The sequence below is a fragment of the Pantherophis guttatus genome, chromosome 3 (assembly GCF_059756535.1).
Source record: "Pantherophis guttatus breed Tessera chromosome 3, ASM5975653v1, whole genome shotgun sequence".
Lineage (NCBI taxonomy): Eukaryota > Metazoa > Chordata > Lepidosauria > Squamata > Colubridae > Pantherophis > Pantherophis guttatus.
In genome coordinates, this window is record NC_142065.1 from 83,352,902 (window position 1) to 83,497,080 (window position 144,179).

Here is a 144,179-nt window from a genome sequence, read left to right on the forward strand (position 1 = left end):
TAATTAGTTTAATTAAGTGTTAAACTGCCAATAGGCTGAGATTACATAAAGGTAAAGGTTCCCCTCGCACATATGTGCTAGTCATTCCCGACTCTAGGGGACGGTGCTCATCTCAGTTTCAAAGTCGAACAGCCAGCGCTGTCCGAAGACGTCTCCGTGGTCATGTGGTCGGCATTTTTCTACTTGCATTTTTTATGTGCTTTCGAACTGCTAGGTTGGGAAAAACTGGGACAAGTAACAGGACCTCACCCCATTACACAGCGCTAGGGATTCGAACTGCTGAACTGCCGACCTTTCAATCGACAAGCTCAGCATCTTAGCCACTGAGCTACCACGTTCCTTTGAGATTACATATAGAACTTCAATTCTGTTCACTGTAACCTTGTGCTCCCCTCCTGTTCTTTCTTATATGCTATTTTCTCAGTCTCTACTCCAATTTTATTCAAGACCTTCTACACAAGTTCTTTAGAGACAACAATACCAGAAGTAGAAGCTGCAAAAGTTTTTTAAAAATATGCCAAAATATCTGAAACACCTCTTGTGGCTTCTACTGGTCTCCTAGACCTATCAAAAGAAAGGAGAGGAGAACTTGAAATTCAAACACTTAGGCAACAGGGAGATTTTTTTTTAGTTGGTTGGTATCTATGCTCCTAGGCCAATTTCAGATTTTAATAGGCATCACTTTAGATCTTAGTTAATGGATGATCAGCTTTAAATAGCTTACGAACTGCCACTTTAAATCTCCCTTTAAGAACTGCACACATGTCAATACAGAGGAAGCATAACATTCTTTCCAGCCAAATGCCACTAAAAAGGAAAATAAATAATCTCACATCCTTAATTCAAGTTGATGGCTGTCCTTTGGCAGAAAAATAGAGCTTTATTTTAAATCCCATGGGTATTATAGATATTAAAAGTTCTTAAACTGATAGGTTTTCTAACAGAAGAGAACAGTGATTATTTCATTTTAAAGCCATTATGATTACTAATGCATTGAAATATTTTTCCCCATTTATTTAATTACGAGGTGGCGAGAAAGTCCTGTCTTTTACTGGACAATCACCTATCTAACAGTTTGCATTGTACTGGCTTCCTTTCCATGACAAAAGACTTTGATAGAATATCAATATCTTGTATCATATGAGAGGGAGGGAGGGAGGGAGGGAGGGAGGGAGGGAGAGAGAGAGAGAGAGAGAGAGAGAGAGAGAGAGAGAGAGAGAGAGAGAGAGAGAGAGAGAGAGAGAGCAGTAGAGCTAGAGCTAGAGCCAGATACCTGGTTAAGGTATCAGACTAGAAACCAGGAGACTGAGTTCTAATCTAACTTTAGGCATAAAAGTTGGCAAGATGACTTTGGCCAAATCTTTCTGTCTCAGCTCACTCCATTCCACAGTGGTGGTGTTGCGAGGAAAATAAGAGGAGGAAGGAGTATTAAGTAGATTACCGGTAGCTGCTTTGAGTTATTTATAAAAATAATAAAGGTGGAAAATACATAAGAATTTAAAAGAAAATTCCAAATCCCTTGAAATGAATTATCAATCAATCAATCAATCAATCAATCAATCAATCAATCAATCTAAAGCACCTGGAAAGCAAAACAAACCCCCATAATCTTTACAGGAGAAGAAAACTTTCTGGATAAAGGGGAGCATATTTTACATAGAGAGACATAGAGCCGAGGTGGCACAGTGTAGTACTGCAAGCTACTTCAACTTACTGCTAGCTGCAGTTCAAATCTCACCGGCTGAAGTTTGACTCAGCCTTCCATCCTTCCAAGGTAGGTAAAATGAGGACTCAAATTGTTGGGGGCAATATGCTGCCTCTGTAAACCGCTTAGTGAGGCTGTAAGAGCACTATGAAGCGGTATATAAGTTTAAATGCTATTGCTATTGTTGATTTATCAGCCCAGAGCACAGCATTGTCTTTTTCTGTAGCATCATTCTTAAGTTTTGAGTTTTTCTAGGGAAGGTCTCCAAACCTCTGCCTTGATGGAAGTGCAGCATGAATTAACAGACGAATTGGTTGCATCTCCAGCCTCAACCACCAGCCCCAAATTGCAGTATGTCCCGCTTGATACCAAGCTACATATTTTTATTTTTCGAAGTATTTGTCTGTTATATCTTTTAGCTGCTGTCTCATATTACTGTTATCCTGACAAATTCCCTTGCGTGCTTTCAAGTTTTATGCTGCAAATATTTATCATATTTGCTTCCTCTTGATATAGAATCCACTAGCTGTAAGGCAGGCTTAAAAACATTTTAAATGCAGGAAGTAAAGTGCAAGTTTGATTTTTATGCCACTCGTCTGCTTGGCAAAGGGGGTCTCCAAGAGAGGTTGTTAGGAAGAACAGTTGATTTAAAGGATTCTACTCACCCTGTTCGTTTATGGTTTAGTTTTATACTAAAAAACATATTTTATTTATTGCTGGATATCTGGAGGCTGTCAGGCAGTGAAAGGATGATGTAAAGGAAGCCAAGCAATTTGCAATGCTTCTTCCTCGTGGATTTATAACTGAAGCATGTAAAATAATAAAGCAGCATCGTTTTAAGATCTGAATGTTTATGATAGCATTTTATGTTTAGTTATTTGATTGTACTTTTTTAAAAAAAAAAAGTTTTGCCTGTTTGTGTGATTGCATTTGTAGACTTTCCTCCTTCCTTTAGGATTCTAGTAGTAGTTTATGCCAGGTGACTACAAGGGAGGCAGTGAAAAAAAACAAATTCTTTGTTTCAGACATGCTGGGTGCATCTGGGCCATTCACTATCACTACTAATCCTGAATATGTGGCAACGTGTTCCCAAATCTTCATTTACTTGCTTATTGATAAACTGTTTGGTTTTTTTTTTTTTGTATGGAACCTGTTTGTTATATGAAAATGTGCTTAATAATCATGCAGAGGAACTGGATGCTGACTAATCACACATTTAACCCCATCCCTGGGGTTCCATGGATAGATTTCAGAACTTAGATGAAAATACATTTTCAATAAGCTCTAACTGAAATTTAGCTTTTCTTTTAATAATTTAAGCCTGTTGGAAGAAATATCCTTCTGGGTTCAATTCCAAATGGGGGAAAAGACACTGGATTCATGGAAGTTGCTTGGAAAAGTTTATTGATGAACAGGATCACATGGCTTGAGTTCCTGAGCAGAATCACATGGCTTGGGTTCCTGAACAGAAAAGGGCAGAGATGCTGAGAGTGCCTTGGTTTTATGCCCTCTGTTGGACCCACCCTAGAGCTTCCTATTCCTGTGTAAGAAATGCATCAAAATGCATTCAGTGCACAAGAAGTGCACAAGAAAGGCACTCAGACTCCCAGGGGGCAATGCAAGGGCAACTCTGTAGGCTCTGAGAGTCCCAAGCTTGGTTGAGCCTTGCTAGGTGATGTAATCTTCACAGGTGCCATGTTTATTTATTTTATTTATTGGTTCGATTTATATGCCCCCTTCTCTGGAGACTCAGGGCGGCTTACAATGCGTTAAGCAATAGTCTTCATACTTTTGTATATACCTCCATAGTAGGGCTTTCGCCCCTCCCTAAGCGGTGTTCTTTTTTATACAAAATCAGCTTATTGCCCCCACAATCCGGGTCCTCGTTTTACCTACCTTGGAAGGATGGAAGGCTGAGTCAACCTTGAGCCTGGTGAGATTTGAACTTGCAGTAATTGCAGGCAGCTGGCAGCTAAGTGCTACTTAACAGCACTTTAGTCTGCTGCGCCACCAAGGCTCATGGTGGTGAGTTTCTGTTGCTAGATGGGTCCTATTATGAGCTAGAGGCCATGTTTTTGTGTTGTGGATGAGCTGGCTCAGGCCTTAATGGCCCATTGAAAACAAATCATTTTAAAAGAAATATTAGAATAAGAAATATTTTAGAAATATTGGCTGCACCAGTCTCAATGCATATTTTTTTTTCTTGCCATAAAAACTACTTTGCTTTTTCAACACATGGTAAGCAAAAAACCCAGCATCTGTACGTCAGCGTCAAGTTCCTCTATGTGATTGCTAAGCACTATGGAAGTTGACTTAAATGGCTTGAATATTTTCAGGTTTGCCCTTTCTGTTTTGAAGTACAGATGTGCTGCTGCATATTAAAGTGTGAGAATCTAACAAAACTAGCTGAGATGCTGGGTTTTTTTGGCAGCAGCTGTCGGTGTTCTGCTTCGGAATGCCAGATCCATTTCAAGGAAGAATAACAAGCCACCAGGTTTATTCAAGGCAATTCCCCTTCTCTTCCTTATTTGAAAGAGCCTAGGGGAAATGTAACCTGTCCTTATTTAATACATAAACAGGAACTCGTTATTTGGGTTTTGTTTTCACAATGGATTAATCTCTTGCGAGATTAGATAAGGTTATAGTGCAGCCTTGCTCAATTTGTATTCCCCCAGAAACTACTTAATTTCCAACTGAAAGTGTGCCCAACCATAGGGGTAATCTATCTATCATTTGTATTGCAATTCCACAAGTTTCGTTCCCATATATTATCTTCTAGTGCCAATTAAGCAATTGTGTAATAAAACTTTAACTGGTTTTACTAGGCAGCATTGGGCTTTTTATTTTTTTATTGTTCTATTAAAATTGCTTGTCTAGGTAACACTACATTTGGACAGAATGTTTTCCATCAATCTTCCGTAGGAATCTTCAGTTGATCTCCTATCTGAATAAACTCACTGATTGAAAACAATACAAGGCTGAGTCAGGTTCTGCTCTTGGAGAATACATACGCAGGGTAGATTTTGACCATCATAAGGCCAACAAAAGTGCATATAGTCAAGGCTATGGTTTTCCCAGTTGTAATGTATGGCTGTGAAAGTTGGACCATAAGAAAGGCTGGGCGCCAAAGAATTGAGGCCTTTGAACTATAGTGCTGGAGAAGACTCCTGCAAGTCCCTTGGACTGCAAGGCGATCAAATCGGTCAGTCCTAAACGAGATCAATCCTGACTGCTCTTTAGAAGGCCAGATCCTGAAGATGAAACTCAAATACTTTGGCCACCTAATGGGAAGAGCCTAACGCTGGGAAAGATTGAGGGCAAAAGAAGAAAGGGACAACAGAGATTGAGGTGGCTGGATGGAGTCACTGAAGCAGTTGGCGTGAGCTTAAATGGACTCCAGAGGATGGTAGAAGATAGGAAGGCCTGGAAGAACATTGTCCATGGGGTCGCGATGGGTCGGACATGACTTTGCAACAACAACAACAAAGGCCTTACTATGATTTGCTCCCACCTTCATTAAATTCTTTTAAACTCTTGAATCCAATCCACAGTACTGGAATTTTCAGATAGTGATCCAAATTATCCAAATAGTCATCAGACCTGATTCTGATTATTTTTACGAGGTCAGCCAAAGTTGACTCTGTTGCCAGTTGCTGAAGCCAGTATAAAACCGGTTCCTTTTCTTATAAAACAAAGAATATAAACTTTAGAAAACTGATGTGGTAGTGGTGGTAAGAGAGTAATAAAGTGAATGGAAAAATTCCTGAGTTATAATCTGATTTAATGGCAAATTTGCTAGATGGCCTTAGCTAAATCAGTCTCACAGTATTCCATCTCATTTACAATCAACAGAGAAATGTGTATACAGTAGCTGTTTTGAATATTCTATATTAAGGCATTGCTTAACCAGTGCGAAGGTGAGCCTGTGCAATTCAAAGTTTATGTAAATAGAAGTACAGGTAGTATTTGACTTACAACACATTTCTTAGTAACCGTTCAAAGTTACAACAGCACTGAAAATTGTCACATTTTTTCACAGTTATGACCTTTGCAGCATGCCCATGATCATGTGATCAAAATTCAGATGCTTGGCAACTGGTTCATATTTATGACCGTTGCTATGTCCCAAGGTCACATGATCCCTTTTGCGACTTTCTAACAAGCAAAGTCAATGGGGAAGCCACTTAACAACTTTGTTGCTAATTTATCAACTGCAGTGATTCACTTAACAATTCTGGCAAGAAAGGTTGTAAAATGGGGTAAAACTCACTTAACAAACATCTCATTGAACAACAGAGATTTTGGGGTCAATTGTGGTCATAAGTCGAGGACTATCTGTACTCAATTTGCATCCTCAGGATTAGAAGTGGCAGAGAAATCCCTTCCAAGTATTGTTAAAGCAGAAGAGTAAAAATCTTTCTTCTTAGGGGACTGGAGGCTAAAACATATGATGAATGTTTGCAGGGCATGGCTGGGCATGGCTAGTCTAGTGAAGAGAAGGACCAGGGGAGACATGATAGCAGTGTTCCAATTTTGAGGCACTGTCACAGAGAGGAGGGGTTCAACCAATTGTGGGTTGCCCTCTGTTGGGACCAGTTCGCAAAAACCGATAGTAAAACTGGCAGGAGGCCCCGCCCACCACCCCTGATGTCGTCATCAGTAATCTGTGCATGCGATCCCGTTGTGAACCGGTGGTAAAGGTAAGTAGAAACCACCCTGGGTTCAACCTATTTTCCAAAGCACCTGAAGGCCAGGCAAGGAATAATGGATGGAAACTGAACAAGGAGAGATTCAACCTAGAAATAAGAAATTTTCTGACAGTGAGAACAATCAACCCATGGAACAGCTTGCCTTCAGAAGCTGTGGGAGCTTCATCACTGGAAGCTTTCAAGAAGAGACTGGACTGCCATCTGTCAGAAATGATGTTGGGTCTCCTGCTTGGGTGGGGGGTTGGACTAGATGACCTACAAGGTATTTCCAAATCTGTTATTCCCCAGTGGAAAGACTAGAGGTTCTCTTTCTTATGGGAAACTGGGAAAGAAGGTGGTATCTCACACAGTGGGGGCAGGAGAGGTGATCCATGTGAAATAAGCTAAGTAAACAAATCGCTAATGGAGAGAGGTGGCTAATAACTCTGGCTAATATAGGCTACTCAACGTCTGCATTTCTCACCATTCGAAATCCTATCTGCAATTCCACACTTACAGATCAGTCGATCAGCTACTGTAATGAGTCAGAATTTTTGCACACTTTAAAGCTAATATTTATATTGGAATAAGTGAGATGTTACTCACTTATTACTCACAAACCCTCTCCAAGCTACATAACTCCAATTAAAACAAATATTAAATTTCTCCTGTAGAGGCCTTGAATTGGAAAGATTTTCATACTGATGTTTTGGTCTAGTTTGCAAAGTTTTATATTTTAGTTTTCTCAGAAATTGTCTTCCTTCTACAAAGAGGTTGAAGTGCATCTTGGGCTTATGTGCCAGCACCTCTTCCCTTATTAGCGGTAGATAAGGCAAATCGTTTGAAGAAGGTGCAATTATAGTTGCACTGTCCCGGGCTCATATGATTGCTATTTCTGACCTTCTCAGCTGTTACTAACAAGCTGAGTCAATGGGAGGAAGCTGGATTTTCTTAACAACTGTATGCTTCGCTTAACAACCATGGCAAAAAAAGGGTTGTAAAACAGTGATTCACTTAACAACCACTTAAAAGCAGAAATTCAGGTCCCAATTGTCGTAAGTTGAGGACTATCTGTATGGACAGGGCACCACAATGCGATAGCTAAGTGTAAATTATATAGTGATTGTGCATACACTTTTGTGTTCAACTGATGCACTAAATGCCCCGCTTTGATTGCTTCTGTGGCAGTGTTTTTTTACATTTTGCAAAAAAAACCCAAACTGGTTTTCCTTGGAGCATCTTGAAGGCAGATCTGCCTAGCGGAGTGGTCAAAGGAGTGAAGCAGTGGCTTTTGGGGTTGGGCTGTTCGGTGGGTGAATATAGCCACTTCCTCCTCAGGAAACTACCTTGCTTTTAACCCAGGTCTGGGTTCAAGTAGAAAAGCATGCTTCTCTGCTTCTCAAAGGCTAGTCCCGGACACACTGGGATCCAGCAGCAAGGCCAGAGTTTGCAAGCATGTAGGTGTTGCAGGAGGAGGAGGAGGAAGAGGAGGAGGAGATCACGCATATAGAAGAGCCTTGGTAGTACAGTGGTCTAAAGCACCCTGTTATTAAGACCAGCTGCCTGCAATTACTGCAGGCTCGAATCTCGCCAGGCTCAAGGTTGACTCAGCCTTCCATCCTTTCTAAGGTAGGTAAATTGAGGACCCAGTTGTGGGGGCAATAAACTGACTTTGTATAAATATACAAAAGTATGAAGGCTATTGCTTAATGCATTGTAAGCCGCCCTGAGTCTCCGGAGAAGGGCGGCATATAAATCAAATTAAAAAAAAAAATATTCCAACTGACGCACTGGGGAGTTACTGCTTCTGCTCTCTCTCTCTCTCTCTCTCTCTCTCTCTCTCTGTGTGTGTGTGTGTATTTTTTTAAGACTGAAAGCAAAATCCCTTGCAGGGGGGCGAGAGAGAGAGGGAGAGAGGGAAAGAGAGGGAGGGAGCGAGACAGGCACAAACAGAGAGAAATTTCAAGCACCCACCCACCTCTCTTCCCATCCCTTCAGCTCCCATGCAGCTTCAGAAACGGCGTCGGCGCTGCCTCCGCAGCCGCGTTTCAAAGCAAGGGATCGAGCGCGGAATTGCGGATCGCGGCCGAGGCGAGCCCATAGGCACAGAGGCTTGGCTGCGAGGTGGGAAGAGCTGAATCCGCCCCGGGGGAACCAGGAACTTTGCAGAAGCCGGCGGCGAATCCTCGCCACCTCCTGAGGGGAAAAAAACAAAACAAAACAAAAACCCGGCCCGGTTGCCCTTGAAGAAGAGTTGCTGGGTCTCCAATCTCAGGATCAGCCGGGATTTTTTTTTCTTGTTGCCTTTTTTCCCCCACGATTTCGTGAGAGCGCTCGACTCTCCCCTCCAGGGAGGCGATTTCGCAGCATGGAACCGGTGGTACCCGCTCCGTCCCCGGGGGCGCCGCGCTAAGGCGGCGGCACCCGAGCCAGCCCCCTTGCTTCCCCCACTCAAAAGTCCCATTCAGAAGGAGGATCGCGCGGGAACCCCTGAGCGGGCCGGCGCCTCGCCCGTTGGCTTCCCCCACCTCCCACCCACGCCTTCCCCCGCTCGCTGCGCCGGGATCGCGGCGTCTAAAACCCGGCGGAGTTTCGGAACGCGAGCCGCCTCCTTCCTTCGAGCGGCGCGGGGGTGGGGGGCGCTGCCAGCGACCGGGCACGTGCTCGCTCTCATTCCGAGGGCAGCTGTCCGGGGCCGGGCTCCCGCTCCACGTGCTGCCGGTCCCAGCGAGGGGGACGGCCCTCTCCCCTTCCCGGGGACTTGGTTGTACGCCCGGTGCTCCTCCTTCTCCTCCTCCTCCTCCTTCTTCTGCTTTTCCTCCAGCTGCCGTCGCCGCTGCTGCCGCTGCTGCTTGGGACTAGCCGCCGCCCCCTTCCCCGGTGGATGCCGCCGGGAAGCGGGCGGAGCGCGCAGCCGGGGAGGGGGGCTGCCGCGGCCGCCGGAGTACATGCCAGTGCCCTCTCCTCCTCTTCCTACCAGAATGCTTTACTTCCAGATGGTGATCATGGCAGGGACCGTGATGCTGGCTTATTACTTCGAGTACACCGACACCTTCACGGTCAACCTGCAGGGCTTCTTCTGCTACGAGAGCGCCTACCGCAAGCCTTACCCGGGCCCGGAGGAGAGCAGCGCGGTGCCCCCCGTGCTCCTCTACTCGTTGGCGGCGGGGGTGCCAGTCTTGGTGGTAAGCATCTTCGCGAGCGAGCTGACCGGCCTCCCTCCCTTCTCCGCCCGCTCTCCCCTTTCTCCACCACCGCTCCGAAAGTGCTGCTTTCCGCCTTTCAAGTTGGCTCAACTTGTTGCTAAGTCTCCCCGAGGCGGCGCAGGTATCCCGAGCCGGGTTGGGCAAGATAGAAAGAAAAGAGGCCTCCACACACCCACATACATATGCATATGTATTGTGTCTTTGAGGGTATAATCTGTCCTGGCCCGGTTTTAAACCAGCGGGGTTCATCTATATATACGCCTGGGCTGATTTTTCCTTCCTTGGTTTGGTGGTGGATTATCTCCCATTTGCAAGACCTTCCTCCCGGCCCGTTATCAGCCCCCTTTGCTTTTTCCCTATCTCGGGATTGCCCATCTCAGCCTATTTTGGGGTTCCCGGCTACAATTGCCAGAGTGGTGATGGTGGTGGAAGCCCTTTCTGGGTTTGCCTCAGCTGGAAGAGCCATTTTCTAAAGATCGCTAGTATGCTCAGCCCCCTCCCCTTTTCCTGAAGCTGGCAGCACTGGTTTTGGAAAAAAGACACAGCACTGGAATGTTTTTTTTTTTTTATTATTATTTTTAAAAATGCTATTTTTAATTGCATCTTTATTTTGTTCAGTGCATCGGTTAGTCACAGATGAGCAGGCAGTTTCTGGTGATGTGTAGCAAATATTTCTGCTAGCAAAAATGACAAGCTTGTCTGTTTCTGATGGTCAAAGGAGAAAGGGATAGGCATTTTTCTTACTTCTGCTTCAGCTCTTTCTGTATGGTTAGCGGGTAGCAGAAGGTGAGATATAGGCAAAATCTTGATGTGGGGTTTTGCGGTATCTTTTAAAAGAAGATACATGAATAGGCTGTTGAGTGGCATTCAGCTGGCTTCCCAGGAAAAAGAGTGATCAAGGAGCATCTGTCTTGAAAAAGCTCAGAGTACAAGTTGTAATGTCATTAGACAAAAGCATTTAATAGTCCCTCAGCATATTGAAGCCATGAACAAAAAAGGGAGGGTGTGACCATTCAAAGTGGGATATATTTAGACACAAATGCACACACACACGCTTAGATGTGCAAGACACTGATAAAATGATGCTGCTGGGATTCTCCCTCCGAGCAATAAATTTAAGGCAAGAAAAATGGAAAGGGATAATTTGGGAATGTGCAGTTTTATAAACACACTGTCTTATGAATTTCTGACAGACAAATCATGCCAGCAGGGCTATGCTAGAAATCTCATTGGTTAGCACATTCTGGAGCCCTTCACATTGATTTAAAACCATAAAGCCACTTATGCCCTAACGATAAAGTATTTGAAGCTGAGCTGGTAGTTTTTCTTCCCATTATATATTATGGTTTCTCCTGTTGAACAGAATGTTTAGCCTGTTCTGGGATAAAAATCAGTTCACATTACAATATTTTGTTATAATATACATCCATGTGAGAAACCAGAAAACCAATGCCTCCTTCCCATTGCTTTAAATTATCACACCCATATTTGCACATAGGCATATCATATATTTTTATCAATTACAGTTTGGTGTTATGATGTCTTAAAGATGGGTACATATAATTTCTTGCTTATGCTTGTTAGCATAAGGAGAATACAAAGAGGACCATTTAAAGATGTATTGTTGTGACATCTTAAAGATGTGTCTTGTCTGACACATGTGGGCCTTTAAAGAAGCATATTAGCAAATAGAAACTTAGAAATGTGCTTTGTTTTTCCAAATATGTATCAAATTAATCTTGTTTTCCCTAGACAATTCAATTGCTGATGAACACCCTGCTACAGAATTGATTGAATTGTATAGAGGGTGATGAGTGTTCTTTATGTTCTTTATGTTATTTCTTTATGTTATATATATGTTATGTTAGCTTGGCATTATTTTCCCTATGAAATATATATTTTAAATCTCTTTTTTCTTGGCAGTCACAATTATTTAGACATGTATATTTAGGGAAAAATAGAATCCAGAGAAGGTTTACAGTGGTTATTCTTTACTTCCCCAGTCCAGATTTTGATACATAACCTCCTCCAGTCCCAACATGGTCACTAATTCACACTAGCTTTGTGGGTGTGGTTGCATCACCTTCCAGTGTTAACTGGAAGAAGGAGATGTCAAAAACCTGTTATTTCTGTAGGCATGGCTTTAAGAGAAGGTTAAAGATATGTGTTTTGTGTCTCTAGATTACTATCCCCAACACACAGATTTTCTCAGCAACATTAAGTTCATCTCATCTAGTCACTGTGGCTATAGATTACCTCTGGTATGTCTGTAAGTACTAGTTGCTAGGGAACATGAATGGAAGAATGCTCTTGTATTCTTGTCCTACTTGTGGGTTTCTTGTAGGATTTGCTTGGCCGCTGTGGGAGCAGAAAGCTGAATAGTTTTAATCTGTGTACCCATGATCATTTGCACCAATCTCTTCATGTTTACTCTGGATTCAAAATGGCTGACAAACCTTGCCTTAGCTACAGATAAATGCTTCCCATATAGCTGAACATTCTTCATTATTTCATAGCTGAGTCTGCTTCCCCACTACCCTGCTTTTTATATGGATTGTTCTTTTTTGACCGTAGAGATGATCCTCCTGGAACTGGCCCAGGGAGTGTTCGCAACAGAAGAGAAGAAAGAAACACAGAGAAGAGTTCCTTATTAATCAGTTCTATTCACAAGGTTAAATCATTACATCCCAAACACCATTGCTGGCAGGCTATTTCCAAAGATACAAGATATTAATTTTTATGAAGATTTGTGGCCAAGTGAAATATTAATAACCCACTGCTCTGGCAATATTATTTTAAAATGGCCATTAAAATACTTTTTTATTTATCCCCTGAAATGTTACATTGCAAATAGGTAGCTACATTATTTATGGCTAGTATATATTAAACAGATTGCTCTGTTTTCTCTGAAGAGGATTATGAATACAATGAAATTGCTTTGGAAGAGCTTCCATAATTAATATGATCAGCAGTCCAGAGGAGCTTGAAATGCAATAGATTATATAATTTGAAGTATGTTCTTTCAAAGTATTCCTTTTGGTGCCAACTGACTCATTTATATTTACAAGATGGAGGTCTGCTACAAGTTCTGATAGCGGGAAGGAAGGAAGGAGACATGGAGTTACCCAGTTTTGTTTTTTAGAGTCAGTCACTGTATATACAGAATCTTTCATACTCATTCCTAGAGAAGACAAAGTGGCCAAACTTCTTTCTCACAAGGAGTAATGAACTGTTAGTAGATATCTATTATTTTGCTGACAGCCAGTGAGTTTGCTTGGATGCTCACACCTGGAAGGGTAACTCATGTTCAAAGATCAGAAGTAGACCTTAAGTGTTATTTTCATAGGATTTACTGTATTTTTCAGAGTAAGATGCTCCAGAGTATAAAATGAACATTAGTTTTTGGAAAAAAAATATTCTGCCTCTGCCTACCAGCATCCATCGGTATTCATCTGGCTAGTGTCCTTGCAGCAAACAGCAAACAGCCTGGTCAGCTTCAGCACCTTATCGCAGCCTGATTTAGCACGAATATCTGATTGGCAGTTGGATCGGCCTCCCAGAATACTGCCAATCAGCTGTTCCAGACTGTGGGGCCAGAGCCCATCGCCACCTCTGCGTTGCGTTTTTGGTCTCTGCGCATTGCGTTTTTGGCCTTCACATGCTCCATTTTAAACTTATTCCAAGCTGCAGGGATCGCCACAGCACATCACCATGGATCACCGACTCCGTGCGTTGCATTTTCGGCCTCTGCACATTTTCAGCCTCCCCACCCCCTGTTTTTGGCCTCCATGTGTTGCATTTTTGGCTGGTTCCAGGCCGTGGGGAATCCCCACGGTCTGGAACCAGCTGAAAATGTGACGCATGGAGGCCAAAAACTGGGTGTGCGGAGGCTGAAAACACGGCGCATAGAGGCGGCGATTGGTGGCGATGTGCTATGGCGATCCCCGCAGCCTGGAACGGGTCTAAAACGGTGTGCGGAGGCTGAAAACGGCCAAACGGTGGCCAGCGGGTGGGTGGGGCTTCGTTAACATTTGGTGTATAAGACGCACTGCAATTTTCACCCACTTTTTTTGGGGGGGGGAAGTGCGTCTTATACTCTGGAAAGTATGGTATATCTCTACAAGAATCTGGATAAAGACTTTTGACAGTAAAACCTATAGAAGTAAAATCACCTCTGAAGGAGAAAAATAAAATCAGAGACACCCACTATGTCATTATCTTGTCCCATAGTCTTTTGGAAAAGATAAAAAGACAGTCCTCAGCCCTTCTACCTCCCAAGGTTACCTGTCTTGCTCTGCACTGTGTTTCTTTCAGGGTCTACTGAAACTGTTCATTGCAGAGACGATTGAAATTTAGCTCCAACAAAATACACTTCTCAAGTTGAGCCTTTTGCCCCAAGCTTAGTCTTTTCCCCCAAGAAAATAAAGGACAGAAATGGTGAAGGATTGCATTAAGAACACTGCGAGGGTTACGCTTAAGTCTCTTCCTGGCGCTTCTCTGCCCAAAGTACCAAGCCTACTACTCTCTGCCTAGCAGACTTCCATCTTACATTTATTGGCCAGCAAGACCAATAAATGAAGCACCACCATTAGGTAGCAGGTGCTAGCAGAGGCAGTCCTTTGGCTCTAACTTCTAGCTATTCCCCCTAATTTTTTTTTTTTTTTTGAGTGGGGAAAGACTGACAATTACATGACATCCTGCCAGTCTCGATTCTCTAATCAGCTTCCATACGTAGAATGAGGGAGGGAATGTCAATTTGTCTTTGCCTTAGGCTGGAAGTTTGGTTGGAAGCCCAGATTGATCACAGCAGAAAGCGATTAAATGTTGTGAAGGTTCTTATTTATACTAGTAAAAGCAGCACAGGTAGAATGCCTGTTTGATCCAAAGGCAGAATTCTGTCTGGAGTTTTTACATGCAGTTCAAATAACAAGAGTTGGAAGGAGCGGTTTAGCCTCTGAGTTCAATCTCCTGTTCAGCGCGCGGATCCAAATTAAACTATCATTGACAGATAAGTGTCTAGCCTCTGCCCACAACTTCCCTGAGTAATTGTTTCCACTGTCAAACTCGTCTGAGAATTAAAAGCTCTTTCCAAGATTGAACCAGAATCTGCCTTCCTTAACTTAAATCTATTGTTTTCTGTCCAATACTTTGTCCAGCTTATCTTGACTAGTTATCAAATATATTTCAGTTATTTGGAGAGAGCTACCTTGGTCAGTCTTCTTAATATTCCGGTTTCTTTAGTCTCTCTTTGTAGAACTTATTTTTTGAGGGTGGTACTTGTTGCCCTGCTCTGAAGCTCTCTCAATTTCTCTGAACTCTTCATACAATATGATGCCTGGAACTGGACACGATAATTGATGAGTGTTCAGACCAATTCAGAATGAAATAGAACTAAGTGTTCCTTTGTGTATCAAATCTCTTTCTATGGTTGAGAAACTATAATTCTGTTGATGTTGACTGTTCAGTTTTATCTGGTTACAATTCCAGGTCTTTTACACAAGTACTACTCCCAAGCCAGACATCTTTTATAGCGGTGCCCTTGAGCTATTTCCCAAGTGACGAATTTTTCATTTGTCTTTATTAAACTCCACTCTGTTATATACAATCGATTTCTGTAATCTTACAACGGTGTTCTGAATTTTATTTTCGTCTTCCAGTTTATCTGCTAGTCAACCCAATCTTGTGTCTCTTGCAAATTTGATAAATTATTCCCCCTTTTCTTCATCCACATCATTAATAAAAATGTTAAGTGGTATAAGCCTCTAAGATTGACACCAGTTAATACCTCATTCCAGTTTGGGTTTGATAAATGACCATTGTTTTTATGTCAGTCATTTATCTACTTCATTGTTATGTTAACTAGACACCAATCACCACTTGCTGATATGTAACCACATGTTAATAAATACAGAAGATTATCTGCTGTGCATATAATGCAGTCATATAGCATACATTAATTGACTAGTGGTGCAATTGAAGAAGTAGGAGTTTGAAATATAATATGCTTTCTTATTAGGGTTTGTAGGAGGAACACATATCACTTGTCATAAATATAATACAAATGAGAAAAATGCATGTCCAGGTGAAGAACATATAAGAGCACAGTTCTAAAAAATAAAAATATTGTGTCGTTATTAAAAAAAAAAACTGAATGAAATTCCTTTTGGAGCTCAGAATAAAATAGTTCCACCAAGAAAGTCCCTTTGGAGTTGATTGTATTCCAGAAGAACAAAAATCAAACTGCCTCTAAGATTTCATCAGAAGAAAATCTGGGCAGAGAAATAGAAATACATTTACATTTAATTTAAAATAGATTTACACTCCTTGTTTTGAATTGAAGAACAGTAGAGCATGTGCATAAACATGATCTGCCAAAATTCTCCTTTTCACCTATCTGCTTTTCTATTCACCTGTCTTAAATAAATCTTCCCCATATCAGTGACTGAGCTTTCCCTTAAAATGAAAAACAAAGACAGTAATTTATACGTAAGATACCTGAAGAAAGATCAAGACCACTGATTTCTCTGAAGATTGTGATTTGCTAGTGACCAGAACGTGTCTAGTATGCAGCATGCAGATTTCCTCTGAGCACACCCAGTTTTGCCCAGATAGATCAATGACTGCTGTATTTATCATCATCTATTGTGTGTGAAGGTTAGTAAGCCATGGGAGGGATGATGGATGAATTCCAGTGGAGGACATAATGGTTCTGGAACTAGAAGACCAATGTAAAGTCACATCCAGAGTAAGCATATTTCATGTGTCACCCTGGGAGAAGAAAGAGACAACTTTTAAGTCTCATCCAGTAGGAGCATGGCCTTGGTGCTGATTGAGCACCTGAAGCAGAAATTGGATGAGTTACATAACAAAAGTGAGCATTTAAAAACTTGATTATGTACATAATTTGACAAACTTTTTTTTTCTTACACTTCCGCTGCTTTTTCCTCACTTAAGTTATTTGGTCTCCAGTGTCCTTTATTTGACATTCAGTCCACTGTGTTTAATCTTAATTTATCCATCAGAAATTGGTGGCAGCGGTAAAAAAAATGGGACAATGATAATAATATGACACCCTCCCCTGGTGAGCATGCTGTCAACCCACGAGCCACAGTCATGGTTTAGAAAGCTCATTTGAATACAATGTATATTCATGCACGTGCGTTTTTCAAGATTTATCAAGATTAAGACTGACAATGTGTGCGTTGTATTGTTTAAAGTCTAATCTGGCATTGCCCTATTTGGAAATAAAAACAGAAGGAAAAGCTTGTGTCACAACACTGAGAATCACTGTTGTATCTTGGTAGAAACATCAAGATGGTGGCCCACAGCCTGAGTTAGAGATGCTGACAGGAGATAAGAAAGAAATTAATTTCTTAGGTATGATTGGGAAAAGCTTTCATCTGTTACTGCTTTTTCTGGATGAAAATTTTTCCCTGAATTCTGTGCTATAACCCAGGAGTGGGTAAATAATTTTGCCAAGGGGCCGCATGTTTTGCAGGGCTGAACCAACACACTTCGTTACATTTGATTTCTAATATCTGATTGACCTCACGTGGGCTGGACAGGGACACTCAAAGGGTCGGATGTGGCCCAGGGGTTGTACTATGCCCAGGATTGCTATGGGCAGTGGAGTTCAAGTCAGAGTGTGCAGAAAAAGTAGCAGCACCCTCAGGAAAATGGTGATGCCCAAATGATATATGCATAGTTTCCTTTTTGTGTTCTGGCGTTGAATGTAAGTAAATATGATATGGTATTGAAATGGTAACTTCACACATATGCTTTCCCTGGAGTCAGCCATTCTCACAGCAGTCCTGGTGACCTTGGCTATCAATGAAAGATACAATTGGCCAACAATGAAAGTGGGATTAGTGTAGCAACTCTAGAACTCTATTAATTTGTTTTTTACAATTACTCTATGACCTTAGGTGTACTACCGTGTTTTCCCAAAAATAAGACCCTGTCTTATATTTTTCTGAACCCCGAAATAAGTGCTTGGCCTTATTTTCAGGGAGGTCTTATTATTTTGGGGCGTGTGGAGCAAGATGGGGCTCCTCTTGCTGTCTTACCTGATTTCTAACTCTGCATTTAAATATTTTGGGGGAGGCTTATTTTAACGCCTTATCTCAAAAGCCCAATTGGGCTTATTATCAGGGGATGTCTTATTTTCGGGGAAACAGGGTACTAAGTAACTTAGTTAACATTTGTGGCTTTGTGACTGACTTTAGGCACAAGAAAATATGCCACAATGTATTTTTTTAAAAAACGGTGATCCTAATTTTTGCATTCCAGACTGGTAACCTAAATACAGTAGGTTTTAGGAAAGGAGACCTTGATTGGTGAAGAAGCAGCCTGATTTTACTAACAGACTTATGTAATATTATTGCAGAAGTGATTTACTAACTGCCGGGTTATTTCTTCTTAATTCCAGTGTACAGATAATCCTCAATGTACGACCATAATTGAGCCCAAAATTTCTGTTGCTAAGCAAGACATTTGTTAAGTGAGTTTTGCCCCCTTTTTAGGAACTTTCTTGCCACAGTTGTTAAGTGAATCACTGCACTTGTCAAATTAGTAACACGTTTGTTAAGTGAATCTAGATTCCCCATCGACTTTGCTTCTCAGAAGGGGATCACGTGACCTCGGGACACTGCGACCATCATATATATCAGCCACTTGCCAAGCGTCCAAATTTTGATTACATGACCATGAGGATGCTGCATCAGTCATAAGCGTGAAAAATGGTCAAGTCACTCTTTTCAGTGCTGTTGTAACTTCGAATGTTTACTAAATGAACTGTTTTAAGTCGAAGATTACCTGCAATCTACAGTCCTGGGGCATCTTAGTTTTCTTCCAGACAGGTACCCCCAGGTTTGAAATATTTAGCTGTTTTGAGTTTGGCCATAGTTAGCGCATAGCTACTGACTAAGTTAGGGGTGTCAAACTCAATTTCTTTGAAGGCAGCATCAGGGTTGTATTTGACCTTGGGGGAAACGTGGCCAGGCTGGGCGTGACCAGCTTGACATCACTTGTGTAGGGGAGCGCCTGTGGTGACCCAAGTGCTCTGCCAGTGAAAATGGACTTCCAAGTTCCATTTTTGGCTGCGACGGCCTCCTGAAACCCTCTGCCAGTGAAAATGGGAGTTCGAGAGGGCTGCGCATGGTTCCCCCGAGCTCCGTTATCATTGGCATAGACACCACGGGCCAGTCTCTCGCAGTTTCCAAGATGGCGCTGCGGGCCTTGAGTTTGACACCCCTGGTCTAACTGAACCAAAGCGCGCATGCGCGCGGACCCCCCCCCCCACACATACAGTTAGCACAGTCTTGCTTTTCTACTTCCTTGATTGCATTCCTCCTCTGTCTTAAGAACTCCAGGGTCCAATCCTATCTAAGAAAGAAGTTCGGTTGTGGTGACATTGTGTAAATGTCTTTACAGGGTAAAGAAGATGACTTTGACAGAAATATGCAGGAACTGGTATCTAGGCAAAAGGGACTGAAGCATTATTTTTTAAATCCAAAACGTGATAACATTTGGAAATGGCTTAAGCAGACATCTTCCAGATTTATTGGAGTATAAGGGGAGGAGGTGTAGCACAATTAGACTTGCAAAATTCTACTATTGCAACCAATTTTAATAAAATTAATTTTAGCCTTCTGGTGGAATTGATTTCTTGATCTATTCTACCTATTGTGGCTGATGTCATGTTAGACATCTGAAACAGTGTATTTGCTTGGGTTTTCCTCCATTCCATAATTCATACATACAGTTCTTTTATGACTTCTAGTATATATTGACTTTAGACAACATAATGGGATGCGGTACTGCCTCTTAAGTCCTATTGTGAATGTCTCACGGGCAGCTGAATGGGCACAACATAGATGAATGTGGTGGATTTATCTTTTACTTTTATCTGGCGAGATTTTTATATTTGTATGGTCATTAGATTTCAAAACCGAACCAATTTATGGGCAATTATTTTATCTTAAGTACTGTAAAAGGCAAATTTATTTAGTTAATTTGTACTTAACTGAATTTATATTCCACTAAACTCAAGGCAGCCAAAATATAAGAAATAACTATTAGCCCATCTAATGCCACAAAGCCATTAAAATGGAGTCTTGGTAAAATATTGCAGTTTTTTAAAGTGTGTGATTTGTTACTATGCGGGAATTAGTATACCTGTTGACAGTACAAGGTTAGTAGCTCTTGGTTGACAACCCCTAAACTTAAAACTAGAGTGCAGAGCTTTTTTCCTTAAGATCTTCAATACCTTAGCTAAAATTATCAGGATTTCTATTCCAGTCATGGACGTAGACCAATTCTAAAGCAGAGTTATTCACTATCACGCTTTTGTTCAGTATGTGCAGGGGGTGGGTGGGGGGGAAGCACTTGCATTAAAATCTTTTCCATGCCAAACTTCTGCAAATACTGTATCTTCCAAACAGCGTTGTTGCTGCGAAATATGATATATAATTCAGTTGAGTAGGACCTGTTAGAGAATATGAATTGGAGACAGTTTTAGAGATTTTGATTGAGGGATCTAGATATCTGCATTTGAAGAAACCATACTTAGAATTCTGCATCCAGTTTGAGTCACCGTGTATAAAAAAGAGACTCTGGGAAGAGTGCGGAAAAGAGAAACAAAGATGACCAGGGGGCTGGAGGATAAAAGTTAAAACATATGAAGAATAGTTTCAGGAATTGGGTATGGCTAGTCTAGAGAAAAGAAGGACTAGCCATGGACGCTGCAGACCTCTGGAGAGATGATTGCAGAATAAAAGTCAAGGAGCTTCAAGTGCAGTGACCTCTTTCCACAGCCATCAGAATAAAATCCTTGGCCTTTTTGAAGAAAAGTTAGAAAGCAATTCTTTGAATCAAATTAAAGAATCGTTTTTTTTAAAAAAAAAAAACACACACACACAAATTAAAACGATAGCATCCTAGTCACTTTTGGATAAGCAACCTATCATCTCTGCCAGTTAGGCTAAAATATATGAAAAATGGTTGCAGGAACTGGGTATGTCTAGTTTAATGAAGAGAAGGACTAGGGGAGACATGATAGCAGTGATCCAATATTTGAGGGGCTGCCACAAAAAAGAGGGGGTTAACCTGTTTTCCAAAGCATCAGAAGGCAGGACAAGAAGCAATGGATGAAATCTAATCAAGGAGATAAGCTATCTAGAACTAAGGAGAAATTTCCTGACAAGTGAGAACAATTAATCAGGGGAACGACTTGCCTTCAGAAGTTGAGGGTGCTCCATCTCTAAAGGCTTTTAAGAAGAGACTGAACAGCCACTTGTCTGGAATAGTATAGGGCAGTGATGGCTAACCTTTTTGCTGTCGCGTGCCAAAAGTGAGGATCATGCGGGGGGTCACATTCGGGTGCCCATACCCATAATTCAATGCGCCCCACCCCCCGCACATGCGCTACCCCCACTTTTGGCACATGATGGCACGGTGGGCCTGGTAGGCCCGTTTTCCGCCCTCCCCAGGCTCCAGAAGCTTTCTTGGAGCCTGGGAAGGGTGAAAACGGCATTCTGTCCCCCACCCAGGAGGCCCTCCGGATGCCGGAAACAGCCCATTTCCCAACTTCAAGTGAGCCCGGAAGGCCCGAAAATTAGTTGGCCGGTGCGCATATGCGCGCTGGAGCTGAGTAGGGCAATGCTCGTGTGCCCACAGATATGGCTCCGCGTGCCACCTGTGACACCCGTGCCATAGGTTCGCCATAACGAGTATAGGGTCTCCTGCTTGAGCAGCGGGTTGGACTAGAGGACCTTCCATCTCTTATTCTGTAAAGAAATAAGTCCCTCCCCAAGATGAGATAACTTGCAGCCAATCAAACGTGAATGGTTTTCAAGGATTGTTTGTATTTCTCTCCATGCTGTGCTGCTGCTCCCAACATAAAAAAACCCATATGCTGGTAGTTCTTTTTACCGGAATAAACTGCAATTTGTAAGCCACATTCATCAATTATGGATGAAAAATTAAACTCCTCTATCTCCTCAGTGGCAATCTGTCTTTACCTGCAGCTGTTTTGTAAAAGAAATTAAACTAAGTGAAAGAGATTGAAAGTTTGATCATAAATGTTCCCTCATTCTCTTTAAGTTGAGGAGTAAGTGCTGTTATAAGAACACCTGCAGGTACATCGGGGAGATGTTGAGAAATGGGAGGAAATCACAAGGTTTAAGGAGTAAGAATTTTAAGCACAAAATTTGGGTGAGGTGGGGAGTAGGTTGAAAGAGAGAGAAGCTGAGAAATACAATGACTATCGGAGTATCCCGGGACATGTTGATATTGATGACTTATTAAGGGCTCATATAGGGACATAGTGCAGTTGAGTAGAAAATAAAATAGAAAAGTATGCATTGAAAGATGTAACAACTATCTGGTTGGCCCAAATCCCGAACAAGAGATTCTGTACACGTAGTATATGTATATACTACATATATAAGTATATCCATGTACATAAGTATGTACATTTACCATTCTTTTAACAATTGTTTGAAGTTACAACATCACTGAAAACAGTGACTTAAGTCTGTTCCTTATCCCATGAGGGCTTGGATGAGAATCTGAAGAAGCTTCTCATCCAAGAAGCTTCTTCAGCTTGGATGAGAAGCGAAACGTCTTCAAAGAAAAACCAGAAAGTCCAGTTGCCTCTTGAAAAAGCACCTTTGGGACAACCATGTCCTGGATGACTGAGAATCTCCATAGATTGTTCCTTGTATTTAATGACTGTCACAGTATCCGCATGGTCATGTGATCAAAATTTGGATGCTTGGTAATCAGAATGAATTTATGATGCTTGCAGTGTTGTAGGGTCAAGTGATCACCATTTGCAATCTTATCAGCTGGCTTCAATAGGGGAGATTTGCTTGTCAACTGGCTTCAATAAGTGAGATTTGCTTAATGACTACAATTTGCTTAACAACCATAGCAAAAAAGGTTGTAAACATGTTATCGCCTTCCTTAGCAACAGACGTTGCGTTCCTAATTGTGGTCATAAGTTGAGGACTACTTGTACCACAACATCGAGTATATTTTAAAACTTAGCTTGTTTCTGAAATCCTAGATGGAGCTGTCTAGCATTTGCAAGTAAAATAGCAGCAACTGAATCTGAACACCCGAAGAGGAAATAAATGATTTGTGGTATTTATATTTTATAGACAGTTTCACTTTCCCTAGTGGATTATTCCCCAAGCTGGTATCTTCCAGCTGTTCTCATATTTCCTAAGCAAAATTTTTCTGTTTGGCTCTGTAGGCTGGAAATTATGGGCAATGTTGTCTAGTACAGCGTTCCCCAGCCTTTCCGGCTTTGGGGACCACATGAGTGGCAGGTACTCGCGCCTGCAGCTCGCTCAAACGGAATGCATACACAGGATCATTGCTTGTGTGAGCATTCATCTACCAGTTCTGTGGCCCGGTTCTGAAACACTCAAGGCCTGGTCGTGGGCCCCGGCTGCGAGGTTGTGGACCCCTGGTCTAGCATACTCAGAAGATACATTTTTAAGGAAGGTTGATCTTAATGGAACTTGGGTAACACGTACAGTGTTTAGAGAAGGTTTTCCTTTCAAATGGCAGACAATACCGGTTGTGTTTCTGTATTATTTAGCTGCCAAAACTTACACCCTCAAACTGTATTTCACATTCCATCAACATCGCTTAAAACAGTTGTGATTATGTTTTATTTGAAGCAATCATTGTTTTCTGTTGAGATAATGAACAGTTGATTACAGTCTGCATTAACTGAATATACACAGTTTTCCTTGCCTGGATAGATTCTTGTAAAACTGAGATTTTATAGATCAGTGTTTTAGCTCTATAATGTTTTCAGGTTGTTTAGGACTTCTAAGATCTATGTTGTAGCTTTCAGGGTTTGGATAATTATTTGACTAATACGAACAGGGTGGCTTTCAAATAGATGCTCGTAACATAAAGATAATAAAGCGAGATTGTGTCTTCTCTTTATATATTAGCATCACCTATGTGGTCCTTTCCTTCTGATGCCTTATCAAGTTATTTGGAATCATTTTCAAAATACAGCTTGGAAATAAAAATAAAGTTTTTTACAAGCATTATGCCATCCCTCTGAATGGTGCCTTTCTTTAATAGAGCAATTGTAGAAGGGGTTGGAATATATTTTCTTCCGTTTCACAATTTGTGTTAATGAATTCTTTCATTACGTTATGAATTTTTCTCTTTGATTCACTGATTGTGTTTCTGGTCTTCTAGACCAGTATTCTATAGTTTACTATATTTTCAGAAACATCAACAAAAGAGAGATTATATTGTTTATTGTGCTGTTTCCAGGGAGCTGCCACATCCACTATCCAGACCTTTTTGTCTTCCTTACTGACAGTTGTTAAGTCTGGTGTGTTATGCAGCAGGTGCATGTCTGTTTTAATTCTAATATCCCAGAGCGCTTTAGCTTTTTCATTGTCCATTACTTTGTCTATTTTATGGTTCCTTCAGTTCTTGCCTGCAGACAAATGGTATTTCTTGCAGATATTCCAAAATACCATTGTTGCAACTTGGTCATGCTGTTGTTTATAGTCAGTCTGTCTTGTGGCCCATCAGTGGCCTGTGCAGTTAGTAGCTGATTCCGACAGCGAGGAGGCTGGTGTGGTGCTGCGCCAGCAGCCTGTGCAGCTAGCGCTCAAGTCAGACAATGAGGAGGCTGGAGAAGATGTGGTGCCAGAGGCTGGGATTCAGCCAGGGCCTTCAGAACCTCCAGAAGCTCCCATAAATGAAGAGGAAGAAGAAGAGAAGCCTCTTCTCGATGCACGAGCGCGCAGAGTTGTTAAAAGGCAGGAGTGGCTCCTCAGGAGGAGGTCTCCTCGAGAGTAAGGCTTGGGGCTAATTGGCCACTCCCCTTGCCTATTTAAGAAAGGACGATGACTGATGCAATTTGCAAGAAACAACTTTGTTCATATTCCTTCGCGTATTGATTCCAGAAACGTTTGATTCGGCTCTTGTTTCTCTCGTCAGTTTTCCTGCAAATTGCTTCTGGGCATTCTGCCAACCACAGTAAGATTACAGTTATCTGAAATACTGTGCCTCGGAATTGAGTTATTCTTTGGATTCTTGTCAGCTGTTAATGAAGTTAAATTAACAGCCCTTGTTCAGAAAAGACTGATTTAAACTGTACTTGTGTTCGAACAACTACTAAGAAAGCTCATTAGTAGTCCTTAATTAGTAAACTAAGGTTTGTACGGACTTTGTGTGTGTTGCGTTCTTTGGGGTCCGTAGCTGGGACAGAACAGTTGGTGGGATCTTCTTGCAGCAGCTATCTAGGTGGTCCACTGTTTCCTCAGCTTCTTTACAGAGGCAGCATTGCTGTCTGTTGCTGTCTTCTCAACTGTGTCTTTGCATGCATTTGTTCTTCAGGCTTGGTCTTGTGCAGCCGGAATTAGCCCCTCTTGTCTCTTTCTTCAATTTTCCATGCTATTAGCCATTGGCAGGTCTTCCTATTATCTGCTTTGCCTGCGTTTTCCTGGTGGTTTGGCCGTTCCACATTTCAATTCCATTACTGTTTGTGATTTTATTGCTACTGTAGCACATTTCTCTAGGCCAAAAACTAGGCTAGGAAAAAAAAACCACCCCATTATTACTCAAGGAGAGCATTGTGGTCCTTACAACTGAGAAATCCATCATGGAAGACTTTTTTTTTTCTCCCAGCCAAAAATTTACCTTTCTCACTTCTCTCACCCTGCTACGGCATGCACTTCTTCATGACTGGCACTGCTGATGTTACCTAGTTTGGGTAAATGAAATGTTTGCAAGAAAACAGCCAAGCTCAGAGAGAGCCCTCTTTATTCTTTACATGGAAAGAAAGAAAAGACACAGAAAAAAAAATTAACTCCACGATAATCTGTGTAAGGTTGGTTAAGGAATAATAATTTTCTTGTTAAAGGATAGGCTCAGAATATCTAAGATGGTACAGGTAGTCTTCGATTTACAACAGTTCATGTAGTGACCGTTTGAAGTTATAACGGCACTGAAAAAAGTGACTTAAGACAGGGGTGGGCAAATGTGGCCCTTTTACAACCTGGGGACTTCAACTTCCAGAATTCCCGAGACAGCCAAGCTGGCTCAGGAATTCTGGGAGTTGAAGTCCACAGGTCATAAAGGGGCCATATTTGCCCACCCCTGACTTAAGATCATTGTTCACACATTGTAGCATCCCTATCGTCACATGGTCGAAATTCAGACAGTTGACAACTGACTCATGTTTATGACGATTACAGTGTCCTGGAGTCAAGTGATCACCTTTTGTGACCTTCTGACAAGCAGAGTCAATGGGGAAGCCAGATTCACTTAACCACCGTGTTACTAATTTAACAACTGCAACGACTCACCTAACAACTATGGCAAGAAAGTTCATAAAATTGGGGCAAATTTCACTTAACAGCTATCTCACTTAGCAACATAAATTTTGGGTTTAATTATGGTCGTAAATCGAGGACCACCTGTACTAGAAAATGTTAGCTCATATTTCGAGGGTACAGTTAGATTTTCCAGTTATTGCCTCTTTCAGTAGTATTTATTAAGTAGATAGTGTGTTTGCTTGATAATCTATTGAAACTGGTAGAAGTATAGTTTTGGAAATTACAATCTAGTTTCTAGGTTGTGAATTCCCCCACCTTTCCTTTCCTTGTTTAATTATTTCTTCCCCCTCTTTGCAGTGTTAAGTATAATAAGTTTACTGACACTACCACAATTATGATATTTCTTGGACCCACAGACTGCAAATCCTTTTCAAGCCACATTCTGAAATTGATGCTTGAGTTTACATATAGCTCTAAATCATGTTTTACTTTAATCATGATTTGTTAAACAAGAACCTGATTCATATTTACTACTGAACTGTAAACCCAAATTAATAAATTGTAGAAGCCTGGTTTACCCATCATACTGTGTTAAAAGCAAGCAATGCCATTATATAGTATGTGTAATGAAGGAATTATAGCTAACTTTCACTGTAATTAGTGCTGGAGTACATAAGGCTTGGCTTGTATTTACAAGGGGGAAAAGGAGGAATCTGCTTGCTTGGCAGCCCAGGAATATGAGGAAATTACTTTCCAAGACTGGTTCCATCTTTTGCAAATTGCAATTCTCAAGGTTAACTGTTTTCACAAAAAAGCAGAAGCAATACATTCTCATGTGCAAGTTTCATACTTTATTTACATTGTAAAAAGTCTTGGTATTTGCTTTTTCTTGTACAGCTGATATAAAAATCAAGGCTGCAAGGCTACATAGGAAAGGATAAGTCTATGGGCTACTGAACAAACAAGTGGACTTTAACTTACATGTTAGAAAAGCTGTAAATGCAGTGACAGTTACACTGCAATCTTTATGTATCTTGAAGAGCCCACTGATACCAGAGAGTATCCCAGAAGTCCCATTGATGTTAATAATATTAAATATATATATTTTCTGTTTCACGAAATAAAAAAATGATTTTAGGATTAATTTTTTTTAACCCTTCTCATCTGTCCCACTACCTTCTCTTAATTATCATGGCTAGTCTAATGAAGAAAAGGACCAAGGGAGACATGATAGCAGTGTTCCAATATTTGAGGGGCTGCCACAGAGAGGAAGGCGTCAAGCTATTTTCCAAAGCACCTGAAGGCCATACAAGGAATAATGAATGGAAACTGATCAAGGAGAGATTCAAGAAATAAGGAGATTTCTAGAAATAAGGAGAAATTTTCTGACAGTGAGAACAATCAACTAATGGAACAGCTTGCCTTCAGAAGTTGTGGAGGCTTTCAAAGACAGATTGGACTGCCATTTGTCAGAAATGGTGTAGGGTTTCCTGCTTATGCGGGGGTTGGACTAGATGACCTACAAGGTCCCTTCCAGCTCTTGTTAATCTGTTAAATTAGTAGCATTATTATGATTATTATTACTTTTGTTGCTTTGCATGTACACTGAGAGCTTATGCACCGGAGACAAATTCCTTGTGTGTCTATCACACTTGGCCATTTTTCTATTCTGTTAGGATGATTTTCTTGTGTGAAACAATGATCCAAAACGCTAGACATAGGTGTCTGTGGGAGCAGGCAAAGGGAACAAGTGACAAAACGTGTATTACACCATTGTGATACCAATTCCACCTCTTACGTGCGTGTGTACAATATTGCAACGCAAGTTTGAGGGGTAGAGTTTGCAGTAACGTCATGATGCACACTCATCATTTTGGCATCATTGTGGTTAGGAATGGGTGCCTATGATCAGGCAGAATATTTTATAGTTGCTGAAGCTAGTTCTTATAATAATATCTCAGTGGAGGTGTTCACACTTTCAGATGCTAGATAATGAATGCATTATGGAAGATAAAAGTTTCTGCCAGCGAGCCATTATTTTTAAGCAATGTAATGTGTTGTTTTCAAGCCATGTCAATTTTCATTTGGACAAATATTTTCAGAAATGTTTTTAAAATGTCAATCATTAAGCAGGCCAAATGGACACTATAATTTATACTGACAGCTATTTTGTTGCTTTTTATAGGTCATTTCTCATGCCTTCCTTGTCTGGTATATATTTAAGATGTAACTTTCCAACAGAAGCATTATATTCTATCGGGTTAGAAATCAGTATAAGGATGAGCAAATTGTATAGTCTTCCTCAACTTTGTACATTCCTAAAACTTCCATAATTCTTATCATAATACTTAATAACATTTCTCTCTGAAAATTATGATAATTGTGGTTCTAAATTTCTGAGAGAGGAGTGTCCCACCCTACAGATTTTCAAAGGTTTTCAATCTATAGGGCCTATTAGAAAAAAATTCAGAACCCAAGATCTGCAAAATGACAGATCTAGCATAAATTCATGGAAGAAGAAGCCATGTTTTTTTCCAAGTTGCTGTGGATGCTCTCCTATGTTTGAGTGAACTTTCTTTTTTGCCCTTTGGCTCTTATAAAGCTCCATCAAATCCTTGTAGATCTGAAAATACCATGTTCCAAACACTAGAAATATATAGAAGGATATAGTCAGTATACAAACTATGAGAGAAGATTTCATATCATACATTATTATTATATCCATGATACAATATATTTTAAATTGATCAATCTACATCCATGTAAAGAAGATGGGAGGTTAGCCATATATTAGTAATTGTACTGAGATTCAGTGTGGTCCTTCAGATATATAATTCAGAGAAGCCTTCATTGAATTACTTATATTATTCTCTAGATTTAGTTCAACTCAACTTTATTCTACCGAAGTGAATGAATTTGCTATGAATGATTATTATAACTAAAGACCTTTCTTTTACTTTTTTTTTTTTTTTACATCAACGAAAGGTGTTTTGCATAGCATATCAACCAATGTTAGTTAGCATCCATCTCTTTTGGGTTCAGTTGCTTCAAACACCTTGCAAAGAAAAAAATACTTTTGTCCTCTAATAAGAGATGTGTTTATGTAAGCAACACAAGGGAAGAGGAGAAGGAGACAGAAGATTGTCTGCCAAAGAAATGTGTTTTTCTAAAAGGAAACATTAGGTAACTTCTCGAGTTTCAATTGAACACAAAAATATAATTTTATTCCTAACCTATCATAATGGAGAAATAATTTTGATCGCTAAATACTATCTAGATACTATCTAGAGATTCAATCTAGGAATGAGGAGGAACTTTCTGACAGTGAGAACAGTCAACCAATGGAACAGCTTGCCTTCGGAAGTTGTGGGAGCTTCATCACTTGAGACTTTCAAGAAAAGATTGGACTTCCATTTGTCAGACATGGTACATGGCCCGTTTTTCTTTCTTACCTGGCTCCAGATCCTCTCTATTTATCTGGGAAGGGCGAAAACAGCCTTTCCCACTCCCTTGGAGATAGGGCTGAAAGGGCCCATTTCCCAACTCTCCTAGAGAGTCTCCCTAGAGAAACTCCTAGAGAGGCTCTGGAGGCTGGGGACAGCAAAAAATGTCACTTCCTGTCCCACCGGGAGTTGGGAAATGGGCCGTTTCAGGCCTTTGGAGGACCTCCGAGAGAGTGAGAAAGGCTGTTTTCGCCCTTCCCAGATAAATAGAGAGGATCTGTAACCAGGTAAGAAAGAAAAACGGGGCTACTAGGCCATCATGTGCCAGGAGCGGGGGGGGGGTTGTGCACGCACCCGCGTGGGCATATGCGTGCACGACCCTCGCCCGCCCCTCCTCTCCTGGCATGCGATGGCAAAAAGGTTAGCCATCACTGGTATAGGGTTTCCTGCTTGAGCAAGGGATTGGACTAGATGACCTATAAGGTCACTTCCAACTCTGTTAATCTGTTAAATCTGTTATCCAGGCTTAGATCCTATGACATAATAATGTCTCTTAAACAGGTACACATTAGGAGGCAGAAGAATTTATTAAATTCTTTAAAAAAAATCGGCATGTCTAGGTGCCATTAATATCAGCAATTTCGATTTGAAAAAAAAGTGTGATGGGGATTTTGAAATAATATGTTGCAAATGAGGAAATAAAATAATTAATGGATGCTATAATAGAAGTCAGGAATAAAGGGCGGAGAGTGATATTGCTTATTATGTATTAAGAAGAGATAAGAGGTGGAAGATCAATTAAATTAAAGGGTTTCAATGTAAGATTTGAATAAGATGAAGTTTATTGTTTATAACCAAAAAATGTGATGGGGATTATAAGAAATATATTTTATAAATGGAGAAATAAGATAAATAATTGAAGCAATGCTAAGAAATTAGGATTTGAAGGGCGGATGGTGATACTGTTTATATATTAAGTATTAAGAAGAGATTAAGATAAAATTAAAAAATAGAGAAAAAAGAATATTATGGCAGAAAATGAAATATGGAAATTGTATCTGGAAAAAACAAAAAAGATTGGAATAGATTATAAAAATCAATATATAATTATGTTACAAGTTGCAAAAGATGTGGCCCGGTCAATACTCTGTTCATAAAATATGTATGTAAAAGAAAAATTTAATAAAACTTGCCTAAAAAAACCCAACAACATTTCTTGTTCTTTCTTTATTATTTCTCCCATCCCAAAAGTATTCCCTGAGAAATCCTGGCCTTCCCAGAAGATGATAGGGATTTTTTAAAGTGGACAAATAAGAAACAGGGAACTTCTCTGAAGAACCAAATTTCTCCTGCCATGCGTGAATAGAATAGAAGCTTCTAGATGCTTTTGACCACAACTAGGAATTTCTAATATGTACAGAGTCCACTGAAAATAAAAATGAATTCCTTGGTAGACTTTGTGGCCTGGAGAAGTTCCATCAAGTATTCTACACAAAATGCCTGGTTCACAGATCTCATCCTGTGACACCAAATTGATCATTGCTTATGCATGCTATTGGGAATCCCAGTTTCCCCCAATTATTCCTGCAGTATTATCCCAAGATCAGAGTTTGATGAATCATGATGAATCAGTATAATAAAAAAACCCTTTCTTTGCAACAACTGAATGTTATTCTAATGCTTTTAATAATAACGCAGCATTTCTGGTGAAGTAATTTGTATGCATTCCACATTGCCTTGGAAATATTAGATCAAGTAAAAACAGTCTAACAACAGAAAGAGTTTTTCTTCATATCTCCTACATATAAGTGACGTTAAAAGTCTCAGCCCCAAAGGTGCTTTTTTCAAGAGGCAACTGGACTTTCTGTTTTTTCTTTAAAGACGTTTTGCTTCTCATCCAAGAAGCTTCTTTGAAGACGTTTCGCTTCTCATCTAAGCAGCTTCTTTCAGCTTCTTTTTCTTCAAAAGTCCAGTTGCCTCTTGAAAAAAAGCACCTTTGGGACAACCATGACTTGGATGGCTGAGAAACTCCATAGATAAAAGTCTCAGTGTAAACAATTGAGTGTGTGTAACTGATGCATTTTTTGTTATGTCCTTATATGGGCACCCGCCGGGGATTGGCTAATCTTCCGGCGGGAGATTCAAATAACTGTCAGTGGGCGGCTGAGTCTGCCGGAGCGTATAAAAGGAGCTCCGGCAGCCCAGCCGCTGGTCTTTTTCCTGTGCTTGAATAAAGTACTGAACTGGACCCGAGCTGGTCGCGTCTTGCTTTCCCTGCGCCGATCTAACACTGGCGACGAAGGAACAGAACCAAGCGACGAACCTCGTGGCACAAGCCAACCTCATAGAGCCAAGTCACTGAGAACCGAGTCACTTCGTAGGGATTTCCAGAGGCATGGCATCAGCTGAAGTCACCTTGCCAGCCCTTGCTCCATTCCGCCCAGGGAAGGACAAGTGGAAATCCTACGTGGTAAAATTTCGGCAGTACCTGAGAGGAAACAACATCAGGGATGCCGATGATGATCGGAAAAAGGGCATCTTCTTGGCCAACTGCGGATCCGAAGTCCTAGACATGGCAATCGATCTCGTAGCACCACGAGACATCGAAGAAGTGCCATGGACGGACCTGCTGCAGATCCTGGAAGAACACTATGCCCCAACTGGCACTCCAGTGGCAAACCGTTTCACCTTCCATCAAAGGGATCAAAAGGAAGGTGAGACCATCAAAGAATTTGTGGCCGCCCTGCGCCAAATCGCAGCCAGCTGTGAGTTTGACCATGTGGATAACGCCATCGCGGACCGCGTGGTTTTCGGCATGAGGGACAGAGGCCTGCAAAAGAAATTTCTGAGCAGGAAGAAACTCGTGCTCAAAGATGTGGTGGAGGAAGCCACCGCATCCGAAATCTCGGAGAAAGCGGCTGCCGCAGTAAGCAGAGCAAAGGGAATCCACAAGATTCGCTCCACAACGCAATCTTCAACTGAGGATTCCGCAGCTGGATCAGAGTCGGAGGAGGAATCCACCGTACACAAGGTATCCAGACCCCCAAGGCGGGAAACCGCCCAAAAAAGTTACAAGGGGGAGCGCTGCGCCAGCTGCAGAGGGGACCACCCCAGAGCCAGCTGCAAATGGAGAGATGCAACCTGCCGGCGTTGCAACAGGAGAGGGCACATTGCAGAGGCATGCAGAGCTGAGGAACCAGCCCCAGAACCCTCCAGCCACCGCCCTCGCGAAAACCGGGTGGACAACGCGAGGGCATCCAGACGGTCCTCCTACCAATCCAGACGCGGTGAGAGTGACGGGAACCGGAGGAGAGCAGTACACCAAACCACAATACATCTCCCCGATGACGACGACACCGCCACTAAGTGCCACGCGACCGTGCTGCTTGAGGGGACCCCATGCTCCATGGAAGTAGACTCTGGCTCCGTCTACTCAATCATGGACTGGAAAAACTTAAAACGCATCAAGCCAGACGTCCGCAAGAAGGACCTGAGACCCCTGCGCTCCAGGCTGGTGGATTTCGGAGGAAACCACATCGGAGTCCTGGGAAGAGCCTTGCTCCACGTGTCTTACCAAGAATTCCAAGGCAACCTCCCCATCACCATCGTCGAGCACGACCGCCCAACCCTGCTAGGCATGGAGTGGTTCAAGCCACTAGGGCTCGGGATAGTAGGGGTTAACCAAATTCGTCAGGACGAACTCGACACCCTCCTCGAAGAATTCAAGGAAGTCTTCGACGGTAAGCTGGGGAAATTTGTGGGGAAGCCCATTTCCTTTAATCTTGATAAGACAATTACACCCATTAGGCTTAAGCCCCGCAGAGTTCCGTTTGCCCTGAGGCCCAAAGTAGATGCTCAGCTAGATAAGCTGATAGCCCAGGGCGTGTTGGAACCAATCGATCATGCGGCATGGGAGACGCCCATTGTGACTCCCATGAAGCATGATGGATCTGTGCGCATCTGCGCCGACTACAAATGTTCGATCAATAAGGCCCTTTCGCAGAGCGCATACCCAGTTCCAGTGGTGCAACATCTGCTGCATTCACTTGGGAGTGGGACAATATTTGCAAAACTGGACCTGGCCCAGGCTTACCAGCAATTGCCAGTGGATGAAAAAACTGCGGAGGCACAAACGATTGTCACCCATAGGGGCGCATTTAAGTGCAACCGCCTCCAATTTGGAGTCAGCGCAGCCCCAGGCATTTTTCAATCAATGATGGAACGCCTTCTCCAAGGCATTCCAGGGGTGGTGCCATACTTTGATGATGTGTTGATCTCCGGACACTCTAAAACCCAGCTGCTTGAGCGACTTAAACAAGTCTTGCGGCGCTTCAAGGAGAAGGGTTTGAGAGTGAGGAGGGACAAATGCATCATTGGGGTCCAGGAGGTCGAGTTCCTGGGCTATCTCATAGATGGCACCGGCATCCACCCCACCAAAGCTAAAGTCAGGGCAATCCACGAAGCTCCAGCCCCCAAAAACAAAGCCGAGCTTCAAGCATTTTTGGGATTGCTAAATTTTTATGCGGTGTTCCTTAAACAGAAGGCAACAGCCGCTGAGCCACTCCATCGATTGCTGGGGAAAGCGGTTCCGTGGAGATGGGGGACAGAGGAAGAAAACGCCTTCAAGACCATCAAGGGGCTCCTATCCTCCGACAGCGTGCTGATCCAGTACCACGAGACGCTTCCGCTGCTACTGACCTGCGACGCTTCTCCATATGGGATTGGCGCAGTCCTCAGCCACCAGCTCCCCAACGGATCAGAGGCACCCATCGCCTACTTCTCTAAAACGATGTCCAGCACCGAGAGGAATTACAGCCAGCTGGACAAGGAAGCCTTGGCCATTGTGGCTGGAGTCAAGCGCTTCCATGAGTACCTATATGGCCGGAACTTCACGGTCATCACTGACCATAAGCCACTCTTGGGACTATTAGCGGGTGACAAACCCACACCTGGCTACATGTCGCCCAGGATGACACGCTGGGCCATCTTCCTCGCCGGGTATGCTTACAGACTCATTCACAAGCCCGGCAAAACCATCGGGAACGCAGATGCCCTGAGTAGGTGCCCATCCAAAGAGCCAGTAGAAGACCCCGCACCCACCATAAGCCTCCTCCACATCGACGCCGACAGAGACTGCCCAGTGACGTCAGCAGATGTGGCCACCCATACACAGAGGGACCCCATACTCAAGCAAGTGAGATCCTGGGTCCTGCGAGGCTGGCCAGCAGAAAAACCGGCAGAAAAGTTCAGCCCCTTCGCACGGAAGCAACAGGAGCTGTCCACCATGAAAGGCTGTATCCTATGGGGAGACCGGGTGCTGATTCCCAGCGCCTTACAGAAGAAAACGCTCGAGACGCTCCACAACGGACACCCGGGCATCGTAAGGATGAAAGGACTGGCACGGAGTTACGTCTGGTGGCCATCCCTGGACAAGGACATTGAAGAGTGGGTCGCCAGATGTGACCCGTGCCAAGAGGTACGCCCCGCCCCAGCCCAAACCCCAGTGTCAGAGTGGGAGATGCCCAGCAGCCCATGGGCACGGATCCATATTGACTTCGCGGGTCCAATGCAGGGGCACTACCTCTTAATCGTTGTGGACGCTTTCTCCAAGTGGCTAGAGGTCATCCCCATGGCATCTACCACTTCCGAAGCCACCATCAGGGCACTCAGGCGCCTATTCGCAACACACGGGCTGCCGGATGTCCTAGTCTCTGACAATGGCCCACAGTTAACATCCAAGGCCATGGAAGAGTTCCTGGCGGGACTGGGCATCCGCCACGCCCTCACCGCATTTTACAGGCCAGCCGGAAACGGTCAAGCGGAACGCATGGTGAGACTCACCAAGGAGACGCTCACCAAGATGGGTCCGGGCGACTGGCAAGAGAGGATTGACAACTTCCTCCTTACACAACACATCACCCCACATGCCACCACCAAGAAGAGCCCAGCTGAGCTACTGATGGGCAGACGCCTGAGGTCACCCCTGGACCGGCTGCACCCCCAGTATAACCCCGAAGTGACAGCAACGGCCAGCCGGCCGCTCCGCGCCTTCACCATAGGAGACCCGGTGTTTGCGCTTAACTTCAACGGCTCTCCGAAGTGGCTAAAGGGGAGAATAGAAAGCACAACCGGCCCGAAGTCCTACCGAGTCGAGCTGGAAGATGGACAGGTCTGTAGACGGCACATCGACCAGCTTCGGAAAAGGTGGAGGGGATCGGAAGGAAACCAGCCCGACGGGGTAGGCCTACCACACCCCGACGAGGTAGGCCTACAACACCCCGACGAGGTAGGCCTGCAACACCCCGGCAGAGCAGACCTGCAGCACTCCGGCGAGGTAGGCCTACCACACCCCGACGAGGCAGGCCTACAACACCCAGGCGAGGCAGGCCACCGACCCCCCGACGAGGCCGGCCAAGCACATTCCCATGAAATCTCTCAGCGACGATCCAGAGCGGTAGACCGGGACCTGTCACAAGAGGGATGGCACCCCCAACCCGGCAAGGTGGGCATCCGCCACTCCATGGAGAGGGACCGCCACAACAGTCAAGGGGTAGACCGGGACCCACCCAGGGAGGGGGGATCGCACCCCTCCAGCGACGAGGGCCAACAACGGCCCTACCAGGGAGACCAACGCTCCAGACAAGTAGACCGGGGACAACCACACGGGGGAGGCGCACAACAGGCAACCCAAGCCGGCCAGCGACCGACCGGCAAGGGAGACCCCAACCAGCATCCAGACCGGGTCGACCAACACCAACCCTGCAAGGTCGACCAGCACCACTCCAGCAAGGAAGGCGCACACCACCCAGGCCAGGTCGAACAGCACCACCCCAGCGAGGTCGGCCAGCACCAACCCTGCGAAGCCAGCCAGCTCCAACCCAGCCGCGGGGATGAACACCACCCCGGCGAGGTCGACCACACGGGACAGCGACAGCGACGGGAGCCCAACGAGACACCCACGGACTTACCGGGTTTCGGACGGCACCCACCGGACAGCAGCGTTGTCCCGCCGCGAGGTTCCAGATTCTCCAGGCGAGGGAAGGACCAGCGACTCCAGCGCGAACTTCCAGATGTTGCGGCCGGAGGTGCTGGGACGGATCCCGCACACTCGACGGCCGGAGCCCCGGCCACCCCCACCGGGGAGCCGGGAAGGACAGGAGCTTCGCCCGCACAGGCCGGCGGCGAAGCTCAGACTGAACTGCGCAGGTCATCTCGGGCAAGCAGGCGCCCCGCCTACCTGCGTGACTTCGTAACGTACATTAATTGTGATGGACATTTTTCAGACTAAGGGGGGAGGAGTGTTATGTCCTTATATGGGCACCCGCCGGGGATTGGCTAATCTTCCGGCGGGAGATTCAAATAACTGTCAGTGGGCGGCTGAGTCTGCCGGAGCGTATAAAAGGAGCTCCGGCAGCCCAGCCGCTGGTCTTTTTCCTGTGCTTGAATAAAGTACTGAACTGGACCCGAGCTGGTCGCGTCTTGCTTTCCCTGCGCCGATCTAACACTTTTGCTGTGGAATGTTTAAATTAGATGAGAGGTGTGTGAGCTGATGAGTTATTATCCTTTCGTTATATACGAATTGCTGAAAGATCGTATTGATTAACACATTTTAGAGGCTATGGTCTATCTTACACCATCCAGACAAGAGACATAAATTATGAGTTAGGTATACTTTCTCTGCCATCATTTCTGGTGGAATGATGTGCGTGTCCCTATGGGAAGACAGATTTTTCTATCTGCACAGCATGCAGGTATCCTTATCTTAAATGAAATAAGAAGAGAGAAAGCACAGTTCCCCTTAAATCTTCCTGTCTCATTATTTTGTTGGAGCCTGCAACTCCATTCTCCTGTCAAGGGAACCACTTCTGTATGCCATCAGGTTTCTGCATAAACGGCCATCTGCTTTTCTTAAAATCAGCAAACCAGTGTGAAGAGAAGCGAGTTGCCTGCAAAGAATTTCCTTCTGATGCAGAGATACCTCACCTAGGTAACTGGCTGCGTGACTTCGCATATAGGGGAGTGATCAGTGGTGGGGTTTCAAAATTTTTTACTACTGGTTCTGTGGGTGTGGTTTGGTGGGCGTGGCAGGGGAAGGTTACTGCAAAATTCCCATTTCCTCCCGATCAGCTGGGACTCGGGAGGCAGAGAATAGATGGGGGCGTGGCCAGTCAGAATTTTTACTACCGGTTCTCCGAACTACTCAAAATTTCCGCTACCGGTTCTCCAGAACTGGTCAGAACCTGCTGAAACCCACCTCTGGAGTGGATCTGTGAATGAGATATTTTCTTAATTTCAGCTGAAATCATTGGTGGTAACCTTATTTCTTCCAAGTAACAACTTATGACACTTTATGCCACAATAAGCCAGGCTCTCTGTAAATAAAAGTTTATTATAAATAAAAACAGTGCCCAATTCTAACATTATAGAGACTGTTTTGAATGTCTTCTATTGATAGCATTCTCATGTTTCTTGTTAGCTTCCTGTAAAACAGTCTTTGATACTCAGATGTTTAAGAATTGATTCAGTAGACCGAATCTACACAAAGGTGCAATTTCTAGTAGCATTTGGCTCATCGCCTCAGTTGAAAAATAGAGTTGTATTCAGGCCATGTCCCTTAATCAATGCAAAGCATTTGCTATGGCAGAGACTTTTATTAATATGATGGGCAGAGAGGGAAAGGACAGAACTCTGCCAAAAATTAATTCTAACTTTCATATTGGGACTGTTTTTATAAAGAAGACGTTGTTGCAGAGGGAAGTGTTATAACTCGCCTCTGAACCTCATCACAATTCCTTAAACAGGTGGAATTTCTTTTATTGCTTTGTTTGTTTTGAACCTTACTGAATCTTCTGAGTTCTCTGCAGGTTACAATAACTAAAATTAGCAAAAAAAGTAAAAAAAAATCCTCAAGAACAACAATAACAATACCAAGAGCCTTGGTAGTACAGTGGTCTAAGGCACCCTGTTATTAAGCTGGTTATTAAGACCAAATGCCTGCAATTACTGCAGGTTCGAATCTCGCCAAGGCTCAAGGTTGACTCAGCCTTCCATGCTTTCTAAGGTAGGTAAAATGAGGACCCAGTTTGTGGGGGCAATAAGCTGACTTTGTATAAATATACAAAAGGATGAAGGCTGTTGCTTAACGCATTGTAAGCCGCCCTGAGCCTCCGGAGAAGGGTGGCATATACATCAAATTAAAAAATAATAATAATCGTAATGCTTAATGATAGATGAAGACTCTTCCAAGCAGCTACAGCAGAGAATCAAAGTCCCTCCCTTTGATTTTTAAAATCTCTCAAAGGCTGTTACAGAGGAGGTCAGCCTAATATCTCGATCAGGAGTGTCCAGACTTGTTAACTTTTAAGACTTGTAGTCTTCAACTTCAGCTTTGCTGACTGGGGAATTTTGGGAGTTGAAGTCTACAAGTCTTAAAGTTGCTAAGGTTGGACACCCTTGATCTAGAGCAGGAGTGTCAAACTCGATTTCTTTGAGGGCCACATCTGGGTTGTGGTTGACCTCGGGAAGAGCAGGGTGGCTGTGGCCAGCTCAATGTCACTCTTTTTGGGGGCACCTATGGTGGCCCGAGCGCTCTGCCAGCAAAAACACGCTCCGTTTTCAGCTTTGACAGTTTCCTGCAACCCTCTGCTAATGAAAACAGAGCTCATCCAAGGGCCACGGGCAGCCCTCCCGAGCTCCATTTTCGCTGGCAGAGGCACAGTGGGCCGGTCCTTTGCTGTTTCCATGGTGGCTCCACAGGCCAGATTTACGGCCCTTGAGTTTGATACCCCTGATCTAGAGGGAGGCTATTCTGTGATGTAATAGAAAACAGACCTTAGTTCTGCTCACTCACAGAAGTGGGGTACCCCAAGCACAACCTGCTTGGATAGATTACGCCTGGTTAGAGTAAGTGGTTTGGCAAGTACTTGGGAACCAGGCCATGTAATGCTTTATAAGTCCAAATTAGCACTTTGAATTGCAATTGATTTCTTCCTGCATTGCCTACCCTAGCATGATTCAAAACAGCAGCTGTGTTAATTGAATAGACGTAAGATGACCTCCCCTCCTCAAAAAAAAAAAGAATGGATTGATAAAGTTAATAATGGTAGGAAGCAGCACAGCCTAATTACTGAAATAATTAACTAATAAATCCAGCTCATACTTAGGGTGGGAAATGATTGATCTTTTGTAGAAAACTAAACATTCATTCTCTGTTTGGAAGTCTGAGAAATGAATTCCAACCGCTCATGTTCCTGAATCCACTTACCTTTAAGAAGTTTGGACAGGATCTCTGAATTGAAATTTTAGTACAGTACTTAAGCCTTTGGTGATGTTCATAAAGAAAGTACGCAAGAGAGGAAAAGAGGACATGGAAATTATTCCATTCTTAGCTGATAACACCAGCCACCCCGAGATACATACAGGTAGTCCTCGACTTATGGCCACTACTGAGCCCAAAATTTCTGTTTGCTAAGTGAGATAGCTGTTAAGTGAATTTTACCCCGTTTTACGAACTTGCTTACCACAGTTGTGAATCACTGCAGTTGTTAAGATAGTTACACAGTTAAGTGAATCTGGCTTCCCCATTGACTTTGTTTGTCAGAAGGTTGCAGAAGGTGATTTACATGGCACTGGAGCTGTCATAAATATGAACCAATTGTCAAGCATCCGAATATTGATCAAATAACCAGTCACAAGTATGAAAAACAGTCTTAAGTCACTTTTTTCAATGCCGTGGTAACTTTGAATGGTTATTACATGAACCATTGTAAGTCAAGGGTTACCTGCATTGTTGGTACCTGGCCATGCTTTTTCTGAAAAGAGGCACTAACTCTGGACCCTGTAAATAATAGTCAATATTATTATGGGCAATATTTCTCAACTTTGGCAACTTGAAGATATTTGGACTTTAATTCCCAGAATTCCCCAGCCAGCATTCCTCAGCTCAAATTCTGGGAGTTGAAGTTTAAATTGCCACGGTTGAGAAACGCTGGTCACAGGTATCTGTAGGAGAATTGAGGGATGAGCAAGTGATGAATTATGAATTATTATACTAGCCCTTAATGTACTTTTGTCATGTTGCCATGATGTCTGTCACTGTGGCATCATCAGGTTGAGGAAGTCATCCATAATAGCAGCACCTTTTCCAAATCACGACTTCATTTTGAAATAATCAAGTAACTCCATATTTTTCTTTAGAGGTACTCTGTTTCCCCCAAAATAAGACATCCCCTGATTATAAGCCCAATCGGGCTTTTGAGCGCATGGCAGTAAGGCCGAGCGCTTATTTCAGGGTTCAAAAAAATATAAGACAAGGTCTTATTTTCGGGGAAACACAGTAGTAGAAGTGATAATTAAAATAGAATTTTAAGAATTATTTCAGAACTGTGTGCATAGCCACACAGTCTTGCTTAGATGCCATTGTGAGAAGAAAGTGTAGAGTGATTCTAATCGATGTTTTGCCCATTCCCTTTCCTAACTGTATATTATCATTGTGGTATTGCTGTCTGTTATTGTTTCTTCTTGCTCTCTTGGTTTTTAATCTTTCCTTGTCCACTTTGAGTTGGTAATTGCAGGATGGGTGGCGACATAAATTGAATGTCGATCAATAAATCTTACCAAGAAGTACGTATAGAAAATTGTGTTTTGCAGATTATTGTTATAAACTCCACTAATTATCTTTACGTGACATACTGAACCACAAATAAACAAAGTACATTTTAGCTTAGCGTGTCTTAAGGATCCAGCCTGTATCCATAGTTTAAAATTCAGGATATCAGTAGCTTTCTTGGATTCTACAACTAGAAATCTGGGATCTTTTGTATGCAGAGCATGATTTTATTTTACCCCTGAGTTATGGTTTTTTGATGTGCTTTCATGGCAGGCAATACAATGCATTCTCTGTGGAATTCCAAACTTGTAGGGCATGGCTAACCAAAGAAAATCCATCATTCAGTGCACACAACAGATCTGTTTCATAATTCACTTTATTATAAATTTATTAACATCAGGAATTCTGTTTATAATCTGAAGCAATAATAAAACCTGCTCATTACTGAATGCATGGCCACTTGTGTTGAAGCCAGCATCATGAATTGGCTAATCATTCCTTTCTGGGTTTTCCCCATCACAGAGCAGTTCTGAGAGCTGGTTGGACAGCTTGTCATTTAATAGGACATGACTCATCCAATTCTATTGTCTTTTGGTAATTTAGAATGAAATTTTGTGCTTGTTGCTCTATAAAGGTAAAGGTTCCCCTCGCACATATGTACTAGTCGTTCCCAACTCTAGGGGGCGGTGCTCGTCTCCGTTTCAAAGCCGAAAACCCAACGCTGTCCGAAGATGTCTCTGTGGTCATTTGGCCGGCATGACTAAACGCCAAAGGTGCACAGAACGCTGTTACCTTCCCACCAAAGATGGTCCCTATTTTTCTACTTGCATTTTTTACATGCTTTCGAACTGCTAGGTTGGCAGAAGCTGGGACAAGTAACGGGAGCTCACCCTGTTACGCGGCACTAGGGAGTCGAACTGCTGAACTGCTGACCTTTCGATCGACAAGCTCAGCATCTTAGCCACTGAGCCACCACATCCCTTAAACCAATAGTTAATATTTTATAAAAGAAACATTTACTTCCGAAATCTAGCAGTATCACTCAATTCCTACCTATGTCAGGACTATATTGTTGATTATCAATGTTTGCTCCAAACAGGGCACAGTTCTACAATTTGATCAATATAAGACACTGTCCAGTTGGAACTCTTTTATATATACAATTTATAATTTATCTATTTAGAACGGTGGTCTCCAACCTTTCCAGCTGCGTGGACTGGCAGTGCTAATGGGCACCAGCAGCAGGGGAGGAGGGGATGGTTTTGCACACGCAACCTAATCCTGCACATGTGCAAATGGAGCTTTGCACGCTCACCTGCTACTTGCACAGCCCGGATTCCAATGGGCCGCAGAGCAGTAGCAATCCGTGGACTGGGAGTTGGGGACCCCTGCTTTAGAGAGGGGAATAAGCTGATGGGGAAAGGGAAATGGTGGCACTTGTTGTTTTTAGTTCAGGTTCCATTGCAATCCTGTATTCACTGCTTGCCTTTGTCTTCATCAACCAGATACAGCAGAATAAAATTAGAAGTTAAGCTGGTAGTGTCTTCACTTCTGCATCTGCTTTGGATTAATTGCAAATAACTGGTTAGCTTAGTTTTGTTTGCTGGTAAAGATGGTAAATTGCTTGCCCAAATTTTGTAAACTAAAAATTGAAGATTTTTTTTTTGTAGTTACAGAAGTAAATAAGATGCCTGCCACCATTAGGAGCATAAATACCCACCAGCAAGATACGTCTACCATACATTATTACTTCTACCATTAACAATCTTCCCTCTTCGTCTGAGTATATCTTTTTAGATTCTATATAAGTTTGAACATAAATTGCCACACCCCGCTTCTTTTGGTCCGCCAGAGATACATATAGCTCCCCCAATTGTGAACATCTTAATATATCCATGTGTTTCTTCCTAATGTGGACCTCCTGGAGACATATTATACCAGTTTTTAATTTTTGTAATTTTGAAAAGATCCTATTTCGTTTTCTTGGGGCATTTAATCCATTAATATTAATCAATATCAAGTTTCCAATCTTCTCCACCTCTTCACTTCGCTGTGGCTTTCGCCTTTGATGTTTGTCTTGTTTCTCGTCGGGTTCCAGGGGTTTCATCTTCACTTATATCACTCTTTCCTCCTTTCAGTGTCTCTTTCAGTTTCCCGCCCTTTTCCGTTCTATCGCTATTCTGGTTCTCACAGCTCTTTTGTTCCAGTTCTTCTTCACTATCGTGTTCACTTATATTAAATTGGTTTTCGTAGAAATCATGTGCCTCTCGAAGGTTCTCGATTTTCACCCTCTTATCCTGCCATGTCATCATTAAACGGGTATTTTTTTAAAAAAAAAATTAGTGTCTATTTGAAGTTCATTCTTAAACTTTAGTTACTTTTAATAATCACAAAGTATAACCCATAACCCATGTGATCTCCTTTCCACCTAGCAAAAGTAATATTTTTTATTATCAATAAAATAATACACAGAATCAACATGGTAAAAGTTCTGTACAGTTATTTTCCCTGCTCTAATGATCAATTTCTGACATATCTATGGAAGGAGAGTGAAATTGTGTCCATTGGTTTGTCTCCGTTCTGCCCTGCATATGTATTCAAGTATTGACAAAACTTAATCTGTATAAATCACAGTAGTCCTTGGTTAATGACTCCCTTGTTTAGCAACTGTCTGAAGTTAAAATGGTGCTGAAAAAGCAACTTGACAACCAGCCCTTGAACTTCACACTGTTGCAATGATCTACACTCATGTGATTGCCATTTGTGAACTTCCAAGTCAGCGTTCAACAAACAAGATCAATATCAGTTCAATTCAAATCTTCATTGTCAATGCACAACATATGTACAATGAGATTGGTTGAGTTCCCTCAGTGGACCCCACCCCAACACAATACAACTCACAATGACGACAGAAAATCCCTAACCCAATAAATCATATTAACAACCACCCAGGCCTATTGCACCTTGTGAACATTTTGCGCGGGCCCTGCAAGTCCATCGTACTATGTAGTTATGATGTTATTTTGCATTTAGGAGTCTGACAGCCCACAGATAAAAGTCTATTTGTGTGGCTGGCTCAGTGGTGGGTTGCTCCCGGTTTGCACTGGTTCTATAGAACCGGTAGTAAAACCAGCAGGAGGCTCTGCCCACTGACCCTGATGTCATGAAAATGCTTCTGCGCTTGCGCAGAAGAGCATGCATGCACGCAAGTGAAGCGAGCGCACGTGCGCGGCCCCGTTGCAAACTGGGTAGTAAAGGTAAGTAAAACCCACCCCTGGGCTGGCTATGCTTCTCTATCTCTTTCCCAATGGTTGGAGGATAAAGAAGTGACCAGGGTGTGAGTTATCCCTGAGGATTTTCCTCACTCTTCTAAGGCAGCGAGCCCTAGCGATCTCATCTAGTGGTATCAGGGGACAGTCCACGATGTTTTGTGCTGTGCTCACCACTCTCTGTAATGTTTTTCTATCCGTGGCTGTCAAACCGGAATGCCATACCATGGTGCAATGAGGACGCTTTCTATTGGACATCAGTTGTTGTTCCACCCTGTTTTTATGCAAGACCCTGAGGAAATGGAGTCTCTGTTGGGCCTTCCAGACCACCTGGATCGTGTTGTTTTTCCAGGTGAGGTCTTTGCTGAGATGGACTCCCAGGAATTTAAAGGAGGAAACTCTCCACACAGCCCTCCTTGATGTAAAGTGGGGCAGGTTCCTCTCTCTTCCTCTGGAAGTCCAGCACCATCTCCTTGGTCTTGCTGATGTTCAGGTGCAGGTTGTTTTTTAAGCACCATGTGGATAGTTTTTGAACCTCCCCCCCGTACGCCATTTCATCTCCACCTGTAACAAGACCCATTACAATGGTGTCATCTGCAAACTTAATGATCACAGTGGTGATCACATGATCATAAATTGTATTTTTAATTATTTTAATATTAGGTGGTTCATTTAGTCTGTGATGATATATGGCCATGATGGCGAACCTATGGCACGCGTTCCACAGGTGGCACGCGGAGCCCTCTCTGCAGGCACATGAGCTGTTGCCCAGCTCAGCTCCACCACGGATGTGTGTGCACCTCCCGCCGGCCAGCTGATTTTCAGGTCTCTGGTGTGGGGGCAGGGCACATGTGGGAGGTGCACACACATGCATGGGGAAGGTCACACATGCATGGGTGGGGGGTGGGGGGAGTGGGGGGGTTGTGAGCACATGTGTGGGGGGGCGGGGCACATGGGGGGCATTGCATTATGGGTGTGGGCACGCGCACACACGATCCCCCCACGCTCCCACGCTTTTGGTACATGACGGCAAAAAGGTTAGCCATCACTGATATATGGGAATGACCATATATTCTCCACTCTCCTGGAAGAACATAGTCTTTGTTGGTTTTTGCCAGCCGGCTTGTGGAACATATTATTTTGTGGCCCAACTGCCTATTTTGTCAAACTTGTATTTTCCAGGTTTTGTATTTTGGGTTCCTAAAAAAAACAAATTAAGACAAATAGTGATACCTTATAAAGATTACCTAGTATTGCAGTTAGGCCTAGACAGAACCATTTCAGCCTACAAGAAAATATTTATATACCACTGGATGTTTTTCACACAAGAAGAACAAAAAAGTGACATAGGGAAGTACATCAGCTGGATTCAAACTTACTCTTTTCTGATACAAAGAGAATATTTTTGTTTGTACTTTTTAAAATTTAACTATTCAGTCACATGATCTCGAATGGTACAACTGATATCCACAGCAAAGTATTCATTCATTCATTCATTCATTCATTCATTCATTCATTCATTCATTCATTCATTCATTCATTCATTCATCCATCCAGCCATCCATCCACCCACCCATCCAGCCATCCAGCCATCCATTCCAATCTCTGGGCAGCTCCCAATCAAGTTATCTCACAGGCTGGAAGAGAAATAAAATGAATAAGATGTATAGTCCATATCAGACCTGCAACATAATCTGAGCTCATAGTCTTATAAATATCTAGAAAAGCTCTGAATATCACTTAAATGTCATTGATGTCAGTAGATTATTTTCTCCATTATATTAGCAATATATTGACCTCTAGTGAAATGTTTCCCAATGACCAGATCTGTGAAATCTTATGATTCTCACCATTCTCCCTGGTGCCATATTTGTTTTAGGGATTCACTGATTCAAAAATATTTTTCATTCAAATTCATATTAAAAATGGCGCTGATAGACAGAGAAGTAGAATTTTATACAATGCTGCAAGAGAGCCCATGAATTCCTGGGAAGAAAAGATGCATGACAAGAATTACAAATTTAACACAAACCGTTTGTGACCTTAGAAATAGCTAGGCATATTTAAAACACATTTTATCAACGCACTCAACAATGGAAAAGTCAGAAGGAAGATTTGTAGCTCATGTAAAAGCCATTTAGAGCATTAAACCAAATACGGTAACTTTAAAGAAAAGCTTTAGAGAGAAGTCTTTGGAAACGATCAATGTTACTATCACCCAAAAACCATTGCCTTCATTTTTTGGATTCCAGTAGATACGAAATTGAGGCTCAGCAATAATCTGAAGTTTGACCCCCCTCCTTTTACCGGCATAATAAAAACTTGAAGACTAAGCAATAAATCCAGTTGCTGATTCTTGTGCATCAGAAATCCATAAATAATATAGATGAGGGTCTCCATAGAAATGACAACTTGTATACATAATGAAACTGAAGATTCTCCTGTGAATCTTATGGGAGACTGGCATATAAAAATGGAAATGTATATGTGGTCTTCATAAAAAAATATATTTAGGAATATCTGGGATTCACACTGTTTTTCAGAGGAAAACATAACCTAAGGCAAAACCTTTCATTGGGAATTGAAACTTTGTGGATCCTAGCTGCTCTTTTGCTGGAATGGGACAACTCGTCACAGCCAATTCATTGCAGCCAATGTCAGCGTTCCAGAAAAAACCCCAACTCCAAGTAAAAACTCTGAAGCAAGCATTTTTCAAAGTTCTATTTACTAGAATAAGTAAACTGGCACATCTGGGGAAACCCGAATCTGAGAGGTCTGTGTTTTCCCTCAGTAAATCAAAACCCCCCAAACCATCCCCTCACTCCTCAGTCGATCACATGCTCCAATCAGCCGCCGTCCCATCTCGAGACATCATGCAGACCACTCCTCCAGATGAAGGATCGCCCTGACCTTGACCGACAGGAAGAATGCTATTATGTCTAAAGACAACCCCTCTACTAAATCCCCCCTCCTACTTTCCCACACATGAGAAGGTGGCAGCATGGAAGCTTCCGGCCTAATATGGTTTCCAAAGCTGACAGCCAACTTGCTATGGGCAACTTTCCACAGCCAACTTTCTGTGGGACAACTTGTCACGGACAACGCTCATCGCAAGACAACTCAACGCAGAATAATTTAACAATTCAATGTAATCATTTAAAATAAAATTAAGAAATATTTTAATTTTTGTCATTCACATTTCATTCTGTCCCTTCTTCTGCATCCTTTCTTTAATGATTCTATTCCACCATTTCTTTGATATTAGTCTAACTCGTTGCCCCATGGAGAGTTGGCCATGGAGAGTTGTCCCATGGAGAGTTTGTTTATTTATTTATTTATTTATTTATTTATTTATTTATTTATTTATTTATTTATTTATTTATTTATTTATTTATTTATTTATTTATTTATTTATTATTTTATATACCGCCCTTCTCCCAGAAGGACTCAGGGTGGTGTACAGCCAAAATAAAACACACAGATATAAAAATTTAAAAACAATTTAAGAAATATTAAATAGTTTGGCCCAGATCTAATTAAAATAAAACTACCCGTTTTGGACATTTAAAAATTAAGAGTTAACGATTAAAAAATTTAAAAATTAGGCCAGCCCGGCTTGTTGGAATAAAAGCATCTTGAGGGCCCGGCGGAAGGTGCGTAAGTCGGGAATCCTCCACATCTCGGAGTTGCCCCGTGGCAAGTTGGACATGTCAAGTTGGCCGTGACAAGTTGACTGTGGGAAGTTGGCTGTGGTGAGTTGTTAACAGACCTGTTCTGTGCAGTAGCTATGGTGTTTCATGGTTATGTTTCTGAATGGGCCACATGATGTAACCAGTGAAATGTCTTTTTATAGATGAAATACAAAGGACTCTGTTCCTTGAAAACAGAGAACCACATGTGTATTATTTTTATGCAGTGAAATGATGGGTAAGCATATGTCAGGGGAAAAAAGTAATGAGTTTCCATCTGTTTGTCTTGGCATTCAGCTTTGCAAGATGTAATGATAGTTAAGCTTGTTTAAGGAGAGCTGATGAATGTTCCAGACTGTTCACAGTGAAACATGGTTGATGGGCATTTTTTTTTTGTTTCTAATCATAGACAATGTCTGTGCAATGAAAGAAGTATAAAAATGTCCAACATTTCCTTCTGGGCATACCGAGTTTGATGCCACTGATTGGTGTCAGCCCCATAACTAAAAAAAAGTCAATGACAACTCTTAAAATGCAATAGTCAAGATGTCCTATTCTGAACAGGACCATATGTTACAAATCACAATGCTGTGGGCAGTAAACTGGGCCTTCCATTATTATTAATGATGGAATTGAATCATTCCACAATACAACATGAAGTCTAGAGAACAGATGGAATCCGTACGTAGGCATCTTGTTCCACTGGAACTATGGATGAACGGACACTAGAAATTCATGTTTGTGGTCACCAAATACTTATTATATTATTTATTTTTAAAAAGTCATAGTACATGTGCTAAAAAGGGTTAGATTTATATAATGCCAATAAGGTAAGAATTATTAGGACTCACTCAATTATCATAGTGGGGAATAACAACTCTTAACTTAGACTTGTTTAAAAAAATGGATGACTGCAAACAGAGTGATTTTGTGATGTTTACTCCCTGTTTGAATTTGAAAGCATGATTGTAGGAGGGCTCAAGATTAGGGCCCCCAACCCAGTGGTGAAATCTAAAATTTGTTACTACCAGTTCTGTGGGTGTGGCTTGGTGGGGGGGGGTAATGTGACTGGGTGGGCGTGGCCAATTTTTTTTTTTTACTTTTAAAACCATTTTTTCTACAACCTCTTCGGCGAAGAGGTTGTAAAAAAATGCTTTCAAAAGGCTCTGACGATCCCAGCTGAGTTGCCTGATTGGCAGATGCTTTTTTTCTTTTAAAAGAAAAAAAGCCTCTGCCGATCAGGCATCTCAGCTGGGATCGTCAGAGGCATTTAAAAGAAAAAAGCCTCTGCCGATCAGGCAACTCGGCTTGGATCATCAGAGGCATTTGGGTATTTGCGAGACCGCCTTCTGCCGCCTTCTGCCTCCCACCGACCGGTTCGCTCACACAGAGAGAGCCTCCTCAGGGTGCCGTCGGCCAGGCAGTGCCAGCTGGCGACCCCCAGGGGGAGAGCCTTCTCTGTGGCAGCACCTGCCTTCTGGAATGACCTGCCCCCTGAGATACGCACGATATCAGACCTCCGGACTTTTCGTCGGGTCCTGAAGACACACTTGTTCCATGTAGCTGGGCTGGCTTGATCCCATCCTCTTAGTTTTTTAATCGAAATTCGGTTTTAATTGGGTTGTTTTAAATTTGGGCCAAAATTATTTAATTGTTTTTTAAAATGTTTTTAAATTTTACATGCTATGTTTTATCCTGGTTGTATACCGCCCTGAGTCCCGCAGGAGAAGGGCGGTATAGAAATATAATAAAATAAATAAATAAATAAATTTAAAAGAAAAAAGCCTCTGCCGATCAGGCAACTCTGCTTGAATCATCAGAGGCTTTAATTTTAAAAGCATTTTTTCTACAACCTCTTTAGAGGTTGTAGAAAAAATGCTTTTAAAAGCCTTTGACGATCCCAGCTGAGCCACACGATCATCAGTGGCTTTTTTTTTTTACTTTTAAAAGCATTTTTTCGGCCGAAGAGGTTGTAGAAAAAATGCTTTTAAAAATTAAAAAAAAAAAAAGCCTCTGCTGATTGCGCAGCTCAGCTGGGCATGGGGGAGGGTTTTTTGCTACTGGTTCTCTGAACCACCTGCCTCCATCGCTACCGGATTGGGCGATCCGGTCCAAACAGAGCATTTCATCCCTGCCCCAACCTTTTGGGTACCAAAGACCAGTTCTATGGATAAAGGTTTTTCTGCGGACTGAAGGGGACGTGGTTTTGCATAATGCCTGCATCCCACAGATGGGGCTTTGCTTGTTTGCGCGGACCAATTGCTGTCAGTGGTCCATGGACTTGGGATTGTGGCCCCTGCCCTAGATAACACTGCCTCATGCAGTAAACTAAATCTTCAATAGCTCTAGAGGAGATGCTCTGAATTTCTTGAGTTGGAGAAGCCATACTCTGCAACATTTTCTACTCACTCGTCAGCTCTGTTTTATTGCTAAATATAATTTATGTTGCAGATTAGATTAAATGGAGACTCAAAAGAAGAATGAGAAAGATTGGGAAGGGAATTCCTGAATTCCGACATCTTTTTTCTGAAACGTCAACCAAACATTTTTTTTCCAAATGGAAAATTAAAATTTGGAAGATTCTTTTTTACATGTTATCAAGTATTTTCTCTTTTCCTATAAGGCTTAGAAGTATTGAAGTTGCCATTTGCTCCCTCACAGAGGTTTGCATTAATTATGAAATACAAGACAATATAGCACACTGTATTAGGCTATTAGGACTGTTTGGCATTAACAGGGAAGTCTCTCTTTAACCAATGAATGATTAAATAGGGTGTTGCAGGGATTTACTTAATTGGCATGTTTAGGTTATCATACAGACTATGCAAATCACACCATTTGCATTATTTTATGTCATTTGAGTTATGGCTTTCTACAAATGTTATATATCATAGCAGAATTTGGTCCACCATGCACAATGTAATCTAAGTCTGGTATAATTGGGCTTCAGTGAATCAGATATTATTTTGATAAAATGAGGGCTGAGTATATATGTTTTAAATCAATGAATACAGCAAATGATGTATTTTTATGTAATCACACAGGAAAACTGTGATTCTCAGCCCTGTAAAATCTTAAAAAGAACTTGCATTAAATGTAGTAATTGTATTTTCATAAAATCTATTTGATTGATCTGCCAGAAATCTATCTGACAAATGAAATAGTAATAAATCTATGATATCATTTCTCAGATTCATTCTTAGAAGTAGATCAAGGAGGCAGTAGAATGACTAGTGTACTTTATATTAATTTTAATAGAGCAGCTGTAAAACTAGTTTTACAGAGTTAAGCTGATTTATTACACCTTGTTTTATTGTCACAAAAATAAGCACCAAAGTATTGTTAAGTAGCACTCATATTTTTCTATCATCACTAAACCTTAAAAATTCCATTTTCCTTTATTTAAAAAAAATATCATTGATTGCTGTTGAGAAATTACTGTTGAAATAAGAGTGGGGATTTTGTTAGAAATTTGAAATGCAGTTATAATGTGATTTGTAATGTTGTGCAATTAGCCGACTCTTAATTCTGTATTAATTCATTTATATTTGACTATAAAAGATAGTATAAGAGCTGTCTGTAAGAAGGAGATTAATTAAATTGAGGATATCTTGAAGGAAATTTTGTGCGACAGTGCAATTTTATCCCATCCATCCAATACATGATACTATACATCATCTTCTACATATTAATGTTAGGTAGGTTGACTCAGCCTTCCATCCTTCCAAGGTGGATAAAATGAGGACCCAAACTGTTGGAGACAATATGCTAACTCTGTAAACCGCTTAGAGAGGGCTGGAAAGCACTGTAAAGCGGTATGTAAGTCTAAGTGCTATTGCTATTGCTATAATGGCAGGTATCATATAATACAGTCATTGTATTTTAATAATGCAGTGGAAACGTGCAGTTTTATGATCATGATGATATCTAACTCTGATGTCAGTTACATTTGTGCTATCAGATACCTTGTGACTTGCTATAGTAAACTTGTTTGACTTTACATTCTGTGAATTTTTATGCTCACTGTTGCAACTCATCAGAATCTACAGTCTAGAACCGTGATGGCGAACCTATGGCACGCGTGCCACAGGTGGCACACGGAGCCATATTGGTGGGCACGCGAGCGTTGCCCTAGCTCAGCTCCGGAGTGCATGCGCACGTCACCCAGCTGATTTTTGGGCCTTCCAGGCCCACCAGAAGTTGGGAAACAGGCTGTTTCCAGCCTCTGGAGGGCCTCCGGGGGAGGGAAGGCCTGTTCTTTGCTCTCCCCAGGCTCCAGAGGCTTTCTAGGTCCCACCGGAAGTCAGCAAACAGACTGTTTCCGGCCTCCAGAGGGCCTCCAGGGGAGTGGGGAAGGCCATTTTCACCCTCCCTAGGCTCCAAGAAAGCCTCTGGAGCCTGGGGAGGGTGAAAAATAGTCCTACTGGGCCCACCGTGTCATCATGTGCCAAAAGTGGGGGAGGCTCGGTGGGGTCACATGGGCATGCGCAGGGGCGGGGCGCATTGAATTATGGGTGTGGGCACGCACACGTGTGACACCCCCCCATGCCCACCCACTTTTGGCATGCAATAGCAAAAAGGTTAGCCATCACTGGTGTAGAATTAAATTTACAGGACTAAGTAGTGAAGGGAATATGAAATGATCTGCTTTCTCTGGTACCAAGATTGATTTTAAATAGCATGAGCATACTCCTAGATTTGCACAGACAGAGAAATTAGTTATTGGCCCAAAATGATAGTACCTGTGAGGTATCTTTTTAACATAAATAGTTTTTGCTGTTGGTGAATTGCATAAAGTTTATATTTTGACCTTGTGAAATTTATCTGTGTCATTTCTGTCTGTTAAAGATTCTTTGCTACCCCCCCCCCATGGCCTGAAAGATCTTAATATCCAAATATTTTCATAAAAAGCTGAAAATCTTGTTCATATTGTACACACAAAAATAAATTACAGAGGTTTTTTTTCTTGGAGAAACATTCAGTGATGCACAAGTACTATAGACCTCTTGCCTTGATTTCCCTCTATCCAGTGGTGTTCTACGTTCCAAAATTTAATTAGATTTTGACAGGGTGTAGAGATTTCAGGATAAAAGCAGGAATTGGCTGATGGAGAAACGTGATCAGCATAATACAAGCCAGGAAAAATATAATGCTCGTGCTATTTCCAATTAAGGAGTATTTCAGTTTAGCCCAACAGTCTGAATGAGAAAAAAATTCATTGTATGCTTGTTGATTTAGTGAAGGCATATATGATTAAATGAATAGACCTGAAATATGGAAGTTTGTGCAGAAATACAGAGCTGAAGGTTGTTTGCTGGTTATATTAAGAACAGAATATGATGGCAATAAAGTGTGCATGTGACTCTGTGGAAAGCAAAATGTTGAAAATGGTTCCAACAACAAGCAGAAAGCTAGAGAAAGATGGATAACAATATCCTTCTAAATTGTTCAGTATATTTATAGATAAATGTAAAAGGAATGCGACTGGTGATGATAGAAGTGTGTTGATTGGAACCAATAACGTGCATATATTTTTAATTCAGACAGTGTCAAGTTGCTGGCTGAGAATGTGAATGATTTGTAGCAAATGCTAGCTTGATGCAGGGAGGAAAATGGGTCTGAAAATTAAAGTGTCAAACTGCAAGCTGGAGAAGCAAGAACTAGCGCAAGTAGGTGGATTAGTGTGTGGTGCTTTCTAAAGGGGGGGGGGAAATGAACAAATCTTAAAGTGTGCAAATGTTGATAGAAGCATAGTAGATCATGCCTTTTCTGCTTTTAGTCTAACGTGTTTTACCCCAAAATGGAACAGTTCCCAGTTTCAGGCTGTCTGAAAAAAATTCTACTTTCAGTCTTAGTGTGTATTCTAATCAATAACATAACTAGCTAAATTTATCCACAAAGATGTTGTGTTCTTTTCCCTCAGTAGGAGGGAAAGAACTGCTCATGAAGAAATTACGGTAAGCGAGGCATTCTGCATTTGTTCAAAGCAGCAAGGAAGGATGAACAAGCAAGTGCCACAGAACTGGCCTCGAGGGAACATTCAGCATAATGCACTTGGAATTGCCACGGATAGTTGCTTTGTTACTTTGCTAACTTCCCATTGTTCTCACCTCACAAATCAGTTTCATTTGACAGAAAGCTTATTTCTCATTTGCAAGAACGTAAACAGCCATGGTATATGCCTTTGATGGCGAATCTATGGCACACGTGCCACAGGTGGCATGCAGCACCCTCTCTGTGGGCACACGAGCTGTCGCCCCAGTTCAGCTCTGCTGCACATTCGCGCGCTCCTCCTGCTTACCAGGTGGTCGTCGGGTCTCTGCTGCATATGCGCGGGGGGGGGGAGGCGTGCGGGAGGCCACACGCGCATGCACAGGGAGGCGGGCGCATGCAGGAGCCTGTGTGCGCATTGCACTTGGGGGGGTTCAGGCATGTGCGCACGCATTTGGGCACGCACGCTTTGGGCACTTGGTCCAGAAAAGGTTAGCCATCACTGCTATATGCTATGGTGGGTTTTTCTTCCAATCAATATCTGTCAATGTTTTAAAGTGGATTTCTTTGAGGTGGAAGGAGTAACTAGAAGGGGCAAACTTCTCTGTACTCCTCTTGGTTATGCAGAGATCAAATCTTCAGTGTATTCCTAGAAAACATTCCTTCTGCTCTTAGTCACTCATGCCCTAATAACCTCAGATGTCCTATTGTAACACACTGAACATGAAGCTGTTCTTGAAGAGTGTCCAGAAACTTCAGCTGGTGCAAAATGCATCAGTGCCGGCAATCATGTATGCCTGTCGTTCTATATGTGTGACAACCTTTGTTCCGCTAACTGCATTGCTTGTCTGTATGCTTGTAGTTTCAGTTCAAGGTGTTATGACCTGTACAGTCTTACATGCCTTCGGACTAAGTTACATTTACTTGTGCTATCACAGACCTGGACATTTTATTGCCCCTGGACCATATCTGGCCTTTTGGCTGTCCCTGTCTGGCCCATGTGAGGTCAGTCAAAATTAGAAATTAAATGTACATAAGTGCACTGCAGGGAACAAGTGAAGAAGCCAAGTTGAGTCCTGTCTGCACAGTTGGTCTTCCAGAAGGCCCTCAAAACATGGGTTTTTTTCCAACTGGCTTGGGGAATCATTGATAAAATGGAGCATGCTAGATGGCTGTCTGTCATGTTTATTCATCCTCCTCCTCAATGAAGACCTCAACACCATTAATCACACTAAAAGTAAACGTGGAGTTTCCCAAGATGACTGTCCTGGCACACGTTGGGCAAAATGTGTAGACACTGCATTTGTTGCACAAATGGTTCTCAACTTGTGCAGTTCATCCTTATGCTGTGTTTCTGCATTGCGCCTTACTTCATAAGCTCGGCAGCCTTTATCAATGTGGCCATGCCAGGTAGAGCGATTTTGTGCCAGCATTACTCAGGCAGTTGGGTGTATGTTAATTCACTTTGTAAGGCCTCTCATGGGAGTATTTTCCAGCAGAAAGTTGCCCCAAAAGGATTTCCTTAAGTATGCACTTATCTAGCATTCTAGAATGAAGTCTAGACAACTTCATTGTCTGATATTTTACGTAGTCATTTGATACCTAATATTCTGTGAAGACAAGTCATGTGGAAATGGTTAAGTGTCTTGCTTGCCTTTTATATACAGACCACATTTTACAGGCATACAGAAGGGTAGTGAGTATCATAGCTCTATACCCTTCAATTTTGCTGCCGCAGTAATCCTTGATGTTCTACACAATGGAGTGCAGTCTACCAAAAGCAGAACTTGTCTGTGCTATTCTGCAGTAGACCTCTGTATCCATGGTCACTACTCAAGAGAGGGTGCTGCCAAAATAATTGAACTGGTCCACTGCCTGTAGTTTCTGTTCTTTAATTGTGATTTTGGGGTTCTGTGTATAGTGCATGAGGAGTAGGATAGTGCATGACTTTGGTCTTTTGATACTGATGCTGAGTCCAAAATTGTCCACACACTATAGAAAATTTGTCTACACTGGTTTTCTTCTCTGGCTCTGAACCAGCATTCAGGAGGCAGTCATCAGCAAAGAGGAAGTCTCTCAGAACAGTTTTTTTCCCCACTTTGGTAATAGCTTTAGGTCTCTTCAGGTTGAATAACTTCCCATCCACTCTGTACTTGAATCCAGCATCACTGTCATGAAAGGCATCATTCATTATGGCAATAAACAGAGTGGGTACAAGCATACAACCCTGTCTAACACCATTAGTGACTTAGAGTAGGCATGTCCAACCTTTTGGCTTGAGTGAAGAGGATTTGTCTTGAGCCGCATATAAAGTATATAATATAGTTAATGTAGATAGGTAGGTAGGTAGGTAGGTAGGTAGGTAGATAGTATATAATATAGTTAATGTAGACAGACAGACAGACAGACAGACAGACAGACAGACAGACAGACAAGGACTGCACTGCTAGCTGTTCAAGGCTGCATGTTGTCCGCAGGCCATGGGTTGAATATAACTGCCTTAAAGCATTCTCCACTATCCAGCACTCTGTTCATCATGCCACCATGGAACTGGCATACTATCTGAATTAATTTGGTAGGGCAACCAAACGTTGACATGATCCTCCATAGGCTTTGTCGGCTGACAGTAACAAGGTTTTTTGTGAGTTCAACAAAGGCTGTATAGCATTCAGGATTCTGCTCTTGACACTTCTCCTGAAGTTGGTGCGAGCAGAAACATCATGTCAGTAGTTCCAAAATCTCTGCAAAAGCCCCACTGTGACTTTGGCAGAAAGCCCAGCAACAGAGGAGTGACCAGACATTTCAAGGTCAGTGGTAGATTGTTTGTTGAAGTTGCTTCTGAGAAGTAGGAAGTAAAAATGATGCCAGTGTAGAAAGGATCTAAATGTATGCAGTGTCAAACAGTGGTGTTGAGTTGAAGTTCAGCGTGCCTCTTCTATCCTATGTCAAGATACTTCAGAAGCTCAGCTATTAATGGTGAAGGAGGGACTATCACATGGAGCTAGATAATAATAGTTTACTGAACTATCTACATTTTTGGTGGTGACATTGGAACTATTCCCAGGACTACTGATTTCACTTCTGTCTTTTAAACATATCTTTTTTCTATCCTCATCAAAAGGAAGATGTTTCTTCTTGATCCTGAATTTTCCCATATTTTGAACAATCAGAACTATGAGCCCATTTTTGATATTTTTCGTAACACATCAATAATGCTGTTAGGCAGAAAAGGAGCTTTTAAATGGCCATATAACTGCAGATGCTCATTCAAACAAATAAAATTATCAAGATGCATTCCAGAACAATTCAAAAGCAAGGAGATGTTTCAGGCTTGTATGTAGAAAGAGTAATAAAATGGGTGGTTGCAGAATAGGTAGAGGGAAGGGGAAAATAGTAATAAAGGTAGAATGTTTGATTTCTGAAGATGCTACACTGAGCAAGATGGATGTGAGCACCATCTGTCAATTTGATTATTTTATTTCTGTGTAAACTCTGTCACTTGTTTGAAATCAAGAGTGAGCTAAATGTAAGATTTATAATTTAAATGTGCTAATATGAACCAGAAATACTTTTTTTTAATTGCCTCATTTTGATTCTTGAAAATTAGTATGGATCCATAACTCTGCGTGATCTATTTAATGGACGGCGATGCTGCTGACATGAATACTCATCTCAATTTAGGCCTTCAGTTTACTTGTAAAATGTATAGGCTCCATGTCTGAACAAAGGAAAATGGGAACAAGTATGGTAGATCTGATCCTCCTTTCTCATTCTCTAGTTACAGAAACAAACATATACAGAAAAAGGAAATTTTATATTACAGTTAATCATCCACATTACCTAGACACTTTTCAGTCAGGATGCACAGCTAAAGTTCTAAAAGGCCATTGATTGCACTTGTGGACAATCTGATGGGATCAGGGTGGTGGTGCAACCATCTGACCCTCCTTAATCTCTCAACAGATTTTGTTTCTTTCATCATGGTATCCTTCTAGATCAGGGGCAGGGGTGAATTGCTCCCGGTTCGGACCGGATTGGGTGATCCGGTAGCAATTGTGGCAGGTGGTTCAGACAACCGGTAGCAATGGCCGTGCGAGGCTCCGCCCACCCACTCGGGTGTTGTTACTGTCAGCACTCCAAACTACATTCGTTCCAGTGCTGACATAAGGAGGAGAAGAGGGGGCAGCTGGCAAAAGGACGCTTGACTTTTCACCTACTTATTTTCCCTGAAGATAATATCCCCTAGGAGATGGGATGGGAGGGGGGACATTCCTGGGAGCTGAAGTAGTAGATATGGGGAGAGTGATTTGGAAGATGGCCAATGAGACGCAGAGAATTGGGGAACGGAAAGGGAAGGTTGGGGTCAGGAAGTCAGTCTTGGCTACGACGAGTCGGGGACAGATTGTCGTGCTTAATAAATGAAAGATTTCATCAAAGACTATTTGTTTGGAAATGCAATTTATTTGAGACGACACCGAAACCTTCCTGGTTTTAACCAGAAGTAATGTGTTTTTACTCTCTGCGCATGCACAGAAGGTTTTGCGCATGCACAGAGGGTCTGCACGCACATGTGACGTCACGCGCTGGCCACCCTCACCCCCGGTTTAGCGAAGGGAAAAAGTTGCAATATGTCATCTGATGTCTCGATGACGCGAGTTTGACACCCCTGTTCTAGATCAACTTATGAATTATCCATTTTGGAATTTCTTTTTGTGTTGATAAACATATTATATTATCTTGAATCACAAGGCAAGAGAATTATGCTGGGGCATGCAGAAGATCGGGTTGTTACCCACTACGATGATGGGAATTAATAATAATTAATAATCCTGATGAAACCCACAATTATTACTATATGGAATATAATTATAATGTCACTCGGGTGGTTGTTTTTACTTTTATACATATAAGAAGATATTTACTACTGATGGGGGCAGATATGATTGAAGATCCTGAATAAACTGTTGCACCAGTAAGCTATGTTACCCGATTATGGATGTTGGTTCTACCAATCCAGTGGAAAGACCTCAAAGAAGATACTATATGGATTATAAATTTAAAGTCATTGTCTTTTCTTTTTTTTTATTTAGATATAATGGAAAATATAGACATATATTTTAAAGTAGTGTGGGCAGTGAATCAAAGATGTTAAGAAATGTTGTGTATGGCAATTTTGCATGATAGTGGGTGAATAAGCTAGTTAGTAGATTGATTAGTCTAAGAAAAGGGATTTTTAAGTGTTATATTTAGGGGAGTGGAGGAAATGGATAGAGTGGAATAAATGTTAAACTAGATTTTATGGGGAAGGCCGCTTTGAAATGTTATAGTAATATATATAGAAGATTAAATGTTAAAGTAGGACTTATCGTATAGTTTTAAAGTGGAGAAGTTATTCTATAATGTCATAGTATAATGTCTTTTTTTTTCCTTTCTTTTCTCTTTTCTGATATGTATGGATAAAGGGGGATGTTATAATATTAATAATATTTTTAGTAAGTAAAGGTCAATATCTAGAGGAGGGAGTAAGTAATCTGTTATGAATTAGGTTTTTTTTTGTTATGAAGAAGTCACAGGGGGGGATGGGTGGGGAGGGGGGGTTAGGGAGGGGGAGGGAGAGGGGAAAAAAAGGGGGGAAAAATTTGTATTTGAAAACTTTTTCAATAAAAAAAAAAAAACTTATGAATAGGCAGGAAGATACAGTATTGCAGTTCTTCTTCTTCCAAGGTTGGTTCCAGCTGATGTTGAAGGAGAAAGCTTGAGAGCCAAGCTCTACTCCATCCCACTCTTCTTTAACAATAACAGCCGTGGTGGCGCAGTGGTTAGAATGCAGTACTGCAGGCTACTTCTGCTGATCACCGGCTACCAGCAGTTTGGTAGTTCGGGACTCACCGGGCTCAAGGTTGACTCAGCCTTCTATGCTTCCAAGGTTGGTAAAATGAGAACCCAGATTGTTGGGGGCAATATGTTGACTCTGTAAACTGCTTAGAGAGGGCTGTAAAGCACTGTGAAGCGGTATATAAGTCTAAGTCTTATAGTGCTTAGACTTATATACTTTATAGTGCTATTGCTATCTGCATGGAACTATTGGTGAGATTGTTCACTGCCCTAGGGTGAGGTATCGTCAATATACTTTTCTGCCTGATTGATCAAGTAATGTCATTTGTACTTTCTCAGTGTCTGGAGGCTGTGGGGATTTGGATGGTGGGCTTGCTGTTTTCCAGATTGGTAAACAACATTGATGGTGTTGTTTACCAGGGTGGTATTGATGGAGGACATGTTTACCTCTGAACTACATAGTCATGTGAAAGGTTCAGACAAAATATCACGTAAATAAATAACATTTCAATTGTTCTTGATGAAAATCCAGTACTGGCAAACAATGCTGTTACTGTCAAATAATTCTGTTTATCATTCCTTCCAGGTCAAGTTCAACTTATGTACCTTGTTTGAATCCTATTCTCGTAAAAGGGTTTCAGATATAGAAGCTACGTCTTTCAAATCATTGAGGTTAGACAGTCTGTACTAGTTAGGAATTCAGAGGATTTACTTGTAGATATTTTTTTTTCTGGCTATACTAGGATTCTGAGTTAGAATATTTAAAAAATTCTGCTGTCAATGAAACATATATCGCCCAATTTCTTTATTTTTATTTGTGTGTGTATATATATGTGTGTATGCATATTAGTTTTAAATAGCTCGGCTTACTTAGAAAAGCATATAATTGCCTCAAGGTTCACAGTCCTTTCTGGGCAGCTTATATCACTGTGCAATAAATGTAAAGATGTTTTACATATGTGATGATCCAGCCGTCTATCTGTTAGCCCTTTTCAAAGCATGCGGGCATGAATGAATGGCTTTTCCTCCGAATGCCAAGGCAGCTGCGTTGTCTGGAAGGCTTGGCACAGCTGCATCGAAAGTTTGCTCCAGTTCTCTGCACATCATGTGTAAACACAGGGAAAGCTTCTGTTGGAAGAGCCAGCGAAGCAAAGGAGCCATGCATGCATGCATAGGCAGAAATGACCTGAATCTAATTCAGAATTTTTTTTAAAAAAACAAATCAACCAAACCTGAAAAGTGAAGGAAAACCATAGGTCTGAATTTCATTAGTTCTTTCATTTAAAGACAGTCCTTTCATCTAAAAAGAACTGTTTAGATTTTTGAGAGCACCCCGTTGTAGGTGTGCTTTGAATATAAAACCAATATAAAGGCCTCTATAAATATACAGTACTCTAGATGAGACTTGCACGGAGGCAAAGGGGTCATATTGATAAATTAAAAATCCTCACAGGCTGAAAAAAACAATATGCTGATCAGCTGTTCTTTGACTAGTGGAGAAAAGGCAGCATTGGAGCTGGTGGTGATTATGAAGCTTGGGGGCACTGGGCAGCAAGTCTTTTGAAGTACCCTGTTTCCCCCAAAATAAGACATCCCCTGATAATAAGCCCAATCGGGCTTTTGAGCGCATGGCAATAAGGCCAAGCGCTTATTTCAGGGTTCAAAAAAATATAAGACAGGGTCTTATTTTTGGGGAAACAGGGCAATTGTGAATTTATTACTTTAAAAAAAAATTGGCGGGCCACATAAAACTGAACATTCCTGAAAGAGATTCCTTCTGAATCTGTTGGATTATAACTTGCATATTCCCACCACTGCTGGCAATCTTTCTAGAGCAGGGTGGGCAACTGTGGCCTTTTTACAACCTGTGGACTTCAACTCCCAGAATTCCTGAGACATCTTGGGTGTCTCAGGAATTCTGGGAGTTGAAGTCCACAGGTTATAAAAGAGCCACAGTTGCCCACCCCTGTTCTAGAGGTTGAAAAATACTTTACTGCCACTGCCTGTATCCTCAGAATAATTTCCTTTATAAATCTCTTTAAGCTGCTAGTTTTTTTTCCCCTAAAGCTTTCACTTGTAAATACAGTGTGGTACATATTTTATTGCTTTTATTCATTTGCCTGTATTACTCTATTAAGTTTTATTGCCACATTCTTCTATTTTAATCATGTTCAGTGTTGCATTATTCCCATTATACTAACATGCTATAAAAAAAGAAATCTTAAACTATATCTAACTACAGTTCTCAAATTTCTCTACCAATGTCTGAGGGTCTAAAACTTAATTACACTGGCGTGTGATAGATAAAGTTCTAAGAAACAGATTAATTACACGGTTTCAAAAATAGGGGAACATTATTCCTTTCTTCTTTTATTCCAGTAGTTTTCTAAGCACTAGGTAAGAATACCAGCTACCATTATTTCCCTCAGTGATACTGGTGCAAAGGTTATGGTGGGCCCCCATATAGCGTTTTGCCAATGATAACCTCTTCTGTAACAGATCCATGGTGAATGATGCTGTCATTAATTGTACTCTGGGTACAATCTCCAGCCTGCCATGACATTTGTAAAGGGCCAGTAGCTAAAACAAGTCAATCCACAGTCTTTTCTCTACTCCCACCTAGTTCTTTTGTCATCCTCTTCACTTTAAAACAGGCGTAGATACTGGTGACATTCAAAAATGATCTCACCAGCAAGTGGAATCTATTGATATTTTTCCACATTAACTTTTAAGAGCATAATTAAATGAAGACTGGATGGCTGGGGGTTGTTCTTTCCCTCTGTCTGTCCATTTGTTTCCTATTTTATTAGCTCTGTTTACCATCTTCACTCCTGAAGAACTCTGGAGTTCTTGGAGGACTTGAAGCTTGTATGTAAGAAAGGTATTGGCCTCATATAAAATTCTTGATTCTTTTTTTTATAGTCTATGGAGGATATCTTTGTTTTCTTTACATGCCCTTATATAAAATTCTAGATTTTTTCCCCCACTAGAGCTTATGTAGGCTACACCTTTGATTTCTTGATGTTGCACCTCATCCTTACCGAAAGCAAGAAAATACTTACTGAATCTTCTCCCCCGCCCCATCCCAGCTGGAGTTGGTTGTTTTAACAGTTTGAGACTCCTAAACCCAGCAGACGTGGACATAAATGTATACTGCTCAAAAAAATAAAGGGAACACAAGCAGAAGACATCCGAGATCTGAATGAATGAAATAGCCTTGTTAAATACTTTGTTCTTTACATACAGTAGTTTATACACTGCTCAAACAACTAAAGGGAACACAAAACTACTGTACTGTATGTAACGAACAAAGTATTTAATAAGGCTATTTCATTCATTCAGATCTCGGATGTCTTCTGCTTGTGTTCCCTTTATTTTTTTGAGCAGTGCATATATAGTTTGAGTTCCAGGGGAAAGGTCTGTCCTTATTATAACTGGAGTTCATGGGGCAAGGTAGGGGCAAGGATTCACAGCAAGACTAGATAACCAAGAGCCAGCTACTAAAGAGTTTGAAGGAAAGTGCAAGGTGGGATAAGTTGTTTTGGCAGTAAGCTACCTTCTTCACTTGGGGTCTTAAATAGAGGAGGCTTGGAGTTCCTGACTGAGCACAGTTGCCACTGATCATTCTGGGTTTCAGCACCACATTGCCCCTAAGTAGACATACTTATGCTACTTGCTCCTCTGTGCAACTGAACATTTCTCTGCTTTCCTGGTGTTTAACTCTTCACCCGAAGACAGGGATTCCTATGGACTGGACAATGAGACTGTGGCTTTATCCACAGAGGCTAAAATTGTGGGGGGTGGTATCTGATGCCCTTGCAGCACTGTTGCTAGGTCTGGGACTGTCCGCGTTTTGACTCAAAAGAGATGTTCCAAAATACACACAAGCATGAAAACAAATCTGGCAGTGACTTATTGAAGCAGCTGCATCTTCTTCTACAATCAATTAGCTGCAACAGAAGCCTTCCTGCAACAGCTGAGTGATCCAAGGAAAAGATGCAGCTGTTAACCTGCACCACCATCTGAAACACCTCAGTGGAATTGAAGCATTGCACATTTATATTCCCAATTTTCTTCTTTTGGTCTTCTTCATCTTCCGAAGGATCACTGATCAACTAGGGGTGTGACAAATTACAGGCAATCCTATTTAGCAATCATAATTGCGATCAACTCTGTCACTAATTGAAACGTTTGCTAAGTGGGGAATCACATGACCATGACCCTGCTTTCGTTTTTCCCACTCTCATGCCCTTTGGAATGGCTACTCTTGTGCTGAGATAATTAGCAAGAAGGGAATTAATCTTTGTATTTACATTAATTGGAGAGAATAGGATTGCAAGACAGTAAACAAGCACGCAATGGGGAATACACCAGGCTGCTTGTCTCAGGCACTTGGGTCTATCAATGGGGGGGGGGGCGCTGCTGGTGCCACCACATTCCTTCCAATGTGTATTCCCCATTGTGCGCCTGCTTACTCTCTTATAATCCCTTTCTCTCCAATTTCTCCATTCTGCAAGGGGGCACAAAAAAGAAAAGTAACACGAGAGGCATAGGAGAAGCCATACTGACTTAGAAAGGCAATCGTGAGGTTGTAAATGTAGCCATTGGTTGTAAAGTTACTTTTTTAGCATAGTCATAATTTTAAATGCTCACCGAACATTGCAGTCACTAAATAAGGATTATCTATCCAAAATTCATTTCTGACCTACCAAATCCTTGTTACAATATTTACAACAGCAAAGCAGTAGGCCAGCAGGTGAGTTATAGTGTGTGTAAAAAAAAAATCCATCACTGCAAGAACTGGCATTATGCAATGTGCAAAGTTCAGACTTTTTTTCCCAACCAGAATCTATCATGCAATGCTAGGATTCTATAAAACTCCATTTGAGAAAGAAGGACTCAGAAGGTAATATACAATCGAATATCTCATTATTAGACTTTGTCTGTGTTTTGTGCACAGCACCCTTTAAAAGTGTTGTTAGGCTTTAGTCTTGCTATAATTTGTTTCTGGAAAATGAAATGAACTTTATGGGATCTTTCCCCTATGGATGGATTTAAATGTATCTTTAGTGTAGCATCGCTTTGTATTTATGGAATCTAATGCTTCCTTTTCTTTTCATTGTTTCCAGATTATTGTTGGAGAAACTGCAGTGTTTTGCTTACAGATGGCCACACGGGATTTTGAAAACCAAGAAAAAACAATATTAACTGGAGACTGTTGCTATATAAACCCACTGGTGCGCAGGACTGTCAGGTTCCTTGGTAAGAATATTGGGTGTTATTTTCTAATCTTCATGCATTAGGATGTGTCATCCAGTTATGTAAACCTCTTGCTCAATTGAATTGTCTCTGGGTTCTTGAGGTTCCCATATACAACTATAATCTTAACCAGGGTGGATTTGATTTAAATCGAGTTGATTTAAATCACAATTTAAATCATGATTTAAATCACTAGTAAAAAGGCTTGATTTAAATCAACTCGATTTAAATCATAATTTTTAAAGAGCAACTGTCATCTCTGCTACTCCTTTGACCCACTGTTGACTCACCGATAGTCCCAGTTTTGCAGAATATACAGCCTCATGCTACATAACTAAGCTCCATTTCATGCTGAATAAACTAAATTATTTATGTATCTTAAATAGAAAACTATCCGATAGATTTTTACCCCAAAAGTTTTTTATTAAAATAAATTCAATAAAACTAAAAAAAAATCCGACTTAAATAAAAAAAATCTGATTTTTTTGATTTTTTTAAAAAAATCATTGATTTTTATCCATCTGATCTTAACTCTCATCACTCCTTTAATAATAAACTCTGCTCTTGAGAACTCATGCTATATAAGATTCAAGCCATGATGCCATTGAAAAACCAACATTCTCAGTTTGTATCAGTTCATTGCATCTACTGTACTTCCATATGGCTGAGATGCAAGCAACAATGTGTGGATTAGCAAGGTGGCCTGTAGAGTAGAGATCCTAACTTGCATAGAATGACATGACCATGGTTGAAGTTAAAAGTGGGTTTGGATTTTATTTGTGTCATACTGGCGAAATATGTCAGAAATGACTAATATTTTATTTACTGTTGCCAGGGAACATACAAGGGGACAGCTAAGGTTTGCAATTAGTGCATAGCAGGGGTGGGTTCTAAAATTTTTTACTACTGGTTCTGTGGGCGTGGCTTATTTTGTGGGCATGGGTTGATGGTCATGTGACAAACAATTATTTAGGATTTAGCAGAGGTACTGGTCTACCGGGCTTTTTACTGCTTGCAGAGCCGTACCGATCTACCCATTTGTTTTTGGAGAGTTCTGGTCTACCTATTTGTTTTTGGAGTGCGCCAGTCTACCCATTTGTTTTTGGAGTGCACTGGTCTACCACCACACTTTTACCGCTGATCAACTGTAGGGCGGCCCTTTGAAGCACCGCGGCAAGAGTGTAAACAGTTAAACAGTATTTTGCCGCTCTGCCACCACCGAGAGCATCGGAAACCGCTTTCAGGCAGCTTGGCCTCAATTGCCAATCTGCCACCACCGAGGGGTTTACAAGGACCGGATCGGTTCTAGCCGATCAGTTGGGAGGCTTCTTGGCTTCTCAATTTAAAGCTACTGTGTCTTGTTTTTTTTTTCCTCTTCTTTGTCAAGTGAGCCCTGATTTTTTCCTTCTAGCCGATCAGCTGGGACTCGGGAGGCAGCGAATAGATTGGGAGCGGGGCCAGGCAGAGGTGGTATTTACCGGTTCTCCGAACTACTCAAAATTTCCACTACTGGTTCGCAAGAACCGGGGAGATCCGGTAGCAACCCACCTCTGGTCCATAGATTCTGTACCTTATTAAAATTAAGAGACTGCTGGATTTGACAGGTCTGGCCATTTTCATCCAGTCTCTATCCTTTCCCTTTTGGGGGAACATTGTTGAGAAAATGGCCAGGCTGCAGCAACTGAGGGCTCTGGAGGAGACAAATTATCTAGACTCTTTCCAGTCAGGTTTCAAACCAGAACATAGAACTGAGAAGGCTTTGGCTATATTTGCTACTGACCTCTGGTTGAATGGGATGCTATAGTGCAATCAATCATCCTGGTTCACCTTAATCTCAGAGTGGTTTCTAATATTATCTTTCTGGGCCATTTGTGGGAATTATGAGTTCTACAGTTCTCCTTCTTTCTTTGTAGTTGGATCCAGACAATGTTGGCAGGGAAAAAGAATCAAGCCAGAGACCCCTGATATATGGGGTGTCTCAGGGTTCAATGCTCTCACCCCTCCTGTTTAACATTTGCATAAGGCTACTAGGTGAGGTATTCAGCAGTTTGAGGTCAACTCTCACCAATACACTGATGACATCTCAATCTCAGTCCAACCAGATCTTTCTGTCAAGATCTTGTCCCAGTATTTGGAAGCTGTGTAGGGGTGGATTCCATGGATTGAGATTACACTTCCCCCTTTAGGATTGGTGCACCATTTGGGGGTCTCTTTGAACTCTCAGCTCCTGCTTAGAAGATATGTAACAATAAAACTCTTACAAATTCATCCAGCACACCAGTTGCACCCATATCTGGACCAGATAGTCCCACACACTTGGTAACTTCACGTGTGGACTGTAGCAATGAAGACCACTTGTAGCAATGCAATTGATCCAGAATGCAGCTGCTAAGGGAATTACGAGCATGCATGCCACCCTATGCCAATAGAGCATTTCATTATCATGAGCTGAATTGATTAGCAGTAAGATTCTAGATGTAGTTCAGAAAACTAGTTATCATCTATAAAGTCCTTGATGGCACAGGAGAGGTTCATAGGATCCAAAACTTACTAGTAAAGAATTGGCCCCACCACCAATATTCACACAGAGAGAGGAGCAATGATTCTACCTGTTACAAACATAACACACCTAAAAATAAATCAAGATTTCAGTTAGCATGTCTGCATTGGTATGTTCAAAGACAGGACAAGGTTCTATATTGTTTTCATTTTCTCTTAGCAGTGTGCCTTTCACCAAGCTTATATGCAAAATATCTTACTTATTTATTAATCAACTGTTTTATTAATCAGATTATTCATTTTATTGCGCTACTGTAATAGCAACTTAATTATTTGTTTTCCTTCCCTTTCTTTAGGCATTTATGCATTTGGACTTTTTGCAACAGACATATTTGTAAATGCTGGACAAGTAGTAACTGGGAATCTTGCACCTCATTTCCTTGCACTTTGCAAGCCCAACTACACAGCTCTGGGATGTCAGGAGTTTACACAGTTCGTCGGTGGTGCAGAGGCTTGCTCTGGAAATCCTGATCTTGTCATGAAAGCCCGAAAAACTTTTCCTTCCAAAGAAGCAGCTCTGAGTATATATGCAGCAACATACATCACTGTAAGTAAACCCGGCAATTGTGTTCAGGTTGTTGGCCTTCTCCTCAGATGACTTCAACTTGTAGATGTCCCACAACTTTTGCCCGGTTACCACTGCAGCAGTGTGAAACCTGTTTTCAATCTTGTTTGACAGCTGAAGCAATGGTCAGATAATAATATAAGCCACTTGTGAATAAATGGGCTATATCATTACAGAGGTATCAGTCATGTTGACTTTGGAACAGTTTAAATCGGTTTTAGATGTGCAGGTGTTCCAGATGGTGATGTGATTGACATTGTGGCCATTTATTTCTCTCCTCCAGGGTTTGCCTCTTGGCTTGTTTATGACATCCACAGAATCTTTGACCTTACTTTGAGTTCTTTCAGTATTACATTCAGTATTATGTACATGGTTCTTTCAATATTACGTTCACCAGATTCATAGCTTAGGATAACGTCATATAGCTAAGAGTCAAATGATCTTTTTTTTAAAAAAAATCAAATTTTCCTTTTTTTAAAATCCTAAATTTCCAACGTGTCCCGTTTGGAAGAGAGAATGAGGGCAACACTGCTCCACTCCTCAAATGTATCAAAGGGCTAAATATTGCTTTTTGATAGCACCGCCTGCTGTTTCAACTTCAAATGATATGTAATAATTAATTCTGTACAAAGTGGGCTTTGTTCGTCTCAGTGAGGCACTTCACATTGGGGAAGCGATGTTGGGCTCAGCACGGCACAGAAGCGATGCTGTTGCTTGAGGCTGGATTAAGTCAGCGTCACTCACACTCCGGGACCCCAAGGTGATGTTCTTCTTAGGGGCCTTTGTTTGTCCCTGACAGCTTCCTCTGTCCCATATATTAGGCAGATAAAAGGGGAGGCTTTGGAAGCAATGCAACGGTTTCACTTTGATTTGTGAAGGAGTTTCCAAAGGTGGCTTCAAAGCTTTGCATATTTGTTCTTACGTTATCCTTCCAGAGGGTTGCACAGCATTGCTACAGGAATACATTAATGTTATAAAGATAAGGAAGAAGCATAGCTAGAGGGCATTTTGATGGTCATCTCATCCAGCCTCTCTGCTTGATATCCAGAGAAGGGGGAATCCCCTGTGAATATTTCTCCATTCTTAAAAAGAAATTCTTGGTATAGTGGAACTGTGTGTTCGGAAATGCCCAGCCAGGTAGGAAGGACGATTCAAGCAGGGAATTAGCCTTGAATTGTTGCACAGATCCAGGACTGCTAAGCTCCATAGAAACTTATCTATCTGTTCCCAAGAGAAGGCAAATAGTCTGGGGAGATTCCTGTATTACAGGCAGAATACAATATAATAGTTAGCTTGTGCTCTACACGTGTGGATCTGGTTGCTTGCGCCTGACACTGAGTCTTTCCAATATCTGATTGATGGGTTATGTGTGGCCCTTTATGGTTGACCCTGTGTCCTGTTGCAGATAGTAGTGCAGTCATCCCAATTTTATGGTAGGCTGCCTAACTCCATTGTTGTATTGGGGAGAGAAGCTCTCCTCCTGAAATAGAAGGCAGCCTATCCATCAGCTGACCAGTGAGCTGACAAAGCGAGTGTGATGAAAGGCTATATGTATAATGTATGTCTATAGTATTGTATATTTTGTATAGACTCTATACAAAATATTGAAAGTTCAGTTGCTTGTCCCTCTCCTTACTTTTTTAAAATGTTAAGGCTATCTTAAATGCCATTGTTCTTCTCTTTGTTCTTACATTTCTACAAAAAGGTAAATTACAAATCTTTAATTAAGCCACTTGTTTACTTGTTTTATTTTTAACAGTTGGGGTTTATGATTTTGGCTGGCTTTGGTATCTAAGCAAATTATTTTCAATGGCTGGATTTAATCTTGGTGGTTTGGCAATCAGATCATTCAGTTGATCAAACAAGATAGAGAACTTTTTCTTTTGACTTTACTATACCCTTGCAATTGCATTATGGGTAAGGAAACCTTTTTATTTTATTTTTCTTCTTCTAAAGGAGTAAAGAACTGTTGTCGTTTTACCACTATGTTGGTAGTCTAGTATGAATTTAGGAAGATTTCTTTGCAATCTTGGAAGTAGGAGAAGATGCCTCCTTAGAATATTGTGACCACCTATCTGGGCATTCTCAAGGTTGAAAGGAAGGATGCAGTTCTATAGGAGATTTGTGGAGTTCTTGGCAACCTATCAAAATGTGACTGATAGTGTGACAGCACAGGTCACAATTCATATAGACAAGCCCTTGATGCTTCACTAACAGCTACATTATTGAATTCACTATAAGTAGAATAATGGATGAGTAAGACTATGTCCAAGACCAAGAATATGATCTGAAAACCCATGCTTTTAACAACCTTGCAGATGTAAAACAATCCAGAATGTTTATCTAACATTCTGGAAACTAAAGAATCACAGGATATAACTAGTAAAGACTGATAAAAATGTGCACAGTTGGCAATAAATTCCTTAATACAATGTCGTCCCCCCCCCACTTCTGTTTCTATGAGTATACTACTTCTGTCCTACTATCGCACACCATTGAGAGTGTCCTGACATACGGCATTCTTGCATGGTATGGGAGCAGCTCTGTAGCGGACAAAAAAGCTTTACAGAGAATCATTAAAACTGCCCAGAATATCATCGGACTACAGCTACCAGCCCTGGACGACATCTTCGAATCTCTCTGTTTGAGGAAGTTGCATAACATTCTCAGAGACTCTTCCAATCCTGCTTACAATCTTTTTGGATTGTTGCCTTCTGGCAGAAGATACGGAACACTTAAAACTTGGGCCACATGTTTTCTGAATAGTTTTTATCCCAGAGCTATAATTGCACTCAACAATGAACTAAAGGGCCACCATTAATGAGCTGTTGGACAGTATTACTTGGTCTGTTGTGTGGATGTTTGGATGGTTTAGGGGTGGGGAATTGTGGTGGGTGGGAATGTATTTGGGGATTGTTATTTGTGTTGGATCTGGTCTTTGGGTGTTAAGTGAATTTCGTTGTATAGGTATACTGTGTATACACGTACAATGACAATAAAGTTATTATTTATTTATTTAGTTTGTAAAAATACAGAATGGGAGATCTTACCTTGAAGGTATAAAGTCAAAAATCTTTTGATGTCTACGGCCATTTGCTGAAAGAGAAAGAGAGCGTGTGTAATAAATTTTTTAGATTTCTTTGGCATTAGAAAAATCTGCTGTTCAAGAAATTCCAGCCAGATATATTCTATACAATTTTGACATATGCAGCTGTTCCTGTTTTAGAGCATAAGTTGCCTGTAGCAGGTATCTGTTATTTTAAGTCCCTGATTTGTGTACCAGAATCAGGCTGAAAATCCTCAGTTTATTTCAAGAGCGGGATTTGTTTATTATATGTTGGATCACATGTAACTAAATCTATTATAACAACATGCAAAACTTGCTTAAATTACTTATCATTGCACCAGGCTTCGTTTTTCAGTTGGCTTTTCATACAAATTTAAATAATTGATGGAAATACATAAGGAGAGATAAGAACATGCATTTGTTGCAAAATAAGCAAGGGAATGTTTTTATCCTGTCTGAGAGCATTTTCTTCCATTAATGCTCACGCTTGGTTAGCAGAAAAAAGATGCAACATCTTTTCCTTTTTTTTTTCTGCTGATGTGGTTTTATGCGGAGTCCCAGTTATCGTCTCATTCTTCTGCATGAGTGAAAAACAGGCTTGGCAGGCTGACTTGACCACATTAATGTTGACATTAGGGGGTCTTTTAGACATCCAGAGCAACATGATTACACGTCATTAGTTTAACGCATGCTTCATTTAGGTTTGCAAGTTGAAAATCATACATCTGAATTAGTTAACATAACAATTCCAGAGAGAGAGAGAGAGAGAGAGAAAGAGATCTGCATGTTAAATTAGATGCATATAACAATATCTAAACCTGTATCTATATAGACATAATTACTTAGGATATAAAAGCAATGGGCACTTTGGGATTGAAATGGTATAAACAATCAAAACATGATTGAAAAGTGATAAAGAGCATGTGCTAGCTTTTATGGTTCTCTGTTCAAAGATTCATATAAATGCCATACATTAAAAGATGCATTAAAACACATTTATTAGAGAAAGTTATGTAGGGAAATGAAAGTTATACATGAAAACATGTGGATTTTGTACAGTTTAGAATTAAAGAAAAAAATATGCAGAAAATGTAATGGAAGGAATACTATAGTAACTGTGACATTAACGAAGGCTACATTTAGAATGATCCATATGCTTTTATATATCTACTTATAAAAAGAGGGTTTTTTTCGTTTGAGAGGGGGAATAAAAACAAAACTATAAAAACAAAACTATTCAATTATCAGAACTATTCGATAATTCAAGGAAATGAAATCAAAGCAGCTGCTAAGGCCCCATTAAAATTAAAGATAATTTTTAATATTTTAACAAAGAAAAAATGGTTTGGGTCTTAGAATTCATTTTTTACTTATCAATAGGGCAACAAGAATTATTTGGGATCTCTGATACAAAGATATTTATAATATGAAGAAAATAACTATCTATCCATGAACAGTGAATATAAAACCCGACTTGCATCACAAAGCCATCTTCATTCGCAACGCATTGTGAAGTTGGAGGTCCATTTATTGTACATTGTGATGTATCAATGTCATGGTTTGCCACTTCATTCAGTCCGTCATGGCCCAAGATGATCGAGCTGGCTTTGTGCCTAAGGCAGGACTAGAACTCACAGTCTCCCAGTTTTGAGCCTGATACCTTAATCACTGTACCAAAAATAGCATTCTTAGTAGATGGATTAAAATGTGAGTAATTATATCTCTCACGCCAGTCAGTATTGCAACTCAACACCAAATTATAAATCTGGGTGTCAAACTCAAGGCCTGGCGATTGGATCCAGCCCATGGGGCGCTTAGATCCGGCCTGTGGGGCTGCCCTAGAAACAGTGAAGGACTGGCCCGTGGTGCCTCTGCCAGTGAAAATGGAGCTCGGGAGGGCCGCACAGCTGAAAATGGAGCTTGGGAGCCCATTTTTGCTGGCAGAGCATTTGGGCCACCACAGGGGCCCCTGACATGAGTGACATCGAGCTGGCCATGCCCACCCTGTCCACGCCCACCACAGCCCCATGTGGTCAAACACAACCCTGATGCAGCCCTCCATTAAATCGAGTTTGACCGCCCCCCCGCTATAGATACTACCATCTCTACTCTACTCTACTCTACTACACTACACTACACTACACTACACTACACTACTACCCTGTTTTCCCCAAAATAAGACATCCCCTGATAATAAGCCCAATTGGGCTTTTGAGCGCATGGCAATAAGGCCAAGCGCTTATTTCAGGGTTCAAAAAATATAAGACAGGGTCTTATTTTCGGGGAAACATGGTACTATACTCTAGATGACTACCAAATGGTTTTTTAAAAGGTACCTTCAGAACTATATTATTTCCTTAGCCCAAACAAATTGAAATCTCTTTTGTAGATGATTACAATTTGATTTTTGTTGTGTACAACTAGATTCTTCCTGCTCAGTTGTTCCTAATCTAGAGAACAGAGCTGAAAGCTCTGAAAGCTTTGTAAATGTAATCCGCATATATATTTAATGTATTGCTTAGCCATTTTTTGATATCTCAAGATAGCTTACAATATAAAAAATACAATTCCATATCAATCAAAACATAAATAATATTTACATTTGTTTAAATAACTAGTGAAAATAAGCCATATTATAACTGAAATATTCAATAATAACAGTGTGAATAAAACAAATTGATGGTAGATTAGTAAGGAGATAGTATCACAGGCTGTTGACTAAAGATTATTCCAGAATTTTGAGGTGAGTTTGAAAACACACCAATAGTCTGTGCAGCTGGCACAAAAATGGTGAACCTCAATCTTACTATGTATCCTCAAATGAATATCAACCAATGTTTTCAATTATTGATAGAAAAGAATATTTGTGCCTCAGGGTTAAACTGTGGATTCTTTGGTGCTCTCTAAGCTTGGTTGTTTTCTTGCAGACGTTTTTTTAGCAAACTAGGTAACAACGATGTTTCCAACTATGTAGAATTGTCGAATGCTATTAGCATGCAAATAATGCATATATAATTGGGAACAGATTTCTTGGTTATGAGTGATGTGTTATCCGAAATCGATGAAACTAAGTTTTGCTTCCACACCATAGTTTTGAATCCAGAAGGATTTCTAAGTTCCTTTATTGTATACCTATATGCTCTTTACGCAGAGCAGCAAATATCTACTCTTAAGTGTTTCCATCTTATCTGAATTGAGCTGTCACCTTGATATAAATCAAGGATGGGTGAAATACACTCCTATCAGCCTTTGCAACGACCAGTGGTGAGAGGTAGTAAGAGTTATAGTCCAATAAAATCTATCTGCTCCTGCTGTAGATAGGGCTACTGGCATTTCAAGTCTGCCTGACTATTAGTGACTCTGGGCAAAGAAAAGTACAACAAAACAGGAAAGAAACCATGAGTGATCCAAAGACAAATGTATAAAGAGAGAAAAAGACATCATCCTGCCACAAAGCTTGAGAGAATAGCCAGGTACTTTAATAGCTTCCTGAACACCAAGAGGGTGGAAGCTCCTCTTTCCCAAAGCGTTTTTATTTCATTGAAGAGAATATCAAACAAAGCAGTCTTTAAATAAACGGCATTAATTTCTGTATGGTGCTGCCCATAGAACTAAAGTCCCACTGTGCTACAAATGCTTTTATCTTGTCAACTTAGTTTCCTCACACTTGGCAGTTCTTTACTACTTGTTATTTAAGGAAGAATGTTGTAGTGAAAATATTTCCCCTTTTCTGAGATCAGGTAAACATAAAAATGAAAGATGAGCCAGATCTAATAAAGCAGCTTTGTCATACATTCTTTTGTAATGCTAGCTCCTCTTACAAATTACTGTAATTGTTCCAAATTTTAAGAAGACAGAAACAGGTTAAAGTGGCAAACACCAATATTTTTTTGGCATTATTTACTTGGTCGTACATTTTCTTATGTTTAGACTGGAATGAATTTTTTTAAAAAAGGTTTTTTTTTATTTTTTAAGACAAATAAACATTTAATACGTCAATCATCTCTCCCCTGTGACATCTCGGTGTTAACTTCTTCAGTTCTTTTTGTTCTTCTTGTTCCAAAAGTTTCTTCTATCTTGATCGTCATCCAAACCACTATAACAGTTCATTCCTATAACCATATTCTTGCCATCAAATTTTTACACATAGTTATAAAATTAATCATTTATATCTCTTTTCCAACCAACAATAGAAATAATTCCATGTTCTAAATTCCATGTTTCTTATGTTTAGACTGGAATGATTGAACAGTTATTTAATTCATGTGATTTTTTCTTTTTTAGAATGTGTATTTGGCTGTGTGGGACTACTAGGGAGCTAGGTAAAGAGCATATTTATTTTATTTAAACTATTTATATGGCTGATGACCATCTCACATAGTAACTATAGGCTGCACACAAAAACAAGCAGTAGTTAAAACAATTGCCCAAGGTCAGTGAACAAAATCATACTGGCTATCAGAGTTGGTTAACCTCCTCACTCAAATGCCTGGGCAAAAAGCCAGATTTTCAATGCCTTCAGAAAAGCAAAGTGTGTGTGTGTGTGTGGGGGGGTGTCTTCTGGATCTCCGGTGGAATACTGTTCTAGTGAAAAAGTGCCGTAACATGCAGAAATGGCCTGTTTAAATTATAGGAAGCTAGATGAGACCAGCTGATAATCCTACATATGTAGGGAGAGAAGAATCACACGATCATAAATTTTCCCAGGCTACAGGAACACTGTGGAGAGAACAGGAAACTTGATTGATATGAGTTGAAGCAGGTAGGGTGTGCCTGTTCTCCCAACCTTTTAGGAGAACTTGGAATTTGCTAGAATCCAGAAGTGCACAAAAGGAACAGAGCACCAGGGGTGAAATGCTACTGGTTCAGTCCGGTTCAGGCGAACTGGTAGTTTAAAAAATCTACAATCCAATGATCACCTGTGCTGCATGGTTTAGCTTTGCTAGAAAACAACTGAACTGGTAGCTTTTTAAACACGCAACGTGCGTTTGGTGCACACTGCGCATGTGCATGCAGTGTGCATTTGGTGCGCACTGTGCATACAGCGTGTGCTTGGCATGCAGCACGCATGCGCGGCCACCGAACCAGTAGCAAACCTGTTCAGATTTCACCACTGCTGAGCACCCAACAGTCTGTTTCTTCGATGAGCTTGGGAGATCTGGCAGTGGATTCCTACTGAGCCTTGAATTTTTGAGTCTTTGGTCAGTAATTTTTTCACCCTAATCTCTCAGCTGTTAAGGGATGAGTCACCCAGAAGCCTTTTGGATGAAGAGTGTGATAATGGTAAAAATAAATACACACCTCCTTTTTCTCTTCCCTGCCCAGGCTTTTGTCTATATTTGCCCAAACCTATATGGCCTTCAAGTTAAGAAAGATGATTAATGTTATATTTTGTGTCCCTTTGTCCTTCTTCAACTGTATCTAGCATCTATTTTAACTTTTAAAATTTTAAAATATCTTAGCATATTGTTTTATTAACAATAGATTCTCCCCATTTTTTGTGACTGCTTAGTGTGGGTGGCTGCTGCTATGGTAACTCCGACTTTTTTCGCCTGCTAATCAGCCTTTCCCAACAGCTTAGGTGTTGCCTATTTGTGAAACTTTATTATTATTCTACACTAGCCTTCCCCACCTAGTGCCCCCCATTTTCTTTACTCCATCCAATACAGTGGCTAGCCTAGCTGACATTCCTGGTAGCTATATGCCAAGATATCTAGAGGTTCCATACTGAAGAAGGATGTTTTATGCTGTTGTTTTAACCAAGTAACTTGCTTACATTTTGGTTACTTATCTAAATAACACTCTAAATCTTGTTTTTTCAACGTTAATACTTACTGACAAAATGCAGTGGCGCAGTGGTTAAAATACAGTATTGCAACAAACTCTGCCCACAGCCTGGAGTTTGATCTTGATACGATTTAAGATTGGCTCAACCTTCCATCCTTCCGCGGTCGGTAAAATGAAGAGCCAAATAATGCTTCTACCTTATAAACTGCCCAAAGAGTGCTATAAAGCTCTATGGAGTGGTATATAAATCAGTGGTGGGTTCCTCCCGGTTCCGCCCAGTTCTGTCGAGCCGGTAGCGGTGACAATATGACGTCACTGAATCGGTTCTGCCCCACCCACCCCGCCCATCCCCCGCATTATTCTTACTTTTTATTTGGCCCCACCCCTAATCTGTTGCTGCCTCCTGAGTCTCAGCTGATGGCTAGAGGGAAAAAAATTGTTTAAACTCTTGCCGGGGAGGCTTTAAAGGGCCGCCCTAGAGCTGATCAGTGTTAAAAGAAAACAAATGAGTAGACCGGTGCCTGCAAAAATACATGAGTAGATCAGTGCCTGCAAAAATACATGAGTAGATCAGTGCCTGCAAAAACACATGAGTAGATCAGTGCCTGCAAAAATACATGAGTAGATCAGTGCCTGCAAAAATACATGAGTAGATCAGTGCCTGCAAAAATAAATGGGTAGACCAGTGCCTGCAAAAATAAATGGGTAGATCGGTACAGCCTGGTAGACCAGTACCTGTGCTAAATCCTAAATAATTGTCACAGGACCATCAAGCCATGCCCACAAAATAAGCCATGCCCACAGAACCGGTAGTAAAAAAATTTAGAACCCACCCCTGATATAAATGCTATTACTATATGAATTTTGCCCTCATCAAATCTGAGTTAGATCAGTCTTTTAGAGTTTTTACGCCCCTCTAATATGTCTTATCAAGGTTTTCATTCCTACCTCACTCTCTTAAATTTGAATGATCTTATCCAACAATGCAACAATGTAATTTGAGGGTTTACAGATGTTCTAGTTGTCCAATAAGATGTCCAGATAACATATATCCTTCCCACCCACCTACCCTGTTTTCCCCAAAATAAGACATCCCCTGATAATAAGCCTAATCAGGCTTTTGAGTGCATGGCAATAAGGCCAAGCGCTTATTTCAGGGTTCAAAACAATATAGGACAGTGCAGTACCCTTTTATACACATATCCATTGCATGTTTTACAATTGCTTCTGCACAGCAAGGAGCGGGTGAGTGGAGTGGAAAGCTTAAATGGATGAGAGGAAAGAACTGAAGAATCTCAGAAAGTGATCAGTTTACACCTGTGACAAAAGAAAAATTATTGAAATAAGGAAGAGCTATCAAGAAATGATCAAATATCTATTTTTGTAGGCTAGATCTGGTACAAGTATTATAAGGACAGACACACCAAGCAAGAGATCCAGAGAGTGTAATGACATGTGGAAATAACCATGGGAGAAAGGGAGAAGAGATGCAGTCGAGGAAATGATCAGATAAAAGGCAACATAGCCCACAGCAGGAATGTGGATGTGGCAGTCAGTTCAGATGGGACCCTCCCTAGTTTTTTGGGCTGTAAAGGGGAGAGAGAGGGAGAAGACTTGCAAGATTTTGTTAACTTTACAGTAAAGTAGAATTCTGGCTGTGCTTCCTGACTGGTGTAATTTGCAAGGCTGTCAGAGGGATACTTAAAAAGTCTTGCTCCCAAATTCCCTCCAGTCTTGTAGGAGAAGTAGATGGGATATGAGCCCATACAGGCATAACCCGGTCTTTTTCTAGTGGGTTTGCTTCTTTTCTGGAACTCTTGATTTGTTATGGTTGGTCGCATAGTCAGCCAGATACTTAGACAGGATTTTGCATTTTTGTCCACTTATTGAATCCTTCCCCAAAATCTGGGATAGGCAGGTGTTGTTTAATAATATTAAAGGTATTGTCACCGGATGTAGGCGGTTTCATGTAAACTGCCTTTTGCAATTGATTGAAGGTGATTTTGTCAAGGCTGATGATGCTCAAGTGGTAGTCCAGATGTTTTGGAATTGCATCCAAAGCCCCTGTTACTACTGGTACTATCTTTACTTTCTTTTGCCACAGTCATCCTTGTTGATAATGGTGACACATATGTCCAGTCCAAACTCTATTGCAATATCTTTATTTATTTATTATTTATTTATTATTCATATTTCCCACTCTCCAAGGACTCTGGGCGGCTTACACCAAAGACAGTATACTAAATAGCATATTGCCCCCAATAATCTGGGTCCTCATTTTACCCACCTCGGAAGGATGGAAGGCTGAGTCAACCTTGAGCCGGTGAGATTTGATCCGCTGATCTGCTGAATTAGCAGTCAGCTGAAGTAGCTGCAGTACTGCACTCTAACCACTGTGCCACCTCGGCTCCTTGGCGGTATATATGGACAGTGCTGAGCTATTCTGTTTCAGACAATCTTTTTCCATATAACTTCAGATTGTCTGTGTAAAGGAGGTAGGATAGCCTGGCAGATGTTTTTAATGTTCGATAGCCATGACCTGACTTGTTCAGTATTACTGACAGAGGAATCAATGCAATAGCAAACAGTGGTGATAGTCTCCTTCAAAGATTCCTCTCTTGATATTAACCTCTCTCAGTTTATCACCATTGATCAGCAGCTGTGTCTTCCAGCATGCCATTGATCTTTGCACAAAACTTCTGATGTTTCTACAGAGTCCTGTTATTTCTAGGCCCTTGATTATCTAGTCGGGGCAGGGAGCTTTATGTCTTCTTGTAATCAATTTAAGCTACATTCAAGTTAGTCTTCCTTCTCTTACAGTTTTTCAAAATCATTTTGTCAATTAGGAGCTGATCTTTTGTTTCTCTGCTGTTTGGGCATTTTCCTTTCTGTTCAAGTGGAAAGAATGTGGCTGTGGCAATCAGCTCAGATGGGACCCTCCCTAGTTTTTTGAGCTTCTTTTCAACTAGATGCTTTTGGACTGCATCAACTAGCAGACCAGTTAGCAATCTGAAAATTGTTGGTAATAGCAGTAGCAATAGCACTTAGACTTATATACCGCTTCATAGTCTTTTTACAGCCCTCTCTGAGCAGTTTACAGAGTCAGCATATTGCCCCCAACAATCTGGGTCCTCATTTTACCCACCTCAGAAGGATGCAAGGCTGAGTCAACCTTGAGCCGGTGAGATTTGAACTGCTGAACTGCAGCTAGCAGTCAGCTGAAGTGGCCTGCTGTACTGCACTCTAACCACTGCGCCACCTCGGCTCTTCTTGTAAACTTGTAATTGGTTTGTAGTTGCCTGGTGTAGCCCCTTTTGTTGAATTTTTCATTATCAGGTAGGCTTTGCCAGATGCCAGAAATCTTCCATTTCATCTCTTTCCAGTATGTCATTAAACTGCTTGGCAATGAGTGGGTGTAGATGTTTCAGTCAAAACCCATGCAGTTCATCTTTACCTTGTGTTGACCAATTCTTAATCTTCCCTGCCTTTTTTCTCCACCATTTCTGCTTTTATTACAAGTTCTTCACTTCGATTTCTTTTTTTATTCTTACTCACATCCTTTACCCATGCTGCATTCTTGTTGTATGTCTTTGGGTTGTCCCATAGCTTTGCTCAGAAATGCACTGTTTCTTCTTTGTCAGATGTTGGCTAGTTCATTGCAATCTATTCTCGGATGGATTGATAGAAATGTTTCAGATTCAACTGAAATTGGAGACTCTGCCTATAGTGTGCAATTCAAGTTTTATGCTGCTGACCTTTTTGGCTAGAGCTGTTATTTGCCGTTTTATTATTTCTAACGCTTCCTTTACCTTCCTTGATATTAGGAGATATTTCTTGATCAGGTATTTTTTTCAGCTTCATAATATAATGTGTCCGTAAAGAAAAATTGGTGGGAAAATATAGTTGGAAAAATTGTTGAAAATGTGTAGATTAAAATATTATGGGATTGCCAAATATAGACCGATAAAATCTTGGATGCTAACACAGCAGATACAACCGGTTAAAAAGACGAAGGTATGGATAATCGATGTAGCCATACCAGGAGTTGGTAGAAGGCAAAGAATTGCAGAAGATCTAGAAGTATCACGATCTGAAAATTTAAATTTTAAATTTAAATTTTTAAATTAAGGATCCTTGGTGGCGCAGCAGACTAAAGTGCTGTTAAGTAGCACAGCTGCCAGCTGCCTGCAATTACTGCAAGTTCAAATCTCACCAGGCTCAAGGTTGACTCAGCCTTCCATCCTTTCGAAGGTAGGTAAAATGAGGACCCGGATTGTGGGGGCAATAAGCTGCCTTTGTATAAAAAGAACACCGCTTAGGGGGGGCCGAAAGCCCTACTAAGCAAGTATATGCAAAAGTATGAAGGCTATTGCTTAACACATTGTAAGCCACCCTGAGTCTCCGGAGAAGGGCGGCATATAAATCGAACCAATAAATAAATAAATAAATAAATTGAAAGATTGTGGCATAAACTGGCCATGGGGGTCCAAGTGGATATCTGCACACTTGGTCCTACACCACAAAATGTAGGATGGCACTTAGAAAATCTGAACGTTGCCCAAATTTCCATCTCTTAATTACAAAGGGCCAAACTGCTTGGAATTGCACCTATACTACACCAATGCAATTCTAGGTTCCTGTGGTGGACTCAATTCAATTCAGAATAAAGCTGGATTTGAGGTCTTCCCTGCTCAAGCTGGAGACCCTATACCGTTTCAGACAAGTGACTGTCTAGTCTCTTCTTAAAAACCTTTAATATGCATACAATTTGATATTATGTATGCATGTATCCTTATGATTTATATTGATATTGTTTCCTGATTGCTTATTTGTACCCTATGACTATCATTAAGTGTTGTACTTATGATTCTTGACGAATGTATCTTTTCTTCTATGTACACTGAGAGCATATGCACCAAGACAAATTCCTTGTGTGTCCAATCACACTTGGCCAATAAAAAAATCTATTCTATTCTATTCTATTCTATTCTATTCTATTCTATTCTATTCTATTCTATTCATACAACTTGATGCATGCATGTGCATTATATATATGCATATATGTGCATTACAACTTGATAATATATGCATAAATCCTCATTGCATTGATAATATATGCATTGATCCTCATATGAGGATCAATACCAGCTAAAAAACTGGCAGCTGTGATTTCCTGCAGTATCTGCTAAACTAGAATATTAATCCAAAAGTTTTCAATTTTATTTTTTAGTCCTTTTCTAATCAATTTTAATTAAGAATATCATTAACCTATATACAGTATTAGTAAGGTTTCCAAGGATTTAAAAAAATTTACATAACCAAAAAAGGTGACATATTTCTTTACTCTTCATGCCTTTAACCTCCTTTTCTCCCTTAAGAGATATTCTCTAATTAGATACGCGACTTTCAAGTTGGCTTTCTCTCAAAAAACATGAAAAAATGATCTTAGAGTGCTAAGATTTGGCAGCTGGAGCTGGGGCTGTTAGGTGCATGGTCCTTCCTTATACAAATATAAAGTTGGATTATAGTGCAGAAGGGACCGAGGTAGAAACTGGGTGACCATGAGTTCCAGTGTTTTCTTGGACACAAAACCAGTTAAGTGACCTTGGGATAGTCGATCCTCTCAGCCTTAGGAAGGAGGCAGTAGCAAGTCACTTCTAAAAAAATTTGCCAAGAAACCTGCAGGAACTTACTGAGGTGTCAAAAACTGATTTGAAAGTAAATTAAAATTGGATCTGGCAGCTGAGAAGTGTCTTGACAATTAAAGTTGTTCACCGACCTGAGTCCTATTTGGAGAAGGGTGGCATAGAAATGGAAAGAAAGAAAGAAAGAAAGAATGAAAGAAAGAAAGAAAGAAAGAAAGAAAGAAAGAAAGAAAGAAAGAAAGAAAGAAAGAAAGAAAGAAAGAAAGAAAGAAAGTGCTTGACAGAAAGAAAGTGGTGTTCTGCTCCCTAATCTTACCTTGGACCCAAATCCCAGTCATATTTTGAATGTCTTTTTTAAAGGCCCTCATTTTATCTTTACCTTTCCTCGTCACTTGGTCATCTTAATATCCCTTTTTACTTTTTAGGTTTAAATGACAGTATTTAAAATATTGTGTTATGATTATGGTCAACTTTTTTAGGTATAACATACATTTATAAAAAGAAGTTACATTGTACATTCTAAGTATGTAATGTAATATATCATATTTAATGTAGCTTAACCATCGTTTAAATGATCCCAAGGTGACACTAATTTTAAATAGAGAATATGGAAGGTTTGTTTCTTTGCCCAAGGGTAAGTTATGTATGTTGGCTCTGTATCTGTAGAAGAGGGAAACACACAAGTTATGACATCTTCAGACAAATTCATAATTTGCATTATTTGTGCGAAGGCATCGCGATAGACAAAATACCATTGTGGCTTCTACCAAAGATACCTTTTATTCAGTTAATCATTTTTAATTCGCCTTTTCACTTACAAATCTGTAAGATAGTTTGGAATATTTACTGAATTCTGAGGAAAGGTCCTAGAGATGCTTGTCTCCTAGGAGCTCCCCAACAAGGCCTTAGGCTTTGCTCATTACATCTTGATAAAAATCAAAAGTGAACATGTCTTGGTCAGGACATTCCAGTTAACATAATATGGTGGTAGTTGAAACATCTAAGCGAAAATTAGAATGTATCAATATTTTTAGTATTCCCTAAATCAGGGGTGTCAAACTAACGGCCCGCAGGCTGGATGCGTCCTGCACAGGCCACGCCCACCCCAGCTCCGCAAATGGGGAAAATGTTGCGAAACATCATGTGACGGCAATATGACGCAGCGAGTTTGACACCCATGCCCTAAATCAAGGTGAATATATATATATCACAGCTAGCATATGAAACTAAAATAGAAGTTGCTAAGACTTTTTCCTCTTCCCCTCCCACCAAAAAAATTAGAATTACAAGATATCACAGATTTGGATAAATTTAACTTTACCATCTTCATATGTTCTGAGTACATTACTAAGTAATTTTTAATATATGATTCACATTTGGAAATTCCTTTGATTTTCAGTAAATCAGTACTATTTCAGTAAATATGGCTAGCTCATAGCCACCAAATTCACTCTGTATAAGTATATTCTGTGAAAATTGGTGCAGCCTCTCCTGTGTGCTGTGTGTAGAACAAGCTTTTATGAATTAACAAAATGAAAATTAAAAATTGAAAGAAAGCACCACCTGGAATCACAAAATAGATTCTTTAATGGATTTCCAGATGATGACTATTCCCTAAGATTCCACTTACTACAGTAAAGTGTGTTAGCGAAATCAGAATGGAAACCACACAGCAACACTGTTGAATTCTTCAAAACCGTGAGAGTCTATCCCAGTTGAGGATGAATGGAAAATATGTGTGTGATCATACTCCTCTGGGGTGAATGGATCAGTTTCAACCAATTGTGTCATTTAGCTACTATTATCTCTCTAGAGCAGGGGTGTCAAATTGGTGGCCCATGGGGCAGATGTGTCACGCACCCACCCCAGCTCCGCAAAGGGAAAAATATCATGAAATGTCACGTGATGACGTGACACTGCGAGTTTGACACCTGTGCTCTAGAGAATCCTGTGGTTTTCAGAGCCACTGCCTCACTGGTAACTGGATGTGAGATTCTGTTTGTGACATTGGGTCTAGGAAGTGCTGTCTTCTCTGTCATCATGCCTGTCCTTTGGAACAGCTTCCCCCTACTATCTGGATGGCCCCAACTTTGTCTCCTTTTTGAAAAGCCTTGAAGATTTGGTTCTTTTGGGGAAGCAATGGTAGAGCCAGTGACTGTGGTGGAACAAGAGGCTAGTGAATGCCTCGAAATTCCTCTCTGGCCAAAGGAGAGGACTGGTAGTCCAGAGGATCCCCATGAAGAAATTGTAAAACAGCAGTCTCTTGCAGATTTTATTGCTCTGGAAGACAGGGGAAAGTCAACTTCGCCCAAACTGTAGTTCAAAGCCTTCAAATGGACATTGGGTTCACCCACTTCCTCTTTTAATCACTTCAGGAAATTGTTTGTGAACTGTTTTGGGATATTAAGAACCTTCAGAACAACAAGATGAGACAGAATATTACTTAGTCTGGGAGAAATGGTATATAAAGGGTTGGAGGAGAAAGGAGGGGGGAAAAAGCGGGGGGACAAAAGAAAACTAAACAATGGTTAAATTAGATGGAGGAATATGGAAACAAATGGGAAGAAATAAAAATTGTGGAAAAGAAATTAGGTACCTAATTATGTTAAATGTAAATAAAATATTTAGATTAAGAGACTATATTATAGCGGTATATATATATGATATACTAGACATATATGTATAAAAGATATATTAAGATAAGAAAGAGAAAATGTATAAATATGGATTACTAATGTGAAGATGTTGAAAAGAAGAAGATGTAAATATCTGTTTTTGTTTTTGTTTTTTTTAAAAAACTGCTTAATAAAAATTATTGGGGAAAAAAAAGAACCTTCAGAACAACAAATTTTGCCACGCCAGGTGATATTTCCTTCAATCCTCAGCAAAAATTCTCACAATGCTGTCCAATGTCTGTGTGTAATTTACCCATATATGATGGTTGTTGTATTATTATTTATCCATCTTATTATCTTCTTTATTGCCCCCTCTTATTGGTATTATTATAATGATGATGATTATCGTTCTGTTGCTTTACATGTACACGAAGAGCTTCTGCTCTGGAGACAAATTCCTTGTGTGTCTAATCACACTTGTCCAAATAAAATATTCAATTCAATCAATCCATGTAAGTGTAGCACTTTCCCCGAAAGAGCCACTGGCAATCAGGTTCTCTATCCCTTTCCCAGGTCACCAGCCAGACATGACAGCTTTGGGACACTGTTTTAAGGGAATAAACGCAAGATTTTTTAAAACAAAAAGAAGTTGAGTTATTTAATCAAGATTACTTTAATTTTTAAAGTAGCTCCTAATGGGTTTTTCTCAACCAGGACTGAATGACAAGGCTTTAAAAATTTGACTATAGATAAGATATGGGAAAGAGAGGGTTTTTTTCCCTTGTATTTTTAGAGAAGGCTGTGGTGTTAAAAGGAAAGGAAAAATGATATTTGATTATGATAAAAATATAGTTGTTATTTCTGATTGGTGGTAAATTTGTGAAAGTTTCTGAGAGGAAACCAAAAAATTGATAAATCAATTTGTGGGACATTATTTGGAGGGATTAAAGATTAAGATTCTTAACATGCTATTTTTGATAGCTGTTAATTATTTTTTCTTAGATTCTAATGATGAGGTTTTAAATATTTTTATAGATAAGAGATCAGGTATGAGAAGAATAGATACTTTTAATTGTATTTTTAAAGAAAATGATAAGTTATAGAAGTTATATATACTTGTCTTGATGAAGGGGGAAATAATTTCCTTATATATTTTTCTTTATATTTTTTCTTTTTCTTTGCAATTTTTTCTCATTTCTTTTTATATACAGTTTTTATATACAGTTTAGAGTGCATTCTTGAAAATAAGCATACAACCATTTGTCTATATATAAGGTAAAATTTGAGAGTTCAAGGGGGGCAGAGGTCGACCCCGAGGCCCCTTGTATGTGGGGTGCCACAAGGGTTGGTCCTCTCGCCCCTTCTGTTCAACATTTATGTGAAGCCGCTGGGTGAGATCATCCGTGGTACCACCAGTACCCTGATGATACCCAACTGTACATCTTCACCCCGGACCACCCCAATGATGCCCTTGAAGTGATGTCCCAGTGCCTGGAGGCTGTACGGATCTGGATGGGGAGGAACAGACTCAGGCTCAACCCATCCAAGACCGAGTGGCTGTGGTTTCCAACATCCCGATATAGTCAGTTGGTGCCATCACTGACTATTGGGGGCGAGTCATTGGCCCCCACGGAGAGGGCTCGCAACTTGGGAGTCCTCCTGGACGCACAGAAGAGCACTTGACGGCTGTGGCCAGGAGGACGTTTTATCAAGTTCGCCTGATTCGCCAGTTGCGTCCCTTTCTGGATCGGAACTCATTAAATACGGTCACTCATGCCCTCGTCACTTCCCGCCTGGACTACTGCAATGCTCTCTACATGAGGCTCCCCTTGAGGAGCACCCGGAGGCTCCAGCTGGTCCAGAATGCGGCCGCGCGGGTGGTTATGGGAGCGACGGGGCGCTCCCATGTGACCCCCCCTCCTGCACGAGCTGCACTGGCTCCCGGTGATTTTCCGGGTGCGCTTCAAGGTTTTGGTTACCACCTTTAGAGCGCTCCATGGCTTAGGACCGGGGTATTTACGAGACCGCCTTCTGCCACCAGTAGCCTCTCACTGACCAGTACGCTCCCATAGAGAGGGGCTCCTCAGGGTGCCGTCGGCCAAACAATGTCGACTGGCGGCCCCCAGGGGGAGAGCCTTCTCTGTGGGGGCACCCGCCATCTGGAACGAGCTCCCCCCGGAAATACGGAGGATCCCGGACCTGCGCGCTTTTCGCCTTGCCATCAAAACATTTCTTTTCCAGCAGGCCGGCCTGGCCTAACCTTTCTTTTAAACTTTCTTAAAATTTTAAAATTCTTCAATTTTAAATTTGTCTTATGAATTTGGGGTGTTTTAAATTTTGTTTTCCGGGCCAATTATTTAATTGTATTTTAATGTTTTTTTAACATTTGTATTATATATATTTTATTTGGCTGTTCACCGCCCTGAGTCCCTACTCGCCTCGGGAGTAGGGCGGTATACAAATTCAATAAATAAATAAATAAATAACCAGTCCAATATAAGATGTTCAATATTATGAAAATGACCATAATTAAACCATGTATAATTACGGTCCACAATTATTTATTTATTTATTTGTTTAAATTTCTATACCGCCCTTCTCCAATGTAGGACTCAGGGCGGTGAACAGCCAAAGTAAAAACAAGACATACATACAAACATACAAAGTCTAAAAACTGTTTAAAATAATTAAATAATTTTGGCCGTAATTAAAACATTCCAATTTAAAATCCATTTAAAATTTGACTCAAGCCAGCCCAGCTAGTTGGAATAAATGGGTTTTCAGGGCCCGACGAAAAATCCGGAGGTCTGTTATTGTACGTAGCTCTGGGGGGAGGTTGTTCCAGAGGGCGGGCGCCGCCACAGAGAAGGCTCTCCCCCTGGGGGTCGCCAGCCGACATTGTCTGGCGGACGGCACCCTGAGGAGGCCCACTCTGTGGGAGCGTACTGGCCGGTGGGAGGCTATTGGTGGCAGAAGGCGGTCTCGTAAGTACCCCGGCCCTAAGCCATGGAGCGCTTTAAAGGTGGTCACCAACACCTTGAAGCGCACCCGGAAGACCACCGGAAGCCAGTGCAGCTCGCGCAGGAGAGGTGTCACGTGGGAGCGCCTCGTCGCCCCCAAAATCCCCCGCGCGGCCGCATTCTGGACCAGCTGGAGCCTCCGGGTGCACCCCAGGGGGAGCCCCATGTAGAGAGCATTGCAGTAGTCCAGGCGGGAAGTGACGAGTGCCTGAGTGACTGTGCGTAGGGAGTCCCGATCTAGAAAGGGGCGCAACTGGCGTATCAGGCGAACCTGATAAAAAGCCCCCCTGGCCACGGCCGCCAAATGATCTTCTAACGACAGCCGTGCGTCCAGGAGGACGCCCAAGTTACGAGCCCTCTCCGTGGGGGCGAGTGATTCGCCTCCAATAGCCAGCGATGGCGTCAGCTGGCTATATTGGGACGCCGGAAGCCACAGCCACTCGGTCTTGGAGGGGTTGAGTTGGAGCCTGTTTCTCCCCATCCAGGCCCGCACGGCCTCCAGGCACTGGGACATCACTTTAAGGGCATCATTGGGGTGGCCTGGGGTGGAGATGTACAGCTGGGTGTCATCAGCGTACTGATGGAACTCCACCCCGAAGCCACGGATGATCTCACCCAGCGGCTTTACATAAATGTTGAACAGAAGGGGCGAGAGGACCGACCCTTGTGGCACCCCACAAGCAAGGTGCCTCGGGGTCGACCGCTGCCCCCCTGTCAACACAGATTGCGACCGGTCAGAGAGGTAGGAGGAGAACCACCGCAAAACGGTGCCTCCCACCCCCAACCCCGCCAACCGGTGCAACATGATACCATGGTCGATGGTATCAAAAGCCGCTGAGAGGTCTAACAGGACCAGGATAGAGGAGCAACCCCTATCCCGGGCCCTCCAGAGATCATCCACCAATGCGACCAATGCCGTTTCCGTGCTGTGCCCAGGCCGGAAGCCGGACTGGAGCGGGTCTAGATAGACAGCTTCATCCAGGTACCGGGGAAGCTGTTGCGCCACCACACTCTCAACAACCTTCGCAATGAAGCGAAGGTTGGAGACTGGACGATAGTTAGCCAAAACAGCCGGATCCAGAGAAGGCTTCTTGAGGAGGGGCCTCACCACCGCTTCTTTCAAAGCGGCCGGCAGGACCCCCTCACTCAAAGAAGCGTTAACAATCTTCTGGAGCCAGCCTCGTGTCACCTCCCGGGAAGCCAGTACCAACCAGGAGGGACACGGGTTAATCTATGTTCCACAATTAATCTGGAAAAACACTGAGGTGATTACTTTGACTAGCTGAAAAAATATTGCAAAATATAAAATAAACATACGAGACAGGTAGAACTATATCACGTGCCTAAACTTTTCTCACTTTCTGTTAGGTTACATATCAGGATGTGACTGCCAGTATCACATTTTGATGTAGCAAATCTAAGAACAAAATAGCTGTTTTTTGAAATCATGAAATTGCAAGATATCCATTAAATTAGATTTTGTGAACATGGTGATCAAAAGTACGTTTTGCTTACTAATCGGGCTTCTTATCTGAGTGTGCCATAATTTAAAATAATATCCTCAATTCCTGTTGCCAAAGTCATATGTAAAAACAAATCTCCCCTGAGTTTGTGATGCACATTTTTACTATGAGATTGCATTGAATTTCATTTTTGAAAATAGTTACGATTTTCTGAAGTCTCTTGAGATGGCACATTACTATTTTTATCAATTTTTCCAGCCTCTGTAGCCTACACATCAGAATCAAATTTTAAAAAGATCAGCGTCTTTTCTCAAATGATGAACCAGATGTCCATGAAAAGATCACAGAGAACTTAGTTTTGATCTGTTTAAATCTTTGTACGTTTGGAGAGAGAGTTGACATCAAAAGTGCTTTCAACCATTTGTCCCTTTGGGAAATTTGTATATAAAAAAGTGCACATAAAAAGAACAATGGATTCTTTCTGTGAAAATAAGGGTGGAATGGATTTGTGCTTTCGGAGTTATCAGCATAAATGGTGAACTATCAGGCACGAAAGGTCTGGTCTGATTTATAAACAAACTGATTTATTGCTAAATGCCTATGCACAGGAATCTTCTCAACTAACAGTTGGCACTTGCTTGTAGTTAGTTCAGGATTAATGGAATTCAAAAGGGAGGACAGTTGGATATGGTCTGCTTGTGGCTTCTTAAGGAGTCTAAGGTAATTCCTCTTTTAACTCCACCCCCAGGTTCTGCCACTCCTTCCCCTACGTGAAGCTCATGATTTAAAGACATTTTTAAAAGAGAAAATAACCAAAGCATCTTTTTTTTGTCATGCGAGAAAAACAAAAACTGCACAAACCCCTGAGAATAAGTCTGTTGATATAACCCAGATTTGGGAGAGAGAGAGAAAATTAAACACAATGGAAGGAAGTCTTCTGTAATGGAGCCCAGTTAACTAGCTGAAGTCTTCAGGCATCTTCATGCTCCAGTGTTTTGTTCAGTGCATCATTTAGTCATAGTGCATCATTTAACCATCATTTAACCACAGTGCATCATTTAACCATCATTTAACCACTGATTTATTCTAGCAATTTTAGGCAGAATCAGCACATCTCATATTTAGCCTAGATTTACCTTTTTGATCTAAAAACAATTACTAGTTGCTGTGCCACAATAAACAAGATGGATTATTCTTCTAGCTAAAAAACTATAAACTTAGAGGTGGTTCATAACTACAACCATTTTTTCTGAAAAAGAAATTTGGTCTATCCAATCCAGAGTGGGGGAAAATTGCTGCCAAACTGGAAATACTGACCATTGCAGTTAGCATAACTGATGGTGGGAGGTACTGGACATTGACAAAAAATTTACTTAGATTACAGCAATCAACTATTTGATAAAATATAAAAAATAAAGCCAGTTTACTGTAGTGTTAAGGTATCAGGCTAGGAGACACAAGTCAGCTGGGTGACCTTGGGCCAGCCATTTTTTCTCAGCCCTAGGAAGATGCCAATGGCAAACCACTTCTGAAAAACCTTGCCAATAAAACTGCAGGGACTAATCAAAACAGTCTCCAAGAATTGATTGAACCAAAGGGAAAGAAAGAGAAAGGAAGATTTATACAGTATTAACTATGATCACATAGATCACAAATGAATTGTGCTTAGAACAAACATACTGTATTGAAATCAAATGCAACCATAAATTAAATAAGAAGCATTAGATAAGAAATACACAGACTTTTGAGAGATGAATAAATTAGAGTGGACATAAAACCAAAGTGGCTTATCTTTCCATTTATAGCTTTGGATGAACTGTTTATTAGATGTATAGAAATTGGTTTTTTAATTGTGACAAAGCTAAAAAGCAGTTTGACTGTGGGATAAGCAAATATTTACAGGTTGTTTTCTGCAGATTGCAGTCCAGTCTACTGCATGCTGCTCTGTAGCAAGCCCTAGAGTAGAATTTAGTAGTGAGAAAATAAGCCTTTGTAAGTGTAAAAAGCATCAAACAACTGTGGATAGTCAGTGGCTGGAAAATACATTTTCACAGGATGTTGCCTTTTTTTGTATTGGCTGGCAATTACTTCTCCATTACTTCTATTAGAGAGGTCATTGAGTGCCAGGCCCAGATTCGTTTGTTCCTGCCTGCTATATTTTAAGGCATGGACAATAATTCCTGAGCAACTGAGAACATGTATTAGCTAAGGGTGTCATCTTTATGCATAAAACGTTTAAAAACAAATTTTATTTTCACACTTGTTTACTTTGCTACAAGATACCACGGTGAATCTTATGGCTGGTATAGCTAGCTACTTACATCATGTAGTAGTCTTAAATTCAGCCCTTGAACAATCCATCTCTAACATAGTTTGAGAATTTATTAGTATCTCAGAATTCGGTATTCGTGGAGATGAGAACCGCGTTGAAGCTGAATTCCTTCTTAACTCATCAGTATTCTAACCTAACATGGCAGAGTAGAGTGTCTGCCGCAATTTGAACAGACGAGATGAAAGAAGAGCTGTGAAGTGAAAATCACGTTGCCTTCCAAATGAGGGGAGAAAGACGGAAGGGTGTGATTTAGCATGCAGTCTTTTTTTAACCACTGATTTATTCTGGCAATTTTAGGCAGAATTATTTTTGATAGCTTGCTGTTCATAAAAAGCGTTATTTCACAAGCAGGTAGTGAGCTTCAGCATTTTCAGACAAGATACACCTAATGTTTCTTTCTTTCTCCCTCCCTTTTTTTTTTTTAGCAGAAATGCTATAAGCAGAATGATTAGGTGTCCTGCCCCTACAAGGGCCTGGGATTTTAACATTAATTACCATTATCTGTATCCCCCTACCTCTCTTTCTCATGAATATGTTTAAAGCAGCCTTACAATAAAGATAAAAACGTTAAAGAAGTTTCCAGCATAGCTGTGAGTATTTTGCATAGCAAGCAATAATAAGTTACTCTCAGGCAGGCCTGCCAAACTGGCGGCCCACGGGCTGGATGTGTCATGCGCAGGCTACGGCCACCCCAGCTCCGCAAAGGCAAAAAAAGTCACAATACATCATAATCCATAGGCCTTTGGCTTTAATAACCCAAGTATGGCTCAGGTGACGCGATCGAGTTTGACACCTGTAGTCTAAGCACTGGGTCTAACAACATTACTTTTTTCTCAAGCAAACTAGGAAAAAAGAATCAGGCCTGAAAAGAACATTAATGTGCCTCTGTTGATACATCAAGTTTGCTATTTGGTTTACTAGTGAGTAGCTGTAATTTCAGGAGTATACAGTATTAAGAGTGCTGTCAGTCATGCCACCGGAAAACCTTGATTCAAATTACAGTTCTTAAGAGATCTGGATATACCTCTTATTCCCCAAACCTGGTGGGCAACCATTTCTGGAGGGCAGAAATGGATGTCACCTTCTATTGATTTTCCACTCATTTTGAATGTAACTCCTCCCCCCACACACACACATTTCCCTGCTATACTTTCTCTCCCTACATTGGCTTGAATGCTCCCATCCATTTGGATTAGAGCACTTCCAGTTTCCTGCACATAACTTCAGCAAATCTTGTGCCGGTATACAGAGGAAGGATTGCCTCCTCAGTCAAGCCAGCCTTACAGCTCCATTTTATCCTGAGTAGAAGAATAGCATAATCCATATAGGCCTTTGGCTTTAATAACCCAAGTATGGCTCATTTGAAACTTAGCAGGAACTTGTTTTGTTTTTCAATTACTGTTTTTTCCCCAAGTGGCCTCCTTTTGAGTGTGCTTGCTTCATTTTTTTTTCTAATAGTGCAATTCCATCATTTCGCCAATTTTTCAATGGCTTGATATATAGAAGGCTTTCATCCTTATCTTTGAAATAGCCCTGTAGTTGTGCCTTAGGAGAACAAATCCATAAGGACAAGATTCAACAGTCCATCTGCATTTAAAAAGACAAAGGCCACTCTTTTGAAGACAGTAAAGTCCACATTTTGGAGAGAGAGGACCACTAGTTTGAAAGAGGGGTCAAAGAGACCATCTAGGTCAAAATTGAACAGCCCTCTCTCAACAAAGGGAGAGGGATACAACATCATGTATCTCCAGTCTACAACACAGTCCTTTCAGCAGTTCAAAGAAGGCTCCACACCCATTTGCATTATTCAGGTGATTCTGAGGATACAGATAAACCTTCAAGTGGCCTCAGTGACTCTCTAAAAGAATGCAAATGACCAGCTCTCTGCCAGGAATATAAATCCTTCCATTCTCCACCATCCAGTCAGAACTGAAGATAAGGTGACCAGATTTTAACATTGGTAAAGAGGGACATTGTGGGCGTGGCTTATTTTGTGGGCGTGGCTAGCTGGTCATGTGACTGGGTGGGCGTGGCTAGCTGGTCATGTGACCGGGTGGCCATGGCTATGTCTATAGGGTAAGGTGAACAGATTTTAACATTGGTAAGAAGGACACCATTGTGGGCGTGGCTTATTGTGTGGGCGTGGCTTGGAAGCCATGTGACTGGGTGGGCGTGGCTACCTGGTCATGTGACCGGGTGGCCATGGCTATGTGTATAGGGACTACTCAGAGGGCTGAAAAGTCATTTCTGACAGGTCCTCACACTTTTGACTGGTCCTCACACTTATGACACACTTTTTCATCAGGTTCGCCTGATTCGCCAGTTACGTCCCTTTCTAGATCGGGACTCGTTACGCACAGTCACTCATGCCCTCGTCACCTCTCGTCTGGACTATTGTAATGCTCTCTACATGGGGCTCCCCTTGAGGTACACCCGGAGGCTCCAACTGGCGCAGAGTGCGGCCGCGCGGGTGGTTATGGGAGCAACATGGAGCTCCCATGTAACACCTCTCCTGCGCGAGCTGCACTGGCTCCCGGTGGTCTTCCGGGTGCGCTTCAAGGTTCTGGTTACCACCTTTAAAGCACTCCATGGCTTAGGACCTGGTTATCTACGGGACCGCCTACTACCACCAACAGCCTCCCACCGACCAGTACTCTCCCACAGAGAAGGGCTCCTCCAGGTGCCGTCGGCCAAACAATGTCGGCTGTCGGCCCCTAGGGGGAGAGCCTTCTCTGTGGGGGCACCGACGATCTGGAATGAGCTCCCCCCAGAGATACGGAGGATCCCGGATCTGCGCACCTTCCGCCGCGAGTTGAAGACGCTTTTATTTCATCAAGCGGGCCTCGCCTAAATCTTCTCCCTTTTAAGTGTAAATTTTAAATTTTTAATGTATTTTAAAATTATGGATATTTTAAATTATGGGTATTAATTCAGCCAAATTTATTTAATTCATTTTTATTCGATTTTAAATTTTGTATATTTATGTGTTTTATTTCATGGCTGTACACCGCCCTGAGTCCTTCGGGAGTAGGGCGGTATAGAAATTCGATAAATAAATAAATAAAATAAATAAATGACCATCCTCACATTTATGCCCGTGCAGCATTCTTAACAACCATGTCACTCATTTCACAACTGCTTCTCTTCAACAAGGTGACAAGATAGGGCAAAAATGTAAAATGTGAGGACAGTCGTAAGTTCGAGGACTGGTCAAAAGTGTGAGGACCAGTCAAAAATAACTTTTTCAGCCCTCTGAGTAGTCCATATGCACAAAAGGACTAACCAGAGGGCTGAAAAAAGTCATTTCTGACAGGTCCTCGCACTTTTGACTGGTCCTCACACTTATGACCATCCTCACATTTATGCCCGTGCAGCATTCTTAACAACCATGTCACTCATTTCACAACTGCTTCTCTTCAACATGGTGACAAGATAGGGCAAAAATGTAAAATGTGAGGACAGTCATAAGTTCGAGGACTGGTCAAAAGTGTGAGGACCAGTCAAAAATAACTTTTTCAGCCCTCTGAGTAGTCCATATGCATTAAAGGATTACAGCAATAGAGAGGGATGAAGGAATGGAAATTAGAGTAGGAGTGAGGGTAAGAGAGGGAGGAAGAGAGGAGGAGAAGGAGAAAGAAAGAGGAAGTAGGGAGGAGAAAAAGAGGGTGGGGGGAAGAGAAAGTAAGAAGGAAAGAAAAGAGAGAGGTGGTAGGTTTGAGGAGAAAGATTGCTGTACAATAAAAAAGATGAAAGGGAAGAAAGCCAACCCCAAGCAAATATAAAGATATTAAGATAAAGAATGAATTGTTAAACTTTAAAGAATAAAAGAGAACAAATATGAATAAATAGCAATAATTAGAAACACACATACAAACATACAATGTATTTTCTTTGAACAGAATATTTGGCTGGTTCACAAATTTAAACAGCGTTTAGTCATTTCAATTAAATTTACAATTTCTATATTTCCTTTTTGCCATATTTATTCCTCATCTATTTTTTAAAAAAACCAATATTACCCTTCATCCTCATCTCTAATCTTAATCAAATTCAATTTTTCCCTTCTATTCTATATTATACCCCTTCCCATTGTCATCTATTTTTATATCCATCCTCACATTGTTTAATTATGTAATTATGTAATACAGTTACAAATTTTAATATAAATCAATTAGTTATAAAACTATCTTTTTTGTATATTAATCAATATGAACATGAATATTCCAATTATTTCCATGCAATCCAATTTCTTACAAATCAATTAATTATATTTACCAATAATAATAAACCAAATAATTTCTCCCATATATTCCTCCGAACCACAACTTAACCATTTCTGCTTTCAACACAATATACAATTAATAGTATCTCAATTATTACAATTCCCTAGTTAAATACAGCTTTTTTTCCTTTGTGTTTTAAAATCTTGAACTCTCCTCCTAAATTTCCCATTGTTTGCAGTTTTTCACCTACCTTTTTTGGGGAGGAAAAATAAAAATAAAAATAAATCTCTCTCTGCCTCATTTTGTCACGCTGCACCAAAGACCCTGGTTTCGGTTTCGTTTCTGAAGCTTAGCTAGGGGGAAAAAAAACTGCTTTACACTGATTGCCTGTAGGGCGGCCCTTTGAAGCCCCGGGCAAGAGTTTAAACAGTTTTTTTTTCTTCTAGCCATCAGCTGGGGCTCAAGAAAAATCGGGACTTTTTTGAAACGCCGCGGGACGCGGGACAAATTGCTCAAAAGCGGGACTGTCCCGCCAAAAGCGGGACGTCTGGTCACCTTATTCTTGGATGAAAAGCAAAACATCTTCAAAGAAAACAAAAAAGTCCAGTTGCCTCTTGAAAAAGGCATCTTTGGGACAGGACAGCCCTGTAGTTGTTTGGGATCTAGAGGGGAAGAGCCTTCTACCTTTGGTATTTTAGCTTTCTTAATATAACTTAACTTTGTATGTGTGTTTAAAGTGTGTATGTCCCAAAAGGAAAAATATTGGCCATTGCTTTTGTGCACATGAAGGGGATAGAAGAAGGGGATTTGTTCAAAGGAAAAACGTGGTAGTTTGTGATCTGAACTGAATATCTTGCAAGGATCTCAGTTTGGACATTTTCTTAAACCAGCATTAATATATCTGGCTTGCATATTACTTAATTTTCCCTGATTTAACTAGTATATGCTATTAGTGCGTTTTACATATCAGGTTTATTCTTTTAATTATGAGGTGGTTATCTATTTGGTATTACATTATTTCCTTAATTAGTGTTGCCTAGGTTTTTTTTAAAAAAATACTTCTGCATTGTGTATATTTTAATTTAATTGATATTTCTTTATTTCTGTTCCATGTTAGCTTTTACATGCGATATAAATATTGTTACTAAAGACATCTGCAATGCATCTACAGCTTGTTTTCAATTCATCATGTATAAAACTAGTGTCTTTCACTGGATTTTGATTAGAATGAATTAGGGATCTCTGGGCATAAAAAAATCATCAAAGTCAAGAAAGAAAAGTTTTGAATGTTTCATCTGGTGACCGGAAACAGCAAACCACTAATCTGTACCTCATAGTACTTTGCTATTTATTTTTAATTCTTGCCTAGAGTGAACACATTTTGCCAAACAGTAAAGAAAAAAGTAAGTTCTAATTTAATGGAATTCTGAGCACTCAATCTCTTCATTTCACTTTAAAGTGCAACAGTGTTGGATGATGGCCATAAACCCTGACAAGATTGCTAGCTAGACTATGTCTTGCAAGATATTTAGCCAGCATAAATATTTTTAATTAACTGAACAATTTCAATCGCACTTCTCTGCATGCAACATGGTTGCCTAATGTTAATTGCACTTGAGTGTACACGAAAATGCAAGTAAAAAAGTGTCTTTCTTCTCCAGTATTACTAAACGTGCCTCAGTGTGTTAGATATAAAAGCAGGATTAGTTTTTCTTGTTATTTTCAGAATTGCTTGTTAATTTATGTGGTCAAATTATTCAAGAAAATTCTATGTGTGGTGTTAGGTACATAAATGAGCCCAGAGCAGGGGTGAAATGTAAAATTTGTTACTACCGGTTCTGTGGGCATGGCTTGGTTGGGGGGAGGGGGGGTAATGTGACTGGGTGGGCGTGGCCAACTTTTTTTTTTTAACTTTTCAGAGCATTTTTTCTAATGCTTTGAAAAGCCGCTGCCGATCAGGCAACTCAGCTGGGATCGTCAGAGAGGCTTTTTAAAAAATACTCAGCTGGGATCGTCAGAGACTTTTCAAAGCATTTTTTTTACCACCTCTTCGGCCAAGAGGTTGCAGAAAAAAATGCTTTGAAAAACCTCTGACGATCCCAGCTGAACCACGCGATCATCAGAGCCTTTTTTTTTTACTTTTAGTTTTAAAAGCATTTTTTCGTCCGAAGAGGTTGTAGAAAATATGCTTTTAAAAGTTAAAAAAAAAAAAGCCTCTGATGATCGTTTGGCTCAGCTGGGCATGGGGGAGGCCGCAGGGATTTTTGCTACCGGTTCTCCGAACCACCCGCCGCCATCGCTACCGGATCAGGTGATCCGGTCCGAACCGGGAGCATTTCACCCCTGGCCCAGATAGCCATAACTCTTAATCTCTATGCACTGAGAACTATGCCACTAAATGCATTGTGGGAAGAGGGAGGCATCTTAACACAAATGAGGAATGTGATAACCATAGAGGTGATCCTTGACTTATAACCATTCATTTAGTTCAAAGTTAAAAAAAACAGCAGTGAAAAAAGTGACTCAGAACTGTTTTTCACACTTACGACTGTTGCCGCATCCCTGTGGTCACATTATCAAAATTTGGATGCTTGGCAGCCATCATGTATTTATGAGGGTTGCAGTGTCCCAAGGTCATGTGATCACCTTGTGTAACATTCTGACCAGCAAAGTCAACAGGGAAACCAGATTCACTTAACAACTAGCTTAATAACAACTACAGTGATTCACTTAACAATTGTGGCAAGAAAGTTCATAAAACAGGGCAAAACTCAGTTAACAACTTTTTTGCTGATCAACAGAAATTTTGGGCTCAATTGTGGTTGTAAGCTGAGGAGTATCCATATCTGGTTCTCACTCAATCATGGATTGTATCTGTTTCTGTATTAATATTTACCACCAGTCTCAACCAGGGGACAAGGGGGCAAAAAGACGTAATTTTGGGGGTTGCAATTGATTTCACTCCAAAAGCAGGATAGAAATCCAGTAAATAAATCAATAACTTATTTCGATTCCTGGCATAAATGTTAATTTATATGATTTTTTTTAAAAAAAATCATTACTCTTCAAAAGTGGGACAGGTATTCAAATTCCTCAATAACTGGATGAAAAACGATGGATATTGGGTTGCATTTGTTTTCGTTACCTTTTTTTATTTATTTTTTGTTCCTAGATGTACATCACCCACACAATAAAGGCCAGAGGAACCAGGCTGGCAAAACCAGTTCTTTGCTTGAGCATAATGTGTATGGCATTTCTTACTGGTATCAACAGAGTAGCAGAATATCGAAATCACTGGTCAGATGTGATAGCAGGATTTCTAGTCGGTATTTCAATAGCTGTGTTTTTGGTATGTATAAGCTACGCATTTTTCTACCTGTTATATGTCTGACTGTTTTTAGGATCCATCATTTCATTAATCTGTCAGGATACAGGCTATTTGTATGAATGGCAAGCATTTATAACTCTGCCTGATTAAAGAAGTATGTAAAATCATATGCTGTATTTCGATAAATACAACTGTTTATTACCCTACCCAGCTAAAGTAATCATATGAGCTTTTTACTGTTAGACTGTTCTACGCAGAGAGTAATTTTTAAAGAGCTCTTTTTATTGCTATCATTATTATTTCCATGTGGACATGGCTTCTTTCTCCTGCATTTTTGAGTCTATAGTCACTGAGTTGCTTCTTTCCAAGATTATCCGTCCCTTGTTTATAAAATGACTTTCTCAGGCTTGAGAATCCAGGATTCCAGCCTCATCCAGTTTCGGCTCTTACACTCGGCTCTTATGTTTCTATTTTAATTTAAAGATGTTCAATTTTTAAGTTCCCATTCTGTGAAGCTGCACCCTCTGCAATTATATCAGTTTGGAAATATCACCTAATTGTTTGAAAATATTGTTTAAGCCCCAGGAATAACACGGCAAATTCTCCTCTCACTATGCAACCACAAAGGAGCCTAAAATATATGTCGTCCTCAATTTACAACCACAATGGAGCCTAAAATATATGTTGCGAAGTGAAAAATTTGTTAAGTGAGTTAACAAATTGTTAAGCCTCATTTTATGCCTTTTTTCTCCACACTTGTTAAGTGAATCACTGCAGTTGTTAAATTAGTAACACCGTTGTTAAGTGAATCTGGCTTCCCCATTGACTTTGCTTGTCAGAAGGTTGCAAAGGGTGATCATGTGACCATGGAATGCTACAACTGTCATATGTGTGAAAAACGGTCATAAGTCACTTTTTTCAGTGCTGTTGTAACTTTGAACGGTCTCCAAATGAACGGTTGTAAGTCGAGGACTAACTGTACTGGATTTATAATTACATGAAGTTATAGTGCATTAAATTACAACTTTTGGGGGATGGATATATTTTGGGAATCGTACAGTTTTAATTGTAATGGTATTTCTGTCAAGACTCAGGTATCATAATGCTGTCATAATATCTAAGAACTTTCTTCTCTTTCTAGGTGATATGTGTGGTTAATAATTTTAGAGGTAGGCAACCAGAACACGAGCAGTCGCACATGGACAATCTGGGACAAATGTCTATGATCAGCATCCCTCGGGTAGAACATTCTGTAGTAAAGGTAAGGTCTCTTGTGAATTGATAAGTTTTGTGGCGAACCTGAGGTAGAATGGTTGCCTTGCTTAATTTTTGTAAGAGAAGTGAATCTTCAAGTCCACCTCATAAATTATGGTTGATTGAAGACTAGGAACCCTTTTGTATCTTCTCAAGGATTGTAGGAGGCCATGTAGAAAATGCAGTATAAAAGAAAAAAGGCTAATTTTATACTGTGCTGTTAAATCACACCTTATCACAAGAGGCAGCCTTCTTCCTCTCAGAATATCATGAAGAGGGGACTGAAACATTCTCTTCAGTTAATTAATTTAATAACTTACATTAAAATTCTTTATTGTATCCAAACGTCTCAGTTCAAGGGATACATCAGTTGCCCAGTGATGGTTTTGTGGCTGTATAAAAGACTCCAATTACAAATGCACTTTTTATATGCACCTGATTGTTCAAATGACATTTAGTAGAAGGCTTCTGTTTGAGCAGTGTTTGCAGGAGGCTATTTGCATAAAATTAGTGATTGCTTTGAACTCTAATATGCATTTTGTTTTTACCCCAAATAACCCTGGCAGTTTGGCAGACTTGAGTGCTTGTTATACAGTGGATGTGACTATCTTGCCATGTATGTGTGACATTGCTTCTGTATAAATTGAGCTTGATTGGCCTAGTGCAGTGATGGCGAATCTTTTTGGCACCGAGTGCTGAAAAGGGAGTGTGCGGAGGGGGCACCAAGTGCCAAAAAGGGAGCACTTAATGTGTGCGACCGGGAAGAGGAGCTACCCAGGGGGTATGCGCGTGATGGATAAGGTACTTCGGGTCAGCAAGTCCTTCTGATAAGGTACTTCTGGCCAGCAAATCTTCCAGCTACTGCCGCGCATGCACACACGCCGATCAGCTGGCTGGCGCGCATTCTCCGTTTTCTCCATTCTTCCGTTTTCTGGCGTGAGAAGGGGCGTTGGTCCTACATGAGATGCTCCTTCTCGTTGTGTGGAGACAGCAGCCAGACCCTTCCTTTGCCTGTCTGGTCCGGTTATTGGTTTCCTTCCTTTTAAGTCTTTCCTTTCTGCCTACCCACACGCCGAGTCTGCCATTATAGTCCTTCGCCAAAAGCTGGACCTGCCTGGCAGCAAGGGCGGGCTTTAATGTTATTGGCTGACTCAGTCCTTCAGCTGATTGGGCAAGTGCTACCCACACTGGCTGCTGTCTCCACACAATGAGAAGGAGCGTCTCAGGTAGGACCAACGCCCCTTCTCACGCCAGAAAACAGAAGACCAGCTCTTCCGGTTTCTGGCACTGCTGCACACACCAAGGCCAGCTAATAGTCACGTGTGCATGCATGCCAGAAACCTGGAAGAGGAACGGGCAATGTTGTGTGTGCCAGGTGACATGGCTCCGTGTGCCACTTCAGACACACATGCCATAGAGTCGCCATCACGGGTCTAGTGGTTAAGGCACCAGGCTAGAAATCAGGAGGTTGTGTGTTCTAATCCCACCTTAAGCATGACAAACTTGCTGGATGATTTTGGACCAATCACCCTCTCTCAGCCCAACTCACCTCACAAGGTTGTTGCAGCGGGGAAAATAAAAGGAAGAAAGATATTAGGTATGTTTACTATCTAACTAACTAACTAAATAATAAATAAGGTGGGAAATAGATAAATAAATAGTATAGGGCTGGGATGTTAGAGCTTTTGTTTCTTGATTTTCTTTTTCTACTTAGGGTAACTCCCTCAATTTGGTTTAATTGAAAACCATGGCAGTTACAGCAGAGTGTGACATGTTACAAAAGTCTTTATTCTATTCAGTTCTATCTCAAAAATCAACCTGTTTCACCATCTCATTTGTTCAAGCAAGCATCTGGTTGATGGGTGTATCTTTTGTGTAATCCGTTCTGTTAGCTTCCTCTGAGATGTCAAAATAAAGGCTTTTGTTTGCCCAAATTAACATTGTGGGGCAGCTAAATGTTCAATTTAAAAAAATGCATGAATAAGAGGAAACAATTCATAGTCTGCCTTCCCTACTTAGGCATCATTACATTAAACACTTTATCCAGAATCCAAGCCAATACAATTTGGTTGTTGCTGTTATTTTTATTATTACTTCTTAGGTTGCTATCTCACGTTTCTCCTAGGATCTCAAAAAGTGGTACGCGTAACATGTAACTTGCTCCTCCAAATTTTTCCTACAATAAATCCTTAATGTAGGCTAGGCTGAGAGATAGACGATGAATCAAATTAATCGGTGAGCTTCTATGGCTGATTGGATTCAAAATTGGTTTTTTTCAATCCTAATTTTATTTCTCAACCACCGCACTGTTTTGATTTCAAACGTCAAAGCCAAGCAGGGAAAAAGCTGTAAACCTGCAGAGGAGCATGGGAGCAGCAGAATATCTCATCTACATTCTATTTCTAATGTTTACAAATTCATTTTACACCCTTGGTGATGTAGTTTATGTCAATGCTGTAACTCTGCCTAGCTGGCAATATGAACGGATCATAACTTTTTAGTATGGAAGAGATAAATACCAACTTACCCTTTTCAGCCTAAATAAGATGAAAGTGTCTACTTGTGTGTATTTGGTCATAGTGTAGATGCCCAGGTTTGTTGGAGCTAAAATCAGATAAAGCTATATATGTGGAAAATGGAAAGAAAATACTTGGGAGACAAATAGCTAGATCTTAATTATTAAACATAAACATGTTCAGTCAAAGCATACAGGAAGGACTGTATTCTAATCCAGCTCCCAATGACTGCATGTTCCATGTGCCTGTGAGGAACACAATTTAATAGCAGTGTAGCTTGTTGCCATACAGAGAAAAATATTATAGGAGAGCCCTTGGGGGCGCCATGGTTAGAATGCAGCATTGCAGGCTAACTCTGCCCACAACCTGGAGTTCGATTCTGACAGGGCTCAAGGTTGACTCAGCCTTCCATCCTTCCAAGGTTGGAAAAATGAAGACCCAGTTGTTGGGGATAATATACTGACTCTGTAAACTGCTCAGAGAGTGCTGTAAAGCATTATGCAGTGGTATATAAGCTATTGTTATGGAGGCATTCTGTGAGCACTACCCAGGCAAATGCAATCAATACCGTGTGCTTGGTGAGCATGTCACGTTAACCACTTCATTAGATAAATAAATTACAAGGATCTATCTAGAACATGGGTGTCAAGCTCGCGATGTCACATTGTCATCACATGATGTATCGTGACTTTTCCCCCCTTCACTAAACCGGGGTGGGTGTGGCCAGCACATGACACATCCGGCCAGTGGGCTGCAAGTTTGACACTGCTGCTATAGAGAATGTCAAAATGGCAGCCCATGGGCCGGATACGGCCTGCGCAGGCCACACCCACCCCAGCTCTGCAAGGGCAAAAAACATCCCTATACGTCACTATATGGCCCACAATGTGATTGGGTTTGACACCCCTGCTCCAGAGGTTACCCAATATTGTCAACATTCTATACTATGCTATATTACACTACACTGCACTCACTATACAGTGCTCTAGTAGTCTTTGACTTATGACCATTTGTTTAGTACCATTTGCAGTACTGAAAAAAAAAATTATTTATGACCAGTCCTTGCATTCAAAACCATCACAACATCCCCATAGTCCAGGGGTGGGCAAATATGGCCCCTTTATGACCTGTGGACTTCAACTCCCAGAATTCCTGAGCCAGCTTGGCTGTCTCAGGAATTCTGGGAGTTGAAGTCCACAGGTTGTAAAAAGGCCACAGTTGCCCACCCCTGCCATAGTCACATAAATGATTTACAGGCCAAGTATAGGATAACTGTGTTGCATATCTCTTGAACTGCTACTCTTGTCAAATATTTCTGCCCGCCTTCATTACTGACCCCCAGAGAGTAGCCTATACATACATACGTTTTATTTAAGTTAATACTAAAAACAAAACCCTCCTCCTTCTGTGTTACCTGCTGGGAAGATGAAGATGAAGAAAAATGAAAGCTATCCAAACATGATTCAAGCGATGCCATTATTGTACATATTGCAGAGCCCAGGTGCTAATGGAAGTGAAGAAGAACCTTTGCAGGAATACTCCTTTAAAGCCCAGCTTTTTAGGCTATTCTCCTGGGTAACAGGAATGGACCAGTTTGAACATCTTCATATAAGGCAATAAAGTTATGTGTGCAAATAAGCACACTGGTGTGTTTAAACGCTGTCTTGCAAGCGGCGTATCTGAACCTTCAGTGCAGGCAGAGGTCTCTCTGAGAAGCAAAAGTTTGTGAAACTGCATTTTTATTTTATGCTCGTATTTTATCTCCTGCAAAGACGGGAGAAAAATATTTTAAAAACTGAGAGGATACGTGCGATCAAATGCAGTTTAATACTTGCATTGTAATGAAATGCACAGACTGATTAGGAAAACAAGGTCATTATATCTTGTAATTCTGTATTCTTGTCCCTACTCAAAATGATTAGTGACTTGTGCATTACTGAAGATTTATGTTATAAACTACCTATGTTGCCAAAATGTACTTTACATGAGTGGAATGCTATTTAAAATAGCAAGAATCATTATTTGGCATATTGCTAAGTAAGGGTGGTCTCTGTTTTTAAAAATGGAAACCAGCACTTAAGGTTCAGTTTTAATATATTTCGTTTTTTAATTGTGATGTTTTATAGTTTGAGCTCTTCCAGTTTGCTCTCCTCCAGTGTGATATATTGGTTGGAAATAACTATTGCCATGCTGTGCATGTTTTTTTTTCTTCTGTCGCTCTTACTAGTAACTGCCTCTGATGTTACAAAAATATAAACTTGTGAATTGCTGTTCACAGAACCAAACACAACATTGCTGTGAATTAATGGTGAATGCTCGTGCCAACAAACGTTCACAGAAGAATTTGATAATATAACTTGGGTTTGGTTTTTTTGCATGGGTTTTAGTGTGTCTACTCTGACTGAGTGCTAGATCAAAAGGCTTTGTTGAAGGTTTCATTTTCAGAGGACTCCAACAAGCTCTACCTTGTGCCCTACGTAGAGACATCTGTTACAGTTCTCTAATTCCTGCCCACATTTGTCATTGGCTTTGTAGTACAACTGGAGTTCTACCTGTTACAGCTCTGGAATGAAGAATGGCTGACTTAAAAATAGAGTCCTTGAATCTCCCAGTAGTTCTATGCAAAATACTAGCTTGAAAAAAGAAGAAATGTTAATTAATGAAAGAGGACATTCTTGCATTCTGCTGAATAGTAAATACAATTTTCATTTAAGTTTCTCTTGTTTCATGTTATACCACTTTCAAGTGTTACGAAACTTTTTTAAAAAACAACAAGAAATGCAGAATGAAAATAGTAGTGACAATTTGATTTACCAGATTTTGCCATGTTTGTCTTAAAAATTATATTGTAGTTACTTATTATAAAATAATTGTAAAATTTGGCTTCAGTTTAAGTGTTTGAAGAACTCAGTCATTTAAGAGTGGTAACTTAATTGAGTATTATGGAAAAGTAATGATAAACTGGGTTATAATTCTCCTTTTAACGTGTGTGGAATATTTTGCAAAGCATTTTAGATTTCCTTGAGATATGTAGGGTTGAATCTCTGAAGTGCTACTAAAGTCTAAACTATGGGATCTACAGGTGGGAAAATGCACTTCTCATCATTACAGATGAATGACTTCCATTCTTTGTTCTTTTCACTTTTGTAGAACCACCTCACAGCCTTTGCAGAAGTCACATGATGGAGAAAGGGATGTCTACTCGCTACATTGGACATCATCTCTTTTCACAGTTCACTCGTAATGACTGAAACAATTTCAATATTAAAGAAAAACTGATTTGGTCTTAGAATCTGATCTAACAGCATTAAAATTTACAGCAGCCTAGGAAGAATATGCCTGAATTAAGAATATTTTCCAACTCCAACCAAAAGCATTGTACCATTTAGGGATTGGGTGGGGAAGAGTGAACCTCAGCATGTCATATAAACATACCATTCCCCCTGTTCCGGCATATTTATTTCCTAACTTGGTCATGTAAGTATTAGACTGTATTCCAAGGAGATCTGGTCTTTAAAATTCAGCATGACACTTAACTCCCATTTAAACCGATTTCAGTGTACACTTTTCTAAAAGAATCTTATCCAGAACTCAGATGCCACTGGCACTTCCTATTATATATTTCTCATACCACATTTCTTAAGACTGGTGCTTCTGTTTTTGAAGAAAAAAATGCCATTTATACTCTAATAAGTATTCTATTGTTATTTTAAAACAAATTATTTATTTCGATATTTTCCTGACTTCATGTGGTTGAATAGTTGATTTTGTAGTTCTTCAAATGTCTTCAATGTACCCTGTTGTTAGGATTAGAAATGAGAACATGTAGACATTGGGGTAGATTATTCTTTTACTATCAAACACTAACTAAAGGTTTATAACTCCAAACTTGTTGCCAGCATATTCATATACCTACTCATTCATAACATACCATTATTGCTTTTTATGGATAGTAGCTAAAGGTTACGGGACTTAGAAAACACACTTGTCACAGTAGTTTTAAAGCCTTTGATTCTGTCCTTTACATATTGGAAGAAATAATTAGAATATTCTTTGTTCCCAATGGGGGCAGAGGATACCACTCCCCACTCCTGCTTAGTGCTGAACCAGCAATCACCACCCCCCCCCGCCCCACGATTTTTTAAACCTCAGAGAATAAAAAATCACAGAGCAAACGGAAGGGCAGCGGGTGAAATGAATGACAGATATTGCTATCTTGTAACCAAGTCTTCCTCTTTCACCAGCAGATGAAGCAGAATTGTACAATATTTCTTCGTTTGCATTTACGCAGGATATCTCTATAATCTCTACTCTGCAGTAGGTACAATTAGATTAAGGGACAAGAATAAGGCACAGATCATGTACAGTGATCTCATCCCATTGGCCTCAAATAATGTGTGCTTTTTGAGGAGCAGTTTTAATAGTCTAAATTCTCAATATTTGAACACTGTCTCTTGATACGTTTGCTTCCATTTCGTTTCTTCCACTTCCTAACTCCCATCTCCACCTAAAAATGTTCCAATGCTATGATCCACCTTAAATCTGGTCATGGTGCAGTTAACACTTTTAGTATAATAGTTGCAAACAGGTGTCCTATGGAACATTAGTTCCCTCCTTTATTGACATGAATGAAAATTGAATTTCGTCACGGTAAGATCTTATCCCAAAGACATCTCTTCTACTAATACATGGAATATTCTCTAGCCTAATCTAGCTTCAGTGCACATAATGGCCAAAAATTGTTTATGCCTTTCTTGAAAATGAGATATAGGCTCCCAAATAAAGTTATTTCCACATGATGTTTCAAACAGTAGGAAAAATAAAGCTGGGCTGTTTTACATCTTGAAAGCCAAGAGATTTAATGTTTTATAATTTCTTTAATTTGGATTCTGTAGGTGGTGAGAGTCTTTGAAAGGTTTTGTTGAAAAATGGTCTTCAAAATAGTATGAAATTGAACCAAAGTATTACCATCCTTCCAAATATTTATTCTGTATCTCAGGTAATCTTTTTGGATATGCCAGGAAAGCATCAGACCAGAGAATGAAGAGAGAGAGAAAATAAGTCTAATGCATAACTGCATATATGGTTTTTTTTTTGTTTTTTTTTAAAAACCCAGTGATTATAAAATTCAACACAGTTTTACAGTGTGTCGCCAGTCTTATTAAAAAATCAAATATTAATACCTTACTCACCATGGCAATCTAAGATGGGTGGGAGGGAATGCACAGCATCACCCATATAATTTACATTTTCAGAAACTACTTAGACTTTTGGATGAGTTCCAGCATAAATAAAATACTTTCAAATAACCCATTTCACTAAAAAGTTAGACACACACTTGATTTTCTTTCACTTAAAACAATAGTACTTAAAGTGCTGTGCTTGGATCAGGCAGTGTTCTTTCTATTAATTATTTTGAACATGCACAGAATCAAACCCAACAGAGAGAGACAATCCTGCTCTTTGGTGATCATTGAAACGCTAACTGTACCATGAAAGTACAAATGTAGTTAGTAAAAAGTCACAAAGGGTTGCAGTGTGTTTTTGATACAAAGCTACCCATGTTTTACCCTTAGAGAGAGTGCTTTACCCTAGACAAAAAGATGAATTCTGTGTAGTACAACTGCCAGTTTTTAAAAAGATGAATATAGCAGATCTGTGATAATCTACAATTATTCCCATTTCATTTTCTTCAATAGAACACAGCCAATTAAATGATACCATGAGCAATTAAAAAAAATAATAAGTTACAATAGAATCATATGGTGCAGCCTTTTCCTGATATGGAAATCATATGGAAATCATGGTGCAGCCTTTTCCTGATTTCCTACATACAGATACCTTTTATTTACCTATTATTTGCCTTTTTTGTTTGTAAATTAAAATCTCTCTAAATATAAGAAACAAAAGTTACAAAAATGTGGTTGCTGCAATATATCTGTTAGGCATAGGCTCCCTGACTTTAAAATATTTTTTTCTATAAACTAGGTAATAACTGCATTAAGACTGAATTTTTCCACCTAGTCAACCAACATAGCTACAATTCCTTTATTTCTTACTCATCTAAGTGATCTCCCGCCTGCAATCTGAAATGATTGGCTCTGCTGGATGTTTAGAACCATGATTTTGCTGATCATATCACTTGGCTCAAAATACACCTTTGCCATATATTGCCATCCGGAAATGCAAACAACGCAACTGAGCTGGTTTTAAATTCTTGTCTTCTAGGGATATTAAAAATGCCTGACTTCTAGATGTGAAAACCAAGTATCTTTATAAGCATATGCAGCTGACGTATGGATGTTTCCCAAAGATTCTGTAAAACTGGATAATTTAAAAGTACATTTACAAAGTACTTATACAAATGGAAAACTCAAGTCCTTTAACGATGAAAGCGCAGCAGGTGTTACAACCACCACCACCTACTAAAGCAGTATTTCTCAAACTTGGCAACTTTACAGTATGTGAACTGCAAAGTCCAGAATTCCCCAGCCAACATTTTGGGAGTTGAAGTCCACACATCTTAAAGTTTCCGAGTTTGAGAAACACGAAGTATGTTTGATACCATATCCCATGTGCTCATTACACTTAGTATGTTTTCACTTCTTGGTATAGTATAGCAATTTAGAATCCACTTTACTTAAAATTATTCACCATGAGGATTTCAGGGAAATCCTTGGTCGGTCATTGCAGCACAGTAATTCTGCAAATTTTATATCTGATTCATAAGTTCAGGAAGAGACTCTTTTATGTTAAAAGAAAGATTATTCTTTTTCAGCATATTGTCTTATGTAAATCAGCATGTAACTGAGTCACTCTCAGGATTTATAACAGCCTAGTATCGGGGTTAAATTTATCATGTTATCTTTGTGAACCAGCAGTAACAGGGTGGGAAAGAAACACACTGCTGTGTACTGTATTTTTAAAGAAAATAAAATGATTTTTTTTCAAGCTACATTGTCATTTCTTTCTGCAAAAGAGGCTCTTATGAGATTCAATGAATTGTTTATTTTAAAAATAATTTTTATTCAACATTTTTCATATTTAAAATCACAGTTACACTTTTACAACTTTCCGTTATCGGAATTTTTTCTTAAATTCATCATATCCTTCAGCTTATATATACATTCTTATTTCTTAAGTATTTATTTATCTAATATATACAATATATACATAACTACTACCCCAGAGGTGGGTTACAGCAGGTTCTGACCAGTTCTGGAGAACCGGTAGCGGAAATTTTGAGTAGTTCGGAGAACCGATAGTAAAAATTCTGACTGGCCCCACCCCCATCTATTCTCTGCCTCCCAAGTCCCAGCTGATCAGGAGGAAATGACAATTTTGCAGTAACCTTCCCCTGGAGTGGGAATGGAGATTTTACAGTATCCTTCCCCTGCCATGTCCACCAAGCCATGTCATGCCTACCAAGCCACACCCACAGAACCTGTAGTAAAAATGTTTGAAATCCACCACTGTACTACATTCTAAATATATATATATTCCTTCTATTATCTTCTCTTAACATTCACTATACATTGATTTTAGACTTCTTTTCCAGCCAGTTATACCACCTATTCCATGTCTCATAATATACTGTTTCCTCTCTGTCCCTTAATTCCATCATTAATTTATTCATTTCTGTGCATTCTAGCACCTTTTTTATAATCATTGTGTTTGATGGAACGTGTTGTTGTTTCCAGTTTTGGACAATGAATTGTAAGAACCGTGTGATGCTGGAATTTCACAAATTCCTGTGGGCTGGCCCAGGGCTATCTGGTGGGCTACCATATATTGAGTTATTGGCTGGATTTATTTTGGGTCACAAGGTGACTAGACCGGTTTGGAAAGTCCTTTGTTTTGTGCATTTTCTGTTTTGCTTTTTCAATATTTTGTCTTTATATGACTGATTGCCCCTGAATGAATACAGTCCACATAATAGATTTTCCCATAGGTTTTTCAGTAGATTACATGACAGAATTCCCAAATTGCTTCTCGGTAGTGGAGTTGAACTTATTGAATCTCCCATCATTAAGCAACTTTTGAAAAACTTTGCTTTTAGAACCCTTTTCTTTCTCTGTTGGGGTGAACATGGGCACCCACGAGGGAGCAGTGGAGAGGGCAAGTTCTAACATGCAGAGTGACACAAAAATAGAGTTATTCAGATGTCGGATAAGGGCAGATATTGGGTTACCATGCTACTGCATCAATGTCATTCAATACAACCTCTGCAACAGGTACCTATGACGATAAACATTGCAGTTTTTCTTTCTTACAAATCTATAAAGGTAAAGGTTTCCCTCGCACATATGTGCTAGTCGTTCCCAACTCTAGGGGGCGGTGCTTATCTCCATTTCAAAGCCGAAGAGCCAGCGCTGCCAGAAGATGTCTCCGTGGTCATGTGGCCAGCATGACTAAACACCAAAGGCGCACGGAATGCTGTTACCTTCCCACCAAAGCTGGTCCCTATTTTGCTACTTGCATTTTTTACGTGCTTTCGAACTGCTAGGTTGGCAGAAACTGGGACAAGTAACGGGAGCTCACCCTGTTATGCGACACTAGGGATTCGAACTGCTGAACTGCTGACCTTTTGATCGACAAGCTCAGCGTCTTGCTTAGCCACTGAGTCACTGCGTCCCCCTTTAGAAGGGGGGAGGGGACACAAATCTTTAGAAGCTTGCTTAAATATTTCAAAACAAACAATTAGAAGAGGAAATTATGGTTATGCCAAGAAAACTTTAAGAAATAGAGACTAAACAATGCAAGTCAAATTGCAAGAGAATAGCAATGAAACAATAGCATTGTCAAATATTGACACTTAAAAACTTAAGGGGGACAAGCAGGTTTTAAATGTTCAAATAATAAAACAAGGTGCTTGTTTTAGTTGGTGGATGCTCTCCTTAACATTTCAGTAATAAACCAAAACTGAGTCTCTGATGCCCCATTAATTTTAGGTTGCAACTTGAAGACTGCTGCTGGCTGGCCTCTGATGGCTGATAAATTTTAGTAAAAATGGAAGGAGAGAGACTCATATTTCAGAGCATCTGATAGAATACTCCATCAATGTCCTCTGGATTTATCACTAACTACATGTTGCCTAAATAGAGATGAAGGCAGACACCTGGGTTCTGAAACATAACACTGCCAAGGGAGAGGAACTACACCAGCTCTGGAATTTTATTTCACATTTATGTCAAGGGGATACGGAAAGTTTTTCTTATTTGGACCAAGACAAGCTAAGAGAGTGCCAGTTCTCCCTACTTCAGTCGAACTGCTTTGGCCATTTTCATTTATCAACCATGACATTTCAGTGGGAATTGCCCAATGTATTATGCCCCCTTTATTTATTTTTTCAGCAACAATTTCTGATCTTGTTTATGAAAGATACAGTAATTCCTAATATCCCATCATTTTTCACGAGGCTGTTTCCTGCCCACTATTCAGTCATCATTATCTTATATTTGGCTGCTGAACAAGTCTAGTCAAGAGTTCCTTAATTTCATGTCTTCCAAATTTGTCAAGGCTACAACCATCACTGGTGATTATTTATTTAATTCATTTTACTTGGGTGACTCTGGGTGGTGAACACAGTTCAAAACATCAGTGTAATGAAAAATAGTAATAGGAAGTTAATTTATTATTTGTCCAAAATAAAGTTATAATACTTTGTAGGCAATCTTGGCCTGAAGTCTGGAACCTGTATCTTTCATACATCTGGAGGCTTCTTTAGGAAAGGCTAGGTTTACCTCACCAGTAACAATTAAGCAGTGAATATTAGTGAATATTAGTAGTAAACTAACAGGATTTATGGATCATGTGTATAATAACATCTATGCCATTGTAGACACTACGAGATGCTGAATATGAAGTGTAAATAACAGAGACTGCCTATTTGTAAATGTTTGCCAACATTTGCCTACCACCACAGTACCCTGAATATCTATTGCATGTTGATGCTGTCTTAAACCATAGCAAACAGATTATGATTCAGAAGACTTTTCATATCTCCAATAGAAACACATTGTAGAAATTACTTCAGAAGACCTGTAGGGCAGAAGAGAATCTAAGGACTTTGTTTTGACAATACAACTGCCTTAATGCTTCATTTGCGATAACATATTCCTCTTCAGATCTTTTTATCACATGAATTAAATCATTTCGTTATGATTTGTTTCTACTACAGAAACCTCTGTAAACTATTACAGATCGTAGAGTGTCCTCTACAGTAGTTCAAACCAGAAATCATTCCTACTTCAGCTTTCTATTATAATAGCATAAATTCACAATACATTTATTGCTTTCATTTATTTTGCTGAATTCTTATTTTTATTTTGAACTAGACAAAATAACATGGCCCATTAGGTCATTGTTTCAGAGACATTTCTTTATCTAAACAGAGAAACAGAATGATCCCAAGTGGGCAAAAAAGCAGTGGGAGTGGGATTGATTTCTGAATTCATGTTGGCGGAATTAACTTTCCTTGTAAAAAGCTGGCAGGGAACATTGGAAATAGTGATAGCAATAGCATAGCACTTATATACTGCTTCATAATGCTTTATAACACTCTCTTAAGCAGTTTACTGAATCAGCATATTGCTCCACAACAATCTGGGTCCTCGTTTTACCGACCTCGGAAAGATGGAAGGCTGAGTCAACCTTGAGCCAGTCCAGATCGAATTCCTGGCAATGGGCAGAATTAGCCTGCAATACTGCATTGTAACCATTGCGCTACCACAGCTTCGATCATGTGGTCATGGCAAGATGGCAGCACTGAAATGAAGACACCTTTGCCAAATTTCAATTCCTGTGGGAGTCATGGATTCTGGATTTTGGATGTATTTCATAAATTAGCTCATTTGAGGTATGTTGATTCAGTACCTGGTGTCCTACGATACACTATTTCGCCCAATTGAAGATTACAAACAATGAGGGTTTTAGCAGTGAGGGTTTAAACCAGTGGTGAAATCCAAATTTTTTTACCATTGGTTCTGTGCGCGTGGCTTGGTAGGCATGGTGTGGCTTGGTGGGCGTGGCAGGGGAAGGATACTGCAAAATCTCCATTCCCACCCCACTCCAGGGGAAGGATACTGCAAAATCCCCATTCTCTCCCCACTCCTGGGGGAAGGATATTGCAAAATCTGCCAGCCAGAGGTGGTATTTGCAGGTTCTCCGAACTACTCAAAATTTCCGCTACCAGTTCTCCAGAACCTGCTGGATTTCACCCCTGGTTTAAACATGATGGTTTTAGTAGTATATAAATGTTCAACTTGGTCTGCTTTGTTGTTGCTATGTATGGGATTTTATGCACTATGGTGGTTTGTTTCTTTTGTGATACACCACCCTGATTCTCTTCTGAAGGGTGATTTGTGCTTAAAATTAAAGGGGATTGGTAATAGCATAGACATATATTTTAGGAAATGTTCTCCATTATTACTGGTCTCATTAAAGAATGTTGATGCTTTGGAGAAATCCAGTGAGAATTTAAGAACAGCATTAGAAATCTACTGCTACATAAAGCATTCAAAAGTCAGCTTTGATGCTTTCCTCCAATCTCTGTCTTTGAAATAGAAAATAATGACATGACAGAAGGGAATACCAACCGGGTGCATATCCATATTAATGTCCTCATACTCTGGCAGATTTGCAATTATGGATTCCATACAGCATGTGGAATCACCATCCAAGCCTGCCTCTAAGATTTGTTCTAACAAATTATATTAAAGAATAGAGATATAATGAAACTATTTATCAACTGCAAATCCAACGATGATTCCAATTTGAATATGTTTGCAAAGAATCCTTCAAGGCCACTTTTCTGTTAGTTTTCAGTTTGTACCAGCAATGAATTTTGCATAATATTATAACAACGACAATGACATTACTTGCAGGGCAAACATTATTATTATGGCTGGTCGTGCAGTCAGCCAGATGTTTAAACCGTGTTTGGCATTTTTATCTACCTATCAAGTTGACCCCAAGGACCTGAGATGGGGAGATGTTCTGATGGGGAGATGTTAAAGGACTTGCTGCAGGATGTAAGCAATTCTAAACAAAGCTACCTTTCGCAATTGACGGATGGTGAATTTATCAATGGCCAATGGTATTCAAGTGGTGCTCCAGATGCTTTGGAATTGTACCCAGGGTAACTATTACTATTGGCACTATCTTTGCTTTCTTTTGCCATGGTCATTCTACTTCTATTTGCGGGGCTTTTATATTTTGTGATTCTTTTCATTATTATTTTGTTTCCATCCCTGCTTCAAAAATTCAACCAACTGGAAAATCAGGATCACACTATTCTGTGCAATGAAAGCAGAAAGTGTTTGCTGAACCTCATGCTTCAATGGATTTGCACCCAACAGTTTGCATTAGGCAAGAGTATGGAGAGGAACAGTTCTCCAATCACTTGAGATGTTTCTTAGGAAATTTTGCTTAATGTATTTACATAATGGTTCCTCAAATCTCACTTACCATAACTACCCTGCTCATAGAAATTCAGCAGTTCCCCAGCCCATTCATATTTCATAATCACTTCTTACAGCTACACCTAATGGATTTTTGCTTGATGCATACCAATATAATTCATGTTACAGTGAACGTAAATGACTAACCCTAAAAAGTCTGATTATATATGTAGTCCACATTTACAAAACTGTTGAGAGATGTGACACTGCCATTCTCGCAGGGGTGAGGTAATTAAGATATGTAATTTGACTAATTTGTACCAAATTATTTAAATCAGAGGAAAGGCTGGAACACATTCCCAGCTTATTCCATTTGCTGAGGCAGAAATCTGCATGGTTCGGTTCATGTATTTGCACGCCATTTCAGTAAATTGTCATTAGTTGTTCCTTCTTTGTGAAACGGCTTGAGGAAATGCAAGAGTATACGGAGACAGCTTGTGCAAAGATGTAGCATACATAGGTATGTTCAAAATCACAAGTCTGGAGTTCAAAGGAGTTTTATTTGGATGCCAATCCCTGTGTTGTGGTCCACCAGCAGCCTGCGGAGCTGGCAGCAGAGTCGGACAGCGATGAGGAAGAACATGGGCAAGTCCTGGAGGCTGGGGAAGGCCCGGATGAGGGCTCTGCATCAGAGGCAGAGATGGGGCCAGGGCCATCGGGGAGTGAGGTGCAGACTCCAGAGCCTCCAGAAACTGATAGGAGTGAGGCAGAGGAACAGGAGGAGCCTGTTCCTAATGCATGCATGAGAAGAGCTGCCAGAAGGCAAGAGCAGCTCAAGCAAAGAGGACAACTCGGGAGTGGGGCCAAGAGATGATTGGCCCCTCCCATAATGCTTAAAACAGACCAGCAACGGCATTTGGGCTTTGCCGGAAAACAACATTGGTAGCTTCGTCGTCTTCTTCGTCTATGTTTTGTATTTATTTTTGTATCTGTTACTTCTGAACGTTTGCCAAGAAAGGCCTTTGGCAGTTTGCCTAATTGGACCAAGGTTTGCGATAGGACTGACAAATTTTTATTGGGAGGAATTTGCTTTAATTTAGTTGAACGACACTGGGAATGAAGTAATTCTCAGCTGTTCAAATAAAGTTTGTTTGTTTTTTCACTGACTGATTTTCCTACTTCTTACTTGGGCCTGGGTCACAACACCCTGCTCTCTTCTTGGACTGGCCACTTCTACTTGCTTCTAATGAAGGCGTGGGAACTGCTTCCATAGAAAAATGTCTTTACCATGTTTTTAAAGAAAAGGAATTGTAATGTAGCACTTCAAAAGCTCATGCTATGGTTGGGAAGATGGATGGAAATTCTGAACAAGAATGGCTGAATGAAATGGAATATTTAAAAAAAAATGCACAATATATTACCCTTCAGAAGCTGCCCAGAAAGACATACATCTTAGGACTTGACAGAAACACATCTCATGAATATATTTGCAGTGGAGAGATGGGCACCAGTGCGCACAATTGATCAATTCTCATATCTTAACCAAATCTGAAACAATCTGCCTCACACTTGGTTTGCTATGATCCTGGTAAATGACTTCGCCTATTCGGTGAGGCATCCCGACAGAAATTTAGCAGCTTTATCTGCAGGAACTGATTGTGGGCCTGCTGGATTTCTACCTGCACAATTGTAATAATAGCACAGATAGATTAGCCTAGACAATCACTGGTCTGTTGTGAAGCTAATAAATGGGAGCAGGGAAGGCCCTAAGTTATTTTGTACACTGGGAGAGAAGGATGGTGGAAAAATATTATCACCCCACTTTTTATCCTTAAAGAAATTTTTTGATAAGGGATGCGTGCACTCTTTTAAATGAAGTCTGAATATTGGACTTTATTTAACTGGATCAGAGTGCAAAACACTATATCTGCCATTACTGCTTAAATTTTACAAAAATATTTATTTATTTATGTATCTTAATTTCTGACCATCCAAGTCCAATTACTGTGGGTGGTTTTGCAAGATAAAACAAAAAATACCATTAAAAACACCAAACTTCCATCAAACTGTGCAAGGGAACAAAGTCATCCTTCCATATTTGCCCTCCCCCCCACCCCAACATAAAGGACCCTATACATCCATCTTAATCTTGGAATGGGACAACTTGCCACAGCCGACCTGCCATGGCTAAACCCGCCATGGCCAACTCGTCGCAGGACGATTCAACAAATACAAAATTTGAATTAATTTCAATAGAACCATGGCCAATAATAATTAAATAAAGGAAGTCAATCCAGAAATGCAAGAGTTACAATAATTTCTACAATAACATGGTCACCAGTAATAAAAGTAACTGAATGAAATGATTAATACAGCACTGAATTGTCCCACGGCAAGTTGGCCGCAGAAAATTGGCCATGGTGAATTGGCTGTGGTGAATTGTCCTAGATTCTCTTAACCCAAGGTCTGACGGAAAAGCTGCATAGGCAAGGTGAGGTCACCTGGATTTCTAGAGGAGGGGTTCTAATGTACAAATATAGCAACTTCCTGGCTTCTGCTAGATAGCATTGCTTAATAAATGGAACCTATACTAAGTCAACAGAGTAGCTAGAACATTATGGAGAAAAATGGTCTCTCAAATACTTAGGCCTTCCTGATCCTGATAGCACTTTTTGTTTTTTGGTTACGAATCTATCCCCAAACTAACAGAATATGCTAATTCTTTCTTAAACCTTTCATTTTAAAAATATTGTCTAATGTGAACCATTTTTTTAAAAACAATATCTTTAAAATTTTAATGCAGGGGTATCAAACTCGCGTCATCATGTTGCCATCACGTGACGTATCGTGACTTTTTCCCCTTCGCTAAAATGGGGTAGGCATGGCCAGCACATGATGCATCCGGCCGCGGACCATGAGTTTGACACCCCTGTTTTGATGGATTCAAGTTAGATCCAGATAGGTCTCTCTAATAGTGATATTTCTGAGACAGAAACTTTAGATATTATGACTGCGATTGGCAGTCAGTATCTCCCACTGAACTGATTTGTTCTTTGTTAAAAGTAGCTTTTAAAAGATGTTATTATTAATATTTCAAAATCTATTTTATTAGAAGCATCAGGAGCAGCTGCATGCTGCAAAAATTGTTCTGGAACTGGCCAATTTGTAACATGGGTCATTGTGAACAAAAATGAATCTTGAAAGCGGAAGAATTAAGTTACCCAAATGCTATTTAGATGGTATTTTTATCATTTGGCAGGGCAATTTGGATTTACTTATCTAGTTTGGAGATTTTATTAATACTCTGCAGGAAACCTCAATCAGAAATGCTTTATAATACCAACTCAGTGATTACTAAGATATTGAGGTCAGCCTAATAACAGGAGTATGAGATTCAAATACAGGAAACCTACAGATGTTAATTCCCTGTTAAAGTAGGAAAGTCACCGTCTGTTACTTCTTATGGAAACGTTACCTTATTTTCAGAGATATACGCATACAGTAAAACACTATAACACAAAGAAAGATTTCATCATGTAGATGGACAATCAAAGAGCAAATAAGTTACAGAGGAACATTCAAAATACACGTACTGTGGTAGTTTTAGTGAAGAAAGAATCCAGAGAAAGCATGAATGGGTGGACAGTGAGTTAAAGGGAAATTTAGAATGGGAGAAAGCAGAAGCAGCACAGAAAAGAAGGGAAAGGATATTGGGAAGCAGAGAAGGCATCTGTTTTGAGTCTGGAGACTTCATAGACTCTCTATGAACTTTTCTTAGCATCAACATGGAAGCAGCTTGCCTTTACCTTCTTTTTTTCAGTATAATCCCTATCTTGAGCAAATTTGTCAACCAAAGGTTAACCATTCCCAAATCTGCTTGATTTAAAAATCAGATAAGGTATAACTGGATGCTGCCACTTGCTGAAGAGTAGTCTGGAGAGAGGGAAAGCTGAAGAGCAAAGCAAGGGAGTAGGTTAGGGAGCTGAAAGGTATAATGAGTCATGAGAATAACCTTGAGAGAGAAGGAGGAGGAACTGCACCTTAGATAATGATCAGATAAAAGGTATCTTAGCCCACAGAAGGAATGGAGGTGGAAAAAGCATCTCAGAAGGAACTCTTCCTTCTTCTCTAGAAAGTAAAGGCAAGGGAGGGGAGGAGTGCTTTCAGATTTGCAAGATTCTATTATTGTAACCTTACAAGAAAAATCACTTAGAACTCAAGGTTTGGTTTTCATGTCAAATGACAAAGGGTGAAAGCAGGGAATGACAGGGAAGGAATGAAAAGGTCCCAGTCATAATTATAATTATTATAGATAGGCTCATCTTCAACCTGCACAGACGTGTAATGCCACAGGAGATGTATTGCTGAGTCTGCCCTGGGAAGGATCCAACTTTCCTAGTTGGACTCAGAGCGCCAGAAAACGTAGTTCAGCTTCTCTTTGCTTCTCTTCTATATGAGTGGGGAGAATGAAATTTCTGTGGGACACACTCTCTTTCTGTGTGATTTTCTTACAAAAGGAGTGGATCACTAGGATAAAGATGCAGAAACGGAAAATAATCTCTTCATCAAGTAAATAATCGTAACCCGCTTCTTTTACCTCATGACAATACCCAGACTGCTAACTGCATACAGCATTCAGAAGCAGTTATTACAGCTCTTTCCTCCTCTTTCCTTTGTGCTGTCCTTCATGTTTTAAAGCCTGGGGGAAATAGTTTTGTGTCTCAGCTCAAGATGCCTTCCTAAAAACTGCTAATTGGAAGGTAGCTGAAAGTACAATAGCAATATAGGGTTGTACAACTGACAACTCCTGGCACAGTATTCTGGAAGAAAACTGAGGAAAAAGGCTTTAAAAGAAGGCTTAATAAAGACTACCATAAATTCCAGAGAGCTGTGGGCTAAGCGGTGGTGAAGTATTGGTGTGATGATATCATAACCTGGAGTGGCTGGAGAGTTGGAAAAGGCAGTTTGAGGACTAATAATGATGGAGAAGAGTTCTGGGAGGTCGAGAGCTTTGTCTGTTTTGTTTATGTTGTTTATATATTTGGTTTTAGCCTGACACAATCAGTTGAATCTGAGTGGATTATAATCAAATAATTTGGAGTGAAATGGCCACCGTCAAATCAGATGATCAAAAATTAAAATCACAAGATAGAATCACCAGGATGTTTGCACTCAAACATTAAAAACCTTCTTAAATAGATCTGGGTTTTTTTAATATATAATTTCCCAAAACCTAACAGGAGGAGGACTTCACAAAGGAGATCGTTCTTAAGTATTTTTGCCATGACAGCAAAACAGTGTCCATGGGTTTTCTTTCCATACATGGGAAGGAGGACATTTTGTGTCACAGGGATCCAAGGATGAAGAAGCAACCAAACTTTCAGGAAAGATGGCTGATGTGGAGCACTTAAAAAGCATCTGAGATCAACTGCAGTTGAGTTTTGATATTGAGGTTGGGCCAGGAGGAAGGTGGCAAGTAATGGAGGTCTAACTCAGGTATTGCTGGACCAACCACAGAGAAAAACCACTGATAGGTTTGACCAGGGGAATAAAACCAGAAAAAGTTATCTTGGTTGAAATGACTGAGAAGCTGAACCAAGTAGGGAAGGTCAGCAACAAATGCCAGTCTAGTGTCCATCTTAGAAAGCAACTATCACCACCACCATCTCACAAAAAAAAAAAAAAAAAATTCAGCCAGAGCTACCAGTAGCTAGGAGTATGTTGATAACAAATATATGAGGGGAGGGGAGAAATCCCCAGGTGAATCCCTCTGGGTTTATTTCTAAATAATTGCTAAGGGAAGGGACCTGCAAGGGTTCTGGGCAAGGGAAGAGAGTAGGGTGATTTGCAAAGATCACTGACAAGGAGTTCCAGAAGAGGGGAACAATTTTTCAAACATCATGATCTCCACTTGAGAAGAAAAGGAAGGAAGGGAAGGGAAGGGAAGGGAAGGGAAGAGGAGGGAAGGGAAGAGAAAATCTTGGCATGAAAAAAGGGCAGTTTATCCTGACATTTTTAACGGACTTTGCTTGGGAGGTGGATGAGCTCTTATTGGCTAGTTAGAAACAGTTGCTAGGGCAAAGTTGGATAAATGCCCAGAACTTAAAAAGGAAAGATTAACTATCTGGAAATGATTTTTTTTTCTTCCAAAATATCCCTGATTGTAAATTATGCTTCTTAAAACAATAGATCAATCAATTGAACAGAAAAGACTTTTGTCTCATCCTTCAGAATGAACACCTGGGAGTTCAGGGTTGGTGAACTCGTCTAGTTCTCCACTTTTATGTTCCGGCACAGAACAAGGCACTTGGAAGAATTGTTTTTCACATTGCTAGAAGAATCTCCAAACACCTACTGGATTCCATTTGGGTTCATTAGGCTTAATGAATCAAGCCACCATGCAGAGATTTGAGTCAGATGATGATCTGGAATTAACAACCACGCCATCTATTTTCAGATTATCATGCACCAATTCCAGTGAAGTCTGGAGTTAATAAGGGGCCATTTACAGGACAACCCTTCCTTCTTACCATCTCCACTTTCTTGTCCTCAGAGCTATTCACTCTATTTCTTCCAACGCAGCCTTCATTTCAATCTTCTGCCTCAGCCTACTTAATTTCTGTACTTTCTATCCCTGCTTATGGAGACTGAGCATATTCAGACTTGGTTGCAAATGCTTACTTTTATAAGGAGCTTTTTTCATTTTCTTTCAGTTAACAAAGTGAAGTTTTCCTTTGCTTATCTCAGATCATGAGTAGTCAGGCCTCCTATTCTTCAGCTATCATCTCTTCCAGCCCTGTCACCCTTTTAATGCATCTACTATGAAAAAAATATAAGCTACCATGACATTCAATCACATTCCTATTCTGAACCATTCTGCTTCTCCAGCTTCATTTCTTTTTTAATTTTTTTTTTTTAATATAAACATTCCATCTTCCATTCAACAGTGTGTCATCTGGGTACAAATATCCCTGTGCAATAACCATCAAAATTTACAACAGTATTCATTACATTGATAATAATTCTCTGATCTTACAGCAGTAATATTAAGCATAATAAATATGTTCATTTTCCCCTCTTTACATATCTTCTGATGAGAATATAATAATAATACTAAATGTAAGCTTCATTTCTTACAGTAGCTTCTTGTTCACTTTAAGCTTCTTCAGAAGTGTAATAATGTGTTCTGGTATACTCATGAGCCTTAATGTATTTCACACTCTGGCAAGATCTACACAATCAACTGTTTCAGTAAACAACTGTAAATAATATTTTTGTATTCTTCTAGACAGCACATTAACTATTTTATGCTACTTACCTGATCTCCCGTCCCTTACTTTTGAAACCTGTGTTATTTCTTTTTCCATTTATAGTTCCATTGGGTTGTTGTTGTTGTTTTTGAAAGAGTTGAAGTTAATCTTTGTTTGTATGAGAAATATGTGCAATTTGCCTGGATCCTAACACACCAGATATAATTGTAGTTGAAAAGGAGTGGGGGGAGAGAGAGAGGGAGGGAGGGAGAGAGAGATTATTATTCCATTTCCACAAATGGCTTCATGCTTTAGATATTATATCTCACAATAATCTGATTTAAAATGCTTCCTTTCAATCTATTAAATTCACTTATTCCTAAAATATCTGGTCTATAGTAGTGTGTGTGTAGGAAAGTAGAGCAGGTGCATTCCCAGGAGTTTGTTCCAGAGGAGTGAGAGATAATTTAGTCCAGATATTGTGTGTGAGAGAAAGATGGTGAAAACCACGTCTCCCTAATAGTTCCCAGAGTGTATTGTAGATGCAGATAGTAGAGTGCTCAGTCTGGCAAGATTTTGTCTACAACTGTGAAACAATAAAGAACTCAGCTTGGAAGAATTGCTATGTGTCATTCTTGGTTTTGGACCTGACAATGTGCTTCATTTCTGCTTTGACAATTTCAAATATTCCTTGCCTCATGTTTCTGAAATTCCACCTTTCCATTCCAATGTAAGATGAAGAACCTCTCTTTCAGAAATACACTGTTAGTGACCAGACTTGCCTTTTGGTGTGTCCATGTCACTGTCTCCAGATCTACTCATGAATGATCAGTCTTCTCTCCAAGAAACTAGAAAGATTCTTAAAATCTGACATTTTGTCTAAATATTGAGCCAATCCAGGCAGTTTTCTAGCATTATTTAGAAATGCCTTTCTTTTTGGTTTGAGCATGGAGTTCCTTCTCCACGTTGGTTGGCTTCTCTTATACTTGTGCAGCTTACCCTAAGCTTCAGCCTTCTTCTCCTGACTTTATCAGGAAAGCTCCTCTTCTCACTATTACTCTTAGGGTGACTAAATTTATAAAGCCTTTCACAAATTCAGTGCCCCATTTTTTTTATTATTATTATTTATGGGTTTGTTTCTGGAGTTCCTCCTCATTAAGGAATAACAATAGTCACCACTCTTCTAGAAGTACAGAGGCACTGAGTTCACAGGTGCTTGTGTGTTTTCATAGCATCTCACCATCTGCTCCTTTTTTTTACACATCTCAGGTCAACTGTCCCAGAGGGAAGGCAATAGCACAGCACACTTTATTTTTGCCCTATATGTGAGCAAGCTTTTGTTGAAATCTGTGTAAGACAGATAAAAGCAAATAATCAACCATTAGGTGTGGAGATAATAATGAGGAAGCAGAGTGTCTCCCAAACTGATACTTACAAGGATGTTGAATTACATCTCCTGTCATCCAATGCCAGATAACATGCTAACGTAAGAGTTGCATAGGGAATAATGTAAATAAATATTAATGCCAGCTAAGATATTTTAGATTGTATTGTATTACCCCATCTCATCTGCTCAAGAGTTCAAGATATTGTTATTTTTTTCCTTATGACAACATTTCCCCCCCCTACTATAGATCAAAACTACCCATGCAACATTATAAGACAGCCTTTAGAAAAGCTAGCGTATATTAGTAGGGTGAATATTATAAATTCCCTATCAGGGACTCTCGGGAAAATGTCATGTACAAGGTCTATTTGTGTAGGTAGCCCAAGATTATCTATTTTGACTGCATAAAGCAACTGCCTATTTTTATTTATTGTTATTAGAAATAACAACTGTTGAAGGCTGAACTTCATAGAAAAGTAAATGCATTGCATGCAATTGCTCTTCTGTTGTTCATGCATAACATTGGCCTAGATTGAGACCAATGGATAAACTCCTTACCAACTTTTTTTTTTTTTAACAATCCCCTCCCATGTGATTTTTTTTTTCTCCAAAGACAACAACTCTCCTTTGGCACTTAGGATTAAAATAAGAATGTGCTGAAGTGAAATAATTTTTCAAAGCAAGCTGTTGGAATGGAATTTAAGACTTCCCACTCATATATGATTGTCTCAGTCGGAAACCGGCCTCCTTGTGTGCGCACTCCTGTAAACAAAAAAGCAGAAGCACAGCTGCAGGGGATATATTTAAAACACGGTACAGTTTTGTTCTGAATCAGTGTCTTTCTACATGCAAAGCTTTCTCTTTTCTATCTTCCACAACCAGCTAGAGTAGATCTCATATTAATTGAATTTAAACTGGCATGTTTGCAGCCAGTTTTTATCCTAAGGGCCAGATTAGGTATTCAAACTGTCCATGTGTACCAATGCATAATGTCCACGTTGTTGTTCTTGATTCAAGAATTTGCACATTCTTACGTTAAATCTGAATTCATCCATATAATAATGAAACTCACATGACTCCAGGATTTAAGATTTCCTACTTGGGTAAAAAAGACACCAAGCTGCCTACAGAGATCTGGAGAGTTTCTTCTATGTTTTTCATCCTGCTTCCTTTAGCTGAAGTTTCAATTATGGGAAACTCAGCATCTAAATTATATTTTTGATGTAATTGAATAATTACAGAATATACAGATACTATATAGTCATTACATACTGGGGCTACTTCGACAAAAGAATTTATACCAGTTTGAATGCCCTATGGATCTGTGTGTCAACCCTGAAGTGAACCTGGCTGAGGCCATTTTGAGGCTTCAGGGTTGCCACAAGGAAGAAGAAGGGACAGGGAGGGGGGAAATAGCTAGTAGTCAAAACAAAAAGTTTTCCTGTGGGAACCAAGGTCATTTCAGCAGGTGGCTGGGGAGAGGAGGAATGAAGTAACCAAGCAACTGGCTAGCATCTCGATTGGACAATGTGACTGATGACTTTGGGGAAGGGGGAACTTTTACTTTTTAATTAGGTGAAAACCCCGGGAACCTTCAGAGTCAATTTTCATCAATTGTGCCAACATGAAGTATCCAATAAATCATTCCTTGAGGAATCTACCTACCTCGGAGTTCTGCTTTCTTTGGGTGCATTACTTGGAATGCTGACACTGTGCTTCTATGACACCAGATTCTTGGAGATCATATTAATTTATTTTCAGGTTCTCTCTCTCTCTTTTTAAGATGCTGAGGCTGAGGCTGTGCAGAATGGGACAACTTGCTGCAGCCAACTCACCATGGGACAAGTCACTGTGGGGCAATTCAACAGTTCAATTTAATTTAATTATTTAAAATAATTTTTAAAATGTTTCAATTTTTGTCATTCACATTTCATTTTGTCCCTGCTCTGGCATTTTTTTTCTTTAATTATTCTATTCCACTATTTCTTTAACATTAGTGTAACTCTTGTCCCATGGTGAGTTGTCGTGCAGCAACAACTGTGGTGAGTTGGCCATCGCGAGTTGACCATGGCAAGTTGACCATGGCAAGTTGGCCATGATGAGTTGGCCATGGCAAGTTAGCTGTGGTGAGTTGGCCATGATAAATTGGCCATGGTGAGTTGGCTGTGGCGAGCTGTTGTACACCCGTGACTGTGGGAGTGCCTCCCTGTTTTTTCCTGCCTCACTATTCTTCCTAGCAACTCAGCTTCCAGTCTTCTAAAAGCCATTTTTGACAATTTGCCAATCCCTTATAGTAGACCAGACAAAACTAAATGAGAACATATGCAGCTCAGGGTTAAACTGTGGGGTCCTTGTTGATCTCTCAGTTTGGTTGTTTGCTTGCAAATGTTTTGTGACCAGACTAGGTAACTTCATCGGTGCTAGAAGAGAGCGTGGTTTTGGGGAGGCTGCCTTTATATCCTTGGGTGGTGGTAAAACAACCATTTCTTTTTTCTAGACTGTTAAAAATAACTGATCTTTTATGATTTGGGATTTGGAATGTTACGTTTGGAGTTCTAAGAGTTTCAGTCCCACCATGCACTCTTCAGATATGTTGGAGGTGTGACCCTTAGGATGTCCAGCTAGCATGGAAGACATCAGATGGAAACAAATTGTCCTAAGGATGCCATTTAAAGAAGCCAAAATGGAAGAGTTATTCCCCCCACCCATTTTTCTATATGAACTCATTGGTTCTATACACTAGCATAGGTTGCGAGGTGTTAAAATATTGGATAAAAGTGTAGGCTGTGACACTTTACTTCCAATGGAACCAAGTAACTCCCAAATACTTCCCTAAGTCAAAGAATTCCAGGCAACAGCTACAATTCTACACCAACAGAGTGAAAAACTACAGCCCAACCCGATCCTGTTCATATAATTGTGTCATGTAGGCTATTTTTTTTAAATAACAAAGCATGCAAAAAGTGAGCTGCCATTACCTGAAGTGATACCATCCATTTGCTTCCACATTCTTTTTTGTACAAAAGACCATCCAAAGCTTGAGCGAGCCATGGTGATAAACTATAACTTAGAGTACAGTAATGTTAAGATGTTTTAAATAAGGGAGCAAACTGAAACAATGCCACTCTGTAATGTACTCATCCCATATTGTTCCATTTCTGAATAGCTGATTGGGTGGAACTTTTTGAAATGGGCTATTTAAAAACAAAAACACAAACCAAGCTGGAAAATTATGCCCAGGCACCTAATTGTTGCATATGATAACCCATTTAGTTGATAGTATTTATGAAAAAACCTGCTTCTCCATGCTTATGTCTCCCAAGGAGAACTCAGTGATAGGCAACAGGAAAAAAAGTACTCTTGGATTTAATTATGCAAAGCCTTTTTCCTTGATCACAATTTAATCCCAGCCTTTGCACATTGCTGTGAATTTTGCTCTTTAACTGAAATGTGTTTTGCTACTTCCCTCCTGGAAATTGAAATTAAAAATATATATAATGTGATTTTTTTATTAGAATAAGTGGAAATAAAGCTCAGTATTCAATTACTGCTCGTATGCAGCTTTTATATCTATAAGTAGGCACAAATAAGCTCTGTGAAAGTTCCCAGTTGTTTCTGCTTTATGAGAGTGTAGATTGCAGAGTAAAAAGGTAAAGGTAAAGGTTCCCCTCATACATATGTGCTAGTCACTCCCGACCAGGGGTGGGTTCTACTTACCTTTACTACCGGTTCGCATTGTGCCCACGCATCTGTGCATGTGCAGATTGCCTATGATGACATCTGGGTCAGTGGGCGGAGCTTCCTGCTGGTTTTACTACTGGTTCTTGTGAACTAGTCCAAAACCGGAGGCAACCCACCACTGTTCCCGACTCTAGGAGGGCAATGCTCATCTCCATTTCAAAGCCGAAGAGCCAGCGCTGTCCGAAGAAGTCTCCGTGGTCATGTGGCCAGCATGACTAAACACCAAAGGCACACGGAACGCTGTTACCTTCCCACCAAAGGTGGTCCCTATTTTTCTACTTGCATTTTTACCTGCTTTTGAACTGCTAGGTTGGCAGAAGCTGGGACAAGTAACGGGAGCTCATCCCATTATGCGGAACTAGGGATTCGAACCACTGAACTGCCGACCTTTCGATCGACAAGCTCAGCGTCTTAGCCGCTGAGCCACCTCATCCCTTCTATATGACGCGGCAGAGTATAAAATAAGGTAAAAATGCAAAACCTCAGCAAAAATGAATTGAGGCTACTAATCAAGGTTTGCAGGTCTTTTAAATAGCTACTATTGATCTTAGGAACTGCAATGCTTTAATTCATTTTTATTTATGTGTGTTTAAGTCTCTATATGTAGATGTCTATGTATTCATGTAAAGCAAAAGAAAGAAATATACCCATATTCCACATTCAGTATTTTTAAAACACAGGTATATGTTGACAGACTGCAATTTAATGAAATCAAATTCCATTTACTATTCCTAATTTATAAAAATATTCCATTTTTTTAAAAAAAAATGGGTATGTTTCTGCTTGGGCAAAAAAAAAATGCAGTTCTCTTTTGTTATGGACAAGATATAAAAAGCTTTCACCTCTGGACTAAAAATAACTAGACCAGCAAGTTTGTGATTAAATGGAGTACCATAAATGCTGATTGCAAGTTGGGATTTTGATTAGCTGTGCTGGCAATAAAAATTCTAGCCATCCTATTCTTCTGGGATGAGATTTAATCTTTCAGCATAATACACTTGAGAATCTTTAGACAAGGAAGAAAAACCTCTTTTGGTTTATCATTGTTAAGTATTCCAGTAACGTACTACACTATGCATTTCTTCTAAAATGGATAAATAGGAAAAAAAAGTGTTTCCACACAGGTTTGATTTAGCGGTAATGTTACCGGAGAGTGACTAGACCATTACTGTGAATTCCAGGTATTTTTGCTCAGGAGTAAGCTCCATTGATAAAAATGATCTTGTTCTCAAATATTTGGGATTTCTTTTCTTTTTCCTTGACTTTCTGGGTCAATTTGAAAGGAAGGAATGAGGATGAATCAAACCCCTAACAAAAGTATTGTAAGTTTCTAATCCAGTCTTAGGCATGAAAACTAGCTGGGTGATTGGGTCCAATTCACCTCATAAAAGGATTGTTATTATTATTATTATGAGAAAAATGGGATGAGGAAGGAGTATTAAGTACGTTGGCTGCCTTGAGTTATTTCTAAAACTAATGACGGTGGAATAAATAATTAATGTAGTAATTGTAGCCTATTTTCACCTCCCCTCACCAAGAAAAATTGTAACACTAAAAATTCCTTCAGCAATTTTCTAGGCTCTGGGCTTTGCAAAAATAACCCTGTGGTGTGCATATCTCTGGTGTATAGGATTGTAGCTTTACAGTGTTTGTTTGCCCTTATTATGTTATTAATTTCTTTTAAGGCCACTCGTGGACTTAGTTTTGAGTGATAAATGTACGTATAATGGTGTGTGGGAATGGCCTTGGGAGGTAGGAGAAAGAACTATTGACCTACACAATGGTAGCTTAGCTCACAGTAGCAATGGGGTTATGGCAAATATCTCAGATATGGATTGTAAAATTAAGAGGGGAGAGATGTATTCTCAGACTTGCAAGATTCTGTTAATGTAACCCTAAGTTAGAATGAATACTTCTTGCTGTATTTTGCGTTTGCTTGACAATGCAAAATAACACAGAATTACAATAGAAAATAGAAAAACTTTAACTGTCCCTTCACCTTTATGTAGCATGAAGTATTGCTATCTCCAGACTATCTCTATCCAGGTCCACTAATGTTGACATGGGGAGCGAAAATCAGGCAACTTACAAAATATGCATTGTGATTTTATGACTTAGATACTTGCATCTAATGTTGGGACACAAGCACAAAAGGGCAGAGGCCAGCGCCAGTGGTGGGTTGCCCCCGGTTCGGACCGGTTCTATAGAACCAGTAGTAAAATCGGAGGGAGGCTCCACCCACCAACCCCAACATCATCAGAACGCTTCTGCGCGCGAGCAAGCAAAGCGAGCACACACACACACGGCCCCGTTGCAAACTGGTAGTAAAGGTAAGTAGAACCCACCCCTGGCCAGCGCATAATATACTTGGTGGAAGAGTCAGGGCAGATTTAAGACCCATTTTGGGGAATGAGTTTATTGTTTGATTAGATTCATATCCATACAGAAGCATAAGGCTCCTCCTTCCTATTTTTCCCTCACAACAAAAGTCCTATGGGGTAAGTTGGCTGTAGAGGGTTATTGACCCACAATGAGCCTCTGTATTTGAGGACTGATCTGGATCATCGTAGCCCCACTCTAACTCCTTAACTACCACATCTCTCAGCTCAGTTGTAAGAGCACATTGTTCCTATCTCCACCATTAGAAAGCCTTGCCCACATTTGTACCCTTATTTTGTGGGCAGTATGGTGGCAGTACAGAGACATAAATTAAAAAAAATGGGCTGGAATTTTCATTTCAGAACAACACTCCCAGGGCAAACCACTGAACGTAAACAGAGAGCAATCCCAGTCCCTTCTAGCACTGAAGATGTTACCTAATTGGGTAATGGAAACTCTGCAAGAAAGCAATCAAGACTAGCGTCCACTAAGGATCCCTCATTTTCACCTTTTTTTTTTTTAAATTTGATTTATATGCCGCCCTTCTCCGGAGACTCAGGGCGGCTTACAATGCGCTAATCAAAATCCTTTTTTTTTAATGAGATAAGGTTTTTTTTCATTTTAAGTAAAAGAAATATGAACAGTCTATTGGATGCTTAAGGTACTCACTTTCTGCTTATTATTTTTCTTCCAAATGTTATTGCTTATATTTTTGCAGCATAGTATTCTTATAGAGAGCTCTAGGAGCCATAGAACGGGGCTAGGGCTATACAGCCTACCATTTTGAAGACCATATGATAAGTGGAGGGATATAGAGCAGTCATTGCCAACCCAGTATCCTCTGGATGTCCCTGGGAATTAGGGGAGTTGAAGTCCAACATTAGGTTGATATCGGTATAATATAACGATATAACCCTGAAAAAACATATGAAATATAAGCCTAATAAGGTGCTATGGATTAGCTCCTTCCTTGTTGCTGGCACCTGTGGAGGTCACCACTCTTGCTACATATGCATCCAGTATGCACATGAAAGGGTTCTATATGTATACAACTACACTATGGAAGACATAAACTTGATTGAACCAAATCCATTGAGAAGCTGTGCAGTCAGTCAAATATGTAAATGGTTGGGCACGGCGTGTGGTAGAGGAGTGAAACTAATTTATATGGAATAAACACGGAGTCAGTTTGATATAGGCAGTGGTGGCTTGCTACTGGTTTGCCCCGGATCGGGCGAACCGGTAGCGGCGGCAGGAGGCTCCGCCCACCAGCCCAGACATCTCTGTGCATGCACATGTGCAGAAGCTTCTGCGCATGTGCAGAAGCATTGCATGCACACACACGAGCGAACCAATAGCGACAGGATTTGAATCCCAGTACTGGGAATAGGGATTATGGCACAAGCTAGAAAATGGGAAACTGGGAGTTCAAGTTCCGGCTTAGCCACAAAAATCAGTTGGGTGACTTTGGGCTACTCACTCAGTCTCAGCCCAACCCACTTTACAAGGTTAGAATAGATTTTTTTTTTTCATTGGCCAAGTGTGATTGGACACACAAGGAATTTGTCTTGGTGCACATGCTCTCAGTGTACATAAAAGAAAAGATACGTTCATCAAGAATCATAAGGTACAACACTTAATGATAGTCATAGGGTACAAATAAGCAATCAGGAAACAATCAATATCAATATAAAGCGTAATGATACAAGCAACAAAGTTACAATCATACAGTCATAAGTGGAAGGAGATGGGTGATGGCAACGATGACAAGATTAATAGTAGTGCAGACTTAGTAAATAGTTTGACAGTGTTGAGGGAATTATTTGTTTAGCAGAGTGATGGCGTTGGGGAAAAAACTGTTCTTTGTCTAGTTGTTCTGGTGTGCAGTGCTCTACAGTGTCGTTTTGAGGATAGGAGTTGAAACAGTTTATGTCCAGGATGTGAGGAGTCTATAAATATTTTCACAGCCCTTTTTTTGACTCGTGCAGCATACAGGTCCACAATGGAAGGCAGGTTGGTAGCAATTGTTTTTTCTGCAGTTCTAATTATCCTCTGAAGTCTGTGTCTGTCTTGTTGGGTTGCAGAACCAAACTAGACAGTTATAGGGGAAAACAGGAGGAGAACATGGGTTGCATATGTTCGCCACCTTGAGTCATTTGTAAAAATAATAAAGGCAGGATACAAATTAATAAAACTTTTACCTCTTGAATAAAACTATCTTCCATTGGAATCTTTCCAAGGGGCCTTGCATCCAGATCTATCTCTTATATTAATCTATTTATAGGGCTTTGGGGAGGATAAAGTAATAGTAGAAACCATCAGTTCTTCCTTGAGATTTAAAGACAAAAACAACAGACCAGCAAGTTATTCATCAGTGCAATGGTTCTGAGCTAATTTAAAGTCAGCCCTACTGTGTTTCATTGGTTAGCCTGTCTGGTTCATACTTAATTATAATGTATTGAAAAAGCTAAATAAAGAAACAAAAAAAGCCAAAAAAAAAAAAAAAAGGAGGGGAGAGGAAAAAGGAGGGAAAAACAAGAGCTCGGGGAGGGGGGGGCAGTACAGCCAATATTATATATCTGAAATTAAGCAGTATCTTCAGCTATTCCATGCCTTTGTCAAGTCCCTTTCCTGCCCCCAACCCCACACAGAGATGTCCCAATGAAAGAGCTTCCAGCTACAAACACTATGATTAATTCAGCATGATGCTTGCATACGACTGAAATTTATGCTAATACACATGCGTGCACGTGCACATGCACTCTCTCTCTCACGTGTACACTCACACATTTAATAAGAGAAAAAATACAGAATTATCTGGCAAAAGAGTGAGAGACAAAATAGCTCCATAAATACAGAACAAATGAATCAGACTGAGGAAGGAAAAGGAGAGAGGGCCTAATACCGGCAAAATTGAAAAGGTATTTGCACTGAACGATGAGGCAAAATAAATTGATAATAAATAGCTTGTTGCTACTTTCCCTGCGACTGCTTTTTCTTCAGTGCCAATGTGCGATGAATCATAAGGACCCCATTCTTTGACATAGCAGCCTCAATAATAACACATTTCCTATCATAACAACTCTTGGTCTACTTCAACCCTTCAGTAAAGGGCAGTGTGAGGGAGTTCATTTGAAGCCAGAGTTTCCCCTTCTGACAAATGTTTTGGTTTCTACATAGCACCAAGTGGGAGAAATGCAAGGTGAGGGGTTTACTAAGCCATAGAAAATATGGCTTAATGTATATCAGAGGAAATAACATTCTCAAAAGCAGTCAACTACTTAGAATAGGTTTACACTAGTGTGCAATGAAGATTCTTATTTAACTGGGTATCATCTGCCATGTTTGAACCAGGGTGACTGAATGGGAATATGTGCTGTATCCCAGGAATGCTATTCAGCAGGTTCTGACAGATTCTGGAGAACCGGTAGTGGAAATTTTGAGTAGTTCGGAGAACTGGTAAATACCACCTCTGGCTGGCCCAGAGTGGGGTGGGAATGGAGATTTTGCAAAATCCTTCCCCCAGAAGTGGGGAGGGAATGGGGATTTTGCAGTATCCTTCCCCTGGAGTGAGGTGAGAATGGAGATTTTGAAGTATCTTTCCCCTGCCACGCTCACCAAGCCACGCCCATCAAGCAACACCTTGGCCAAGCAACACCATGCCCACCAAGCAACACCACGCCCACCAAGCCACGCCCACAGAACCAGTAATAAAAAATTTGAATTCCACCAGTGCTCTATCCTCATCCTTTCATTCCTATCCTACTTTCCATTCTGGTGCTACAGGGAAAGATTTGCAATGATAATGTTATTGTATTCAGCTGGAAACAAATTTAACTACTTTCCCTCACCTTGGTGATGTCCAAATATGAGTATTTCTATTTCTGAATATTCACTATAGGTGCCCTGTTTGAGGAAGGTTGAGAGAAATTCTCCACAGAATCAAGAGTTTACTCAGTCAGAGTCATATAGACACTGCAAAACGTAACAGTGAGAGAGAATATAGGAGTCCTTATAATTTTTTTCAATCAGCCATTGGAGAGAGACTATTTTTGAACTATATTCCTCACTAATTGTTTAAATTTTCTCCCTAACTGGAATTTATTTTAGACTAGACAAACTGTCAGGCCTGGAAGTCATCTTTTACCTTGGGCCCTCAGGCCTGCCACATTTTCTACTGCGAGAAAATGGGAGGGGGGATTGTATGGAGTATGGGAGATATACAGTCAAAATAACATTCCTTTCTCAGGGAGTCAAGGACATCTTGCCCTGGCAACTGGAGTTGGACGACTGGGAGGCATCTTCAGTTGGGACTGTGTATGATTGGGCCATGTAATGGACATGTGGGTATTGGGCAGGAACTTGAACTTTCACTTGGGTGGGGAAAACCTGAAAACTTTCAGATTCAGATTTTCCCATATATGCCAATATGACATCTCTAATAAAATGGAACTTTGAGGAATCTCGAGCCTCGGAGTCTTCTTTTATTGGGGGTATTACTTAGAACTCTGACACAAGCTTTTTCACATAGGCAGTCCTCTGTCTATCCAGGGATAACAATATTTAAGAGCTGAAGGCCTTGTAGGTCAGCCCCTTAAACGTCCAGTTGTGTTGGAGCTATTTTTCAGTCTTTTAGAAGAGATTTTGAAACTAGAAAGGAAAGCATTGCCTTTGTGAAGCAAACCTCTTTAACCACTCCTCCCAAAACAACTAAACACACATCGTACATTTTAACTGTTAAAAGGAAGCGATTGGTCTCCATGGGAGCACCTGCTTTCATTCCAGCTTTAATTTGCTAAAGAAAATTTCTAAAATATATATTTTTAAAAAAAACCTGGCCATTGGGTTGTCAAATTTTGCTGTTCTGATGCTCAAGAGGTGCACAAGAGGAAGTGCAATTTGCCCCACTTATAGATACTGTTAAAAGTGTAATAACTCACCTTGGCAAAAAAGTAAATTTGATTCAACCAAATTTGAATTTGCTTTGATTCAAGCGCCCATTTTCTTCTTTTTTTTTAATCCTTTATTTAGGGATCTGTCCCAATAAACTCAGTGTTCTACGTTGGTTTGTATTAGAACTGGAATTAGAGTAGACTCATTTAAATCTTAAATGAGTATAATATAAAGGCCACAATCCTATGCACACCAAACTGAGAATATGTCTGCTTAAATTAATTGTAAGTCACTTATACTGGCTTGTTTAAGGTTTCAATTTAACCATTGATATTTTAGAAACAGTTAAGTTTCAATTTTGTGCCCCTTGTGCAAACAGGAAAAGATTCAAATGTATTTACTCTTAACCAGTGCAAAAGTATTGATGTCTGATTATACCGTATGTCTATTGATTATTGCATGAGTGATTTATGTTCCTTTTTTCTCTGCATTATAGCAAGTGTAAGCAACAAAGTGGTAAGTAATTTTTTATTTATTGTATAAATACATTGCTTTGAGTAAGTAAAGAGGGGCTTAGAAATTTGATTTTTCTAGAATTCTAAATTGTATCTGAAGAAGACTTTCTGATGCAGATGATCATCCTTCATAGTCTCTTTGCTCTTCTCTTTGTTTCTACTACATGCAGTAAATCATATTCGGAAAATAGTTGCACATTCGCATGTATACATGTAGAAGAGATTTTAGATGAAGTTAGGAATTTTACCTATATAGTTTTCTTCTGAAGCCAAGTTTTTAATTGAAGTTCCATATTTTAAGATTTACTATGTGTGCAGCGTTGATGTCCACCATTCCCTATATTAGAAAAATAAAACAATATTGGTAGTCCTCAAGGACCACAGCTGAGCCCAGAATCTCCATCATAAATCGTTGCAGTCAGTGAGTCAGCATAAAATCTAATTCTGATATGATTGTTTTACAACACTTGTTAAGCGAGTCACTGAAGTTGTTAAGCGAATCACATGGTTGTTAAGTGAACCACATGGTTGTTAACCGAATCCACTCTCCCAATTGGACAAAACTTCACTGATTGTGATCATGTGACTGCGGGATCTGCAACTGGTTGTAAATGTGAACCAATTGCCAAACACCTGAAATGCAATTACACGACAGGGGGAGGAGTCCATTGTAACCTAAAATGGTTGTTAAGCAACCAGTCATTTATCAAGGACTTAATATATTGTCAATCCTTTCTTTATAGTTTTCAAATATCACCTTGACTTTAGACAAATACATGTTGCAATCTTTAAACAAATGCTTTTTTTTTTTTTTTTTAAAAGAAGCTTATATGCTACTTCAAGTTATAGCCAACTAAAATATTTCTCCTTGGAAGCATGGTTCTGAATAAGTTGGGAAAGAAAATATATAGATATATTACTGCAGCAAAAATCCCTGTGGCAATTTTTTTATTAATAGTACAAATAAACTCTTTGTACTAAGGAAATGAAATGGATTCTGTATCAGCAATAATCCAATTGAGTAATGTTTTAATAGAGCTGAGCATGTCCAATTTGAAATGAATAATTTAGTGAGTTTGCCCATTTTTATTGATTTGTAGATTTTTCTACAAAGTTTTGTGTTTACCCTGGATTCTTGGACTAGTTTGTAAATTAGGTGTTTGGGGAGATATGCATACATACAAAAGATACTAGGAATAATTTGGTTTAAGGTTGGGCAAGACGCTAAGGAAATGATTAGCGTCAGATAAAATAGGAAATTATATTATGTTGGGGAAAATACTGCAGACAACAAATTAAAATAGAGAAACAGCAAGAATACAAGTCTAGTACCAAGCTATTGTGAGAAATTATGCAGACAAACCTGTGCTTGTGTATCCTCGGCTTCTTCTCACACATTCTGATTTATTGTCCCTGTGTTTAATTTAGGCACAACACATAGATCAGATTCATATATTATATCCTCTGCCTCCGCCTGTATCCTTGCTGTTTCTCTATTTTAATTTGTTGTCTGCAGTAGTTTGGCTTGAAATTTGAATGAGACAAATTTTGGTTTCTACTAGGTGTGGACTCCCTTGATCTTAGAACCACGTATGGCCTTCTCTATCAGCTTTTTTGCAATGATAAGTTTAGATTTTTGGCAATTCACCCAGCCTTTTTGAAACTGGCTGAATGATTATCTTCAGTGTCATGGAATTTAGACCTCTAAGAACAGTTGGGAAAATCAGTAGATCAATAGGAGTGGGCAAAAATTAAAATCCGATCTGTCCTGCCCTCTGAGTTACAGAGGTCCTGATAAAAAGTGAAAAGGTGAGTGCTCATCAAGTCATCATTACTTTTGCATGTAAGGAAGTTTTCTTGGCAAGATTTCAGAAGTGGTTTGTCAGGTCTGAGTCAGAGGAGCTGGCCCAAGGTTATCTGGGTTCATGCCAGAGGTGGGTTTCAGCAGGTTCTGACCAGTTCTGGAGAACCGGTAGCGGAAATTTTGAGTAGTTCGGAGAACTGGTAGTAAAAATTCTGACTGGCCCCACCCCCATCTATTCTCTGCCTCCCAAGTCCCAGCTGATTGGAAGGAAATGGAGATTTCACAGTATCCTTCCCCTGGTGTGGGGTGGGAATGGAGATTTTACAGTATCCTTTCCCTGCCACGCCTACCAAGCCACGCCCACCAAGCCACACCACACCACACCCACCAAGCCAAGTAAAAAATTTTGAAACCCACCACTGGTTCATGCTTAAGATGAGACTGGAATACATATTCTCCTGGTTTCTAGACTGGTGCCTTAACTTCTAGACCAAACTAATTTGATAGTTTGGTCTAGAAGTTTGAAAGAGCCTTGATAGTACAGTGGTCTAAGCACCCTGTTATTAACACAGCTGCCTGCAATTTACTGCTGGTTCGAATCTCTCCAAGGCTCAAGGTTGACTCAGCCTTCCATCCTTTCTAAGGTAGGTGAAATGAGGACCCAGTTTGTGGGGGCAATAAGCTGACTTTGTATAAATATACAAAAGTATGAAGGCTATTGCTTAACGCATTGTAAGCCGCCCTGAGTCTCCGGAGAAGGGCGGCATATAAATCAAATTAAAAAAAAAAAATCTTGGTTATGGGCCACAGTGTAGAATTTCTGTCTATCTCTGTATATGTGAAGGAAGAAATTGCTTCCTGGAGCCCAGACGCTGGGAGGGAAGATCCTGCAAGACTTGGATTCACTCTGATTATCTATGCAGAAAAATCAAAGCAAGCATACCTCTAATTGTACTGTATAGAGCTGCACCAAGATGCAGTGACAATGCTAGGCTTGTAGAAGTGCCATGTATTGGGTGTCCAGAGGGTTATTTACCTTCTTTTAGCTCTAATCCTTTTTCCAATGGTTTACTCTGATAGGAACTTAATCTTTAATATTTGGGATATTTGTCCCAGCAAATATTAAAATCCTAAAAGATATTACAATTACCTACTTATTTTGTTGGAAATAAGGCAAATGAATCTACTTCCATATAATTTCCTAATTTTATTCAAGTATTCATTTTCATTTCTTTTTTATTCAGGGTCATTTTAGGGTCAGTGGAGAATTTCAAACTCTGATTTTGCTTATGTCCCTGTGTATATACCAAGCTTCAGTTTAATTTTAAACATTCATCTTTTTAGAAACAGCCATGTTATAATCAATCATAAATCTGCATACTTTAGTGTTATAACAGGCTTGATCAATTGAGTTTTATAGAAGAGGGAATTTTCAATAATTATATTTTGCTTTCTTTAGTTTCATAATTACTCCATATTTCCCCAGACAACAAAACCCATAAAATAACACACTTACAGTCAACACAGAGACCTATTTCACACAAATAGCAATGTTGACCTATTTCAGAACTCCATTTTAGAATCTGCTGGGAAATCATGTGCCTGAATTCATCCATTTCTTTCTCATAGAAAAGTAGATGTCAGTGAAGCAAGATTTATCTTGATTAATATGCAATGAATGTGCAATGCTTTTGTAAACCAATAAATGTTCTGAAATCATTTCACTTTTTCAACTGAGTTTAATCAGTACCACAGGAATAAGGGAAATGATCACTAGATTGCATTACTTTACTAACTTTTCCTTGCAGCAAAGAATAGCTGTGTGATTACTTTGCAAAGGGCAGAGATAATTGCTTTATTCCACATCAGATTCGAGTCCAGCTTCATCTGTACTGCCATACCCCAACTAGAGTCTCCCTAAATGTGTTGAAATTTGAGTTCCTCAAATTTTCAGTCAGTGATGAATTCTGATTCTCCAAAACATTTGAAGATAATTAAATTGAGTCAGGCTTCTCTACTCTGTGAGGTGGTGGCTTTCAGAGTCTTGGACCAACGAAAGCACCTGCTGCTTGATAGGCTGTCAGGAACTACATTTGTGATCCTCTGTATGTACAATACATGATGCACTTTGCTGTTTGGTGACTTCTTCTCCTCTTTCAAGCTGCCCAACAGGGATGGAGCAAACTCTAGCATATGGCATGAATAACTCTATTTTTTCCCCTTTTCCTTCACAGTCTAATTTTAAAATCATGTATGTTTATTCCCATAAAATCATTACTTTTGCATCTTGTGCTGGTAGCTGATTTCTTAACATATGTGGGAAAAAAGTCTGTCAATCAGTAGTGGTTTCCTCTTACCTTCGCTAGTGGTTTGGAAACGGGAGCACACTCACTTTGCTCGCATGTGGTGCTTCTGCGCATGCACAGAGCACCCGTGATGATGTCCAGATGGTTGGGTGGAGCCTCCCGCTGCCACCACAACCGGTTCCCCCTGGTTTGGGTGAACTGGTTGTGGCGGCAGCGGGAGGCTCCACCCACTCACCCGGACGTCATCACAGGTGCTCTGTAGAAACCCACCACTGCTATCAATCCAAGATAGCCTGGAACTAGATTTTTTAATGGATGATAATTTTGTTTCTCTCACGTAGCACGTATCAGACATTATTTAGCAGGTAGCATGGAATCTGGTCTTGCATTTCTATAGCTTGACTATTTTAATTGTAAGCTTAGATAAACTTTTGAAATTGTAAGCTTAGATAAATTAGTTAGACAACATACTACTCATTGCTGATTTCCGTGTGCCCTTCTCCCCATCCATGCAGAGAAAGGAAGAGACCATTGAAAGTGTGAATCTAGCTGGATTTGTGCCCTTACTGGAAAAGCAAGAAATGGTCTTCTCTTCTACTCAGAGGAAGAACATGCGGATTTAAAATGTAGATTCACATTTTCAAAGCATATCACTGTATGGGCATAGAGTTGTCTAAATAAAATGTCCAGATGGAGAGAAAGCTGCACTGCTGTGAGCATTTTATAGAAAGATGCAAGTAAAAGTAGACAGCTCATCTGGCAGATAAGGAACTTTGGAGCTTATAATAATAATGTCATCCACAAGGAAAATGATTTTCTTTATGGATTTGTTGCAGTTGACCAAATGCAGCCGTGTAATTTTGCTCCAACTATAGAAATATGCACATTTAAAACTATGGTTCTCACCAAATATTGCATATGTTCTAAAGATGCGCAACTGAATCACACTACGTACGATTTCCTGATAATATCTTATGGTTATTAGCCATGTGCTGCTTGAGGAACAATGGAAAAGGATAGATTCAGCTTACAATTCTTACAGTTACATTACAGAAATATTACAGAAAATATTATCGTACTGCACATCAGGCAGCACTTTATGGTCAAACTGACAGATCTCAGCAGCTAGTTTTCTATTAAGTTAATTACAGCTTAAGCTATGATTAGTGCTGAAAATGAATTTTGGTTGCATGCTCTCTTCTTGCCCCGAATGGTTAGAAGCATATTTGATTGCTATGCAACCAATTTTCCTAATTATATCATGCTTCTCAACGCTAACTCTTATGCCTGACTTCTATTCCAGCTGTCTTAACTACATGGCCTCTAATAGGTACTTTCTCACTGATGTCAAGGAAATCAGTTGCAGTGATTTGTATTGTTTTTCTCTATACCTTCTGTAGGTTTTACTTCTCATTTCAAATGCCACAAGGTCTCAGGATTGCTTATTTGAAAATATTTCCTTGTCAATGAAGGTTAAATATATTGCTAATGTAAAAGTAAATACTGAGGCCTGAATGGTTTTTTATTTATTTTGCAGCAAAATGCCATACCAAAACATTTGCAAGCGATTATAATTATTGTAGTAGGACCCCAGCTCCTTTTCAGTCGTCCGGTGTTCTTTCCTATATCAATACATGAGAATTTGACTTAATTCCAAGAAAAGTTAATACGAATACCATCTTGTTTATCCTCCAATTGATGGAAAGGACAATCAATCAAATACAGGTAGCCTTTAACTTATGACTGTTAATTTACAGATGGTTCAAAATTACTCCTTGATATCAACCACTCTGCTCTTCCAGTTCTCAAAAATTATATATTTTTTTTTATCAAGTCAATCTTTGGAGCAAAAGGATCAGGTGATACAAAGTTCACATATACAGATCCCCTTGGATCCACTTGTGACAGCTATAGTCAAAGTTCTACTCCTTTTTTATATATATACATGTGATGCATGAGACACACATAAAAAGGGTGGGGCTTCATCATCTCGCCATATCTTCCATTTTGATGCCTCTGGTTCAGGACCTGGTAATGCAGATAAAGTAAGAACATTTCCTGCTTCAGACATTCACAGTGACTAAGCAAATGCTTCAGGGAACTGGAGGCTAAAGCATACTGTATGAAGAATGGTTATAGGAATTGGGTATGTCTAGTTTAATGAAAAGACTAGGGTGACATGATAGCAGGATTCCAATATCTAAGGGGTTGCATAAAGAAAAGGGGGTCAGCCTATTCTTCAAATCACTCCAAGGCAGGAGAAGAAGCAATGGATGGAAACTAATCAAGGAGAGAAGCAACCTAGAATTAAGGATAAATTTCCTGACAGAACAATTAATCAGTGGAACAACTTGCCTCTAGGTGCTCCAACACTGCAGGTTTTTAAGAAGAGAATGGACAGCCATTTGTCTGAAATGTTATAGGGTTTCCTGCTTGAGCAGAGGGTTGGATTAAAAGATCTCCAAGGCCCTTCCAACTCCGTTATTCTGTTATTCATAGCGCTCACGTGTCAACAATATATGGTTAGAAGAACCCTCTGCATATATAATACAGCCATGAATTAGCCAGAATATGAGTTCAGATCCAGAGAAAATAATAATAAAGAAGGCTAGAAGTGAATACATCATGAGAATGACAAAGATCCTAAATCCATACTTAGTGGAGGAAATCCCATCAAGTCAACTAATGCTTGGGCAATTTCAGTCATTCGACACACTGCTGGAATCATGGACGGGACCAGTGGTGGGTTGCCCCTGGTTCGCACCGGTTCTATTGAACCGGTAGTAAAACCGGCGGGAGGCTCCGCCCACAAACCCTGACATCATCAAAACGCTTCTGCACTTGCGCAGAAGAGCACAGTGCACGTGAGCAAAGCAAGCACGCATGTGCGTCCCCGTTGCGAACCGGTAGTAAAGGTAAGTAGAACCCACCCCTGGATGGGACTTAAGCAGAACTAAAAGCCTTGGATAGGAAGACCAGAAAAATAATGACAATGAATTATGCCTTTCAACCACACAGTGATGTTGACAGACTCTGCTTGGACAGCAAAGCGTTAAGTGAGTGATGCAAGGGGTGGGGCTTAATCAGATAAATCATGTGTTAAGTAGTGCTCTGTTTTAGATAATGCCTGAATGCCACAACTATTAGGGACAGCCGTGATATTAAGCAACATGAGAATTTGTTAATTAAGATATACATGAGAATAATTATTTTGTTCTTTTCTAATTGATGTTAAGAATATATTCTGGTCTACATGTCTATAAATCATTACAAGTAACTAAAAACTTAAACAGATTTATTCTATGGGATAACTATGACTCCCAGGAGTTCATGTGCATATTTTTTCCCCAATTTTCTTAGTTATTCCAGAAGGGTAAAATGAACCCTTAACGGTATTAGCATTAGAACATTGCCATAAATTTAGAAGGAGAATTTCTGAAACACAGCACTGCAATCCATATTGTAACAAATCCTTCAAACTCATTCTGGAATATGAAGCTTACGTGAAAACACTAAAAAAAAATACTCAACCATCCATAAATGATAAAGGTGCCCTTTACCAGTGCAATCTATGGGTTACTGTTTCTGGAGACTTATTGAAAATTAGAGCAAGCTATTCGAGTAGCTTACATCCACAGAACAAAATGGCTGTTTTCAAGGCACAATAAAATATGCTTCTTACTACTTGTACGCAGCCAAAGGCCACATAGCAGGAGGAAAATTTAAAGGGCTTTATTGAATTTTATAGGAACTGTCAATCAGCTGCACAAAGGAATAAATTATGCCCTTGGTTTTCATTCAATACAGAATATGATTGCAAACCAACAGCGACCATAAATATACTTCCAAGCTTGAAGCTTAATCAACCTTATAAAAGATTATTAGGCTATGTCCAGTGATATTAATCAGAAGTGTGAAGACCATATTTCTAGAGGTTGATCTCTCTACCTTTTGATTTTCCCATTACATCTTAACTCTCCCATTCTAAAGAAAAACTTTTCAAGGAATATATAGCACAGGAATAAGTAGCATAGTTCCCCTGTATGGAAAGACTTTTGCTTACACAATAGGAGACATGATTGAAATGCCTTTGATTGATTGCAAAAGGCAA

The 144,179-nt window shown here is 40.4% G+C and overlaps 1 protein-coding gene across 2 annotated transcripts; it reads left to right on the forward strand.

Annotated features, from left to right (window-relative positions):
- The first annotated feature begins 8,415 nt into the window (after positions 1-8,415).
- Positions 8,416-110,343, forward strand: PLPPR5 (phospholipid phosphatase related 5). Of its 2 annotated transcripts, XM_034437257.3 has the most exons (6): positions 8,416-9,578; positions 64,889-65,021; positions 67,874-68,124; positions 99,467-99,643; positions 100,764-100,883; positions 106,543-110,343. In XM_034437257.3, the coding sequence occupies exons 1-6, from the start codon at positions 9,342-9,344 to the stop codon at positions 106,573-106,575; spliced, it is 951 nt and encodes a 316-aa protein (XP_034293148.1). In that variant the 5' UTR covers positions 8,416-9,341; the 3' UTR covers positions 106,576-110,343. The 2 variants fall into 2 exon arrangements, with proteins under 2 accessions (XP_034293148.1, XP_087746102.1); XM_087889976.1 differs by lacking the exon at positions 99,467-99,643 and having other exon boundaries at positions 8,548-9,578.
- The last annotated feature ends 33,836 nt before the right edge of the window (positions 110,344-144,179 follow it).

Coding starts and splice junctions, on each gene's coding strand:
- PLPPR5 (XM_034437257.3), top strand. CDS start 9,342: ATGCCAGTGCCCTCTCCTCCTCTTCCTACCAGAATGCTTTACTTCCAG. Junction 65,022..67,873: donor CAGGACTGTCAGGTTCCTTG/GTAAGAATATTG, acceptor CCCTTTCTTTAG/GCATTTATGCATTTGGACTT. Junction 99,644..100,763: donor TTTCAATAGCTGTGTTTTTG/GTATGTATAAGC, acceptor TTCTCTTTCTAG/GTGATATGTGTGGTTAATAA.